Source organism: Erinaceus europaeus, chromosome 17 (assembly GCF_950295315.1).
Source record: "Erinaceus europaeus chromosome 17, mEriEur2.1, whole genome shotgun sequence".
Classification (NCBI taxonomy): Eukaryota; Metazoa; Chordata; class Mammalia; order Eulipotyphla; family Erinaceidae; genus Erinaceus; species Erinaceus europaeus.
This window is the reverse complement of record NC_080178.1, coordinates 41,056,395-41,200,573: the sequence shown is the minus strand read 5'-3', so window position 1 is coordinate 41,200,573 and position 144,179 is coordinate 41,056,395. Positions and strand designations below refer to the sequence as shown.

Sequence of the window (144,179 nt, the reverse complement as noted above, 5' to 3'; positions counted from 1 at the left end):
TATAGTATGTTATGAGGTCCCTTCCTCAGTACTTTTCCAATAACTGATCACTCTTTCCTGGATTGGCTTGTGTCTAATAAGGTAAAGAGTTCACAGTTGTGGAAATTAACAGTTTTTTCAATATTATTTCAATCCCTGAGTTGGAGCACAGAGGCTGTTAAAAGCCTCTTTTGTTCTTTTTCTTCCCTGGAGGCTATGAGAGCCTCAAGGCTTTTAAACTGTAAGTAGGCTTCTTAGCTTAATCACTCACTCCTGACAAAGAGATATAGCAGAGTGGGGTAGAGATAGCACAGTGGTTATGCAAAGAGACTTTCGTACCCCAAGGATCCAAAGCATTGGGTTCAATTCAGTTTTTCTACCATACCAGACAGCACTGCTGGGCCCTGTGAGTTTCTAAACAAGTTCCATTTGTGGTCAGTAGTTTCTGAGGTAATAATTCATCATGTTCTCATCAGGAGAACAATGTGGAAAAGATCCCACTTTAGAGCTCCACTGCTAGGCCACCGAGGTGTAGCTCTTCTCCTGAGATTCCTGGTCAGTTCTCTGTTCTCAGATGTCAGCACAGGGCCTCCCCCCTGCTGCTCTAGCCTTTGAGGGCAGTAGCAATGGAGACTCACAATTGTATTTGGTGAGTCTTAGGGGAATCTTTTCCTCCCTCAGCAGTCTTTTTGTTGGTAAAGCAGACTGGAAGGTGGTGCCTCAACTGGTAAACTGCTGGACTGTTACCAGCCACTCAGTCTTTCTTTAGGCTCCTCCCTGTCCATGAGCCACACGTGTTTGCGCTCACCAGTGGTTTAGTGGGTTCCTGAAGTTGTTCTAGTCCTGCCTTGTTGTGGTCCCAGGTGGTCTCCCTTAGTATTCCTAGTTGACCCAGGAGAGGAGAGGAGAGGAGAGGAGAGGAAAGGAGAGGAGAGAAAAGGAGAGGAGAGGAGATAAATGAAACACCAGGCTTCCTTTTCTTTAATCCCATGTTCTATTTTTTGAAGTTTTGAAGCCACATTTATCTTTTGATTTTTTTTTTAATTACCATAGCACTGCTTGTGGTGGTGCAAGGGATTGAACCTGGGGCTTTGGAGCCTCAGGCATGAGAGTCAGTTTGCATAACCATTATGCTATATACCCCTGCCCCTGTCTTTTGATTTTTTATGTAGCCAAACACTAAAACGTTTATTCTCTGGTTTTAATTTCTGCATCTTCTTTCTTTTGGATTTTCAGAGTGTGTTCATGTAAATGCTATTTTGAAAAGTACAGTTTCAGCTGTGGAAATGATTGCTTTCATGTTAAAAGGGGATAGACTCTTTTTATAAAAGCAGATTAAAGTGAATGTCAAGCGGCTTAGAGATTTGGCCCCCAGCACTGTATGTGCCAGACTGTTGCTGTTTGCTCTCTCTCTCTCTGTCTCTCTCTCTAGCTTTCTCCCATCCTTCCTCCCTCCCCCCCAGAGTCACACAATCATAAACAAATAAATCCTTTTAAAAAGTATGTAATCAATTAAGAATACTATATATGACTATCAAAAATAAGCATCAACAGAAATACAGTCTGGGAGCTATAGAGGATAACTGACACAATTTTTACTCTTTGAAGCTGGCACAGGAGTAAGGAACAATGAGAATGTTTCCCATGAAAGCACATATTTATATGAACCCTGGAACCCTCACCATTTCTTTTTGTTTTAGAAGTTAGATGAAACTATTTCACTGGGGTCTAAGGTCTCACAGATGTGCATTACCACTAAACCACCTCCCTGATTCAACATGTGTTTACGTTTAGAATGTGAGAGAGGGAGAGTGAGCACAGCAGCACACCACCATCTATAGGGTTCCTTTCCATGTTCTTACATGGTGCCAGAGATCAAACCATCAAACTTAGAGCCCCACATGTCAATAAACTAGTCTTAATGCAAATTTTAAAAAGTGGCTGCTCAGTTGTATTTGAGTCTTCTTTTTAAAATATTTTTATTTATTTATTATTGGATAGAGATGGAGAAAAACTGAAAGGGGAGATAGAGAGAGAAAGAGACAGAAAGACACCTACAGCTATACTTCACCACTTGGGAAGCTTCCTCCCTGTAGGTGGGGACCAGGGGCTTAAACCTGGGTCCTTGTGCATTGTAATTGTGCACTTAACTAGGTGTGCCACCTCCTGGCCCCTATTTGATTCTTCCATCTTCTGTGAGAGCTTGGCCATCTGCTTGTGTAACTTACTGTTTCTTTCTTGCTATAAGAAGAGACTCACTGTATATGACTACTTTGAGAAGGCGTCAGCAGGTAGAGTCAGGAACTTCTGGTTCTCACCACAGAACAAACGCTTAAAGGATGAGCAGGTCTGGCACATAAGGAACCTGTTGAAGGAGCTGAGTGCAGACAAGCAGGAGGGTCAGGCGGTTATCACGAGAGAAGAAGTCGAAAATGCGATGAAGGAAAAATGGAAGTTTGAAAGAGATCAGAATCAGAACCTGAAAGGTGATTTGGGCACTTAATTTTACAGAGGGATGGGTTCATTGATTCAGTGTGTTGGTTACTTGTTCCTAATTTGGTCAAAATGCCATGAACACATTCAGATGACACCAGCATAGTCACAAGTAGGTAGGTAGAGGGAGTGAGCAGAGAATCTTCAGGACTGTGATAGCAACTGAAAGACAGTATGAGACCACTTTTAGACCAGGGACTAAAAGTAGGAAGGAAATATTTTATATACTGAGTGAAGACATCTTTGTACTGTTTTCTGGCTGATAATGCACAGGGGATCTGGGAAAGAACAAAGGAACATATAACAAAGGTATTGGTGGGAGTCAGGCAGTAGCACAGCGGGTAAAGTGCTGGTGGTGCAAAGCCCAAGGACTGGCATAAGGATCCTGGTTCAAGCCCCCGGCTCCCCACCTGCACGGGAGTTGCTTCACAAGCGGTGAAGCAGGTCTGTAGGTGTCTGTCTTTCTCTTCCCCTCTCTGTCTTCCCCTCCTCTCTCCATTTCTCTCTGTCCTATCCAACAATAATAATAACTACAACAATAAAACAAGGGTAACAAAAGGGAATAAATAAAATTAAAAAAAATTTTTTTTTAAGTTTATTGGCATAAACAAGTTAAGAAAGACTTTGGGGTGGGGGATGGGTTCAGATCCTGAAACATGATGGGAGAGGAGGGCTTAGAGGGGGTTGAATTAGTATGTGGAAAACTGAGGAATGTTACACATGTACAAACTACTGTATTTTACTGTTGACTGTAAACCATTAATCCCCCCAGTAAAGAAAAGAAAGAAAAAAACAGTCATCAAGAGAAGGTGAGAACCAGGGGCTTGAACCCAGGTCCTCGTGCACAGTAGTGTACACACTCAACTGGGTGCACCACTGCCTGGCTCCCCACAGCTGTCATTTCACACAAGAAGGAATCCAGACAAATGACCCTCAGTTAACAGGCCCAGTTAACTTACACACTGATAACCCTGAACAACAGACAGATACAAATTAAAATTACTTGGTCCAGAAGCAAATGGCCAGAAACTGACAATTTACTAAGACATATGTGATATATCACATAAAGCAGGACCATTATTGAGTGATCACAAGATTAGTTCTTGATGTGACATGCTATATGTTCTATGACATGTATGACATGTTATATGACATGTATGAGTTCTTGATGTGACATGTTATAATAACTCTCAGAGCCCCAAATTACATGTTTTCTCCCCCCCATTTTTTATTTGTGATTAATAGCAGGTTACAAGTTTGTAAGATTACAGCATATAGCTACACCACACCTATCACCAAAGTTCTTTGTCTCTGCCCTCCCACCTCCCAAAGAAAACTGTCATTTTTCTCACAAGTCTTAGAAGCAGTTTGCTTGATTCTGTTTTTTCCCCAAGTTCATGTGTATCTGATGTTAAGAATCCACATATGAGTGAAACCATGTCTTTCATCTCTTTATTTTGCTGAGCAAGTTCCATCCATTTTGTCTCAAAGAACACAATACCATCCTTTCTTATTTCAGAGTAGTATTCTATGGACTATATGTCCTATAACCTCTTTTAATCATCTGTTGATGGATATTTAAGATCATTCCACTCTTTGCTATTATGAACAATGCAGCTATGAACATAGGGGTGCCTATGTCCTTTCCATTTAATGTTTGAGTGTCCATTTGGATAAATGCCCAAGAATGGTATTGTTACATCATAAGGTGACCCCATTTTTATTTGTCTAAAGACTCTCCACACTGTCTTCCAAAGGGGATGCACCAGCTTGCATTCCCACCAGCAGTGTGGCAGAGTTCCTTTTTTTCTACAACCCTGCCAGCACCTGTCATTTCCTGCTTTGTTGATGTAGGCCACTGTCTCAGGTGTGAGTTGAAATCTCAGTGTAGTTTTGATTTGCATTTCTCTGATGATAAGTGAAGTGGAGCATTTCTTCATGTTTCTGTGTGCTATGTGCATCTCATCTTTAGAAAACTGTCTGATTCTTAGGCCCAATTTTTTATTGGGTTATTTTTTACTTCTTTTGTGGATCTATACTAATTCTGTATAGATGTTTGATATGTAAATATCTTCTCCAGGGTGGGAGTAGACAGCACAATGGTTATGCAAAGACACTCATGCTTTAGGCTCCAAAGTCCCAGGTTCTTTTTTTTTTAAATATTTATTTCATTTTTGTTGCCCTTGTTGCTTTATTGTAGTTGTAGTTATTGTCGTTGTTATTGCTGTCGCCGTCATTGTTGGATAGGACACAGAGAAATGGAGAGAGGAGGGGAAGACAGAGAGGGGGAGAGAAAGATAGACACCTGTGGATCTGCTTCACTGCCTGTGAAGAGACTCCCCTGCAGGTGGGGAGCTGAGGGCTCGAACTGGGATTCTTACAAGTCCTTGTGCTATGCACCATGTGTGCTTAACCCACTGTGCTACCTCCTGACTCCCCAAAGTCCCAGGTTCTATCTCTTCTCCACCATAAGCCAAAGCTGAGCAGTGCTCTGATAAAAAAAAAAAAATTTTAATTATATATATATTCTCCCATTTACTAGGTTGCCTGGTTATGTGTGTGTGTGTGTGTGTGTGTGTGTGTGTGTGTGTGTGTTTGCTTTGCTTTCAATGTGCTTTTTAGTTTTTAATATGCTTTTTAGTTTCATATAGTTCCATTTATTTACTCTTGTTTTCATTTCCCACGCCCATGGGGTTTAGTCTTCAAGTAAATTTTTGATGTGAATATCCTGCAAAGTTTAACAGACATTTTCTTCTATAAATTTTAGAGTTTCTGGTCTAATGCCCAGATCTTTCATCCATTTTGATTTGACATTGGTGCTGGTCTACTTTCACTTTTCTGTATTTGGCTGTCCAATTTTCCCAGCACCAATTGAATGGCTTTGGCCCTTTTGTCACATATTAGGTGTTTTTTTTAATCACATCTGCTTTCTAATTGGCAGTTTCACTTAGATCTTGTCACATGAGGGAAAGAGTAATTAAACATTAGTTTGAATGGCCTGGGTTGACCTAGAAAATAGACATAAAGTGATATTTCTGATTGACTGCATTTTAACATTAGTCTTCAACTTTGTAAAAATCAACCATGGCAAATCAAGATGTTGAGGGCAAGAGAAATGACAGAGTATCTTGGTTTTCTTTGGACAGACATGCGCATGCAAATAACTAATGCTGAGAAGATGTTTTTTGAGAAGCTCAGTGAGAAGGAATATTGGGAAGAGTACAAGAACAGAGGGTGTGAGAAGCACGCAAAACTTATCACCTCCTTGCAAAATGACATCGAGACAGTTAAAGAGAATGCGGAGAAAATGACAGGTCAGTAGCTACAGTGCTGGCTCAAGTCAGTTTTAAAGTCACTAAAGGGCTGGGGGATAGTGCACATGTGTGAGTGTACTGTACATGTCCCCAGGCACAAGTAGCCAGGATTCAAGCCTCCTCCACCCCGTCCCCACTTGTATGAAAGCTGCATGAGTGGCAAAACAATGCTGCAGGTTTCTCTCTTCCATCTCTATATCCTCCACCCCTCTTAGTTTTTCTGTCTACTTAAGAGAAAAGTCATTGGGGGCCAGGAGCTAGCGCACTGGGTTAAATGCACATAGAACAAAGCTCAAGGACCCACTCAAGGATCCTGGTTCAAGCCCCTGGCTCCCCACCTGCAGGGGAGTCGCTTCACAAATGGTGAAGCAGGGCTACAGGTGTCTGTCTTTCTCTCCCCTCTGTCTTCCCCCTCCTCTCTCAGTTTCTCTCTCTGTCCTATCCAACAACAACAGCAGCAGCAACAACAACAATGGAAAAAAGATGGCCACCAGGAGCAGTGGGTTGGTAGTGTAGGCAGTGAGCCCCAGTGACAAAACCGAAGGCAAAAAAAAAAGTCATTAAGAAGGTAGACATTACTCTGGTGGTGGAAACAGTGTGGAATTATACCTTTGTTATTTTGTAATTTTATAAATCACTAGTAAAAAAAAATAGGAAAAAAAGGGCAGACATTTAGTGGGAACAAAAATAAAATATTTAAAAAATTTTTTAATTAAACTATTTTCTAAAGATCTGCAAAGGATGGAGAAACCTGCCTTCTTTACGTCAGTCCTTGTTTCTTGGGACTAGCTCAACTCAGAGCTAAGTCTGCTGACACTCATAGCTCCTTCTTCACATTCCTCTCCTCTGCCATTCCATTTTTCCTGTCCCAGGAAACTCAAGCCAAGAATACTAAGACTGTAGTTAAATAAAGTCAGAAGCAGACAACCAGATTTTCTAGATACTTCTGATGTATGATAGTATGATAGTTCTGATGTATGATGTATGATGTATGATGTATGTAAGGTGACCACACAAGTGCTGAAGTGTTAGAAATTCTTCCCTTGGAAATAATGCTTTGAAAAGGTACACATTCTTGGGACAGTTATCATCTTTAGCCAATTAAAATTAAGGGAAATAATTATAACATGAATCTCGCTGGAGACACTAGATGCTTCATTGAAAAAGTACCCCAACATTTCAGGGATGGAGGATATATGTCAGAAAGAAGATGTGTGGGTCATAGAAGATAAAATTTACTTACATCTTAGTTTTCCTTGAGATAAGTCTTTAAAAAAAAAAAACCTCTTAATTTTCTTTTTAAAGGACAGTATAAGCTCACGCTGGAAGATACAAGAAAGAGAATAATTAAAGAGACTTTGTTACAACTGGACCAGAAGAAGGAATGGGCCACAAAGGTATATTTCCTTATTTTTTTTCAATTGACTTAAAAGAAAAAAAAAGGCACAACCCCATTTTGTGTGCTATATTGTGTTCAGACTTGGACTTGGTTTCTGAAGTTAGGCAGTTCAAGTTTAAATCTCAGTCCCACAATTTATACACTAAATTTTCATGGGCTTCAGTTTCACAGTATATAAAATGGGGATAATAATAACTCAATTTGCTTTCAAGACCAGTGGAGGGGGGGGCATAGGGCAGTGGTGCACTGAGTAGAATACACACAATTACTGTGTGTAAGGACCCAGATTCAAGCCCCTCATTTCCACTTGCACAGGGGAGGCTTCACAACGGGGGAAGCTTCACAAGTGGTGGATCAGTGCTAGTGGTCTCTTCTCTCTGTCTCTCTTCTTTTCACTCTCCCTATCTGTCAAAACTGCCAGTACCGGACAGTATCACTCAGCGGTATCTCAGAATGAGCTAGGCAAGAAAGAACAACTGACCTTAGCTATGTTTCCAAGGTCATTGTAAAATGTAACTTAAAGTGATCAGGTCAGTTCAGGCACCTGCACTGCTAACGTGGAAAGCACCAAGGTGGCAGGGCGTTCTCCCCTTAACCAGAGAAATTCTCTTTCAGAATGCTGTGCGGTTGATTGACAGGGGTAGCTACCGTGAAATCTGGGAGAATGACTGGCTGAAAAAAGAGGTGAGTGTAAAAATGAAAAGAAAAGAGGTTGGGATTCAGGTAGTAGTGCAGTGGGTTAAGCGCAGGTGGTGCAAAGCACTAGGATCAGCTTAAGGATCCCGGTTCGAGCCCCCAGCTCCCCACCAGCAGGGGAGTTGCTTCACAGGCAGTGAAGCAGGTGTCTTTCTCTCCCCCTTTATGTCTTCTCCTCCTCTCTCCATTTCTCTTTGTCCTGTCCAATAACAATGACATCAATAACAACAATGATAACTATAATACAACAAGGGCAACAAAAGGGAATATATACAAAAAAAATATTAAAAAATTAAAAACAAATAATAAAAAAGAAAAGAAAAGAGGTAGTGTAAAATAAGTAAATAAGAGGTGAGGAAATTTTAAAAGAAATAAAAATTCCCCTCTCTCTAGATTTATATATTTTATTATTAAATAAAGACAGAGGCCGAGGCAGAGAGAGAGAAAGTCAAAGAGACCACAGCACTAAAGTTTAGTGTTGAGAGTTGGGACATGGCAGAGCAGTGCAAGTGAGTTATTTCTCCTGTCCCAAAATTCTCTTTAAAGATTTTATAATTGAGAAAGAGAGAGGGAGACCAGAGCACCATGTGACTGACATACAGCGATGCCAGGAATCGAACCTGGGACCTCACACATGCAAAGCCTGTGCTCTGTGAGTCATCTTCCCAACTGCAGTTGGATTTTTTTTCTTGAATACACACACACACAGTGCATTGTTGGATAAGTAATGACATGTTTTTTCTGTTTTTCTATGCAAAGATGCATAATGATTTTCCAACAACCATAATATATAGATTAAGCTTTATTGGGGGGATTAATAATAGTTAACAGTACTGTTGTTGACACATGGACACAATTTCTCATCTCCCCATGATAGGTGTCTGCAAAATACTCTCACCCCCAACTTAGGTCCATTTCCACCATCATGCACCAGGACCCCAACACCTTCTCTATCCCTGTCCTTCCCTAGAATCACAGGTGAAATTTTTTAAAAGCAGTAACTCCTTTCTCACTCTCAGAACTAAAAAAGACTTATATATGAGATGGAGTTATAGGGATATGACTGACAGACATAAAATAAAATTTCAGTGGAGTTTCATTCTTATCACTAGGTATTATTCAGCTAATACCACAAACACTTTTTTTTTTTTTTGCCACCAGGGTTATTGCTGGGGCTCAGTGCCTGCATGACTCCACCATTCCTGGAGGTGGTCTTTTTTTTTCCTTTTTCTTTCTTCTTTGTGGGACTATGTAAAAGCTTGGTAGAGCTTAGGGGAGCTCTCCCATCCTTGGATGGAGGGCTGGAAAGACACCCCACTTTTAGCCTCTCTCCTTATAGAGATGAGCCAAGAGGGGAAAGTCTCCCAGACTCAGTTTCACCTCATTAGTCTCTCAAGCTCACAGAAAGCCTACAGGCCTCTCACACTTATTTTCCCCTGCTAGCAGCAGGCCAAATGGTTCACTCAAAGTTCACACATCCACTTCACCTTTTGATCATATAGGAGAACATACACCCCAGCAGTGAAAGGCCCCCAAATTCTATTTCCTTGTGTCCTTTGATATCTGTGATTTACATCAATTTTTGTTTTTCTTTTCTCTACCTCACCTTACTGGTTTAACCCCTATGCTTCTCTCAAATGCCTTTGGATAATTAACCTGCCTGCATCATGGAGAATAATCGTTTTGACCTTTATGTATCTGCATCAATTCTTGTCATAGCAGCCCCCTACCATAGGGGCAAGCTGACCTTTAAGAAACCTGTAATTTCTGACATATTTGAAAAATGTTCTTTGGTTAACTCTTTATATAAACCTGTACCCATCTCCAAATAAATGAGTGTTTGTACCAGAATACTCCCCGAGTCCTCCTTTCTGTGTCACGTGGTCCCTGATTCCAGTGAGGGAGGATCAGAGACTTGCCACCTGGCTGGATCCCCTCCACAGGAGTGCCAGCACTTCTTGATAGAAAACCAGAAAGGAATAAAATGGGGGAGGGAGAGAGAAGGAGGAGAAAGAGTGAGAAGAGAGATACCTGCAGCACTATCCCACCACTTGTGAAGCTTTTCTCCTGCAGCTGGGAATGGGGTGGCAGGCAGGGCTTGAAGCTGGGTTCTCATACATGGCAATATGTGTGCTCTACCAGGTAAGTCACCACCGCGCCCCTTCGACCCCATAAACAATTTTAATAAGAGCCAGAAATTACTCAGGGTTTCAAAGTTTCCAAGATCTCTGGGGAAAAGTTTACAAAGTATATACTTGGGGGCTGGTTAAGCGCACATGGTACAAAGAAGGACAGGCATAAGGATCGTGTTTTGAGCCCCCACCTCCCCTCCTGCAGAGAGGTTGCTTCACAAGCAGTGAAGCAGGTCTTGCAGGTGTCTACCTTTCTCTCTCCCTCTCTGTCTTCCTCTTCTCTCTCCATTTCTCTCTGTTCTATCCAACGACATCAATAACAACAATAATAACCACCACAACAACAAAACAACAAGGGCAACAAAAGGGTAAAAAATGGCCTCCATGAGCAGTGGATTTGTGGTGCAGGCACCGAGCCCCAGTAATAATCCTGGAGGCAAAATATATATATATATGTAAAACTTCCTTATGTCCTGACACCAATCTGGCCTTCACAGATCTCTTTGGGGTTGACAGGGCAAGACCAAAGGCTTACCCCCATCTCATTATTTGCTTTTGTAAATGGACTTTTGGCGGGGTTAGGAAGAGGGATGGTCCACATTGTTCTATGCATGAACGCTCAGTCTTTTTAGCTAGTTGCCCTTGTCCCCATTCTTGTTTATGATGAACCCAACCTATGATGTCTGGGGAGGTGGGACTTGCTTGCCCTCCTCAGGAGTGTGTTAGCTGAGAAGGTTTTCTTTGGGCCCCAACACTCTGTTCAGGGGTCTTATTCAGTCCCCAGGAACTGGCAAATTCTGCAATGGGTCGCTCTAACTTTTTGGACAGTGTGGTGCCAGCACCAGCCTACAAGCATGACCATCTGCTAGTTGTCAGCATGTCCCTACACACTGTGGTCCACAGTCTGGGCTTCTCAAGCTGCAGTCTCAGCTTCCTGCCTGTCTGCCTGGGGGGACTAACTGATAGGAGTGTGTGTTAGGCTGAGACCTACTCTGATTCCCTTACATCAAACCTAGTGGTGACTCTGCTGGTCCTTCCCCTCGTCTGCGGGAGATGCAACTTACTGGATTCTAATGATCAATTTTCTTATTTCTGATGTATTTATTTATTTATTTACTGGGCAGGTAGAGTATTGCTCTAGCACATGTGATGCCAGGGGTCAAACTTGGGATCTCATGTTCTTTGAGAGTCTAGTGCACCAACTTCCAGGGTCTGTTTCTTTATCAGTTTTGAGTCTCTCTGGAAGTCTTGGATTTATTGTTCTCAGAGCTCTTTTGTTTCATTATAACACTTGACACCATCTGCCTGTGTCTCTTTCCTGTTCAAACTGTGTCTTTATTATGAATAATCTTGGCCCACCCCGGGGGTAGAGTGAAAAAAATGAGCCCATTTTTTTCTGTTGTTGAAGTGATAAATCATTTATGTGGATTAGATCTTGGGTGAAGGAAGCAGAGATGGCTTATTCATGCTGTGGTTCAAGATGTATCCTGTCTGTTTTGAAGATTCACTGAAATAAAAATAACACAAGAACAAAGAGGAAGGTAGCCCCACAAGAAAATGAAGGAGTTAACTAGCAGGGTCTGGTGTCAACATGTTTCTAGTAGACAGAAAAAAAAAAAAGAGTGTGATGAATATGTTGGATGAGGGACCAGATGATCTCAGTTCTAGTGCCTCCAAGATCTACTCAAAGGGTGTGCAAAATTTATGAGAAGTCCCTTTTCATCCAGGCAAGAAGCCATACAACCAATGCCTAGCTGCACCTAACAAAGAGAGCTCACTGCCTATGGAAATACAGACTTTAAGAACACACAGGTCTAGGAGAGTGATAAAGGGGTGTGATTCTCAGATTCACTTTCAGCATCAGTGTATCTTCTCAGTCCTTCACCTGTGTTTTTTTTTTCTTTTTTTTTTTTCCCCACCTGTGTTGTTGTCTGCTTGCTAAATAGTTCCACATAGGTGTCCCAAAGACATGTTAAAGGAGTCTTACCCAGAGCATGGTATGTCTCCTTATATTTCTTTTTTCACCATCTGTTCAGACACTCAAGGTGAAAATGTTACTGACCAGGGCTCATGTATTCAGGAAATAGACTTCAAAGGTCAACATGGGGGCGGGGATTGGGCAATTGGGCGGTAGCACAGCGGGTTAAGCGCACATGACACAAAATGCAAGGACAGGTATAGGGAACCCGGTTCGAGCCCTTGGCTCCCCACCTGTAAGGGGGTCGCTTCACAACTGGTGAAGCAGGTCTATAGGTGTCTACATTTCTCTCCCCCTCCCCGTCTCCCCTCCTCTCTCAATTTCTCTCTGTCCTATTCAACAATATCAATGGCAACAATAACGACAACAACAAGGGCTGTAACAACAAGGGCAACAAAAAAAATGGGAAAAAATGGCCTCCAGGAGCAGTGGATTCATGGTGCAGGCACCGAGTCCCAGCGATAACCCTGGAGGCAAAAAAAAAAAAAAGTCAACATGTTTTTTGTGGTATTGGCCATTATTTTTAAGTTGATTTTAAAAAGTCATAGTGAAGGCTATGGATCGAGCTTGTATGTTGTTGTGCATGAGGCCTCAGGTTTTAGGCCTGGGTTACCTCTTGGGAGCACTGGGGTGGGGTGAGGGGGGAGCTTCATGAGCAGTGGGGCAGTGCTGTAGTGCCTCTCCTTCACTCCATCTCTCTCTCTTTCTTTTTCTTTCTCACTCTGTATCTCATCATTTATCTAGAGAAAACAGAAGAGGGGAAAGGCCAACAGGAGCCATGGAGCTGTGCGGGCACTGATTTCTAGTGATAAGCCTAGTGCCAAAAAGCAAAGCAAAACACAACCCTCAAGGAGCATTCAATAGTTAAAGAGGAATTTAGTTCCTCTTATTAAACACAACAGTGTGATCCTGATCATAATAGTAATTGAAGATCAAACCATCAATCCACTAAGGTGTCTGGATAGTCAGTCCAAAGAAAGGTTTGCATCTGACACATAAGGAAGGTTTTGGTGCCTTCATCCCTTCTCCTAGAGCCATATTTTGTCTTGTTATATTTTCATAATTCAGTGGAAATAGGAGACAGAAAAATATGCAAGTTAAGTTTAATCATGAGCAATAAAAAACACAACTCAGCAAGAAAGGACAAATCATTTTAAGGGAAACTGAAGACTTAGTGGCTTTTTGTTTCACTAAGTAATAATTTTACCATTATTAAGTTAACTCATACAACTGATTAAAGCCACTTCTGGTTGTAGGTACTGTTGCAAGAATCAAAAAATTTCCAGAACAGATTAGTGTGTGCCAATTAATTTCTTTGAGGATGGTTTAACATGAGTAACAGGGGTTATTTAATAATGGCACTATTGACAATACTTCAGCATTTAACTATCTCTCAGTAACAACCAAAAATACAGAATTATGAGTGGGATGTGAGACACTCTGTGCATTACTTTCATGCTATCATTTTATTGAGCATGCTTACTAGAGAAATGAAGACATCTCGCATAGTCCAAATGGAGTGGACTAACCTAACAAGTGCAAAGCCAGGAAAATTAGAGGGAGGTTAGCAATCAGAACTTCAAATCAACTTGAATCTTAAAGAGTTAAATTTTTAGAGCATACATTTTATTTTATTTATTATTTTTAATCTTAATTTTTTCATTTCATTTTTTTATTATTATTTTACAGAATACAACTCAGTTCTGGCTTAATGTGCTGCCTGGGACCTTGCAGCCTTAGGCATGAGTCTTTTTTTTTTTTCCCTTTTGTTGTCCTTGTTGTTTTATTGTTGTTGTAGTTATTATTGTTATTGTTATTGATGTCATCGTTGTATAGGACAGAGAGAAATGGAGAGAGGAAGGGAAGACAGAGAGGGGGAAAGAAAGACACCTGCAGACCTGCTTCACTGCCTGTGAAGCAACTCCCCTGCAGGCAGGGAGCTGGGGGCTCTAACAGGGATCCTTAGGCTGGTCCCTGTGCTTTACACCACGTGGGCTTAACCCACTGAATTACCACCCAAGCCCCATGGCATGAAAGTCTTAAGTGTAACTGCTATGTTATCTCCTTGATCCAAGAGTATACATTTTATTCAGATTTCTGTGTCCAAATAATCTTTCACATTTTAGGAATTTTTATTTATGAGAGAGAGAGAGAGAGAGAAAGAGAGAGAGAGGTGAAGAGAGAGAACAAGAGTGTCCCTTTGGCACTTGCAATGCTAGGATTTGAGCTCAGGATCTCATGCTTGAGAGGCATACATTTTATTGATGGCACTACCTCCCAGGCCACATCTGTCCCAGTATTTAAGGTACATTTCTTGGATATTTGGGGATGAACAGGGTAAGGAAAGGACAGGTGGCCTTCTATTTTCTCCTTTTCATGTTCTTACCCTCAAAATGACCCTGGGTCCATACTCTCAGAGGAATAAAGAATAGGAAGGCTGTCAGGGGAGGGGACAGGATATGGAGTTCTCGTGGTGGGAATTGTATGGAGTTGTACCCCTCTTATCCTATTGTTTTTGTCAGTGTTTACTTTTTATAAATAAAAATTAATAAAAATTTTTAAAAGAAATCTAAAGGCATTTATATGATTGTAAAGAAGAACAAAGTGTCATTTCCTAACTTTTCAGAAGATTGGGAGGGACAGAGCAGATGAGGAGAACTTTACTGAAGGTGTTCTGTAACATTCTGATAGATGGAACTTAGCCCCCTGAGGGACCTTTATTCCTGATGAATGTGGTGTGTGTGTGTGTGTGTGTACAATAATGTCTCCTGAGATGACTAATATTTAAGTCAAACATTTCCAAAAGTTCTAATCATTCTCTTTGCTTGCAACCTCTGAGAATTTCTTCCTGGTCCCCTCACATGTGAAAGCTAAAGACTTCCTTGAGGCATCCTGATTAGCTCTCACTTGTGAGGTCCCCAAACACTGCCTCCTAGCTTGGTCATCTGCTACTATAGACTTCAATGGTTCTGCCTGCAGGCAGGTAATAAGTGCTTTTCTTCCTAACTCTGAGTTGCTGTAAATATTTGAGTCTTCTCTGTGAAGCTAGAACTGTTCGTTTTGTGTGGCTATTTGTCTGCTTGCTCTCTACATTGCATTGCATTTATTTTCATACCCTTTAGAGCCTAGCACAATCTTGCCCTTCAATAAGAGTTTAAGAATTTAGAGTCCCACCCTTTCTGTCTTAGAAAGAAAGGACAAAGCAGACCTAGTAATATACAATACAGGATTGAACAGGCTGGTAAATATGTCAAGCATGAGACTCAGGTTCAATACCCAACCTCCGCTGCATTGAAGGAAGCTTCGCCCCTGTGTTCCCTTTCTCTCTTGCACCTCTTCTGGATAAATATGCTTTTAGCACTTGAGTTTCTTTTAGGAGACTTACCAAAACTAAATCACTGAGTGCCAAAATCCATGCGCTTCTCCTGGGAACAGATTGCAGTTCACAGGAAGGAAGTGGAAGAGCTAGAGCATTCTATTCACGAGCTGGAGAAAGAAAATCTGGTGCTGATTGAGCAACTCTTCAACTGCAGACTCGAGGACCTCAAGATACCCAGGTGAAAGTCATTAGCATGTCTCAGCAGCATTCTTACCCACAGGTGTTGGTAAAAAGCAGTCATTTCTGAAAAGGCAATTTGATTCTTTACTGTTCCAACCCACTTGCTATCATTGAAAAGAAAGGGATTCATCAAATGTCTGCAGTGAGGGTTAGCCAATATTGGGACAGCGCAGACTTTGACTTGCTTTACTCACTAATTATAATAGTAGACATTTAACATGAGCACCACAGCCACCAGAAGCTTCTAGACTGGTGTGGGAAATAGGCCTGGAAATAAATGTCCAAAAGTGTGACAGATGATGTAGGAGATCCAAAATTAGCACAAAGGCAGAGAGATCCATGTTGTGACAGCTTCTGGGGTTGCAGTGTCCTGGATTTCTTGTTACCTTGTGAACCTTAAACTTGTTTTCTGGGGGACCAGGTAGTGGCACACCTAGTTGAGTGTACACACAATCATGAACAAGCCCTCACTCTTTACCTACAGTGGGGAAGCTTCAAGAGTGGTGAAATAAAGCTGCAAGCATCTCTCTCTCTCTCTTCTCTCTCTCTCTCTCTCCTCTATCTCCCTCTCCCCTCTCTGTCCTGACAAATAAATGAAAAAGATAAAAGAGGGAGACAGGCGGTAACACAGTGGTTAAGCACAAAGCACAAGGACCGGCCTAAGGATCCCAGTTCGAGCCCCCAGCACCCCACCTGCAAGGGAGTCGCTTCACAAGTGGTGAAGCAGGTCTGCAGGTGTCTCTCTTTCTCTCCCCCTCTCTGTCTTCCCTTCCTCTCTCCATTTCTCTCTGTCCTATCAATAATGATGACATCAATAACAACAACAAGGGCAACAAAAGGGAAAATAAATATAATAAAAAAATTAAAAAAAAAGAAAAAAGAAAAAAAAGTTGCTGTAGGAATCAGTGGATTCATCCTGGCGCCACCCAAACCCCAGTGGGGAAAAAAACAAAAGACAACACCATTTTCTGGAGAAGTAGCAGTAGCAGCTCACACTTGAGTCCCAGCATCACACAGAGGTACTATGGTACTGGAGGAAGCTTAGGTACTGTGATGTTTTCCCTCTCTGTCTCTCCCTCTCTCTCTCTTTTTTAAAAGGATATGGGTTCAATGCTCCGGTTTTGTTTTGTTGTTGTTGTTGATTTTTAGCTTCTAGGCCACAGTGAGCTTCTGTATTATGTCAGCAGCAGTAGAGCCTGCCTGCCTTCTTGCTGGGTAGTGAACTCCTTGAAGCAACAAATTAGGACATTGTAGAAGGAGCTGCATAAATAAAGGCGACTGAGACATGTGGAAAGCCTTTATTGTCTGTTACACTCCTTCTCCAGAAAGGACAACTTTGAGTCAACCCAGGGGCTTTCTCTGGACTCATTTTGAAGTCAAGGAAATCTAGCACATGCTGTACATACTCTGGTTTCTGTCCTCACTACCCCTTTGCTGACAGCTCGGTCCTGGGTAATGCTGGCATGGTGAGGATTAGGAGACCCAAGCTCTTCCCAGTGGACATTCAACAAAGTTTGGGTTTCTTAGATATATCAACAATGGGATATTGTAGCAATCAGAGGTGCTGCATTGCCTGGAGCTGCCCAGATGCCCCCATTATCCACTCTGATGGGATGTTATGTCTTCTCTGTTTCAGCAGATGACATAAATGCCAGGTATAAGGGACCTCCCACAACTCCAGTGTCACCAGGTTGACATCTGCACTTCTGACATTGATTGGCTGCTTCTCTTATTTATATTTTAGGCAAATCTATCTGGCCCAAGCTGCTGGGCTGCACAAGAAGCCTGAAAAAGTGCATCTGGAGCCATCCCAGACTTATCTAGGTGTGTGTGTGTGTGTGTGTGTGTGTGTGTGTGTGTGTGTGTGTGTGTGTGTTATTGCAGCGGTTACCATGAGAAAAGACCTGGGTTCAAGCTCCCAGTCCTCACTTGTAAAGGGAAAGCTTCATGAGCACTAAACCAGTGCTGCAGGTGTCCTCTCCTCTCCCTCCCTCTTCTTCTTTCTCTGACTCTTACCTTCTGTCAAAAAGAAATAAAAGGGGGCGGGGTAGATAGCATAATGGTTATGCAAAAAGACTCTCATGCTTGAGGTTCCATCAAGTCCCAGGTTCAATCCTCCGCACCACCATAAGCCAGAGCTGAGCAGTGCTCTGGTTAAAAAAAAAAATGGGGGGAAGAAATGGCCCCTTGGAATTGTGAAGCCATGAAAGTACCAGGCCCTAGTGATAACCCCACTTGCCCAGAGGGCAAAAAACTTTTTTTTTTAATTGATCCAGAATGTCTATGTGACTGACCTCTCTGTGTTCACCCTAGCAGAGCACTGTAAGCTGCAGCCTGCTGATGGCAGGAGCGTAGACTCGTCAAGCTGGTCACTGGACAGCAGTGTCCAAGACATTGTCCCCAGGGAGCTCGTCATCAGAGAGAACTCAAGACTGAAACAGGAAGCTCCAAGCCAAGGAAGCTCCTTCAAGGAGCTGGGCTTCTCAGATGTCAAGCTCCTATTGTATGAGGATGAGCAAGACTTCAAGGTAAGCCTCTGGATAACCCAACTTAACTCTTATGGGGATGCCAGGGAGTTCTGTTTGTAGCTCAGAGGCCTATCTGCCCCACCCTCCCTCCCACTTCTCCCACAGGGTGCTGTCTATGGGGGGGGGGCTCCCGATAGGAGGCCATGTAAGTTCACCCCTAGACTTGCGGAGGTTACGACAAGAACCACCTGCCCTCTCTCGGGGATTCTGAACACTATTGACTGGGGGCTTCTACAAGTAGTTCTAGCTGAGATGTGGGCATCTAGGCTGGGATTTCAGTCACGCCTTCTGGGGTAGCTCTTGCCCAGTGACACAGAGCCCCCAAATACTGGCATTCCTGGTTCACCTACTCACCGTCTATAGAAGCCCATAGCCTCATTCATATTCCAGGGGGAAAAAAGCTTTATTAGAAACAAGTAACCATAGAGAATAAGCTTGGCACAAGGCAGACATGGGGATACCCTGGTCCTACCCAAACCCACCTCCCCCGTCAGTGTCTTTTCCATCATTATTTATGATAGATTGATAGAGCAATAGCTAGGTAGATAGTGAAAGAGACCACAGCACAGAAGCTTCCTCCAGTGTGGTGAAGGCTGGGCTCAAACCTGAGTTGTGCACATGGCACAGCAGTAGACTACCCAGGTGAGCTATTTAGCAGACCCAACCCCCTTTTAAAGGTCTTCAGGTCTCCATCAGGTGTATTGTTGCCAGCCCTACAGGTGTTCCCACATCCCTATGGAAATAGCTTCTCAGGTTTGTATGGTGGTAGGGGGCTTGCAGACTCCAGTTTCCAAGCTCACAGACTTGGAGGGGGAGATCATTCTAATTCTTTCTTGCTTGGTGACATCAGCACTGGCATAGTGGTATCCGTCAAGCTGGGGTCACAGCCCTCTCCTTGTAGAATTTCCCAGAGGACACCTTTGCTGTACCTTTGCTAGGCCCAGGAACATGAGGGGCTGTACACACATCTGTATAGCCTTCTGTGAGAAGCCACAACTGTCACAAGTGCCTGTAGCTGAAGCCTGGAGTGTCAATTTTTTTTTTTTTTTTTTTTTACCAGAGCACTGATCAGCTCTGGCTGATGTGTAGGGGACTAAACCTGGGACTTTGGAGCCTCAGGCATGAGAGTCTCTTTGCATAACCATTATGCTATCTACCCCTGCCCGTCTTTTAAAATCTCTGTGGTGGGAAACACTCCAAATATTCCCCACACCTGCCCCACTCTATTGAAGCTGTCTGTGGCACTTTGCTCTGACAGCTTGAACAGATATCCTCCACCAAGTCCTTACCTTTTTTTTTTTTTTTTTTTGAGTTTATTTATTATCTTCTATCAGAGCACTGCTCAGCCCTAGTTTATGGTGGTGCTTGAGCTTGAATCTGGGACTTTGGACCCTCAGGCATGAGAGTCTGTTTGCATAACCATTATGATGCTGTCTTTCTAGTCTCCAAGTGTCTTTTTATTTGTAGGGGCTCTCAATTTTTCCTGTGTTACATTGTGCTCAGGCAATGAGCTGGCAAAGCACCAGAGAAAAACAGGGCAGATCCCTTTAGTAATTTGTGGAATCACTCTTGTTCTCTCCTCTGTTCACCCAGGACTATATGAACCTTGGGCCCCTGGCAGTGAAATTCATGAGTGTGGCGAGCCAGAAAATGCCCATTCACATCCAAGAACTGGAGAGCCCTGTCAAGTATCATGAAGATACCAACAGCCCAGAAAGCCACATCACCTATAAGATCATGAAGTCCTTCCTCTAGGACTGGAGGCTGGAGGGGGGATGGTGGGCATCAGCGGTCCACTGTATGAACATGCTGGTCCATTTTTAAACCACTTGCTGTTTCTAAAGATAATCATTACATTTCAAAGTCAAATTTCCTTGTAGCCAGCTCTTGATTTTCTGTGGCATAACTCCCCAAAATGAAAGCACACTTGCTCTGTCCAAGCCCCAGCAGTAACTCCAATGGCAAAAACAAATAAACATGAAGGTCCTAGAATGGACTCAGCAGGTGAAGAGCATGGCCTTAGGTTCAATCCCTCCTAGCACAAGAAAAGAGCACCAGAGACATCACCAAGAGAGTTAGCTCCCTGGAAGAAGTGATGCTATGTCATCTCTTTTCTTGCTTGCTCAGAGTACAGAACAAAGTGTGAGGCTTGGTGTATTGTGCCTGTGTGAAGCTGTGGGTTCATTCCATGGCATCACATGAAAAAAAAAACCTTTTAAATATACATTTAAATTTTTTTTTTCCCACAAGAAGAGCTTCAAATCCAGATGGTTTTTTAGACTAATGAACTTTTAACAGATACATTAAAAGATAAAATAGGGGTGGATAGCATAATGGTTATGCAAAGAGACTCTTCATGCCTGAGACCCCAAAGTAATAGGCTCAATCCCCACACCAGTGTAAGCCAGAGCTGAGCAATGCTCTGGAAAATAAAGTACACAGATTCTTTTAGAGATCATGGAAAAAAGAAACACATTCAGATCATTCTGCTATGCAAATTGTTTAAAAAATTTATTTCCTTTTTGTTGCCTTTGTTTTTTATTGTTGTTGTAGTTGTTGTTATTGATATCACTGTTGTTGGATAGGACAGAGAGAAATGAAGAGAGGAGGGGAAGACAGAAGGAGAGAAAGAGAAACACCTGCACACCTGCTTCACTGCTTGTGAAGTGACTCCCCTGCAGGTGGGGAGCCGGGGGCTTGAACTAGGATCCTCGAGCCTGTTCTCGAGCTTTGTGCCACGTATGCTTAACCCACTGCACTACTGCCCTGCTCTCCTACTATGTAATTCTAAGACCTTCATGGGGGGCAGGCAGTAGCGCAGCGGGTTAAGCGCACATGGCGCAAAGCACAAGGACCGGCTTAAGAATCCCGGTTTGAGCTTCTGGCTCCCCACCTGCGGGAAGTGTGTGAGAGGGTGTCACTTCACAGTCGGTGAAGCAGGTCTGCAGATGTCTATCTTTCTCTCCCTCTGTCTTCCCCTCCTCTCTCCATTTCTCTGTCCTATCCAACAATGACATCGACAACAACAATAATAACAACGATGGACAACAAGAGGGAAAAAGATAGCCTCCAGGAGCTGTGGATTTGTAGTGCAGGCACCGAGCCCCAGTAATAAGCCTGGAGACAGAAAAAAAAAATACCTGCAACATCATTACAAGTAAAGGAAATTATAGGCCAGCATCTCACGAATATTGACACAAATTCACTAAATATTAGCTTATTGCATCAAAAGACACTTTTAAAAATTTTTAATATTTATTTAATTTCCCTTTTGTTGCCCTTATTGTTGTAGTTATTATTGTTGTTGCTATTGATGTCGTTGCTGTTAGCATAGGACAGACAGAAATGGAGAGAAGAGGGGAAGACAGAGAGGAGAGAAAGACACCTGCAGACCTGCTTCACCACTTGCAAAGCGACTCCCCTGCAGGTGGGGAGTCGGGGCCTCGAACTGGGATCCCTGCACTTCACGTCACCTGCACTTAACCCGCTGCGCTACCGCCCGAATCCCCAAAAGACACTTCTATCTCATAGACATATATTTTATGAATAAAGAATGCAAGATTAGTTTAACATTCAGAAACAAGAATGGAAATGTGAATGAACTCAGTGGATTTTATCTAAGTCTGAATCTTGGTTGTGACAGAACCCCAGTGATAACCTTGGTGTCAAAAATAAAAAAAAACAGAAAAAGAAAGTCATTACCAATGTAGACTGGACTTGATTTTCATTTAAAGAAGTTAAACACAAGAATTTCTATGAGCAAGGACCTGGTTTCAAGCCCCTGCTGCCCACCTGCAGGGAGGGGTTTGGGGCGGGGAGCTTTATGAGTAGTGAAACAATCTGCAGGCATCTCTTTGCCTCTCTCTCTCTAACCAGAGCACTACTAAGCTCTGGTTTACAGTCATGGTAGGGGATTGAATCTGGGACTTTGGAGTCTCAACCATGAGAGTCTCTTTGCATAACCATTATACTATATACCCCTGTTCTCTTCTGCTCCTTTTATTTTGCCTTCCTCTATCAATTTCTGTCCTATTAATAAAGGGAAAATGGCCACTGGGAGTGGTGGATTTGTGTACAAGCCCTGAGCTTCAGTTAATAATTGTGGTGGCAATAAAAATAAATGAAAGTCAACTCATTTCTTTTTATGTGGATCTCATCGTTCCACCTCTCCAGCCTAAGGTAAATCATATATATAATTTTTGCCAAATGGTTTCTTGAGCTCAAGGACTGCTTAGACTGGAAGGAATTCAGGAGGGAAACAGGCAAGGTGGAGTCTGGGAAAGCATACTTTTTTGCTGCTGCATTCAGTAGGGTGTACCACTGCCTGACACCCACATATTCTTGATTTTTAAGGCTGATTTATTGATTGGTGAGAGGAGAGAGAATCAGTTTCACTTAAGCACTTGCGTTGCTGGGGATTGAACTCAGAATCTCCTGCTGAAAAGTCCAAGCTGACAGAGTAAGAATTGCATGTTTCCCAGCAGTGCATTCATGGAAAGGTCAAAGGTACTTGTGCCTGACCCACTGTGCACTAAGGGGACAGTGGTCCACTAACTGCCTTGTCCTGGGTGGCTGGGGATAGGGCCACCTGGTATGAGGGCACTGGCTGCAGGAAACCATGCCTGTGTCTATGGTGTGTATTCCAGCATAGGAATGTGGAACTTGGCTCTATGGTTTTGAGTGGCGACAGGCATGCAGCTGTGTGGGTGGGTATGAGGGACATCTGTTTCCTTTTATGCCCTGTGCTGAGACACTGGTACAATTCAGGGGGTGGGAAGGCCAGGGCACTTTGGTGGCAATAAAGAGCTATTTGTAAAGTCTGCTTGATCTGACTTTTTCTCTCTCCACCCCAATCACAGCACAATGGTGCTCAGTATTTTTCTTGGATGAAAACACTATAGCCAGTCTTATTTTATAGAACTCCAGACCAAGGCAAGTTTTCTAAATATTAGCAACGTGAACTCAATGAAGTATTTCCATTTTCTGTTTGGGGACATGTCGTAGGACTAGAGTGCCTTGGGTCTTCTGTTTCTTGGTCTTCTCATTCTTCACAGAAAAGTTTCAGGTTGTCAATAGAAGCAAGTACCCTGCCACAGGGGACTTGAAAGGTGCTGAGGATTCAGGCTTTGGAGTTCTGTCAGGCCTGGCTGGCTGGCCTTTTGCCTCCTTTTTAAGGGGTAATTATTGGCAGGATCATCGGCTGTAAAAGTCCTCTAGATCTTGCAGTGTGGCCCTTCTAGAAGGAATGAAAATGTGCCAAGCTGTATTCTAGAAGGGCATTGTTATAAGGAAATACTTTTTCTTTCAGCTCTGGCATCTGTGCAGGGGACCAAACCTCAGGCTTCTAAGTCCTGTGCTGACACTGAGCTGTCTCCCCTGGCCTAGAGAGGCATTTTTCTTCTTCTTTTTTTTTTTTCCCCCCTACCAATATTATTGCTCGGGCTCAATGCCTGCACAGCTCCAGTTTCGATTTTTTGTTTTTTCCCCTTTCTTGATAAAGGGTGAGAGAGTTGGAGTGAGACACACAGAGAAAAGATACTGCAGCACTACTTCTACATAGTGCATATGAAGGTTCCCTGCAACAGATGTGGTAGGCTGGGGCTGGGGCATGGGAGCTCTACAAGTGAGCCACATGCCAACCTCCCAGAGAGGCATTTTCATTCTGAAGGCCTCAGACTCCTAGGCAGAGGGAGGGATGGTGACCCCTTTCACTTCTGTAGTTTTTTTTTTTTTTTTTTTTGGACTAGACACTGAAGAGATGTTTGTTACTTGTGCAGTACGTGAAAATGACTGTGCGGACATCAGACCCTGACAATGAGGTGCACACTCTCAGCTTGTATGGTGAACTTTAATGAGCACTTGTAGCTTGGATTTACTATTTTTTTGGAGTTCAATTTCATTGATAAACATATATTATTATTATTATTCAAGAGTAACAGAAGAGAACTAGAGCATAATTATGGTAAATGTGATGCTGGGTATCAAATTCAGGACCCTTACTTAAAAAATTTTTTTTAATATTTATTTTATTTATTTATTCCCTTCTGTTGCCCTTGTTTTTATTGTTGTAGTTATTATTGTTGTTGTCGTTGTTGGATAGGACAGAGAGAAATGGAGAGAGGAGGGGAAGACAGAGAGGAGGAGAGAAAGATAGACACCTGCAGACCTGCTTCACCGCCTGTGAAGCGACTCCCTTGCAGGTGGGGAGCCGGGTTCGAACCGGGACCCTTATGCTGGTCCTTGTGCTCTGCGCCACCTGCGCTTAACCCGCTGCGCTACAGCCCGACTCCCACTTTTTAAAAATTTTATTAATGAGTGAAAGACTGAAAACCACTCTCACATGTGATACTGGGGATGGAACACAACTTCATGCCTGAAAACCCAATGCTTTATACATTGCAGTGCCATTGCCTGGGCTGCATTCTTGAAATATTCCAATTCTAAAACTACATTTTTTAGCAGGAGAGATAGCATAATGGTTATGCAAATGACTTTCCAACCTGAGGCTCTTGAGCTTCCCAGGTTCAATCCCCAACATAACTCAGAGCTGAGCAGTGTTATTGTTATAAAAAAAAAACCTTTTAGATCTCAACTGACGATTGTCATGATAGGACTGTAGTTAATTAAAAAAAAAGCACTTCTTTTACTAAAAATGCCACAGTGACCTTGTGGCTGCTAGTGTTCAAGCTCTCTCCTCCCCATCCTATAATGATGCCTCCATCTACCTGTTTTAGTTGAGCTTGTGTTCAGACCAGACTGTATTTCCTGCTTCCATCAGTGTTAGACCCTTTGTGCCCAGGCCCTGCAAAGAGGGTGTGGCAGAAGAAAGATTGAGGCTCAGTGCAGATATCACCTATAGCCGTCATCTTCTCAGGAAGGTGAGGCAAACTATCTAGTTCACAGTGTTGGGTCCCAGCCAATGCTGACAGGAGCCAGGTCTGGCCAGAAGAGGAAAGCCTACTTTTCCCAGGGGATGCTTAAGACCCAGTCATGTGCCGCGGGGCCTAGGAACATTTATGAAAAATAATGAACAAAAGTTTGTAATTATTTTAACTTGAGAAAATTAGCCCACAAAAGCCTAGAACCCAGGGAAGAAGCAAAAGGATTTAACATCAAACATAAGACCACTCTCTAATATGAGCTTTGACAGTCACTGGCTAGGAAATAATTCTTTTTAAAAAATGTTTCATACCAAGATATTTGAAATGAACCAAGTAATTCTAAAAAGGACTTGGGACATGTGTAGCTAAGTATAATCAAGTAATCCAAATGTTTGGCAACTCTGCACCCTTCTTTTCTCCAATAAAACTAATAGAGACTCCCCAAGTTTAGGAGAGTGTGGCAGCCCCTTCCTGGAAGACATTTTGTTGCAGTTTTGGGCTGGACTGACAGAACCTGGCTGAGGCCTGCCCCAGGCTCTGAGGCCAGGCAAGGCTGGTCAGGGGAAGCCATGCTATGGAGCCCTCCTAAGCCCAGAGAATAAACTCAAGCTTATGCTTCTGCCATTTTCTGTACATGCACTGTGATCAATTGTGTTCATAACTATGTGATTTTTTTCCCTGGAAAAGCCCTAAAGGTATACTGTATAAATCCAGACCCCCTCCTTCCTCTTCTCTGAAGCTAGCCAAGAACAAGTTGCTGGTTAAGCCAGTAGCCCCTTTTCTACATGGATGTTCTTGTGAATTTGTTGACAAGCAGCCTGGTTAGTAATTTTCTCTGCACCTACAACAAATTTGCTTATTTGGTAATAAGATTATGTGAGCACATATGGGTTTATAATCAGATGTCATTATGCAGTCAACAGCTGCTTTACTTACTGCACTTGTTCTATTTTGATTAAAGTGAGTATCATTGCAGTGGGTCACAAAGAAACCCAACACCCCTTTTAGTGCATGTATTTAAATAACAACAGCAGCTGCAGAAAAACAGACCATAGAACTAAGGATGAATCCTTTGTCTTATCAACCTGGGTAAGTTCTCCCTCTGGGTCCTAATTCCTAACTCTAGGAGTGGGTAATACCTAAGTAGCCCAAATCTGTTTGAACAAGATATTATGCTTATGAAGCACTTTCACCTATTGAGTCATACTTAAAAAATATGAAAGAAACAAGCTACAGACTTTATGTATAACATACATTCAAATGTCAGAAGAGACGAAACAAAATTTGTGATGTTTAAGACATTTAACTTACAAAAGTACAACTTCCCAGCTTATATGAAAATGATTTAATAGCGAAACTTAAAAAGTGGTAAGATTAACAAAGTATACTAATAAAGTATAACTAACAAAGGCTAATTGGCTAGTTTCTCTGATCATGGCAGTTATTATGTAAACATTCATCAATGTAAGGCTTTCAGTCCTCTAGCATGTACTCCATTCTATTTACTACTCAGCATGAAGCAAGGTACAATCATTGATTTCTCTGGTAGACATAGTCACATACATCAATGTCAAACCCCAAACATTTCTCTCCTAAACTTACCTGAGGCATCTGATCAAAAGACAAAGTAAGTGACTTTAATAAGGTAATAAAGTACAGTAATAAGGTACAAAGATATTTTTTGGAAATTAAGATAAAACAAATTTCTCATTTTATTAAATCACCAATATAATCACCTGGGTATCTATTAGGAAGAAGAAGAAGAAGCAGAAGCAGAAGCAGAAGAAGAAGAAGAAAAAAAGACACTGATAATAAAGAAAAACGGGCAAAGAAAATCCATCTCAGACCAGAATACCATAACAAAAGTTTTGTGGAAGCTGCATTTTATTTGAAAATTCACCCATTTTTGCTAACATACATTTTAATATTGTAAACAAAAATAGAATCTGCAGAGACAATGCAACAAGTATGCTTAAATTCATGTACAGAATTGCTTTCCTACAACAAACTGTCCTTCTTAAGGCCCTTCTCAACCCAAATGTTAAGATGTATTTACACAAAGCACCGATCAACAGTGCAGTTTAATTCTTTGTTAACTAAACTCTTGGCTAAACACTGACTTTAAAGATACTATTTCCCCTTATTTAAAAAGGTACATGATCATAAGGCGGCATGAGCCAAATAAAGGTTCAAGGATTTTGATCCCTTTCCCCCCTCCCCCCATTACACCTCCTAGAGTTTTACTGAAAAGAAGGAAAGTCTTGAAGTGAAAGCAATTCCTCACATTCATTTTGGAAAGGTCCTAATGTCAAATGGAAAATAATGACATGCCAAGCACAAAGCAGTAAAATTCCTTCCCAATGAACTAATGCTGAATTTAAAATGTAGTGCTTTTCCCAGTCAGTGAACTGTTCCCTTGCAAAATCCTAGGCACAGAATTGACTATGAGTGAGGATTAATGCATTTATAATGCTTCCCTAAATTCCACAGACTGAAAACTCTTAAGTTTTCAGACCTATGGCCCTGCATTTTTTTTTTTTTTTTTTTAGTGCTCTGTATGTCAGCTGTAAAGCATTCTGAATCAGATTCATTCTTGTGGATAAAAATCAACATACAGTGTACATCCATACTCATTTTCATAAGGAAGTCTGATACAATATTAATGTATGTAAATTGATAATCATAAATAAATACAAATACTTAAGGAATGTCTACTGCAAACTGAATATATAATTTTTTTAAAAGAAAAGTTAATTTTAGTTACTGTTTCCTTATTGGTGAGGACTGGAGTAAAGAAAAGATAACTGCATAATTAAGAATTATGATTTTGACCTCCCCCCCAAGAGTCCTGCTGTTATTACAGTAAAAGGATGCAGGTCTTCTCTCCAGGCAGCTTTTTCAAATACAAATTTCACACTTTCCAAGTAAGGGCTTTTCTTGGTAGGTTATTGATTATGGATATTAATAGGAGTCAAAAGAACTGAAGGGTTAGTCACCAAAAAGACAGCTCTTAGTCAGAAATCATGGCAATTCTTGGCTTTATAAACAGTACTGATACATTATCCTATAGACTAGTCCCAATTTCCTTCCTGGGCCTTCGCTGGATTACTGTAGCATTCTAATGGAAGAAGAGAGTTTTAAGAGACAGCAGTTTGGATTTTTCTGGAAATAAGTATTTGCTGCTTGAGCACTTGTCTTTTTGAAATAAGTCCATTCTCTTCCATCTAGTTACATAAATTGTATCTGGAAAGAAACAAAAGTGTTAAGTTCATTACATTGTAGGACATAACCTCACAAACAGAACATGCATTCTGGCTTTTACCAATTCAATTGGGTTATCATAAGCCTGGGCTATAAAAGCAAAGTCAATATGATCATGTTCCAGAGCCTGATAATTAGGTGTTTTTAAAAAATATATTTCTAATTATTAAAACCATTATGAGAAGAATGAAAACAATTTCTCCATGACAAGAAAAGTCCAGAAAATTTCTCCATGAGCAAATATTTCATGTAAAACTTCATTTAGGAAAACAACTTTTAAAATACTACTCCCAAATGATAATAATTAGAAATATTAACGGAACAGTAATATGCTTATCAAATAAATAATATACTAAATAATTTCCTTACTATAGAAATCAAAATCTGAAAGAGCTCCAAAAGAATGTTTCCAATAACACTCAGATACTTCACTCTTGCTATCATTACAAAGGTGTTACAGAAGTAGATGTGCTAGTAAGCTGTTGTCATGTCACAGGCACACAAGCACTCAATAGATATAGAGATATATTTACACTTGGGGTGAGAGCACCAAGAACAACAAATAATACTCTCTCAGCAAAAACAGGCACCAGGGACCAGAGCAGATGCCTTCTGTAAGAATGGAATTAATCATTCACTTAACTCTGAATTTAAAAGACTGTAAAATGCTATTTTGTCAAATGTTGATTTTAAAAAAAAGTTGTGCAAAATATGTATGTTCTTTAAGGAAATTATTAGCATTCTTCACAACTAGCCCTGGCCCCATTGTATTAAAACAATAGATGCTCCCAAGTAAGTCAAATCCAATGTGTAAACTTGTATTCTCTATAAAGAACACAGAAAATTGAGGTTCTCTATAAATATTTTAAGACTGACTAAACCACCCAGTTTGTAAGGAGGTTATTTGCTCTCATCTGTTATGCACAAAGGATGCTTATATGCAAATATGAAGTGGTCCTTTGATTTCACACCTTCTAATTATGCTAAAGTTACTTTCAGAAAGGTGTTTGTCTTGTGCCCTTGCTTCTCCAGTTTATTCTTCATCCAGAGAATGGGGGGTGTGGGGAGGAAGAGAAAGAACCCAGAGTTCTTCAGAGAAATAAAGAAGAGTGAACTGTGTTTAATGCTTGATAATGGTCTCAAGTATTTAAGTTCCCGTTTACCCCAACAAGCAGCAATACCTAAAATGATTTATAAGAAATCCTCCAAAGAGAGTTCTGCAAAGGGGTCCTTTCCTGATGCTCTGTGAGGACTGTGACTGGAGGGGCTGGAAGCTGCCGACAGCTGGGGGGAAGAAGACAGAGAGAGGGAAAGAAAAAAAGGTCTCAGAATGACAGAACATGAAAGCAGAAAATGTAATGAAAGGAGAAGTGGCTTGTTTAGGTCATCTTAAACCAATACAAAGGCAGCCTTTGTAGAAAATGAAAATATTAAAACGTGAGTTGCGGTCGCATGTCAAGACAGAGGAACATCCAATGGAGTGTGATTTTTCAGAATACAGATTCTTGTTTCTGAAATTACAGAGGAATGAAGTGTCTTACCCCAAAAAGGTCAATGTAAACTGACCCACGGTTAAGACTTTAAGGGAGAGGAGGGGGAGGAGTACATAAGTGTGTGTGAGTGTGTGTGAGTGTGTGAGTGTGTGAGTGTGTGTGTGTGTGTGTGTGTGTGTGTGTGTGGGAGAGAGGATGGCTTCCTGAATCTCTGACCTCGGAGTATACACAACATGCATTTTTCCTTTCCTTTCTCAGAAGAGGTAGGACATCCTGTCCTCAGGACTCACACTTGTTCACATGCTGGCATTTCCTGATTGTTTAGGTGGACATACTGCAGTTGATGCCCTGGGGGGCGTGGAAGGAGGAGATGTGACCTTATAGGACACCTAGTCTAGCTGTCAGCATAAAGTCCTTTGACACTACTACTTGCCTGAATTTATTTGCTTGATTCTCAGAATTTGCTCTTATAGTTTAATGTGCATTTATGCTAACCTAAGCTGAGTTCAACAACAGATCTTTCATATTCACTCAAAGAAAGTTCCCAAAGAACCAAGATGTCCATTTTTATATGTAAGTATCTCCTTCAGCAAGCCTACTATAAGACTAATACAATCAAACATAAGCCATTGTAGTTTGTAACAAACCTTTAACTTTTCCCTCACCCTATGCAGATGTAGAAAAATACATGAGCTGCTCTCTCAGGAATGGTCAACTAGGCATTAAGTCCAAGTTGACTAAGTGGAAACCACTATAATTCATACTTCAACACTCAGATTCCTTAAAGAACATCAAGCCTCAAAAATCTATCTTTGCTAGTCAATGTGATCTCATTTCTACTTTTGAATTCTTTTTTATAAAATATTTACTTATTCCCTTTTGTTGCCCTTGTTTTATTGTTGTAGTTATTATTATTATTGTTGTTGTTGGATAGGACAGAGAGAAATGGAGAGAGGAGGGGCAGACAGAGAGGGGGAGAGAAAGATAGACACCGGCAGACCTGCTTCACCACCTGTGAAGCGACTCCCCTGCAGGTGGGGAGCTGGGGACTCAAACTGGGATTCTTACCGGTCCTTGTGCTTTGCGCCACATGCACTTAACCCACTGCGCTACCGCCCGACTCCCAACTTTTTAATCCTTCAAGTCCCATCAAGAATGAATATTTACAGAAACAAGAAAAAAAATAGAATGAAGAATTGATGAGTTTCTGTAATATGTCTCAATTATGTGTAACTTAGCTGCCAAAATGAACTTACAGGTTTAGAAATCACTCTTACATTAGCAGTTGAGTCAAAATCCTAGGCCATACCTTGGTCTGAGAAAATAAATGTTCTGAGACAATGTGCAGGATGAATGGAGCACACAAACAGAGATAGATGGGAAGATGGGGCAGCATGTCTGTATTGGGAAATCTAAATGTCATCCACACAGAGACAGATAATGGGGCAACTTAACTGAATTTCTTCCCCCTTCATCTAACTATCAATGGCCAGTCAGAAGCAGAATGATTTTCAGTGAAGTCTTTCTACTACCCTCTTAAACTGTTGCAATGTATACTTATACCTATAAATATGTAGCTAAATTGAACCCTATAAAAACAAGACACAATAATATTCCTGGCAGTATATTTCCCATCAACACCCATCTCAAGATGAAACTGTTTTGGCTGGCTGCAAAAAGTACCAGTGACACATGGGTCCAGGCCTTCTGGTCCCACTGCTTCTGGGCACTGGCCCAAAGCAAAGGCACACTGTGCACAAGCAAGGAGGCAGCTGGTTTAGAATAAATGTAGAGGACAGGAAATAGACCGCAATGCCTTCCCAAATTGTTCAGGTAAGTATGAAGATGAAAGAACACAAAAGGGCAACTGAATCCTGGTGGGTAAGACTGAAGTCTAAGTCTCCTGAAATGACATGGTTGGACTTTCCTTTTACATACTATTTTTGTAAGCCTGTTAAACATGTAGGGAGGGCTGCTAAGCATTGGAAGCTAAGCTATTTTATTTTTAAAGAAAAGCCTCACTATCATTCTAATTGTGAAATCAAAACAATCTACAAACCAGTAAATAAACTGCAATTAACCACTCCAGAAAGACTAAAATTGCACCACCTCTCACACACATCAAAAAAACCTCCATATCAGCTTTGTATTCATTCATTTCAATAATATTCTCTATACCAAAGCTCCCATAGAGCTAAAAAGAATTTATACTTACTGATTTGTTCAAAATGTCTTTTGAACAAAGTGACTAGTTCTTATAAGTTGAATACTATCGTATATAGTCTTCCTTTTATGGAAAAAAAAGCGAAATACAGAGAAGCAGCTTATAATTAAGAAACTAATAACAAGTAACTGATGATGCCAACTTCTTTCCTTTACTTCACTCTAAACAACACAAAAAAGGTTAACAATGTAGGATAAACATGTAAGCTGGGAGAGTACAAGGCTTTCATGGCTGAGGCTCCCAGTTTGATATTTGGTGTCACATGTGCTCTGAATTCCCTTTCACGCAAAACAAAACTTTCTAATTGCTGAAATAAAAAACTTAACCCTACCAAAATTTTTTGCTTTTATCTCCAGAGCAAAGATTTTTCAGTTGTAGAATGTTTAGTATAGGAAAGAGTACAGAAATTCCAATTCTAATGAAAATAAATATAAGTACTGCAAAGGAATTTTAAAAACAATTTTATTGACATACTAAACATTGTAAGACAAAAATGGTTACTCCTAGGGAGCCAGGTAGTAACTCACCCTGCTGAGTGCACACATGACCACATGCAAGGGCCTGGGTTTGAGCCCGGTCCCCACATGTAGTGGGGTGGGGAAGGAAGCTTCATAAGTGGTGAATGAAGCAGATCTGAATCATAAGTGGTACAGCTATCCTTCTCCCCTAAGCCCCTCTCAATTTCTCTCAGTCCTATCAAAATAAAGTAGAAGAGGGGCAGGGAGAGGGAAAAATGGCTGCCAGGAGCAGGCACCAAGCCCCAGTGATAAATTTGTGTGGAGAAGGGGGGGGGGGTAGGGGAGTGGGGGGATAAAAGTCTACTCCTATAGAGAAAATTTCAGGTTATATCGATAACCTGGATATAACAATTTCAGTAAGGCTAGGGCAACTGAAAGCTAATGGTAGGAAAAAAAAAAACAAAGTATTTTAGAGTACGTTTCTGGGAGTTGGTCGGTAGCACAAGCGGGTTGAGGGCATGTGGCGCAGAGCACAGGGATTGGTGTAAGGATCCTGGTTTGAGGCCCCGGCTCCCCACCTGCAGCGGAGTGGCTTCACAATCGGTGAAGCAGGTTTGCAGGTGTCTGTCTTTCTCTCCCCCTGTCTCCCCTCCTCTCTGTCCTATCCAACAATGAAGACAACAACAACAATGGTAACTACAACAATGAAACAAGGGCAACAAAAAGGGGAATAAATACATGAAAAAAAGTTTAAAAAGAATACATTTCTGACATCATTAGCTATGCTTAACAGCTTTACAGACAGCAGTTCTGGAGGTGGCATAGTGAATAAACTGTTGTACTCTACAGCATGAGGTACTAAATTTAATCCCTGACACCACATGTGCCAGAGTGATCTTCTAGTTCTCCCCTGTCTGGGCCCTGTTTCCTTCTCATTAATAAATACATCTTAAACAATCTTTAAATTTTTTTTATTACTTGTTTATTGTTGGATAGAGACAGAAAAATTGAAAGGGACGGGGGAGACACCTGCAGTACTGCATCACCACTCAATGAAGCTTTTCTGCTGCAAGTGGGGATCAGAGGCTCGAACCCAGATCTTTGTGCACTGTAATGTGTGCACTTAAGCAGCTGTGCCACTGCCTGGCCCCATCTTAAACATTCTGAAGAGCAGAAATAACCATCATGTCTTTATGTCAGCCCTCCCTTCCAACTAAAATTAAATGCTCACCTACTCTTTTTTAAAAGTATTTATTTATTCCCTTTTGTTGCCCTTGTTTTATTGTTGTAGTTATTATTGTTGTTATTGATGTCATTGTTAGGACAGAGAGAAGTGGAGAGAGGAGGGGAAGACAGAGAAGGGGAAAGAACGATAGACACCTGAGCCTGTTTCACCACTGGTGAAGTGACTCCCCTGTAGGTGGGGAGCCAGGGGCTCGAAACAGGATCCTTATGCCGGTCCTTGCGCTTTGCACTACCTGTGCTTAGTCCGCTGCACTACTGCCCGACTCCCTCACCTACTCTTACTAGAGGCTCAGCTCCAGAAAAGGTTTCTTATTCTACCATCAACCACCTGTGGGAGCTTCCATTTGAAACTCACTGTTTAGGCTCCTCAAGACTTATCCCTGTCCCTTGCACAGTAACAAGCAGTGATTTACAGAATGAGCATCCTGAAAGTGTTAAATTAGCTGATATAAACACATTTTGTATGAAAAGGGTCTCCAAATGGGCTACTAGAAAATAGCATTATCTTTTTTTAAAATGTCTTCCTGCGATTGGTGTGCTAACAAGCCATTTAGAGATCCTTATTCAAACAGAATTCCAAAGAGATGGGGGCTTTATGTATCACTGAGGTCAGTAAAACAAATTTTGTATGATTTAAATTTTTAAAAATACGAACATATAATTATTTTTTAAATGAGATATACAGAGAATTATACTGAGAGAAAGACCAGAGAACTGCTTAGTTCTGGCTATGGTGGTACTAAGGGTTGAACCTGGGACCTCAGAGTCTTAGGCATGAAAGTCTTTTGCAAAACTATTATGCTGTCTCCCCAGTTCTTGGATAACGACATTATATTTTAAAAATAGTTACTTAGCTACTTGCACTGAAGTTGAAAGAGGAATTGAGCTAAGACTCTTGAGTTATGCCTCCTCCACAAGAGAAATGTTCATGTTTTAAGCTCTAGTCCCCATGAGTGTGGCTTTTTTTGGAAGTCTCTGTGGATGTATTCAAGCTAAGAAGACGTTATCCAAATGAACCCTGGTCCCAGTGAGGGAAATGCCATGTGGAGACAGATACGTGGCAAAGGTAGAGGTGAGTGCAGCTGAGCAAAGAATGACTGGGCTACGAGAGCAGAAAAGGCAAGGTTGCCGGTGGAGATTTTGGAAAAGCACAGCCCTGCTGAAACCTTGAGTTTGACTTTTTTTCTCCCAAATTGAAAAAGAATAAATTCATTATTGTAAACCATGTACTGTAATACTGGAGCCACAGTTCTAGGAAAAGAATTTCCCGTGCAGATGATTCTAGAAGAGCTGGCGCTGTTCCACTCCCTAATTGCTATCCCAACTCATTCCAACTAAGATATGTTAAAGGAGGAGTCTTTCTGAAAAGGGGCCTTTTTAGTAATTGCCAGACTGTTGACATACTCCAGTACTTTTGAGATACATAGTACATAGCCACTGTGCTTGTCATGAATGTGTTACAGAATTTTAGTCACCCCCAAGACTTTTTGTGTGTGGCACTGGGGCCTCACATCTGTGTGATTCTTTCAATGCTGGTCTGGCATTTTTGTTACTATTCATTATTGTTTATCTCAGAGAGGAAGGGTACATATCACAGCATCACTCCACTATCCATAGTTTCCCTCAGTGCTGTGGTACTAGGGCTTCAACCATGATGAAAGATATGTTCTACCTGAGCTATGTTTCAGTCCCTCATCCCTAAATTTTTAGATTTCTACCTTGCAGGAAGAATATCCTGGGGTCAGATGGTGGTGTACCTGGTTAAGTACACACATTACAGTGAGCAAGGACCCTGGTTCAAGCACCTGGCCCCCACCTGCAGGGGGAAAACTTCATGAGTGGCAAAGTAGTTACAGGTGTCTGTCTCTTTCTCTATCTCCCCCTCCCATCTCAATTTGTTTCTATCCAATAATAAATAAAGATTAAAAAATTAGAAAGAATCTCTCCAGAAAATAAAAATGGTGAAAAAATCTTACTGTACAATTTGTGTTATTAACAAGAGTGGTCAGTGGGTGAGACGCCTTAAATTTTGGTTCTAAACCATGTGTATTCTATACTAAAGAACCAACCTTAGTCATGGAATTAAACTCCAGTTCCTAAAGCCAACTCCCTCATGGTGTCTTCTACCAGACATGGATGGATAAGTACAACACAATGCTGACAAGGCAGAAGGCTTTCTTAGAAATCCAGCTGTGCAGATCAGCTGATAGAGGATCAGCTGCCAACATCCACAGTGTTCACACACACACACACACACCCAAAAACTAAACTGAGAAGCAAAGTGACTCACTGGGTCTTGCATACAAGAAAGTCATTTTGGGGGCATTTTTTTTTTTTGGTAAGAATTAAATTATTCCAAAATCAACAGTGCCCCCATTTAGAAGGATGAAAAGCACTCATGTCACTGCTTCCTTTCAGACAATGTCAGACTTAACTAGCGATCATAAGAAAATGTACAGTGACCATTTTGCATTTTAGCCACATCTTCCAAAGAAACACCCAATATCAATCCAAAATACAGCACAGTACTCATTTTGTTTACTTTTAAATTAAATCCCAAATGTAACATGCATGGTTTTCATATTACTTTTGGGAGAACAAACTGATAATGGTTCAGGGTGAGCTTCTCATGTGCTAAGCACATAACAAAAATAGTAAGCTCTTTCCACACCAAAAGCCTTCAAATACACCCAATCTGGCTTATAAACATTATGTTAAGAGTGTTACTTCTCATCACTGTGGCTTTCAAAAGAAAACTGTCTACAGGGTATCTGTCTTCATGTTTGCTAACATATACTGTATACTTCAATGCAGGATGAGTTTATAGTCAACCATGGACATTTCAATTTACATACCTTTATATGAAATGAAAAGCACCAGCCAAGAGAAAATAAGAGCCTAGGTATCTATACAAAGGACAATGAAAACACTGTAATTCAAAGTGACACATGTACCACCTTTTTGTTCATAGCTACACTATTTATAATAGCCAAGATATGGAAGCAACGTAAACGCCCATTAATAGATGACTGGATAAAATTATAGGATGTATATTTAGTGGAACACTACTTTACACTTAAAAACAGTGATATTACACCCTCTGGGGCAAAAGGAATAAACTGGAGGTGACCATGCTTAATGAAATAAGAGGTTAAAAAAAAAAGGCACGTGGAATACAGATAAAAAGAAATAAAGGGTAAACAAACTATCTCTCAATTTTGCAGAACTATGTTCAAGTGTTGAGGAAAGGGGTTATAGAACTTTGGTGGTAGGTGTGATATGAAACTAAACCTTTAATCTTAAGTTGTAAACTACTATCAAATCACTAATTAATAGGGGGAGCACATTCTTCCCAACTTAATAAACAGATACAGCAGTAGCATGTAACAAGCAATCACATAGTGAGTTAAGCTGTAAGGAAATACTAAAGAGAAAAATTTGCATTAACCATATGGACTTAATCTTTTTCATGTAGTCACATACCTAGGACGATACATTGGTGTACAAAAAAGGAGAGAGATCAGTATTAGGCACAAAATATAAGAACATAATACCCACCTTTAAGCAACTTATTAGCAGTTATATGAAAACATCTAAAGAAAACAGAACAATGAATAGAACACAAGAATGGGGGGGTAGGGTAAGTGTATAAGAAGGAACAGTTTCAATACAACATGTAATCTATTAAAGGTAAAATGAAGGTGATTTTCTAAATAACAGAGCTGACAGCATCTAGAAAACGTCAGTTCTCTCTCTCTCTCTCTCTCTCTCTCATTAATGCAACGCTTAGAGAAACCTAGACACAATGTAGAACACAAAACACATTGTTATGGATGCCTCACTAACCAGTAGTAAGATCACCATTACTGGGAAGGCTGAAGCACTCAAAACTACTGATCTAACACTAAGTAGGTAAAAATTAAGGGAATATCAGTATTTATGTCTCTCTAAAGAAACATTTCAATCTGCAAACATCTAAATCAACTATAGCTTTAGGCCAGGCAGGTCAAGACCTTTTGACCTTGTAATTATTTAAAATACAGAGGTTCAGATGCCACTAAAAGGGTTCAAAGCATAGTGAAGTCAAGTATATTAATATAGATACTAACCCCCCCCCAACTAACCTGGTAATAATTATTGACATTTTAACTCTTTCTAAGACTATAAGAAACCCCTTGCATTCTCTTTAAGACCCGTATTTCTCCTAGTCCTGGTACCTCCACGACATTCCTTCTCTACGATTCCTTACCACCATACCAACTTTGTCAACTTCAACCAAACTGCTACTGGTGCTGCCATCCCATATTATGCTGTTATTGAAATCCTATTGTGGACTGTAACCAGAGATACCAGCCTGAGAAGCCAACCTCGCAACTCTTCAAATCTGGTAAGACCTTTCCTAACACATGGGACTACCTACATCCAAGTTAGATGGCACGTCATTTAACTAAGTAACAGATACCATATTGGCCTAGGGTTTAGGGTACTGGAAACAGGTCTACACGTACCCATAAATAAGGGGAAATCATATAACTCAAAGTCAAAGTGCCCAATAATGGCTGAAGTGCCTAAAGAAGGCATCATAAATTCTGTAACTGATTGGATTTAGACCAAATTAGCAGGACAGCATAGTAGAAAGGCCCAAAGAAGACAGATCCCCCAAAACCTAACTTTGGTTGGGCTCAACAAATGATACTCAATACCTAAACAACTGAGAGAAAATCTAAGATAATCAAATAGAGAGTTATGGGTGGGGGTATAGCATAATGGTTATGCAAAGAGACTTTCATGCCTGAGGCTCTCAAGTGCCAGGTTTAATCCCCCACACCACAAGCTAGAGCTGAGCAGTGCTCTGGTAAAAAAAATAAATAGAGAGCTACAAAAGTTGGATAAGGGCAAGAGACTGGCCCACTTAATCATCTGGGGCCCTCGTTAGGGAATCCTTGAATTCACATATACATATGATGGGCCTTGACCTCTAAAGGGTTCCTCTCTCTACTACTACTGTTCGCTTCCATAAGGAACAGCGTCTTGTGGGCCCTCCCAGGACCTTGGCTCTACCATAAAGCAATGATGGTAGGGATAGCCCCAGCCTCTGAAGGGAGTCTGGGGGTATCCTGCCCTGCCACTCAAAAAAGACTGGTCCTGAAATGAGTGTAGCCTGCAATGTTCCTCAGAGGTGACCATGCTCAGACCAATAGGGACTTAGAGGTTACACAGGCTCTGGTGTTAAATATAAACATGTACTTATATATGGGCCTTGGAGCAGGTAGATGGAGGTAAATAGTTAATTTTAGCCATAGAATTTTTTTATGTGTATATATATATCCTCTACTATGACACCATTCTCTTAGACAATATTCTTATCCAACCTCACTCAGGCTAGCTACCAAACTCAAGCAAAACTACTATAGTTGTATGCCCCCAGGGACATGACTAAAATGGTTCTCCTAGCTTTCTTTTACCCTAAAATCCCTAATCTCATCTGTTCTGACACTACTTTTTGGTTCCTGTTCATTAACCATCTTGTCTCAACTTAGGTCATGCCACCTTCCACACACCAAGCTACAGGTGCTACCATGACTCCATCCTGACTTCTCTGGGCAGATGACCTCACCAATATGTCCTGGGCCCTCCCATCTCCAGAGCTCTGGTCCACTAGGGAAAGATAGGGAAACAGGCTAGGGGTATGGATCGACCTGTCAAGTGGAGACACAGCTATAGAAGCCAGAACTCCTACCTTCTGTTCCCCATAAACAACCTCGATCCATACCCCCAGTGGTGGAGAAGTGATAGGATGAAGAGGACTCCAGCTCCATCAGCACCCAGAGAGGGAGAAGGAAAAGGAGAGGGACATATGGAGGTAGCTACGATGTTATGAGTGGCTTAAGAGGGGAAGAAAGGATTGAATCAGAAAAGGAAGGGGCAACTATGCATAAATGTGGACAGATAGTTGTAGAGAAGATGGTTGGCCCATGTCTAAAACTTTAGGGGAACTGTGGTGGATTGCAGTGGGGAAGAATGAGAATTCAGAACTCTAGTGGTGAGAATGGTGTGAACTCAAACCCATGTTGACATGTAATTCTGTAAACATTAAAAAAGGGGGGGGGGAAGAGGAACATTTCAAGGGATAGGGAAAGACTTTTGGGAAGTTACAGAACTGGGACTTGACTCTAAGATTCTGTTTGTATAAAAATCTTACTTTACAATTCAACTATCATTTATTCTACAATGTATAGATATTCTCTACTCTCAAAGAATTCTGAATTCAAACTTTTTTTTTTCAATGCAGAGTAATGAGAACAATTAAAAGGTAACTCATTGAAAAACCATTTTTTTTCTGTTACAGCTAATACTATATGACCAAAATTAATCTAAGGCTCTGGCTAAGTAAGGATCATTAAAACCTAAAGCATGAGCAAGTCTCACATACATTAAGTAAAATCATGTAACTGTGGAAAGGTGCCTTAATTCCCTCAGTCATCCAGTATTTCGGCTTACACTGAACAATAATTAGCTGATAAGTAAGTCAAATCTGAATGCTGTAATTTGTGGCAGGACTTACAAGTAAGTTAAATGAGAAAGAGTTATACTGTGGAAAAGCTTAAGTTTTCAACTCAATTCATGTTTGAAAATTATTACATGTCAAGCATTAGTACAGGAATTAGGAACAATGGAGTAAATCACACAGAAGCCTGCCTCTATGAGGCTGCCAATCTACAGGTGTCTCTTGCTAGATCAGCTGGTTATATGTATGGATGCCAAGTGGAGGTAAATGCCATTTAGAAAGGTAATAAAGGCTAAGGAAAAGAGCTCTTAATTTTAGACTAAAGGAATGAGAAGTGACAAAGAAATTGTAAATAGTAAATTCACTTTTATGACAGACGAAGGATGATGTTTAAAAAAATAAAAAGAGCAGCAGAACACTGGACATTTACAGAGAATTGAAAAGGTTTGGGGAGCTCTAATGAACCTCAGTACTCTCTACTATTATTCTTTTTAAATTTTTTCAGTTTTAATTTAACTTATTTACTTAACTAGATATATGCAGAGAAATTGAGAGAGAAGGGGAAATAAAGAGAAAAAGACACCTATACACTGTTTCACCAGTTGTGAAGTTGCCCCCTACAGGTGGGTCTGGGGGTTTGAACCTGAGTCCTTCCACACTGTAGCATGTGCATTCATCTGGGTGTGCTACTACTCAGCACATCTGTACTATTGCTCTTACAAATAAGGAGGCTATGAGTAGTTTTTAAGACAGAAGAACCTTATACATTTGGTTGCATTTATTATATTGACATACTTACCTCAGATTTTTGAGTATGAAAATAAGGTGCTATAAATACGTATGGATTATTCTAGTATCTTTACAACTGATTCACGGAGAAAGGCAAGGACACCATTGAAAGACTTGTAAAACAAGAATAAGATAAGGGGCTTCCAATCTGGGTGAAGATTTTAGAATCAAGGAAACTGGGTCTAGTGACAGCAAAGCAACAATTAGTAGGAATTTGTGAAGGGATCAGCATTATTGATAGATTAAGATCGTAACTTTCAAATAATTTAAATCACCGTGCCAACAGACTGAAAAGCTTTTCAAATATACTTGGTTTCTCTCTATTAAAAAAATATTTTTTATTTTCTACATATTTAAGGGAGTGAGACAAGTTAGAGCGCCACTCTGACACATGCAGTACTGGAAATTGAGTTGGGACATGAATGTCCAATACTTCTATCAGTGGAGCTGTTTTGCTACTATTGGTTTTGTCTTTTCCTACTTACCAATTTTTTTTGTTTGTTTTTTAAGTTTTTATTTCAAAGAATAATATTTGGAGTTAAATATTTTTAAAAGCTTTTATTAATGGTGGGGGTTAACAGAACTAGAAGATCAACCTGACATATGTGATACTAGGGATTAAACTCAGGTCTGCATGCTTGGAATTCCAGTATTTTGCATTTTATTTAGTAATGATAGAAGCAAAGAGTTGAAAGAGAACGAGAATTGGAACCGGAGTAACACTCTGGTATATGTACAGCCAGATCGAACTCAGGACCTCATGCTTGAGAGACCAATGCTTTATCCACTGTGCCACTGCCTGGACTGCTTAAGTACTCATTTTAAATTCAATTTCTGAAATATAAACTTATTACTTATATGCTTTCATTTTCTCCTAGCATAAAGTAATAAAGAAAAAACATTTCTGACAGTCTCTTTTCCTGCATATGAAAATTGTTGCACGTTTTGATTTTAGAAGGCGACAGGGTGAAAAGATGTAGGCAGATGCTAGAGGTCAGCAATTTAAAAAGGATGTTCTCGACAAACTAAGAACTACATCCTAAATATTTACATGTGGCTTATATTTTAGAATGAAACCCAATAAACTTGTAATCGCTTTGTGGCCCTATGGGTTCACCATTAACAGAAAGACATTGTGATACAAGGTATCTCCTGGAGTAAGTTACATACATCTCATTCCATATTTAGTTGAAGAAACTTTGCAAGCCTCAGCCTCCCTTATAAAATGGGATAGTGACTCTATGCCCAACTACTTACCTTAAAGATTAAAAATAAGGCAGAAGGGGCCAGGTGGTGGTGCAACTGGTTGAGCACACATATTACAATTGCAAGACCTAGGTTCAAGCTCCTAGTCCCCACCTATAGGGGGAAAGCTTTGCGAGTGGTAAGTAGGGCTGCAGGTGTCTCTCTCCCTATCTTCCTTTCCCTCTTATTTCTGGCTGTCTCTGTCTAATAAATAAAGATAATTTTAAAAAGAAAGTTAAAAAAAAGAATAAGGCAAGATAACATATGTGGAAGTCAGATGTTTGCAAGACAGGACCCAAACTGGGTACAGAATTCTGTCACAAATTGGGAGGGGTCTTCAGCTAGGGGTTCCTGGACTAAACTTTTAGCTTTGGACTTTGGTTGCTTTCCGTAGATACATTTAAGTTCTTATCACTTTAGTCCTACAGTAAAATAATAATAATAAACAATATAAAAGAAATCATATCTAGAAAAAAATAGCAAATCATCAATATATTTCTTCAAGATCTAGTATGTTATATTGACAATTAGTACTATTGATGGTAAAAAAGTAAAGTATAAGTACTCAAATTCATTTTATAAATAAACTATTTTACAAAACACATAAGGTTATACACACAATAACAACATCAGTTATCCTAACTCTAAGTTATCTATTTTCCATGTAAATACTTAACAAAGGAACAGGAAGAAAAGGCCAATTTAACATGGATGGGGAGTTGGGGGGTGGTGGTGGGAATAAAGGTATCAGGATATGCAAAGCACATAGATTTTAACCATCATCCCCAAGAAGCCCCTTTATTAAATGAAAAAAAGGCTGGAAAAAGAAAAAAAGAAAGAAAGAAAGAAAGAAAGAGAAAAATGCTCTTTTGTGCTTCGTTAACCTAAGAACTATATGGTAGATTAAGTTCAAACGGATTGGTCCAAACTAATTCTGGTATGATAACATTCTCCTCACTGGCAAATACAGCATTACATATGCTCAAGTGGAAAATGGGTTAATGACTCCATTCCCAAATACTCAGCAAACCAATCTGCTGATATCTAAACCAAAGGAGGGTTGCTCAAGCAATTGCATTTCTAAATATTAAAGAATAAGAGTGGAAGTACAAATCAGAAGGAAAAACTATGTTCTCATTTCACAAAGGGCTGATCTTGTACACCACAGATGTCAATCATTCAAACAAATAAACCCCTCCTCCTAATCACAATGGGGAACAATAACAAAATAGCCAATTTCCCTTAATTTTAACAATGAGAATGAAATTTTGAAAAAAGAGTGAATTTTCAAGAACTGGGAAAGGACAATGTTAGAAACATTTGTGGGAAAACCCTCCAAAGAAACTAGATTAAAAAAAAATAAGAGGAAGAAAAGAAAAAAAAAAGAAACTAGATCAATAGGAGCACTTCAGAAATTATCTAATAAAAAATTTAACTTTTCAGAGATTTGTCTTTTTATTTTTTGGATTGACACTGAGGCTTTAGAGATCCAAGTCAACTTTTTCAGGTAAAAGAGTACCAGAGACAGAGCCTAGAGGGCAAGAGGGCAATGAAGCTTCATCCAGTGTGCTTGAATCTGGGTCATGCACATGACACAGCAGGCACACTACCCTGGTGTACTATCTTGGCAACCCAAGACTTAATCAAATTTGACAAGGGCAGTATCTTTGTTTAAATCATATCAATCAAAGGCATTGAGTTAAAGGGTCCAGAGCTCACAAAGAAAGCAAGCCACAACCACAATCACAGTACTTTCTTAACCTCAGAAAAACCATTCTCAGGACCTACCAAGTATCAGCTACCAAGAATTTTCCACCTTCAGGGTGTGGTGGCTTATACTCACCATGATTGGTTATGTGATATTCCCCTGAAATTCTAAAATTTTGAAAAACTGTTAAATCATTGATAAAAAAATGAGGAGAAAAAAAGAGAAAGTTTCCACTTTGAAAATCAGTAATCTATTTTCTTCTACATAGTCTACTTTTAAAAGCTCTTAATGAGACAGATGATGTTAATAACATCCACCATGAAGGAGAAATATGCTAACAGCTTGCTTTTCAAGTTACATGAGAGGCTTTGATATGATTACACTCCTTCCACATCTGGCACGTTAACTCAGTAAGTTGATACCTGTGCTCCTGATACAGGGCCAAAGGGGTTTGGTGGTCTCATAACAGGCTGGCTGTAGATTAAGGTTGGCTGTGTCATTACAGGTACACTTCCCATTTGAGGAGGCTAAACAAACAGAAAAACATTAAATCAGAAAGAATGTTGGCTCACATCTTCCTTATCAAGAAAGAAAGAAAGATAGGGCTGAAAAGTACTAGCATTTTTTTTTTTAATTTGACTCAGGGACTATTACTACAAATGTAACTAAGAAAAATAGCTATAAAATTTTCAGAGTATTTTTAAAAATATTTATTTATTTATTTTATATTTATTTTATTTATTTATTCTTTCATTGCCCTTTTTTTAAATATTTATTTTCCCTTTTTTTGCCCTTGTTTTTTTTTTCCCCCCTCCAGGGTTATTGTTGGGCTCGGTGCCTGCACCATGAATCCACCACTCCTGGAGGCCATTTCCCCCCCCTTTTTGTTGCCCTTGTTGTTGTAGCCTCCTTGCGGTTATTATTATTGCCATTGTTGATGTTGTTTGTTGTTGGATAGGACAGAGAAATGGAGAGAGGAAGGGAAGACAGAGAGGGGGAGGGAAATACAGACACCTACAGACCTGCTTCACCGCCTGTGAAGAGACTCCCCTGCAGGTGGGGAGCCGGGGGCTCGAACCGGGATCTTTATGCCAGTCCCTGCGCTTTGCGCCACATGTGCTTAACCCACTGCGCCACAGCCCAACCCCGCCCTTTTTTTTTTAATTGTTGTTGTAATTATTATTGTTGATGTTACTGAGGTTGTCTTTGTTAGATAGGACAGAAATGGAGAGAGATGGGGAAGACAGAGACGGGGAGAGAAAGATAGACACCTGCAGACCTGCTTCACTGCCTGTGAAGGAACACCCCTGCAGGTGGGGAGCCAGGGGCTCAAACCAGGATCCTTAAACTTGTCCTTGCCCTTTGCGCCACATGTGCTTAACCCGCTGTGCTTGACTCCCCAGAGTATTTTTTTCTTTGTAATGAAAATCTTCAATGTGTTCGTTTTCAAAAAGTTTAACTTTTCCTATACAATGAATTGCAAATTTTAAGCCTTACAAGAGATAAAATAATTTGTAGTAAAAAAAACTTTCAATATTTTCAAACTTAACAGCTTTCTTTACACATGGAAAAATTTAAAACTATAAAAAGGCTAGCAAATCTCAAAGTAGACACACTAAATCAAGTTATATCATTATACAAATGATCTAAGTCAAGACAGTTCATACTCTGAAGGTTTGGTTTTTATGGTTCTTTGATTTTATTTTAAATACTTTAGGGGGAACTAAGAAAATAAATTATATACAAAAGGGTCAATTCATTCTTAAGTTACTGAAAATAACATCTCCACTATCTTTTGAAACATTAAGACTTCAGGGTATAAAATGAACTAATATTCATTTTATAATGAAATGAGAAAATGGCACACATAGGCACCTATATTGTTTTGGTTAATATACTCTAAAATCTTAATATACTCAAAATATTTAATATACTTTCTAAATTTTTAAGTGGCCTCCACTTTTAACGGTAAGCCTGAGTTTCTAGGGAGACTCCTTTCTCATATAATAACTGTCAATTTAGAAGTTATGAGATTACTTCACATGTAGGAAACCTGTTATTTCTGTAGCACTTACCAAGGAGTGAGTAATGCCTTCTAAGATTTGCCACAGTTCTTCTGACTCATATAGTGGGTTAAAGCTACTACTACTTCTACTTCTTATGCAAGGGAGTCTACCTATAGAGATAGTTGAGATAATACAGAAGTCTAGAATGTATACTGTGGGCAGCTTAAAGGTTAGATAAGCACTGTTTTAATGTAGTTTAACAATCATTATCACACAAAAATGTCTGTAGCCTTTACTAGGCTAAACTTAGCCTACACAGTGCAAGAAATGTGAATTTCTCCCTTCCCTTACAGCATTAAAGCCACAGTAAAACAAGGTTTGGAAGTTAACATTAATGGTTAAGTGAGTTTGTAATGAAGTATTAAATGCCTAGCAGGGTCATAAGAAGAAAAACAAACCAAGTAATATAATTTTAGTGAAATAAATGATGCCTGTCATACAATGATTATTCTAAAAATATGAATGACATCTGTCATGGTAGAACATCCTGCAGTAGGCATTACAGGTATTCACGGCACAAAATTCTTTTCTGTTATCTCTACTAAAGGTATGTTAGCTGTACATCAACCTATTTTCAAAAGATGGCTGGTCAAATACTTACGATTCCATATCCTATCATGCCAGTTGGTGTAGTAGCAGGATAGGCCATTACAGGGGGTGCCTGATGTGGTGAAAGAAAAAGTAAACAAGCAAAGATGATTAATGTAGGTCAAGTTAAGTTCAAGAAATTACAAGTGTAGTGCCATTAAAAAGAATTGCTAAGACAGCTGTGATTAGATGTGATACTTGTGATCAATTGATGCTCAATGAAAAAAGTGTCTTGAAATCAGCAGAAAAGCAGAATTAGAAAGAAGTGCCATTTAAATTTAGATACAGCAATGATCTAAGATTTCAAAGTGCTTTTACAGCTTTAAAAATATGGAGATTTTTTAAAAGTACCAAAAGATCTGAAACTTAGCTTATCACTATTACAATATTCACCCAGAAAAATACTGTTCTCATAAAAATTAAGTAGTTTTTTGAGCAAAAATATTTTGAAGGCTACCAACTCAATTAATAGTTTAACCTTTAAAAATATTAGCTTCTATGGTCCTCAGTTACTCTTAAGAAAAAAAAATTAAAACATTACTGAGTGGAACTACTTCTGTGAAGCACACTGTTCTTGTATGTTTATTAATATTCCTTATGATATATTCTAAAAATTATCTTCTGCAAAAGCACAAATCTGAAAAAGAAGCAATGCATTTTTAAGTCCATTTATGCTTTAGTGATTAAAAGAACCACCTACCAATAAGGTATCTCAGGTCCCCTCCACTTTCAAATCATGCTCTGTAAAATCTACAGTCTCAACACATAATCATTTTAGATGTATCTGCTGTCTTAACAACATTCCCAGTTGCTAATTTAAAATGTGAACTGAAATTGAATACAGGTGAAAGACCAATAACACTGCTGAAACAAAGATTTGTGGCAATTTGAGCATATACATGGATAAGTTAAATGAAGCGTAACTAAGTGAGTAGTTGAAAAGTTTAGTATTTGGGTGAGCATCCTGGGCTTATTGGTCTCTCCCTACTTAAAAACCAACAGCTGCAAGAGCAGTAGACAAACTGCCAAGAACAGCAGAAGCCTGTTAAGATTTCATGCAATTGTTATTTTCAACATTAGCACAATTAACGTTTCTCTTCATTCAGAAGTCATCAGTTGCATGAGTGGCAGCACAGACAGACACGCAGACACCCAGCCATCTGGCAGCAATGGCATAATATTAAGCAAGAAAAGAAATCCATCTTCCATGCCACCATCATAATCAATTCTGTAACACACCCATGGAATCAGTAGATGCTAGGAAGAATTTTGGCACACTGAAAATCTGAATGTGAAGACAAGTCATAGCTGGCAGGTTATGAAATTCTGCTGCAGCAGTGGTTAATAGCATGCCAATTCAAAAAGGCTCATTGTGGGTCACTTACGTATTGTGGAAAATGCATGCCATTCTGTTTTTCCCAGGGAGAACAATTACATAATGCAATAACACTGGATTAGAACAAGTACTCACACAACAGATAATACACAGCGAGTATTTTAGTTCACATGTACATTCACTAACTACCAAAAATTGATTGTATTTCCAAAATCTTATGGAAGGATACTGATACTAAAACACTATTAAGGTAGGCAAGGAAAATTTAGTCCTTGGCATTATTCTCTCATACACTAAATACAAAATTTCCTAGTGGAGTCTTGTGATGCAAAATGTACTGAGTTATATTAATAGGGCTGCATCATCACACATCTATTATAAAAAAACTTAAAAAGTAGTAATTATAAGAATTTATAATATGCCTATTACTATATATTTAAATACAGCAGTGATGAATTAATTTTTAAAAATTTTATTATTGGGTAAAGACAGGGAAATTGAAAGGGGGAGGTAGGAAAGGAAAGAGTCTGAGAGATACCCGCAGCCTTCCTTCACCAATTGTGAAGCTTTCCTGCTGCAGGTGGGAACCAGAGGCGTGAACTAGGTGCATCACCACCTGGACCACAGATTTTAAATTTAAAAGTGCTTAAGGGGCCGGCCGGGGACGCAAAGGTCCCAGGCTCAATCAAAGCTGAATAATGTTCCAGTTAAAAAGTATTTAAAAACCTTGACAGTACTTAAGGATTAATAAAGAGGTTAGAAACATAAATGTCAAAAGCAGCCATTTATCTACAGTTAATTATATACCACCAGTACTACTTATTAGTGATTAAAAAGAACCTCTATAACACACATATGCATTTTAGCAAAACCTTTATGGATACACATCACCATATTTAAGACAGCACCATAAATATGCTCATCATCAATCTGAACACAAATTCTAGATGGCTGATGCCTATTACCTTCTAGTAGACAAACTTAAGGACTATCTACAAATTTCATATAGATTAGTACTAATTTGGTTATATGACTTAAAGCATTCTTCCTATGTTGTTGGTTATTATTTATAGCCGGGGCTGTAAAAATCCACTAATCTAACTTCCTATCATTAGAGTGCTACAGTGGGGAAAGACACGAGATTCAGTCAGGGAGGATGGCTTTCATTTTAACATACTGTCTGCACTTACAAAAAATTTGCACACCTTGCCCTTATAATGGGAATTACAGCTGGTGAAGCCTAAGAGTGCATGTGCATGTGTATATATGTATATGTATATGAATGCACAGAAACACAATGATTTGAACATCAAGTTTATTATTAGTGATCACTGTTAGGAAAAAAAAAAAAAGCACTGACTTAAAAGGTGGTAAGGGACCAGCAAGACAGCTCACTGGGTAGGGCACATGTCTTGCCATACATAGGGCCTGTTTACAAGTTCTGACACCACATGGGAAGCGCTATGGCAAGGTAGGTGCTATCTACCCCCTCCCACAGGAAACCCTTCCCCCACCCCCACCCTACCCCACTGCCCTTAATGGCTAAAAGTAGCCTAGAACAGCAAAACTATGTATGTTTGAGGACCTGGCTACACACACGGTAGCTAAATTTCCTTTTTTTTTTTTTCTCTCTTTTCTCTTCTTACTCCTCTCTTTTTCTCTTTCTTTTTTATATGGCAGAGATAAATTGAGTAGGTGGGGGAGACAGAGAAAAAGAGATGAAGAGGTATGCCTACAGCACTGTTGTGAAGTTTCCCTTTCTGCAGGTGGGGCTAGGTGATTTGAACCTGGGTCCCAGTGCACGGTAATGCACTTGGCTCCCTGAATTTCTTAAAAAAAATAAATAAGTAAGATCAGAAAATTTTTTTTTTTTTTAAATGTGATCCTAGATACCATACCATACCCAGGATATCATACTTGGGTTTCAACACATACCAGGTATGCACTCTACAGCTGAGACACTTCCTTCATCCCTAAATTTCAACATTACTTTCCATGTATGAAGACTGAAACAAAGCTCTTCAGATAATGCCACACAATTTATAAATTTATCAGCATGCTATGTTTACCACAGTCTTTTAATGCTAGCATTTGACTAACCCAGGGACAAGAGTGTCTCTGAAAGGGATTTATTAAGAAAGTATCTGTAACAAGGATAACAAAGCTCTCTCACAACAATAGGAAGGCTACCATGTGTAATCTGCTTCAATAAAATTTTTAGCACACTGCTACAAGAAAACATGTTTCAAATATTTCTAGATGATGAAATTGTTTCTGACACAAGGAGACTTTGAAGACTGATAAAACAACAGCTGACCAAGGACAGGGTGTGTAGTTATGATGTTACATGGGACAACTACCCTATTGTAATTAAAAACAATAGTAGAACAGCTTCAGCAACTATTCAATTAGCAAATATAATCAATCCTCATTATTCATGGATCTGTAGTTGCCAGTTATTCTACTCCCTCAAATCTAACTCTAACTCTCAAATCAATACTTGTGGTGCTATCAATATTCTTAGCAAATGTGTACAGAGTAATCTAATTTGTACTCAGCTGCGTTCATTCTCAGCTGAGGACAAGGCAAGGATCTGCTTGATTTTAGTTCTGATCTGAGGAGATCTCACTATGAAAAAGGCAGAGAGCAGTGCTGAGTACTGCTGAAAAGCTCTGGGACAACTGGATAAGGGCTAAATACTATCTCCAGCATGTTAGTGGGGAAGCCTCAGCAAAGTTACTTAACACTTCTGAACCTTGTTTATTTCCTTATAAAACAAAACAAATTCTTTTAGGACGAGTTTTATTATATACAGTGTAACATACAATGTATAGACACAATGTGCACAGTTAATTCTTATTTGTTGTATCCATGTTCTCTCTCTCTCCCTCTCTTTTTTTAAATCACAGCATCTCTCAGCTCTGGCTGGGATTGAACCTGTATCCCTGCTCTTAAAATTACCTGAATACTGAGCCACTGCTAGAGGAAATATTTATGAGAGTGAAGGTCTGGGAGATGGCATGGTGGATAAAGCATTGGAATCTCAAACATGACATCCATACAATATCACATGTACCAGAGTGTTGTAGTTTTTTGCGATCAGGAAACTTTTTATTTATTTATTTATTTTTTTTACCTGGGTCATGCCATGGATATCATACCCAGGGTTTCAATACATACCAGGTATGCCCTCTACAGCTGAGACACTTCCTTCATCTCTCAATTTTAATATTACTTTCCATGTAATAGCTCTCTATTCTCCTCCTCTCATTAATAAATAAGAAATCTTTAAAAATACTTTCTGTGTGTATAAACTAGCAATGGTTCAGTGCACAGATATTTTCTGAGCATAACTAAAGTAATAAGAACTGACAGTATAAATTATACAGCAATACTAGAAAAACTAAGCAAGTATAGTATCTTTACCAGTACTGAGATCAAAAGAAAACCTTAAGAGTTCATATTTTAGATAAATGGGAGTTCATCAGCATATAGCAGCAATTATGAGTTTATATTCTGTAGTTAGGGCTGCTGGCACAAGTTTCAAGTAAGAACTCTGTGGTACTGGACTATTACTTAGTAACTGTGTAGTCACTATCTTCTCAGCTGCAGACTGGGGATAGAATAGTTACTGCCAGACAAAGTTAATATAAAATTTATAAAAGATAAAACCACATCAAAGTAACATTTAAATAAACAGTAGGTACTAAAATGTACCTGGCAAGTGGCCAATAAAGTTCCTGTAAAAGCCATACAAACTACATACATTTCTGAAACTCAGTAATTATCTATTTATGCCTATCATTTAAAATATGTTACACATTTACCTAAATTATTCAAGTTGGTATATCACAAGCTTTTCCAACTCACCATTGTTGCAGCATTCCAAGCAGTTGTTGGTGCAACTTTTGGTTGCCAGTTAGATCCTCCAGTTAGCTTCTTTTCACCTGGCTGACTCCAATTTACATCACTTTAAATAAACATAAGTGAGAGTATTACAGTCTATAATTATTATTATTATTATTATTTTTTGCTACGTATTTGGAGTGAATGGAGTATTTAACAGGCAGACTACACACACACATATATATATATATATATATATATATATATATATATATATATATATGTTTTTTAATGAAACCAAATTAACCAATAAATGGTATATGGGGAAAGACTACAAGTAAAGTAGATGGGATAGTTCAACAAGTAGATATTGAACTCACACCCATGATGTGAGACTTAACAATTCAGATGCCAGAGCTTGAACTCTTTCCACATACAAACATACTAACTAAACAAATCTTTAAGAAAAAAAAAAAAAGAAAAAAAAAAGGGAAAAAAATATATGTATATATATAAAATCACTCACTTCTTACTGGTTCCATTTCCAATGCCGAGATCTAGGACAGAAAAAAGAAAACATTTGATAACTAATCTTCTTTGTGTAAAATAACTTATTTTAAAGGAAATCAAAGAAGAAAAGACTACTTACTGCCCACAAGGTTGGCTAAGGATGAATCCAAGTCATCAGATACTAGTTTGTTGGGTGGGAGTTTAGCAACAGGAAGACTCTGGTTCTGGGAGGCCACTGTGGGTTTGAGAAGTCCACCTAGTTCATCAAAGCCTTAAAGTTACAAACAGACGAAATAGGATTTGTAAGGAACTTTACAGTACTACAACTCTCTAAAGGTGGTCTCTGCCTTTACTCCTTGTTTGCCTACTGGGAAAGTCCTTCCCCAAAGATAGGCACTCAGAAGCGTTCTTAAATTTGGCCAGAAAAACAGTTCACTTGGATAGTGCACTGCTTTGTCACAGGCAAAACGCAGCCCAGCCCCTCACTACGTTGAAGGAAGCTTAGGTGTGTGATTCCCTGCCTCTATGTCTCACTCTTTCTATTTAAAGTCAACCTGGAGCAGTGAAGACCCAGAGATGACCTCCCCTGCCACCCCCCCACTCCCCAGCAACACTCCTTAAATGGGAAAAAAAGGGGGGGGATTTGCCATTTCAAAGTGAATTGACTAAGAAACACTATTTCCTTGGATGGAAATCATCTGTCCTATATCATAACAAAATTAATTTAAAGAACATGAAGAGTAAAGACAACCTAATTCCAAATTTATGAAAAATTAAAAAGGAAATGGAAAGTAGCCCCCACCCTCAACCAGGCAAAAACTCACTTATATCTGAAGCAACAAATGTTAAAAAATACTTTTGCATTTTTACTGTGTGCTTAACCAGGTGCTCCACCGGTCCGCCCCTACTTTTGCAATTTTAAAGAATGTTTAAGAAATAAATTTATAGGGAGCTGGGCAGTGGCACACCCAGCTTAATGAATGACTTAATATGACTTCAAGCTCCCACTCCCCACCTGTTGAGAAGTTTCATTAAGTGGTGAAGAAGGTCTTTAAATTGTCTCTCTCCCTCTCTGTCTCCTCCAATCCTGTCCATTTCTCTGTCTTATCTAATAAAAAGGAAGGAAAGGATGAAGGGAGGGAGGAAGAAGGAAAGGGCTGGGCAGGGCATGCTTACATTTTTCAAAGTGGGTATGTGTAACATATGTTACACATATAAAACAGTACAACAGAGAGTGAAAAAGAATTAGATTACTACTTGTGCTGCAGTGTGTTTGCTTCTCCATTCTCTCTATCTGAAAAAGTCCATCAGAGCAGTAAAGGCCTGGAAAGCAGCAATAAATATTCCACTGCATAAAAACATAGAAGAAATTAGGACATTGCTGGGAAGTGAATGTAACATTAAACCTTTTTTTAAAAATATTTATTTTATTTATTCCCTTTTGTTGCCCTTGTTGTTTTATTGTTGTAGTTATTATTGTTGTTGTCGTTGTTGGATAGGACAGAGAGAAATGGAGAGAGGAGGGGAAGACAGAGAGGAGGAGAGAAAGATAGACACCTGCAGACCTGCTTCACCGCCTGTGAAGCGACTCCCCTGCAGGTGGGGAGCCGGGGTTTGAACCGGGATCCTTATACCGGTCCTTGTGCTTTGCGCCACCTGCGCTTAACCCGCTACACTACAGCCCGACTCCCAACATTAAATCTTTTAAGGTTCTCAACAAAAGAGAGAAGTAAATTCAATCAAACTAACCTACTAGATGAGTAAATGGGATGATTAGAAATGTGAAGTTAGCAAGTAGCCTTCATCTTTCTTTCCCAGCAAAACAAAGCCCAAATGAAAATGGTCAAGTGCTTCAAAAAAACAGTAATTATAAACCCACTACTGCAGACAAAGATTAAATTTTCAGTTCATACATTTTTTTCTGCAAACTTACTTTCTGAATAACTAAATGCGTATCTTAAAATTAATGACACCTAAAAATATTTCTTTAAATGGCTTGAATTTAGTTACTAAAAGTCAAAGGTCATCTGATAAAATATAGAATTAGGAACTTTTTAAAAATTTTTAATATTTATTTTCCCTTTTGCTGCCCTTGTTTTTTTATTGTTGTTATTGATGTCATCATTGTTAGGACAGAGAGAAATGGAGAGAGGAGGGGAAGACAGAGAGGGGGAGAGAAAGATAGACACCTGCAGACCTGCTTCACCGCCTGTGAAGGGACTCCCCTTGCAGGTGGGGAGCCGGGGGCTCGAACCGTGATCCTTATGCCAGTCCATGCACTTCGCGCCATATGCGCTTAACCCACTGTGCTACAGCTCAACTCCCAGGGAACTCTTAATATTTGTAACTTTCAAACTGTGAATTAACAACTTAGTAAATGAAAATAGATCATAAAAATTCCTGCATAGCTTGTATGTAATAATTCTGTTTAAGCATTATCTCTCTTTTTTTTTTTTAACCAGAGCACTGTTCAGCTCTAGCTTATGGTGGTGTGGGGGATTGAACCTGGGACTTTGGAGCCTCAGGCATGAGAGTCTTTTTGCAGCAGCCTAACATGAGTAAAATCTTTTCTTTTTCAGGTTCGAGTCCCCACTCCCCACCTGCAGGGGATGCTTCACAAGTGGTGATACAACTCTGTAGGTGTCTATTTTTCTCTCCCCACTCCATCATGTCAAACAAAATAGAAAGGGAAAAAGCAAAAAAGGAAAGAAAAACATAGCTGTGGGGAGTGGTGGAGTAATAGCTACATACACTCTGAGTCCCAACAATAACCCTGGTGGCAACAACAATAATAATGATAAATAAATAAACGAATAAATAGGATAATAGGCAGGTGAGAGAGAAAATTGGTTATGCTCATGCATGAGGCTCCAAGGTACCAGGTTCAACCTCCCATACCACCATTAGCCAGAGCTAAACAATGCTCTAATTAAAAAAGAAAAAAAAATTTACATTTTAGATTTTTGTGTAAAGACATGATGTTCCCTTTAATATATGCAAACAGATTTAAATTAAGGTAGCCAAGGAAGTTGTGCTTTATCCTTCAACCTCAAAAATAAAGAGAATTTTAAGGTCACCTTTGATTTTTAATAACATTTACGAAAAGTCTTCTTACCCCCAGTGTCTACAATAACATTGGTAGATTTATTTCCGAACACAGACTCAAAGTCGACATTAAGGCCAGCTGAAGGATGTGGCTGTGGCTGCGAAACTGGAGAAGGAGTGAATCCTATGAAAAAATAGTGGGGAAAACCAAACCAAACCTCAATTCTTTGGTAGTTCTACATTTATAGGTCTTTAGTTACGATGACAATAGGATGGGAAAAGCAGTAAATTCTACAAAGACATCAACACATCAAGTAAAATGTTTCCTAAATTTTTGTTTTGTTACTAAATTTTCCATAATACAACCCCACTGACAAAGAAAATTAAGAAAAAGCCAACAAGTTAAGCTACTAGTTTATTTCACTGTAGAAACAAAAACTTTCTTAATGTCTACCTTAATCATGTATACTGATGATCTTTAAAAAATAATGAAAACACATAAAACTCTAGAATTTTGCATGAAGCAAAACAGATACAGAACATAAAGTATTGTGTTAGAAAATAACAAAAATTCTCTATGGCATTCTAAAAGTATATGAGTGGCAAATAGATAATTCAGGGTAAAGCACACACCTTACTATGCGTGGGAACATGTGTATGAGCCTTGGCATCACATGAGAGCTTCATGGACAGCACCAAGAAAACTCCAGAGCTGGTGGAGTGATGCCTGGGTGTCTGGTGTTTGTCAAAAAATAGAGAATAAAATTGGGCCAGGAAGGCAGCTTAGTATCATGTATGCATGAGGCTTGGGGTTCATCCTTTACCATTTTTTTTTCTGCCTTCTGGGTTATTGCTGGGGCTCAGTGCCTGCACTATGAATCCATTGCCCCTGGAGGCTATTTTGCTCTTTTGTTACTTTTGTTTATTGTTATTGTTATTGCTGTCATTGGATAGGACAGAGAGAAATTGGGAGAGGAGGGGAAGATAGAGAAGGGGAGAGGAAGACAGACACCTGCTTCACTGCCTCTGAAGTGACCCCCTTGCAGATGGAGAGCCAGGGGCTCGAACTGAGATCCTTATGCCGGCTCTTGCACTTTGGACCATGTGTGCTTAACCCGTTGTGCTATCTGTGGCCCCCATAATTTGTTTTTAAAGAGTACGTGAGACCAGTTAGTATCCCCAGTATCTTCCTCTATCTATATACTTCTTTCTTGTTTCCTTCAAGGATTGACCAACATGTTTTAAGTTTATTTGAGAAGTGATAGGCCTCCAAAATTACAACTATGTCTTCCTTATGTCTAGGTGCTTTTCATTCTAAAAGACAGAATTAGACCATTTCTATCTCCCAAGTACCCTTTAACATATATTCATTATGCATCCAATAGTGGATATGACGAGTATATATCAACTGTGCAATATAGCTAACTCTAGACCATAATACACCACATCACAAATAAAAAGCCCTACTCTATTTGTCCAATCCACAAAAGAAAAGTGACATCCATGTCTTTGAAACCAACGTATACTGAGAAACAAGTGAGATATTTTTCCCCCACTTATGTGAAGCTATATTTTTGTTAAGTCGGGTCTGGATTTCTAGGTCCTAAAAAGAATCCATTCAAAAATATTAGGGCTGTCTCGTGATTTGAGCACCAATTAACCACTGAATTTATATCTAAGTAGAAACTAAGAAAAACTGCAAAGTACTTATACTGTTGACTAAAACTATAATAAATGGCTCCTAACTTCTCTTTCATTTCTAAATTTCATATAGTCAGGATATTTTAAAAATCTCATTCTGTTGGCCTGGGAGGTGACACAGTGGATAAAATTGTAGACTCTAAAATACAAATTTGATCGTTGGCATTCCATGTGCCAAAGTGATGCTCTGCTGTACTCTCTCTCATAAACAATGAGTAAATAAATCTTTTACAAAACAAAAAACAAAAAAAAAAACTGGACACCAGAAGATTAATCATTCTATCATTAAAGGAGAAGTTAAACTTGCAAGTTCTAAACATGGCAGGTTCTCTCTTCTTCTCCCAGCTTTTTGCTAAGGCATATTTAGTCGGTCACAATTTCACACTGAATTCTTAACAGGAACCACCAGGATACAAAGTAAAAGTACTATAGTGGTATTGTTTTCAAAAAGACTGATCTAGGGGATTGGGCAGTGGAATACCTGATTGTTGAGCTCACATGCGAGCATGTGCTAGGACCCAGTCTGAGCCTCTGCTCCCCACCTGCAGGGGAGACACTTCATGAGCAGTGAAGCAGATCTGCAATTATCTTTTTTCTCTCTCCCTCTCTATTTCCCCTTCCTCCTCACTCAAATTCTCTGTTCTAACAAAATAAAATAGAAAAAAAAGAAAAAAGAAAAAAATGGCCACTGGAACAGTGAATTCATAGTGCAGGCACCAAGCTCCAGTCATAACCCTGGTGGCAAATAAATAAAAATAATAAAAATAATGATCTTAAAGAAAGTTGTAAGAATTAAGATAAGATTTTATGAGGGGTAGGAAAATGTCTTTAAAGAGAGAAGACTGACAGCAACAACTTATTTTTATTAATGACTCACACAAGCTGGTACACATCTCATCATTTAAAAAAGTAGCTTTTGATGGAATAGCATGAATAATTTCGTAGGGTCCAAAAATTTAAGAATAGATATATCTTGATCTTGTTCCACAATTACTGGACCCTTAAAATACTCTAAATCAAAGACACTGACCAAAGAAAGAACAAACACGCTATCAAAATGTAAAATAACTTAGTATAGAAATCTAACCATTTGCCAGTAGGTAGGAACACAGAATTCTACAAACATGCCAACTTTATAGCACTATAAAGTTTAACAAGCAGTTTACAGCATGTACTTATTAATTCTTCCCATAACTCCATCATCATCATCATCATCATCATCATCATCATCATTATACCAGAACATTGCTCAGCTCTGGTTTATGGTAGTGCTGGGGATTGAATCTGGGACTTCAGATCCTCAGGCATGAGAGTCTCTTTGCATAACCATTATACTATCTACCCCTGCCCATAACTTTTTATTTAATATATATTTTAATTTTACTGGACAGAGACAATTGAAAGGGAAGTTAGAGAAGGAGAGAGAGATACATGAAGCACTGTTTCACCATGCATGAAGACATCCCCTGCAGGTGGGGACCAGGTATTTGAACTTAGGTCCTTGTACATGGTAACTTGTACACTCAACCAGATGTGCCACCACTTGGCCCCCTTCCCAGAACTTTTTACGAGAAAGTAACCAATGCTTGTATCTACACATGCTACCGTAAAAATCATTCTGGAAACAGCATCTTGTCTATGTTATTAAACTTTAGCCAGTGCATGCACAGTTATCAAATTTTTCTCATCTCCTGTTATTTTGTCCCAGGTATCTAGAATTTGATTGATGGCAGAGATAAGATCATCTGTATATATGAAAGTAAATTTGTTACTTTCCATTACAAAAGACTTATTTCTGATCCCTAAAATCAAATCTGTGAGATTCCAATGTTATTACTCTAAAAAATATAAAAGGTTTAGAAAGCATGTATAGTAATACAGGTCAAGTAGCTCAAATTAAAATATTTTTTTAAATTTTGCAATTTTTTTTACATAGGAAAAAAGGAAAAAAAATGACACATTGTAGTGGCTAGTTAGCGGGAATCAAGCAGAATATTTTCAAAGTAGCAATCTTTTTAGTAGTGAATGAATATAGCCAAACACAAAAGCCCCTTCAAGGTAAGAATTCTGCTTTATCAGTTCAATACATTATCAACTCAACAGTCTTTTGGGTTACTTTTTGATAAAGACTGTTAGGATGGGCAGGCTGTAATTTTTAAAAGTTAAGAATTTTAAAGCAAAAGTAAAAAGCCAGTATACTGGAATTTTTATAGACAAAGAAAAAAAAGACTGACCAATAGATTCTCCAAGTTAAAGTTAAGTTTGTGAAATATTCTATTATCCTGTTTATTTATTCACTTCACTAAGGCCCAGTAAAAACTCTCAATCACCAATACTGGTTCACTGGCACTAAGAAACCACTGACCTGTGGGACAAATCTCAAGAAAAAAAATAGAAAGCTAACTAAAAGGAACAAGGTAAATAAATTTTGGGAAAAGGAAAGCATCCAAAATTAAAGAAAAACTAGCTGGGTTGTTAATTTCTGGCAATTCCATAAAAAACTAAGTCATAGCTTTTTTTGTAAAAGCGCTAATATTTACTGAACTGTATAAACTCTAGCAACAGTTTTATTTAAAACAGGGTATTATTTAAAACTAACCAACAAGCCTATGGAACAATAGTTATTATTTTCCTCAGTCCACTAACTTACATTGCCTGTGGAAAGACATAGATGCCTCTCATTTCACTGACTTTTGCATAGTTAGTGCTGGAAAAAGGCTTTTTCAGCAGCTATAACTGTTCCAGTAGAAAATTATCTATTCTTCAAGATTTTTAAATTCTATAAGCTTGTTACATATTAAAATGAAAAGTTGTATGAAAGTTGTATGCACTGAAGTTCTAAGTATGCACTGAAGTTGGAAAGACATTCATTCAAGAAATAATCATGTGTTTTAACTACAGAAAGCAAGCAAACTATGCAAAATGATCTTTTCTTCAAAAGTAACTATTCTTACCAAATAAAAAAAATTTAAATGAACAGAAAGAAATCTCTCCTGCACAGATAATTATCACAAATGTTAGCAATAATGGTGATACCTACCTCCAAAAAAATCAGCTACAGTAGGTTCATGGTACATAGGGGTGGTATTAGAATAAGCTAATAAGTGTCACAGAAAGAATCTGACAAGGCATACAAGGAGGGGAAAAGGACAGAGAAGAAAAAGAAAATAAAAATAAGAAAGAGGAGGAGGAACAGTTAAGAGTGGAATGTAATTAAAAACAAACAAATAACACAAGGGAGTCCAAGCACTTAGCATTCTTCAAGTTCTCACTTAAAAAAAAACCAACAAACAAAACAAAACAAAACACACCTTAAGGTTCCATTATGATTACTAGACTTAAAACCGTATTTGTGTTCACAATTAGTTTTTTTTTTTTTTTAAATAACCAATATTCTATCTCCTAGACTAAGAAATAGGAAGCCAGTTATTTTATACACAAAAGAAGTAATCTAGATAAGGCAACAGACATTATTCACAAGGCATAGCGTAGCTCTCTGACTTAATACAGTGATTCCTGAAGTTTTATGGATGATGGGGTAACTCAGTACATTGAGACTGATCACTGCCCTTCTATAAAAGGGTTAGTGAATCCTGATATAACTAATCTGATTTTTCTGGGTCATTCTTAACCCTGTAAGGCTGAGAAAATTATAGCCTGTGCCCTGTTCTTACATGGTTATGTAAGCCAAAAATGGTTTTTACATTTTTAAAGAGTTGTTTAAAACAAGAAAGAAAATATCCTGGAGACTTCTAAGATATTCTGTAAAGCCTGAATATTTACTACTGGCTATCTGCAGCAAGTTTACAGACCACTGTCCTGACATAACAGAACACTCTAATACAAATCTAGTCTATATATCAGCCCTATACAGTATATGAGTCACTGTGCCATGAAGTAATGGAAATTTGACTAATACAACAGAAGTAATTTTTTAATTTCACTTAACTGATTTAATGTTAATTAAAGTTCAGATAACGTGAGATGGCTAGTACTCACTATAGAGTATGTAGCTCTAGGACAGGGGCATGACTTGGGTGGGCCTTTTCAGGCTCTTAAAACTCAGAAACGACTGGAATTACCAGTCAGAAACTGTTGGCACTTTTATTACCAAACCTATTTCTCCACACTTTCAACTTCAATTGGAAGGGTTCTTGTCAAAAAGTCTCCTCTAAGCCAGGCTCAGCAAGGCTACAGCTGCATGCTGTTATAAACCAAATTTTATAGACAGCCACTCTCACATGTCTGCATAGTGTGTATGGCTGCTTTCATGCTACATTGTCAAAGATGAGTAGCTGTGACAGTGATCATGTGACTCATCAAGGGAAAGACATTTACCACACAATCTTTTTTTTTTTTTTTTTTTTTTTTGCTCTAGGGTTATTGCTGGGGCTTGATGCCTACACTACGAATCCACTGATCCTAGAGGCTACTTTTCCCCTTTTCTTGCCCGTTGTTGTTGTTGGACAGGACAGAGAGAGAAATATAGACACCTGCTGACCTGCTTCACCACTTGTGAAGTGACCCCCCTGCAGGTGGGGAGCCAGGAGCTTGAACCAGGATGCTTACATCAGTCCCTGTGCTTTGTGCAGTGTACACTTAACCTGATGCACTACCATCCAGCACCCACAACACAATCTTCTAAGAAAAAGTTTGTTGATTCCTATTCTAGACCAAAGCCTAGATGTTAACATTAATAGTTTTTTATTTTCCCCTTCAGTTTCCAGTAACAACAACAACAACAACAAAAAAGAAGTGTTTAACAACAAATATATTCTCAAACTGACAAAATACGCAGAGGCAGCTTTCCATTAAAAAAGCAAAAACAGAGGCCAGGCAGTGGCATACCTGGTTAAGTGCACAGACTACACTGTGCAAGGGCCCAGGTTCAAGCCTCTGGTCCCCACCTGCATAGGGAAAGCTTCACGAGTGGTAAAACAGGGCTGCAGTTATCTCCCTGGCTCTTTCCCTACTACCCCTCCCTAAATTCTCTGTCTCTATCCAATAATAAATAAAAGGTTAAAAAGAAAAAAGAAAAAGAAAAAGAAACTACTTGTTATACTATCTGCCCACTGATACAGACTATAGCAGTTTAAATAACAGTCTGGACTGGCACATTAAATGGCAAGGCTGCAGGTCTCCAGCATTTGGTGCATTTAACTTTCCTGGAACTCAGATGATCCATCTATCAAATGAAAATGTTATTTTCCTAGCAATATGGCAGAAGAAAGCTGAACCAAACATTCTCTGGCACTCTTTGCCAACTCTGATTCTAATCTTCAAATTCATCTTCTCACCCTAAAGTATAAGGCCATCAACTTGACTAATACGTTTCATTTCTGGTCTTTCCCTTGCCCCAATCCACAGGTCTAAACTTAAGAAAACATTAAGAAAGTGAAATTTATACTATGTTCTCAGTAGCTGTTCCTTGAAGAGGCAAAAAAATTAAGTAACTTTTCCACAATGGCTCCTCTCTTTTGCCATACTTCTTTTTGGATGTGGAATAGCTACAATCTTAAAATCCTTAATGCTATTACCCTTCATTCTGTCCCTCTTCAGTGGATACAGATGTGATAGTACAAATAAAATCTAAGCACTACCTGACTTTCAAGAATAAGTGTCATTTTCTACGTGTACCCCAAAGCGAAAACATCTACTTCACAAATTTTCTAAATAAGAATATGAAATTTAGTTTACATCTATCTAATACTTAATGGGGGGAGGAGTATTACAATGGCACGAAGAAATTATTGCAATCATTACACTTTGGAGTTATGCTAGTTGTATCGATTACATGCCTTGGAAATTTTTCAGATCTCTAGCTATTACTTTCTATTAGTTTCCCTTTCTCCCTCATAAAACATTCACAATAGCCAAACTACCGATGTAGGATAGATGAAATGATTCTCTGCACTTTTTTTATATTTATTTATTCCCTTTTGTTGCCCTTGTTTTATTGTTGTAGTTATTTTTGTTGTTATTGATGTCATTGTTGGATAGGACACAGAGAAATAGAGAGAGATGGGGAAGACAGAGAGGAGGAGAGAAAAATTGACACCTGCAGACCTGCTTCACCACTTGTGAAGCGACTCCCCTGCAGGTGGGGAGCCAGGGGCTCGAACCGGGATCCTTATGCCGGTCCAAGATGAAATGATTTTCTACGTGTTGTTTTAAGCACAGACTGAAGTTCAGATTGCTTTGAGCAGTTTCTCTGAAATGAAGCAAAGGAGTTATATAATATTTTAAGCGGTACAGATGGGGTTAGGATCTCTTTAGCAGGGTTCAAAAACAGTCATGTCAGCTAGTATATACTTTAGATCTATTTTTCCTGTTTAACTTTGGTGAGAAATGTTGCCTTTCTATGAGTTCTAATATTACAGTTAAAATGTTTTTTTATTTCTCTCCAGGTTAACAATGAAAAAACAAAACAAAGCCTCTTATATTCACAGTTTAAAGGGGGGAAGAGAGAGAGTAGGTAAGCTATTAAGAGTGGTAACCACCCTATTAACAAGCATAGCAGGAAAACAAAGATATACATAAAAATAGAAGTTCGTTGGAGAAGATTTTACTCCTCAACCAATTCAGGTTCAATATAATCAACCCTCTCAACTATTATAGACAAGATCCGCCATGCAATGTGAAGAAGCTGGAGGACTGCACTATAACACAGCAGAGCACAAAACACCAAAGGGGGAAAAAATACCTTTATTTCCTAAAAACTTGCATAAAATACTAGGAATACTAGTATAAACTTTAAAACTTTACCTTATTACTGCTAGTTTGCTGTAAGCTAGATATTAAAATCCAAAGTAATTGCTATAGTACTTTAAAAAGGATTAATGAGTATGTGAAAAAAAATACTTAGGCAGTATAAACATCAATTAAAGAAAAAAAAAGGTTAAATGGTACTTTACCAACAAACATTTCATGAGTAGGTGTCCTAGTAGTAAAAGTGGATACATCTGAAGAAATGGGAAGGTGAACATCACCACTACTTTTTGTGAGGAAAGGATTTAACCTTGGAATGGCATCATCAACAGCATCTACAGTAGCAGAGAAAGGATCTGTGCAGTCCAAGAGCATTACAGCAAAATGAAGAAAGGAAGTAAATTAATTAGTATTGTAATTAGTCAAAAGATGCAAGTGAATAGTATCTACATTACTTATTAATCTTCAATGCAACAATATTTCATCATTAGGATGGAAGAGCTGAATTTAACAAATTGTAAGGTGAATTTTGGGTGGGGGGAGTGATTGGTTTACCAAACAGGAGTATACTATGGACAGATCTGCTCTTTAAAGTCAGGAAGTTAAAGATAGTAAAAAAAGAATAATTAGAATATTTCTATAAATGTTACTAGCCCTGAACCATGTTCTCTGGTCTGGCTGTGAGTTTATTGGTTTTGGTGACATAGCTATATTTACTGAAGTAAGTTAAAGGAAACATGTGATGTGAGTGAGTGGTTTAAGTAAATTTTCCGAAAAGAAAAGGAAATGGGGTAAAAGTTCTGCACACTAACATGGTCAACCTGTTCTGGTAACTCTGGTATAGATCCAGGAATAGCACATTAAAAGGGGGTGAAGGTGTTAGTGTAGAGAGAGAGAGGGAGAGATTTTAGAAAAAGAAACAAAAGATTGGTCGTCTGGCATTAATAGTAGGTAGGGAGCAGCTCTGAAGGCTAAGTTAAGAATTATAAAACATGGCTTTTAAATTATCTGAAAATATCAAAAGAATTATATACCCTGTTAAAATACTGTCATGTAAGTCAAACATGTACAATCCTACACCTTATTTTCAAATCAAATACATCTATGTAGCTCATTCAAGATAATCACACTCTAATGGTCAAAAGCCATTCATCCTATCATAAGCAGAGGGAGAGGGGGAAAAAACAAACAACAGTGTAGCAAAACCATAGCAAAATCTCTATTTTTAATGGAATTATGAGAAGAGTGTCAGTACTTCCAACAAGCAGTCTTGCCTAGTTTGTGCCCCTCCCTGAAGAGTGCTGTGGTGCCTTCACAGTATTACGTAATGATAGACTATGGCCTAAAGATAAATCATCCACTAAGACAGCATGCTTTCATTATATTAATAAACTTCAAAAGCAATCTATTAAAACCTACAACTGTCTAAACTTTTGAGGTTTAACTAGCTATTTTGTAAAAACTTTTTAAACTTTCTTTTCACATAAAAACCCTGTCCTTTCCCACTGTATAAATCAAACATTCCTATGGAACACAACTCACATGCAAAAATAAATCTCTAAAAACAAACAAAACTTGATTAATATGACATTTAAACTTAAGAAGATCATGCTTTTTGGCTTGGGAAGTGGCACAGTGACTAAAATGTCAGACTCCCAAGCCTAAAGTCCTGAGCTCAAACCCTGGGTGTGACGTGACAGAATGATGCTGGGCTTTTCTCTCTCATAAGTAAATAAATAACGTTTTTTAATATTATATTTTAACCTCTTGCCCACTATTCCACTCCTCTACATATAGTTTTTGACTAAAAACATTGTTTGCTCATATTATTCATTTGAAAGCTTAATTGTTAAGAATCAGAAAAAAATTAAAACAGCACTACAATCACAGTATACTGAAATGCTAAATACCTGATATCTACATTGATACAGAAAAAATAATTTTTCTCTTTTCTAAAATTTCTTTATTGGGGGATTAATGGTTTACAGTCAATAGTAAAATACAATAGTTTGTACATGCATACACTTCCCAGTTTTCCACATAATAATAAAAGTCCCACTAGGTTCTCCTCTGTCATGTTCCAGGACCTGAAACCCTCCCCCTACCCCAGTCTTTTACTTTACTTTGGTGCAATACACCAAAAGTATAATTTTTCATAACAGCTGAGTGTAAATTAAACTTCAGAATGGACGATTCTTTTTTTTTTTTTTTAAAGATTTTATTTATCTATGAGAATGATAGGAGAGAGAAAGAACCAGACGTCACTCTGGCACATGTGATGCTGGGGATCGAACTCAGGACCTCATGCTTGACACTCCAAAGCTTTACCACTGCGCCACCTCCCGGACCACGGACGATTCTCTTTTAACTGAATTTTAAAATCCAGCTTAAATTTTACAAGTATACTAAGCTAGTAATACTGTTATTGTTAGTTCCTTTTTTTACCTCTCAATTTTTAAGGTGATAAAAAAAACATATGGAGATATTAGCATTCAAGGCCAAGTGGTTGTTTAGATTCCAGACCATTTTTTGAAAAATCAGTGGCTCACTAATAATGAAATGAGAACAGGAGAGTTGTGTTCTCTCCAGTTCAATTTTAGGTGGAATTATAGATGCCTTTCATATAAATATGTGAACCTTATTTCCCCTTAATCCCAGGTTATTACTAAACTATTTCTAACTGAGAATATGCATATTTTCTATGGTGCATATGACAAGAACAATACTAACTCTGTTCCTAAATGAAAGCAAGAGGCATAGAAAAAAATTTCTGAATAATCCTGAATAGTACCTTTACTTTGTCGCATGCTTATTGCAGCATAATGTAAATGCTGTCTATTTCATAAGTCAGAACACCAATGACTTCACTTGTGTGTGAAATATAAACAAGGCAAAGAAGAGAAGAAACAAAACAAAATAAATCCTAATACTCTAACTACAGAACTGAGGTTACTGGGGTGAGAGAACAGAAGGGAGGGAGACCAGTGGATCATGGAGAATGGGTGTTGGTACTGTGATGTTGGGTGTGCTTGAATACATGTTGGGAGCATTGTGAACTTCTGGTTTCATAATTATACAGTCCAATGTTACTTCAGTTAAAATTATCATAACTTGTAAACATACACATGAACACACACACACATTAGATGTTACATATTTTTCTTTTATTTATTTATTTTGTTGCCCTTGTTATTTTGTTGTTGTAGTTATTATTGATGCCATTGTTGTTGGATAGGACAGAGAGAAATGGAGAGAGGAGGGGAAGACAGAGAGGGGGAGAGAAAGACAGACACCTGCAGACCTGCTTCACCACCTGTGAAGTGACTCCCCTGCAGGTGGGGAGCCGGGGGCTCGAACCGGGATCCTTCCGCTGGTCCTTGTGCTTAGCGCGCCACCTGCGCTTAACCCGCTACGCTACCGCCTGACTCCCAGATGTTACATATTTTAAATGTTCTAATAACAGTGGTGCCCTGCACATTCATGCACTCACATAAAAAAATTACAATTAAAAAATTCTAAAGAATTGACTGAATCAAACTTATCAATCTGAATGTCATGGACATACAAACAACATGCAGACTAAATTAAGTAATGAAACCTTTTGATTTAAAATATTCTTCAGTAATTCTTGTTGGGAACATGTGTAAGCCTGATAGAGCTTAGGGAGAACCACCCCTGTCTTTGGATGGAAGTCTGAGAAGATAACCGCTTGGTAAGTCTCTCTCAACTGAGGTGAGCATAAGGGGGGAAACTCAGGCTTGGTTCTTTCCTTCTCGACTCTCAGGCCCACAGAAACCCCAATACTTCCCTCCATTAACTGCAGGCCACATGGCCACAGATTCACTTATTCAAAGTCACCTTCTGATCACAGAAGAACACACCTTATCACACACTTCATCACACACCTCAGACCCCAGACAAGAGAAATTCCAAACTATATGGCTTTTTGATATCCATCTTCTCTCTGTCTCACCCTACGGGTTTAACCCCTATGCTTCTCTCAAATACCTTTGGATAATTAAGTTGCTTGTGTCATGGAGTATAACTGTCTTGTATCTTATCAATTCCTGTCATACCAGCCCCCTACCTTAGGGGCATGCTGACCATTAAGAAACCTGTACTTTCTGACATATTTCAACAATAATTACCTCCATTGCTTTTCTATTTAACTCATGTCCACTTTGCTAATAAACGGACTCTAGGATTCTGGGATTCTAGGACTCAGATTCTAGGCACGCTAAGAGTCCCCTGGTGTCTTTTACTTCGTGTCACCCTTGTCGTGAGCGAGAAAGAACCAGCCCGTTCGTTACCTTTCCCCTGGAGACCACCCCACCGGAGAGAGAGAGATACCCCGAAAATCCTGTTGTGCAAGTATTAGAGCTCTCAAATTCTCACCTACATGGAAGCCAAATATCTTCATGTGAAAATAAAGACGAGATTTAGCTGAGTTCATAGTAAAGATTTGCCGTGTGTATGCGGGTAAAACAAGCTTTTACAAATATTCAATTGCTATTGTCTCTGCTTTACTCAACTTGATTTGTATTCAAATACTTGTATACAGCAGTGCTAAAATACAAGGGAAATTTTGATGGAAGTAGTACACAGAAAACAACATAAAATTATATTCCCACATAATTCAGTCACACAGAATATTTGTTTCAGACAAGCTAGGTAGTTCCAAGCAGAAACTTCAATACACCAAAAAGGTGTACAGATGGAATTTCATAGTTCAAATCCTGCTAAGCATTACTAGTTCTCATTAAATTTGCTATAAAATGTTTGTCTATATAGAAAAAAAACTTGGGGAAAAGAATTATTTTCTTAAAAAAAAAAAAAAAGCAAGACAAAACTGATAGTGCTGTTAATTCTACTCACCTTTACCTTTTCTAAAGCAATTCACAATTAGCCTCCCCCCCAAAAAAGGCTAGTTTCCAGCTTAAGAAATTACACCCAGATATCAAGAAATAGCTAAAGTAAACTAGTCTTCAATGCCAATTAAGTTTTTAAGTTCAGTTATAGCTCATAATTACATAGTTTAAAAATCTAGTGTTTAATGTTGCATTGCTGTTGTTCCCTGTATTACAGCTTGAACCAGAAATAGCCTGCCCTTCCCCCCCAAAAAGGAAAGAAACAAGCAATCATTTAATCAATATCTACAGAAGCACCTGTCAAAAACTGTTCCTGGAACTGGAGATGTAATGCAACGGTGAACAAAATAGTTAACTTCTACTTTCAGTGATATTAAATTCTAATATAGAAAACTTCATCTCAAAAAACTGAGAAAATCAGAGATGAAAAATTAATACCATAAAAACTTACTTAAGTTGGTTAGGCAGTGGTGCATCAAGTCGAGTACACTCACTACCATGATCAAGGACCAGGAAGTCCTGCTCTTTATGTGCAGGAAGGAAGCTTCACAAGTAGTGAAGCAGATCTGCAGCTATCTATTTTCCTTTCTTCCCCTCTCCTCTCAATTTCTCTGTCTCATCAAATAAAGTAAAGTAAAATGAAATAAAACACAGAGGGAGGGAGGGGGGGAGGGAGGAAGGGAGGGAGGGAGGGAGAGAGGAAGGGAGGGAGGAGAAGGGGAAAAAAGCCACCTAGAGTGTGCTAACACCAAGCCCCAGCAATAACCCTGGTGGAATTAAAACAAAGAAACAAAAAAATCTTCTTGACCAGTTCATTTACCTTTGATATTAAGAGGCATTTTTCACGTTACATGTGAATTTAAGTTTACAACATACATTTTAAATTAGTTTGGCCTTCTGTACAGTTTTCATATAGTATCCTTTCTCCGACAACTTCCTTTCTTTCCCAATTTTCAAATGTTATAAAATAATACTCACAGGCTAACCAAGAGCATCAAATTTAACCAAAAGGAATGATATGAAAACATTCCAAATGACTAAGCTTAAAAACTGAAATGGACTAGGCTCACTTTTTTTTAAAGATGCCATGGCTACCATTAGATAAAAGAACTACTGAACCACTCAAGAACTTCAATCACTTTGCTAGAGGAAAGTCCTTTGAATTCCAAAGTCTTAACAGCCTGAATTAAATAAATTAAATCAACATTTTATATCCAAGTAGCAAAGTTTGTTATGGCATTTCAAGTCAGAATATAATTCATGTCTAGTTCTTATAGCGTACCTAGAATCTCATCATGTCCTTACACTAGATGAGCCCTCTCTCCCAAATAAGCTTTTTCTATATCAAAAGTAGGACAATCATCATATATTTTCTGATTGTGGAATAGACACTGAATGATTTCATACTTAAGTATACATTTAGTCTTTCGTTATTTTCATGAAGCCTCATTTCATAACATAAGCTATAAAATCATATTCATAAACAAAAATATATCCCAAGGGGCAAAATTATTTTTCACTTGCCATTTTAATATTTCTCATGTATTAAGTATAACCAAAAACTATGCAAATAAGTGAAACCACAGGATGAGGAGTGGGAATGTCAACACAACATCCAAATAGATTCTACTTACACTTACCTCCCCATGTACTTGCTACCTGAGAAGTACTGGACAGAGGATGTACAGATGGATGAAAAGTTGGCTGTTGCAAATCAAGCAGATCATTTGGTAGCTTTGATGTGCTAGGAAGATATTTTGAAAAGATAATTTGTTATATTACTTCTACAACTGTAGCCACCTTCTTCTCCTGTCTCAACATATTAAAAAGTAAGAACAGACTACAAAAACATTAACCTCAAAGGAGGAATAATTTCAGCAAGAATGAACAGTCTATACATAACAGCATTTTTCTAAGTAGATCTGTAAAGATATTTAAGTATCGTATTTTTAGTTTACATGGAATTCAAATAATAACCATTCTGCAAGGGATCAATACTAACCTTAAAATGACCTTAAAAATGCAATAATGAAGTATAAAATGTCAGAGCAGCTTTAATGTGTATGGAAATTTGTCTTCTTACTTTTAACCTTCAAAGAACTTTAACTACTATGCAACACCAAATTACTTTTATCTAAGTAAAAGACCCATTAACCTCATTTCTATTGCTTTACTACCTATAATAGTGTACTAACAATACAAGGACCAAGGCCTCACCACATGGAAAGAAGTTTCACTGCAGTGATCTTTTTTTTTTTTAAGTATATTTATTTATTTATTTATTTATTTATTTATTTATTTTTATTTTCCCTCTTGTTGCCCCGGTTGTTTTACTGTTGTTGTAGTTATTACTGCTGTTGTTATTGATGTTGCTGCTGTTGGATAGGACAGAGAGAAATGGAGAGAGATGGGGAAGTCAGAGAGGGGGAGAGAAAAAGACACCTGCAGACCTGCTTCACTGCTTATGAAGCGACTCTCCTGCAGGTGGGGAGCCAGGGCTCGAACCAGGATCCTTACACATGTCCCTGGCTTTGTACCACATGCACTTAACACGCGGCACTACTGCCCGACCCCCAATATCTTTCACATACACTCTTTTCTCCCTGTCTCTATCTTAATATATATAATAATAATTGCTATTATTATTATACAGGGAAAAGATTAAGCACATCTATGCAATAAAAACTGAACACTACCACTTTATTATATTGGGTTTGGGACATACATTTTTTTATAAGAAATAATATATAGTTAGTGCTCCCATAAAGTTGTATTTGGTTTCGGAAAAGTTATGACACATTCTTTTTTAATATATTTATTTATTTCCTTTTTGTTGCCGTTATTGTTGTTGTAGTTATTACTATTGTTGTTATTGATGTCATTGTTGTTGGATAGGACAGAGAGAAATGGAGAGAAGAGGGGAAGGCAGAGAAGCGGAGAGAAAGACAGACACCTGCAGACCTGGCTTCACTGCCTATGAAGCGACTCCCCTGCAGGTGGGGAGCCTGGGGCTTGAACCAGGGTCCTTACACTGGTTCTGTGCTTTGTGCCACGCGTGCTTAACTTGCTGCGCTACCGCCCTACTCCCATGACACATTTTCACATAGAAAAATATACATCTTGTTAGTCTTCTTTCATTCCCTACATAAGTGAAATCCAAACTCTACTTTTTATACATAGTTACTTTAACTCTGGCATCATTTGCTACCACCTCCTTTGCATAAAAGTATGATTACCAAATCATCCATCAATCTAAACCTTCAAAACTGAAAATTTTCTCTTAGGAATCTTTAAACCAAGACATTCAAAAGTATTTTTTAACCCTCTCCACCTACCTGTTAGAAGAACTTGGGGTAGAAAATATGTCAATGGCTGGTGCAGTCATTATAACCCCTGCTGAGGCAGACACAGGAGAGGCTGCAGTTGTTAAAGAGGTATGAGGTTTCTTTGCAAGTTCTTTTAGGCGCTGCTCCTTCAGAGAATCAAAAGAAATCATAAGAAATCAGATATCTTATATAGCTTCTGAACAAGCTCTTTTTTTTTTTGTAACAAGAAAGAGATATAGAGAGAAAGGCCATAGAATTGCTCAACTCTGGCTGCTTCTTCTTCTAGCGTTTGCCCTTCTTCCGTAGCCAGTCAACAGCGTCAGGTTGAGCCTGATGTAAAGTTTCGAGACCTCCTTTGAATCTGGAGAGGTGGCAGTCGCTTAAGATGGTGCTAAAGATTTAACCGGGGACCTCAGAGACTCAGTCATTAAAGTCTTTTGCATAACCATTATGCTGTTTCCCCAGCCCCAGGGTCTAGTTTTTTTAAAAAAATAATTTATTCTTTACTAGAGACAGAGGAAACAGAGAGAGAATGGGGAGAAAACAGAGGGGTGGAGAGAGCTTGTGAATCTTACTCCCTGCAGGTGGGAACAGAGGTTTGAAACTGGGTTTTTGCACATTGTAACAATGTCCTCAACCAAGTATACCACCACCTAGTCTTGGCTCTAATTTTATTCTTGTTGTTTGTTTAGTGACAGACACCTTTTAACTATCAGTATTCAATAATCATGATAAAAAACTAGGACTACTGTGGTCCGGGAGGCGGCACAGTGAGTGGAAATAAAGGAAATGTGCACACTTACCTTTAAAGCTTTTAAACGAGCCTGTTCTTCCTCTAATGCTGCCTGCTTTTCCCTTTCATCCACTTTGGTTAAAGACAGGCCAGTGTTTGCCAGGGAAGAGACTGCGTTGGAAAGTGTTGTTGCCCTAGGAGAATTGGACAGAAGTTAGCTGAATACTTGACATTACAGCCAGGCTATGAAATGTTATGGGCAAGCCTGCCATGGGCAAGCATTACAATTATGAATATAGGTAGTAAAAACCTGTCCTTCAAGTGAAATATTCCATTTGGTCTAGAGGATTCTGAGTAATTACACGATTTTAAAAACACAGTAACTGCTTTGAATTAAGTGTTATGGCTTTGGAAGGAACTAACAATACAGCTAATTACGTCATGTGAGACTCAAGGAACATGACCAAAGCAATTAAAGCAAGAGCACCCGTACTCCAAGAAAAATCCTGATGGGTAAAATATTAGGCTTCTCACAGGAATGGGTCACTGCTAATTATTTACAATGTAGGGTTTTTCAGTACTACGCAGGCATTCTAAAACATGAGTACCAAAAATTAATATGTATAGGCAATTTTTTTTCCTATATAATACCCAAAGATGTCAAGTTCCAGAGCACTAGCTGGGATCGGTTTCATTTTAGTCAAAACTCCATCTAGCATGTCCTCAACAACTCATTATATAGTTGCCTATAGTTATTTATTTATTTATTTATTTACTTGGGGGGGGGGGAATGTCTTCTTTAAACATATAAAACAATGTACAATCTCTCACTACAGGCTCACAGCAAATCACCTACTTTCCATTTTATAGTAATGTCCTTACTGTAAAACCCTCACATTAAATTCCCAAACACTAATTCTAGGCAAAATAAACAAAATGATAAAAGAATTCAACCCTGAAGAACATTCTTTAATGATCTTAATTTTCCTTTTATCACACATCTAAAATTTTTACTATTCAAATTTTATATAAATTTGATTGTTGTAAGTGAATATAACATAAAACTCTGAAGACAAAAGGAGTAATATAGACGATAATGCAACAAAATGACCAAAAAATAAGTGTTTTTGCAGCAAATCAGTGTTATTTTTCATTCCTTTCTCAAATAACTACTGAGAATTATACAATTCTGATGTATACTTCTAAAATCCTTTCTTCCTTAAAAGAGATACAACACTGTGTACTCAATCCTAAATGAAGTGTCAGATACTGACATTTATTGAGGATTAGGAACCAAACTAAGAATTTACATGCGTTAACTCATTCAAGTCTTGACAACACCTATATGAGGGCAATTCTACATTAAAGCCATTTGAAATTCTATCTGGATTCTTCTATTCTCTCAGAAATATCACTGCTGCCCTTTGCCCACAAGTAATATACCTGCTGGCAGCTGTAGAATCTTTGATTTTCTTTCCTTCCAAAGAAGCTAAATGTTGTTCCAAGGCATCAAGAAGACTGCTGGGAGCCTGAAATTGTACAGATATTAAGATTCTCTTTTTTTTAAATTTTTTTAAATTAATTTATTATTGGATAGAGACAGAAATTGAGAGGGAGAGAGACATTTGCAGCCCTGCTTCACCACTCACGAAGCCTTCCCCCTGCAGATGGGGACCAGGGGCTTAAACCTGGGTCCTTGTGCACTGCAGTGTGTGTGCTTAACCAGGTGCACCACCACCTAGCCCCCAGATATTAAGATTTTCATGATAATCAGGCCACTGGTCAAAGCAAATCAATTATCATCTACATAAGATGCACTAAAAATAAACAGGCCTATGAGTCATGAATTGTCAATGGATGTTTAGCTATTTACAAGCATTATTTTACATAAGCATGACATAGTGAAGGATATTAATAAATATCATTAGAAATATTAAAAGTAAGACTGTACGTACAAAACATTAAAAAGAAATAGCTTAGCTGGTAGAACACAGGTTTTGCATGCCTGAGACTTCAGGACTGATCCTCTTGTACCACATAACCAATGTGGGCTCTCTGGTTTTCTCTCATTTTTAAATTTCTTTTTTTTTTTTTTTAGATTTTTAAAAATATTTCCTTTTTGTTGCCCTTGTTGTTTTTATTGTTGTTGTAGTTATTGTTGTTGATGTCACTGTTGGATAGGACAGAGAGAAATGGAGAGAGGAGGGGAAGACAGAGAAGGAGAGAGAAAGATAGACACCTGCAGACCTACTTTACCGCTTGTGAAGCAACCCCCCTGCAGGTGGGGAACCGGGGGCTCAAACCGGGATCCTTACGCTGGTCCTTGAGTTTTGCGCCACCTGCACTTCATTTTTTAATTTCTATTGCTACCAGGGTAGTAGGTGCCTGCATGACAAATCCACTATTCCCAGTGGTTATTTTCCCCTCTTCCTTCCATTTTTCCTTTTCCCTTAACTACTCCCCCTTTCTTTTCCTCTTTACAGTTCATTGACAGAAAAGAAATTGAGAGGAATGGGGGAGATAGGGAGAGAGATTATCTGTAACACAGCTTTACTACTCATGAAGCGTCTACTCTACAAGTAGGGACAAGGGGCCTGAACCTGAGTCCTTCTACCAGATGTGCCATGGCCTGGCCCCTGGCTTCTTTTTCATCTGTGAAGCTCTGCCTCATATGAAATAAATTTTTAAAGGACTTACTTGAATTTTAAATAAAAATACATTACTAAAACTTGGGCATACACCGAACTACATTTATTGCCAAGAGATGTCAACTACTATGAAAAGAGCTGACACAGGTGCTAAGGGCATATTTTATGCCAGGTCCTTTCATCCTGGTAAAAATTGAGGAAATAGCCATGAAAAACAGTATATACAAAGTTTCATTACTGGGGCCGGGTGGTAGTGAACCTGGTTGAACACACATTACAATGAGCAAGGTCCTGGATTTGAGTCCCCAGTCCCCACTTGCAGAGGGAAAGTTTTTCAAGAAATGAAGCAGGGCTGAAGATTCTCTCTCTCTTTACCTCCCCCCACCCTCTAGATTTCTAGCTATCTCCACCCAATAAATAAAGAATAAAAAAATGAAAACAAAGTTTCATTACTAAAAATGTTTTGGAGATGATCACAGTAAGGGAAAAAAGGTAATGTTAATTGAATGCTTGCTACTCTAAATGCTTGTAAAATATTAACTCATAAAAATATGAACTCATTTAATTCCTGCAACTATCTAATGACGTAATAAAATCTCTCCATTTAAAATAAGTTGAAACTTAAATATAGAAAGTAATTTTCTTAAATCACAGGACAAACTCATGACACAGTCAGAATTAAAACCTAGACACATTTATTATCTTAGTCCAATGATCATGTTGTGAGTTTTATACCAATTTAATATTTCCACCAGTAGCAAAAAGAGAAAGTTTTAAATGCAGAAAATAAGTCTTGCATAAATCAAATCTCTACCAACAGAACAGGAATACTGTTTATAAAGAGAAAAATTATTGATAAAATACTATTCTCAATTTAAAAGCTTCTTTTCTTTTTGACAGCAGTGATGGAAAAGAGTGGTATATTTTAAGAGCAAGAAAAGATCTACTAGTAAATAGTTCCAACAATTTAACAGGTGAGGAGATGATTCTATGTGGTCAGGGTTAAACAATCATCAGCAACATATCAAAATCTGTCAAGAAAAATTCCACTGATCTCCTTGGCAGATATTTTTCCTCTTTGTACTTTTGATACTTAGTATAGTAGGTAGGTAGTAAATTGATATAATTACCTGTGAAAGATCTGGTATATCACCTCTGTCAATTCCAACTTGCTGCAACATGAAGCAAAAGTGCATTTAATATATAACATTATAATAGAGATGTTTTATAAAGTTTAGAAAAATGACATTTATTGCTAGTACTCTGAGCAATATTTTAGATCAAACCTCTTTAAAATCTCTAATGATAACTTTAAATATTTCCAAGGGTCCAAATGTTATTTTATGGCTCTAGAAGTTAAGAGATGAACTAGACGTGGAAATTTAATGATTATGAAATTATCATACTCAGGTGGAATAGCCAGCATAATGGCTATGTAAAGAGAGTCTCATGCCTGAGGCTCCAAAGTTCCAGGTTCAATACCCCTCACCATCAGCCAGAGCTGAGCAGTACTCTGGTTAAAAAAAGAAAGTTCTAATACATGACATCTTCTGAGGATGTCTCTAAGCTACGTTGTCACAGTTTGAAAAAAATCTATCAATTCTGTAAAGGTCACAAGATTAAAACAGTAAGGCATGAATGAAAAAGACTGACAGGGAACAAGTTCCCAAGCATATAAGGAATAGAACATAAAATAAATCACCATAGATATGTCTTTTAAATCTAGCACACTCAATTAGGCCAAGTTTTACACAAATGTCAGTGGTAACAAACTAGGAAATAACTGTCTCTACCAAGCTATCCCAACACAATCTGCTGATATTTCTATAATAACAATCCCATCACCACCACATTTACTTATTCTAGAAACCAAACTAAAAAACTGTCCTCTCATTTTCTAATCATTCTTTCTTCCTTTTCTCAGCAATTCCAGGAGTCTATCAATAGAAAACTTGATAAAATAATTTGTATTAAGATATTAATAGTTATTTGCTCATTTCCTCAAGTAAACATCTCTGAAAATATTTCTCACTCTTTTACTCCAAGATCTCAAGCCATTAAATTGCAAGCTTCATGAAAGTGTATATCAGGCAGGGAAAGTCTTATTTTTCAGATCAAATAACAAAGATGGTCCATCTCAGAGTAAGACCAGCAGATCCCAAGGTAGTAGGGATTATAACTTAAATTAGTAACCATAACTATCAAATGCAAAGAACATTCGGAGAATGGAAAAAGCCAATAAGTAAACACTAAAGGTTTTTTTAATATAGCCATAGAATAAACACTACTTCATCTGGCTTTAGTATGCGACAGTCCCTAAAGAAATGGGGGGGAGGGCTTTTCTCTGTTAGAGATACTTTAAATTCAAAGTGAATTTGAGTACGCTCTTTTAAAAAGTTATTTCTTCAAAGTTCTCACTACCTTGATTTATCCTATACTATCTTCAACAATAAAATATCACATTGGTAACACAGCCTAGAATCAACACTGACTCAAACATAAAGGATATAATTTCACACTATACCATAAGCAATAGTCAATACAATATGCCTTACAGTAAGATGTTACATTCACTTGGGTATCACTGACTTCTTTAAAGTCTACACATTAGAACAAAAAAGCAAGTTAAGAAGTACAATCAATCACTTAAAGGTAGTTTACCTCTGCAACTTTGAGAAACTCTGAGATTCTTGTCATCCTAGTCAGAAACTTTTTATAGATGTCAAGACCTTCTTTGCACTGGTTCTTTTTCATATCAAAATATTTTTCTGCCAAAAGTAGATGTAAAATGCTTTTTATTCACACTGAAATCTAACACTCAAAAGGCACACTCTACTGAAAAAAAAATCAAATGTTAAATTAGCTTGGCTATTTAAAGTATATTGAAGAGATGCTATTGTATTAAAAATAGGAAAAAAATGACATTATTCATATTAGTTGTCTATTCCACAGTATTATTTCTCTTCCGATTCTCTAAGTATATCTGCATGCTAATTTATCATACTTAACAGCATTTAAAATAGAACTTCTATTTCCAAATATTTTTCCTAATGATATATCAACAAAGATGGTAATTCTACCACATTCAAGTATCATTTGGAAAGCTCATTTAAATTTAACATATAAATGGCGGTAAAGAGCTGAACTTACACCAATCAATAGAATATTTCTTTGCAAAGCTTTTAAGCTTCAAGCTTTTAAGTCCTTCAATTTTCACTTGCCAAGAAAAAATATGCCCAATCTCTCTGCCTCCATGAGTCAAAGCCTTCCTGCATACATTTGTGCTACCTTATAAAAAGTGAGTTAAATTCTAAAGCTAAAAGGTGAGAAGAGATTACTTACCTATTCCATCCAAATTACTGAAAACTATATTTCCAGGTCAAAATAAATGCATCTCAAATATATATATTTGAATCATCATACATTCAAAAATACCACGAAATAAAAGGTGCCCTTTAAAATGCTTTAAATAGCTGCCATTTTCTAAGTCTAGAAAAAAATTAATATAAAAATACCAAATTTACAGTGAAGGTTCTGTATGTTACTATCAGAAATTTTTTTCCCTGGATTAGAATAATTCTAACTAAATTTTTAAAAGATTTATAAACTTGTAAAAATAAGAAGTACTTTCAATTTATAAGTATTTAGTAATAAACCATCGATAATCAGGTACCAAAATCATTTTAGTTAATTGTTAAAGTGGATAAATGTATCATAATGTATCTCTAAACAGTTTTAAGAACTCAACATTACTTATCCATATGATACAAGATAGAGATAAAATGTTATTAAATAATCCCAGTATTTACCCAATAGATTAATAATTCCTTCATTGTATGCTGCAAACAGCCTAATGGCATCTTTGAACAGGAGCATGAAGGCAGCATTTATTACCCCATTTGTAAGTTCATTGCTATTAACCTGGAAGAGAAAATTGAAAAAAGAGCAAACCTTATGTTTTAGATGACAATGACTTTCTTCAAATTAGAATTCCACAAATTCAAACATCTTGATGTATTAGAGAAAATGACATTTATTTCTTGCAGTCAGTTACAGTCTAACAATATCTAAAAAATCTTTTGTTGGGGCTCAGGAAGTGATGCAATGGATACTATGTTGGACACTCAAGCATGAATTCAGCCCATGGTACCCCAAGTGCCAGAATGATGCTCTGGTCCTTTCTTGCTCCTCTCCAGTCCTCATTTAGACCCGCCCCCCCCTTTTTTTATATCAAAGCACTGCTTGGCTCTGGCTTATGATGGTGCTGGGGATTGAACCTAGTATCCTTGGTGCCTCAAGATATGAAAGACTTTTTGCATAACCATTACACAACCTGCCCAGTCCCCTCATTAATTTTTTTTTTTTTAATCTAGGAGCCAGGTGGTGGCGTACTTGGTTTCGTGCACACACCCCTGGTACCCACCCGATGGAGGGAAGCTTCACAGGTGGTGAAGCAAACCTGAAGGTGTCTCTCTTTCTCTTTCCCTTTCTATTTCTCTCTGCTCCTACACAACAAATAAATACAATAAAATATATATATTTTAAAAGTTCTTTGTTTAATCTGTCTGGGTTCAGGTTTATTTAACACCCACAAGCAAATATATCCTACCAACATTCACTTCAATTTAGTAATAAGCCAATTAAAACCAAACACTTGAAATTCCAAGATTATATCTCAAACATCTTTTAATTAAAGTTTATCATTAATATGTCCAACTGTAAAGTATAGCCTATTTGTAGGAAAAGTTTACTTTGAATGAGGAAGGGCTTAGTCAATATTTTTAAATGAAAAAGTATTTATAATTAGCTGTTGACCTTAAGCAGAATAGCCGTTTATTTTTTAAATGTATCTTTACCCAATACAGACCTCTGATTTACATAGGTTACATCCCAATAAGCTCACTATGATTTGAAAATAATTTAAGCTGGAAATGCATTTAATTTACCTAACATACTGAACATCACAGCTTAGTCTACCCTACCTTAACAATACACAGAACACTTTACCGAGAATTGAGACCAAAACCTCAAACCAAGGCTATTGTATCCAGTATAATAAAAGTATTAAATACACTAGACAGCAGTGGGCATCATGTATACAAAACGGGATGTAAAAACACCAATCACAATTTTCAAAAATGTTGGCAACACAGCACTGTAGACAATCAGTTTGTAATCAACCTCATGATGGGAGAGGAATGGGAACTGTGGTTCAGGAGTATCAAACTCATGTATCCCTGTATAAAAAAAGCACACACTTCAGTGCGGTACCTACTGAAAATGTCTTGTTTTGTGCTGTTTTAAAGTTGAACAACCGTAAATCAAACTATCATAAGTTGGAGACTACTGCAAAAAACTCACCTTCAAAATGGTCATACCCCTGGGTCCATGCTCCCAGAGGGATAGAGAATGGGAAAGCTATCAGGGGAGGGGATGGGATATGGAGACTGGGTGGTGGGAACTGTGTGGAGTTGTATCCCTTCTACTCTATGGTTTTGTTAATTCAGCCTTTCTTAAATAAAAAATAAATAAAAAAAAACCCCAAAACAAAATGGTCATACTAGTCTCTCTACCTCCGGTTACTGGAAGAATTAAGTGATTAGTGACCACAAAGAACCTAGCAAACTATCAATATTTATTACTGAATTATGCTATAACAAAAAAAGATCATTTGTCTATCAAGAATATGGAAACTATCTTTAGTCTAATCTCAAGGAATGAGCTGACAATATTTAAAAAACAATTTTACATTTTAAAAGACAACATGAATACTTATGAAAATACGCCTGTTGCTAGCTATAGAAAAACATAAGCAACAAATCAATGAATATTTGCAGAGTATCCAACAAAGTTGATTTCCACTACAAAGAGAGAATTCTAATAACATACATGACAATCTACATACACATACAGAAGCATATGATTAATGCTATAAAAAGTCTTCGGGGATGGGGGAAGCGGACTGAAAATGCTAATACCTAACATATTGCAAACAGACAATAGAATTGGTGATTTGGTTCAAGTAGTAGTCACTGAAACACAAAGTCCAGGACACAAAATCCTCAGGCAATAGTTATATACAGGCTATTTTACAAGTATAGATGAACTTCCCTTTACTTTCTAATATGCTTTCAGTCCTACAAAACAGAGAAAAGTCCAGTATAAAACTAGTTACATAAGCAAATCTCTTTTTATTATACTTTTCAGATAATTTTTTCATAACCCTCCTCTAGCAAGAGAGATTATGACACTAAAGACTCACATGATGGCTAGCAAAATTTAACAAAATGTCATTTTAAGTTAAAATTCGTATATTTTAAAAGACATTTTCTTTACACACAACAGACTACACACAGTATAAAGGTAGTATCTATCAGTAAAAACACTGAAATAAATATTTATGTTACTTGCTTTACAGTAGTAATCTGGGACCAAACCTACAGCTATCTCCAGGATACAAGTGCCATGTGCACCACCCAGCTTTGAGCCCCCAGTACAGCACATTCTCTACTATTGCTCTGGGGAAAGCTTTGTGCTTCAGTGTCTCCCCCCCTTCTACCTGAAGAAAGAAGCGATGAAGCACTGGAAGACAAAAAAGTTGATTAACAGGTATTTTGATGAACTTGGAGAAGTTTTATCAGACCAACATTCTTGCCGATTGGTAAAAAGGGAACTCATCTGATACCTACCTATAATACCTCTACACACTAGCACCTCTACCACTAACAGGTGTGGTGAGCTGCATGTTTGTACACTATTTGGCCCCCGCTGCCTTTTCTCTTTTCTTTAGTAAAAGAAACCACCACCCAAACAAAGAGACCCCCTCACAGAATAGGAGATCAGATAAAAAGCTAATAGCCAAAATATACAAAGAGCTCACCCAACTCAGCAACAACATCACAAATGACCTCATATCCAAAACTGGAGAGAATATGAACAGAATATTCACCAAAGAAGATATCCAAAGGCCAACAGACATATGAAAAAATACTCCAAGTCACTGATTTTCAGAGAAATGCAAATAACAACGAGATACCACTTTGCTCCTATGAGAATATCATACATCTAGAAATGGACCTATAATCCAGCAATTCCCCTCCTGGGGATATAACCTAAGAAATTAAACACACTCATTCAGAAAGTTTTTTTAAAAATCTGTATATACCTATGTTCATAGCAACACAATTTGTAATAGCTCAAACTTGGAAGCAACCTAGGTGTCCAACAACAGATGAGTGGCTAAGAAAGTTTTGATACATACACACAATGGAATACTACTCAGTTATTAAGAATGATGAACTCACCTACTTCACCTCATTTTGGATGTAACTTGAAGGAATCATGTTGAGTGAGATAAGCCAGAAAGATAAAAATAAATGACATGATGTCACTTAAAAATTTTTTTTTGTTATTGGATAGAGACAGAGAGAAATTTAGAGAGAAGGGGGAGACAGAGAGGAAGAGAGATAGAGAGATGCCTGCAGATCTGCTTCACCACCTGTGAAGCGACTCCCCTGCAGGTGGGGAGCTGAGGGCTTGAACTGGGATCCTAACTTGTCCTTGAACTTTGTGCCACATACACTGAATTCACTATGCTACCACCTGACTCCCAACATGATGTCACTCATGTAAAGACATTGAGAAGAACAGAAAGGGGAAACACAAAGTAGAACATGAACTGAGTTTGGTGTGCTGAACCAAAATAAAGGATGGAAGGAGGCGGGGGAAGAGGCTTTCATGTTTCAGGTCTTGGCACACGATAGTGGAAGAGGTCCTATGTTGGGGGTGAGAGTGTTTTGCAGAAAATTGTAAACCATTAATCCTCCTTCAAAAAGGCACCATCATTTTGGCCAATTATAATGATATACTTAAAATTTTCATTATAAAAGCATTTGTGTTATCAACTTACATTAAAATCAAGAAGAGCATCCATTTGATTTTGAATAATTGGTACAGTTTTTAGAAGTTTTTCTGTGTTCATTGTTCTCATAACTCCATCAGCCCTGTATTAAAAAAAAAACAATTGAATTTCTATTAAATCTACAACTGAATCCCCATCTGCTTCTCTATTTAAGCATAGAGCAGGTTGCTAAGAGACATCTTGTATTTTAAAATTATTATTAAAACTATGACCTCAAGTAGAAATCATATCAAAAAACAAAAACAGGAAATACTATATATCCAGTATAAAGGTAACCACTAACAATTAAAAGAAAAAAAAAGAGACCTAAAAAATTAAGGCTTACATTGTACTATATCATACAGGTATATTTAAAGTGTATGTGTGCTTTCCACACAAGGAAATTATCTGACCCACACATTATGTGTAAAGGACAGTTTTCAGATTTTTAAAAAAAATTACAAGTAAAAAAGTGACTCAATTAAACAGGAACTGATGAAGCAAATGAAACTCAAGTCTCAGTGAGCACTACTTTATTTAAGGCATATTATTCATGATCAAACAAAAATGGCTGGTGATGCAGAACATTAATTGTACTGTTAGAAAAAATGGATACTTTTGTCAACTATAATTTGACTGTTAAAATAAAAAATACTTAAGACTAACATTTTAATAGTATATTAGACATTTCCAAAAATATTTAAATATTTACCCAGACATTTTTAAAGATAGACATTGGCAGTATCAAATAAAGTAGACATTTATAAAAACCAAAAGCACTGAATGAAAAGGTACTGTACATAACTAACAGTAAGTATTATATATCAGGGTCTGATGTATGTTTCCTAAAATCTTCACAAAAAAATATAATTTAAAAACGATACCATTTCAGGTTCTGTGAAGTTACATGACAGCTAAGATCTGAGAACTGATGTGTGGTGAATCATTGTGCAAACTCAAGATTTAAAAAGATGGCTTTCCTATAGGCTTGCCCTAATTCATAAATTATTCATATTTTGAAAATGCTGATCTATTCAACCACAACAGCCCCAAATGGTAGGGAATTTTCAAAAAAGGAGGAGGAGGACGAGGAGGGAGAGAAGGAGGAGGAGGATGGAAGAGGGAGAAGGAGAAAGGAGAAAGAGGAGGAGGGGAATTAATCTTTGAAAAGCTGCAATACTGCTTTTCAGGACAAAACAATTTAAAAGACAAACTGGGCTGACAGGCAGGCAGGCTATGGTCAGCTTTTGGTCTGTCAAACACCCCCCCCACCCCCCCCCCCACCCCCGCCATATGACCTGCTAATTCCTGGATGTCTTTTCATTTTGAGGACTAAGCAACACTGACAGGTGCTAGCTGCTGGAGCTTGGGGTTAGGACACCACTCACTCCAAGCAACCCTTTCCATCAGTGATCACTTAAATTTGTTTAGTTCTCCCTCTCTTTATTGGTTACTTCCTCCTCTATCACTGAAGACTTGATACTGCTTGGTCTATTTTAGGTGACTTCAATGTCTAGATGGACAACCAATCCACCATTTTGACTTAAATATTCCTTAAATGCATCTCCTATTCCCATAGTCAAGTTTTGACCACTGTGCTTCCAAATGCCATTTTATCCACCAAGAAAACTGCCACCACATCCATCAATCCTGACACAATAATGTTTAATCTTCAGCTACCTTGGTTAAATATGTCTGTGGCAAAAACTGCTCGACTTCATCATAAACTATCAACCTGGTCAACACAGTAATCCCATCCTACTTTTGACTTCCTTTGTATAACTAACACCCTTAATTCACCGTCCCTTACAAAGGCATAATTCCAGCTGAACTACTCCTTGATGTCTGTACACATGCCAGAGAATACTGGGAAAGAAAGCCACACAACTGAGCATAAGTTAATTATCACCAACCTCAAATGGGGATTCAATATTGTTGGCAATCCTCTTATCCTTCTCTAGCGAATTCCTCTCTTAAGCTCTTTTAAGTCTCCTTCTAGCTCCTCCCTCCTTGCTTCCCACATCCAATATACAAACTCTCAATTCCAAACTCCCAAAACATTCCTTTCAGAAACAGAAAATGACAAGAAAAGATGGAATAGTCACCTTACCACCAAAATACCTATCCCATTACAGTGAAACGAACCAAACACTTTCTACCAAGTGTAAATGTTACTCCCACATGCCCACAAACCCCACTTGTTTTGGTTATACTCTTTTTCTCTAACACAGCACTGTTCCAACAGAGCTATGTGGATTGGTGGAATTGTTCACTATTGCATTGTTCAATAAGGCAGTCATTTATCACATGGTTTTTGACCATCTGAAATGTGACTGATGTAATTAAGGAAATAAACTTTATTTCACTTTAATCAACTTAAATTTAAAAAACCAGACATGACTAATGGATATAATATTAGATGGCCTAGTTCATTAGTTTTCTTTATATTAGATCATTCCTATAAACATGGAAGCAAAAGCTCAGGGATCACCACTCTTTAAACACACTCATACCACTAATCTCCTATTTCCATTTAGCTCCCTCTTCACTTCCTTTACAGATCCAAGCATACCTCTGAAGAGCTGCCACTTCACTTTTTCCCCCATAACAGTTAAAACTCCCACCTGAGTTCAAATCTCTCTAGATCAGAGATCTCATGTCACAATTCCAGTGAATACTTGCCCAACATTATCTGACTAGACTTAGCATCATTCAGCTCCCTCAATCCTAATTCTCTGAACATCCACTATTTCCTGCTTTCTTCCTACCTATCAATTACTCAGTCTCTTTTGCTGTTCTAAAATATATTATGGAACCAACAAAATAGCTCAATTAGAGAGGGAGCTACTTTGCCATGTGAGAGACCTAAAGTCTGAGCCCAGGACTCATTGCATTGAAGGAAGATTCATGATATTAAAGCATGGGGCAGAGTTCATTCAGGCCCAGCCAGCCCAGTTATCACCATATAAACCAATAAAGCTGTATGTAGTAAAAAATGATACCTCAACTAGAGAGGGGGACAATAAAAACAAGCAGGGTGATCAAATTCTTCAGCAAGGAGAAGTATTGTGTTGCTAGAAAAGTCATGAAGTACCAAAAACAAGAAAGAGAAGAGGGGGGAGGGAAAGGAAGGAAGGAAGGAAGGAAGGAAGGAAGGAAGGAAGGGAGGGAGGGAGGGAGGGAGGAAAGAAGGGGGCAGAGATGGAGGGGGAGGAGAGAGTAGGTGGGGGGAGTTCATGGCATATTTCTTGTTTTTAATTATCTATTTATTGGATAGAGACAGCCAGAAGTTGAGACAGTAAGGGGAAATAGAAAGGGAGAGACAGAGAGACACCTGCAGCACTGCTGTACCACTTGTAAAGCTTTCCACTCCCTGCAGGTGGGGACCAGGGGCACAAACCTGGATCCTTGCTCATTGTAATATGCATACTCAATCAGGTGTGCCACCACCTGGCCCTGATCTTGGCATATTTTTCTAAGCAAAGATCTTTCATAACTTTTCTGACTACCCAATAGAAAAGGGAAAAGAAAGAAGTAACCAAGTAATGGTGTGTGACTATCAGGTGTATTGTGCTATTGTAAGAGTTATGCGTGGGGGGCTTTTGATCAGTCTATCTGAGAGAAACAGAAGGTGTTTGTTTGTATCAGTTAAATGAACTATAAGTATCTGTGTCTACTAGCTTTAGCATTAGAGTCGACAATGAAAATGACAGCAGAAGTTTGCTTTTATTCAATATGAAATAATTTTTTTCTATCAACAGTTTTTGTGAAGGAAGCGTATTTCTAAAACAATGAGATCTACCATAAGCCACTGAAGCCTTTTATCTGTCCTCAAAGCATATTTCAAACCACTGAATTAAATAAAATTTGAAACACATGTTCTGACTTTTAGAGTAAAATAAAATTTGAAAATAAAAATAAAAATAAAGTTCATCTTTTAAGACTGGTCTGGCATTTCATTAACTCTAATTTAGTTAAAACCTCACATTAATACACTTTAAATACTCATCATCAGATGTAAAAAATAAAGTTTAACTCACCCTCTTTTTACTTTTGTGAAATCAAATGCAACTTGTCTGTAGGAAACTGCTTTTTCATTTAGATATCTACTATACCGCCTAATAAATGTAGACATGTCATATCCTATAAGAAAAAAGATTTTATAGATGATTCACATTCCAATTTGCTTAAGAAGCTCACTCATTTCAAACAATGCCCATAAAAGTTCACTATCCTGACTATTATGTATATAGATTTTTTTTTCTTTATAGGGGGATTAATGGTTTACAGTGGACAGTAAAATACAGTAGTCTGTACATGTATAACATTTCTCAGTTTTCCACATAACAATTCAACCCCCTCTAGGTCCTCCTCTTTTAAATGACTAATGAATATCACAAATTCTCATTTTTAAAGGCTGATGCATGATATGTGGCTTTGAAAAGTTTTTCTCTTTCAAATTCACTAATAATTGTTTAACTTTTAATTATATTCCTACCTTACTTAGCAGGAGTTGGAAAAACATGTTCTTAATTTAACATCCTCTAGAACCACAACCCTATCCTCAAAACTACTGAACTTAAAAAATTATGTATAACAACCTTAATTACAATTAAGAACTATTGTTAATGTTAATTAAGAACTATTGTTAATGTGTGGCAACTTTATGAAGAAAAGGAAGGAAGAGATGGAGGGAAGGTGGGAGGGAGGAAGCAAGTATTGCACAGTACAATGAAAGATGTAATGAAATTTGCATTAGGCAAATTTAACATATAAGGAAAAATAATTATATAAATGCTTTTCAATAAAAGATTATAAATTAATACCTAGATGACTCTAGGATTTTATTTCATCACAATAATATTATGTGAAACTTCAACATAAAATCTAAATATTTTTAAAAACTATAATTTAGTTACTGCTAGGCTCAAGAAAGTAAGTAATTGAATGTTCCTCACACTGAAAAGCAGGTTCATTTCATTTTAATTCATTTTCATCTAATAAATTTAGCTTTACCTAGTGATTTCTTAATTTTTCTATAAAAGTAAATTGTTTTTACCTTGCAATCCACTTTTATCCAAAAAGTTGCTTAAGTTAAACAATGTGTTTCTTGAAGCCAAATACTGAATAAAACGCTGGGAGGGAAAAAGCACAAATAATTATGTAAAATTAATGTGTTGTCACTGTCCATCTAACAATCTCTAACTTGGGGTGGGGGAACCATTCTACTCAACTTACCTGGTTTCAATTTCTCATCTTTACCCCTCCCATTATCTAGTTACTATGCCTAAAAACAAAATTCGGGTTGTTTTATTCCCATACAGGAATTGTTTAAAGCTCAATGCTCATAGTTCTGACACTAATGAACAATATGAGGAAAGAGGCACTGGCAAGTCAGACCTAGTACTTTCAGTGCTTTTGGAGGGAGGGTGGTGCTTGGGAGGGTACTACAGCTAATCTACCAGGTAGCAGCTTTTATTTTTATTTAATTTTTTCAAACTGGGGACTCAAGTTTTATGACTTTAAAAAAAAATCTCACAAGACATTATAGACATCTTCTTGTCCATCTAATTAAACACATTACCACACCACATTCACTTTAAATTTTTACAGACTCAAATATGGCAAACACTAACAAACACACATCCCTTTAACCCAGCTTCTCCCTTCCTCCAAAGGCAACTCCTATTCTGAGGAAGGCAGAGATCAACCTCACAAGCACTTTCACAATTTAACTGAGCATATTAAATATAAAGTATGCATAATTTAGTTGTGTATTTTAGAATTACAGGAATATCATGCTGCTTTAATCTTTTCCAGTTTGTTTTTCCCAAAGATTATTTACTAGTATATATGTATGTTCTATAAGGAATGGGAGCCAACATGCTTATCCTTCCCTTCAATCATGGTTTTGCATCTAGCACCCTATTTACAACTCTAGAAATCAACACTGACAGCATGCCTCTGTATTCAGTATCATATAGTTGGTTATATTAATGGCTTGTTTTATTTCTTTATTGGGGAATTAATGTTTTACATTTGACAGTAAATGCAATAGTTTGTAAATGCATAGCATTTCCCAGTTTTCCATATAACAATACAACCCCCACTAGGTCCTCTGTCATCCTTTTTGGACATGTATTCCCCCCACCTACCCACACGCCCTAGTCTTTTACTTTGGTGCAATACACCAACTCCAATTCTGGTTCTACTTGGTTTTCTCTTCTGATCTTGTTTTTCAACTTCTGCCTGAGAGTGAGATCATCCCATATTCACCCCTCTGTTTCTGATTTCAATGGCTTTTCTTTTTAAATAAACTACATTAAAAAAAGATGAAAAATACCTATGTCTGAAATTCTCTAGCATAAATAAGCAGCATATAAAATAAACACAGTGCTAATAAAAGAAATTTTTATTTTTTAATATTTATTTATTTATTTTCCATCTTGTAGTTATTATTGTTGTTGTTATTGATGTCATTATTGTTGGACAGGACAGAGAGAAATGGAGAGAGGTGGGGAAGACAGAGGGGTAGACAAAGATAAGACACCTGCAGACCTGCCTCACTGCTTGTGCAACGACTGCCACCTCTCCAGATTCAAAGGAGGTCTCGAAACTTTACATCAGGCTCAACCTGACGCTGTTGACTGGCTACAGAAGAAGGGCAAACGCTAGAAGAAGAACTGCTTGTGCAGCGATTCCCCCTGTAGGTGGAGAGCCGGGAGCTTGAACCGGGATCCTCATGCCGGTCCCTGAGCTTTGAGCCACCTGCGCTTAACCTGCTGCACTACCAAACGACTCCCCATAAAAGAAACTATTGCCACAGTTACAGTTAAGCATTTCAAAGTAACCTGAAACTAGTATAGTCAAACATCTCTATCAACTAGGTATAAAGAATTAGAAAGCAACTATCAATAATTAAAAATATCAACTGAGTAAGTTATGTCCTAAAAATGGTCATATGAGTCTGGGACTGAAAGATAGCTCATCCCATACAGTGCATGTCTCACCATGTAGGAAGTAGGTTTGAACGCCAACACCACATAGGAGAACCACAGCATCAAAGCTCAAAAAACAGTAGAGTAGTACTACTGTCTATTCTCTGAGATAAAAAATGATTTTAAAAGTTGGCTCAGAAGTAATGGGATAGTGCATGCATGAGGACCTGGAAGGAAGGAAGGAAGGAAGGAAAGAAGGAAATAAATAAATAAATAAATAGGTCATATATCTGATTTATATTTCAGGTGACCCAGAAATTCTCAACCTTGGGAGTCGGGCTGTAGCGCAGCAGGTTAAGCGCAGGTGGCGCAAAGCGCAAGGACCAGTGTAAGGATCCCGGTTCAAGATCCCGGCTCCCCACCTACAGGGGAGTCGCTTCACAGGCGGTGAAGCAGGTCTGCAGGTGTCTTTCTCTCCCCCTCTCTGTCTTCCCCTCCTCTCTCCTTTCTCTCTGTCCTATCCAACAACAATGAAATCAATGGTGACTACAACAATAAAACAGCAAGGGCAACAAAAGGAATAAATAAATAATAATAAAAAAAAGAAATTCTCAACCTTAAAAGCTACAGATAAGGGAGTCGAGTGGTAGCGCAGTGGAAGCAGGTCTGCAGGTGTCTCTCTCCCCTCTCTGTTTTCCCTTCCTCTCTCCATTTCTCTCTGTCTTATCTAACAACAACAACATCAACAATAACTACAACAATAATAAAAAACAAGGGCAACAAAAGGGAAAATAAGTAATATTTTATAAAAAAAAAAAAGCTACAGATAAAAAGTAGTCAATTGGTGCTATAGAGATGAATCATCATGTGGCCCAGGAGATGAAGCAATACATTAACTGGACTCTCAGAATGAGGTCCCATGTTCAATTCCAGCAATATATGTGCCTAAATGATGCTTCTCTTTCTCCTCTTTCTCATAAATAATCTAAAAGAGTGAAAAACCAAAAAATTAAACTTGTGCCAAAAGGAGCAGCTGAAAGTATAGAATATACAAGGAAGGAATTATGTAATCCATTAAAGATAAATACAAAGGATATGAAGATCCTTTTGGTGTATACTATATTAAAAAGCTAATATTTTACATAAATTATGCTTATAGCTATAGACACATTTTTTGGTAAGGACCAGAAGGAATGCCAAAATGTGTAAACAGTAATATCTGTTGTAGAGATCAAGTTGTGGGTAAATGAATGGCTTCAGGGGCAAGGCAGCGGCACACACATTAGCATGTGCAAAGACCCAAGTAAGAGCCCTGGCTCCTCACCTGCAGCAAGAAGATTCACAAGTAGTGTCTCTATCTATCTATGTATCTATCTCTCCCCCTCCCTCCCCTCTCAATTTCTCTGTCCTACCTAGTAAAGTAGAAAGGAGGAAAAGAAGGAAAAAATGGCAGCCAGAATCAGTGGAATCATAGTGCAGGTACCAAGTCCCAGTGATAACCCTAGTGGCAATAAAAGGGGGGAAAATTGAATGGTTTAATTCTCTCTTGATCATCATCATCTATCAATATATGAACAATGGGAATCTCATGGCTAACAAACCCAAATAATAAGCAGTAATGGATATCAGAACTCTAACACTAAAAACTAAAGTTCCTCCACATCAATATGGTTGTAGATGTAGCCCAGCAATCAGGGAGCTGAATTTTTCTAAGGTTTTTTATTCTAATGTTTTTGTTTTTATATTTATATTTTTGTTTGTTTTATATTGTTTTGTTTTTTACCACAATTACCAAAGTTGAGCTGGAAAGCCATTCCTGGTATGGGCCAAGAATTTGGCTACTAGGCTATCATGGTAAACAATATGATTTTCCCCAAACATTAAGCTACAAAAGTTATTACATTGTATTTGTCACCTCTCAAGTAATCAATAAATAAGACACACTTCTCCACTGAAAACATTCATTTTCAGCAAACTGCCAACTCTCCCCCCACTACTAGAACCTTGAATAAGACAAAGGGCTCCACAGACAAATATGAGAACAGATGGAAGCAAATGGGTATAACAAACATATCTGCATGAAGTCTGCCAAGGCCAGTGCTGCTTACACAATAAATCTTTGCTTTCTGATTCCATTACTGAAGCTTTCTCCATTCTGCTTTTTCACTGGCAGGCTACCTTTCATCAAACTGTAGTGTCTATGAAGACCTACTTCTATGTAGGTACCTTATCTGGCTGCTAAGAACTCTGCTTAAAATTCAGTGGGAGAAGCAAAATGAACAATCAGTTAGCACATCACTATACCTGTTAACCAAAAAGTCTGCTTACCTCATTCCCATATACCATCAAGTGATGAGTTGTGATGAGCGATTTGAAGACCACCACCCAACTACTGTTAGTAGTTCTTTCAAATAAGCTGTCTGCCAACTGTGGGATGTTCACATTCATCTCATTTGTGCACTGAATTAAGTCTGCAATAATTAAAGAAAACAAGATTAATTTTTTTCCTGGCTTTAATTATTTTTTAATTTGTATTCACCTATTCAACTTGATAGGACAGAGAGATCTATTGAAAGAGAATGGGAGAAAGAGGACACTGCAGCACTGTCTGACAGATGAAGCTTCTCCCCTGCAAGCAGGAACTGAAGGCTTGAACCAGGGTCCTTGCACCATCAAGCAGGTGTGGTCCCCCTTACTACTAATGCCAGATTTGCACACTAACAGGTTAGAGGTCTAACAGAGTGAAAGCAATAATACTTTGGAGAAGTCAAAGATTTCTTAGAGGGACAGCTGAGACCACTGTAATTTACCTGAGAACTAAACTGAGTGTTAATAAGGATCACACAAATGATCAATTAATACCAGAAAGCAATTCAAACTTCCTCAATACACCTTCAAGTGTTTCATTTCAAAAGCTACTTTCAAATAACTTTAGGATTTTAGTACTAGTGTTACTTATGCCTAATATTGGAGGGGGGGATAATATGAAAACATGAACAGCCACCTAAAGATCAAATTAATTTCCTCTCTAAAATGCTGTGATTACAGTTACAGGAAGATGACAAGGCAGCTATGTGATCTGTGAGTAGATATGAGTACAGTTTGTTTACATAAAATATTTCTTGTTCTTCCCATCAGTTCTACTGAGTTACCTTATTTATCAGATACTATTAACTAGCTATTATCAGTAAACACAAGTGAAGATGAACTGAAGCTTCTTATGATATAATTTTCTTTTCTTTTTTTGCCTCTGAGGTTATTGCTGGGGCTCGGTGCCAGTACTACAAATCCACTACTCCTGGTGGGGTTTTTTGTTTGTTTGTTTCTATTTTATTGGATAGGACAGAGAAATTGAGAGGAGGGAGAGGGGGGGAGAGGGAGAGGGGAGGGGAGGGGGAAGGGGAGGGAGAGGTAGACACCTGGCAAACCTGCTTCACCACTTGGGAAGCATCTCCTCTGCAGGTGAGGAGCAGGGGGGCTTGAACCTGGATCTTTGTGCAGGTCCTTGTGCTTAATACTACTATATGTGCTTTACCAGGTGTACTACCACCTGGCCCCTTATGATATGATTTTCTAAATAAACTATTTAATATCTCACTGAGAAGTTAAAGCATTGATTCTAATTTTACATATCAGACCAATAACCAAATCTTCAGCACAAAACAGAATAAAGTTTTTAACAGATCTAAGAGTTTCACATCCAATCTGTTTAAAAAATATTATCGGTAAATTCAATAAAGAATATATAAAATGTAATACAATATTTCAAATACATTAAATTTGTTGCACATGGCTCAGTTTCTGATAGCAATGTGTAGAATTTGATCTCTGCCTTCTCTGAATCTTCTAGAGCTACAACTTGCCCTATTCCCAAAGCTAAACTTTCTTTTTCTCCCAAAATAATTATCTACTGAGGTCACAGATATCAGTCTCGTTCAACTTTAAATCTTCAACCACAGTGTCAAATTTAGAACTTAATTACTTATTCATATAATTTATATTCTGCACTTTTTTCTCATCTTCATAAACTGGATGTCAAAAAAGTCATGTTTTTTCTATGCGGAAATGCATCGTGAGTTTTCCCAAAACCCAACAGCTATATATTTTTTATATCCTTCCAGACGTTTTTCCTCTTTACTTTCTTGATAAACTTTTCAATTCTTAAAGAGCTGCATCCATCCTCATCATCAACAGCATTTGACTACTCAGAATCTGCTTTTAATTTTCAGAACTGAGCCCACCACAGTACCACTGCTATCCTACAATTTTGTTAATGTCTCCTCTTTTAAATAAATAAATTAAAAAAAATAAAGTGAAAAAAAGAAAATACTAAAACCTTATGGAGCACAGGTAGAGTAGATCTAGCATAATTCTTCAAGACACCAAAGTCTGGGGATTATTGCCTTCAACTTGATGTCACCTGCTGCATTAATCTAGTCAGTCTATCCTTGGACACTTTTGAAGCCAAGCACTGATTAGTTTCTCTATCTCCCCCTCTCCTCTCAATAATAACTAAATAAAATTTAAAAACAACTATATGCACTGGGGAAATCGTCACATGACTCCTGTACTATAACATTTGCTTTGCTGGGGTGACCTAAAGCAGAACCCACAGTATCTCAAAGGTATTCAGCCTGGACTCTGTAAACAGGTAGGAATAATCAAACTATTGGAGTATTTGACTTAATGGATAGGATTAATCAAATAGAGCCTGAGCTTTCACAAAGGTAAAGACTTCAGTTTCAGGGCTGAGGAGAGAAAGCACACAGGACTTGCACATAAGGAGTCCCAGGTTCAATCACAGATAATGCTCTAGTGTCTGTCTCTCATAGGAAAAAATAAATTTAAAAAATTTATCTTTATTTATTGGATAGCCAGAAATTGAGGGGAAGGGGTATAAGGGGAGAGAGACAGAGACTCACCTGAAGCCCTGCTTCACTACTCGAAAAGCTTCCCCCTATAGATGGAAGTTAGGGGCTTGAACCCAGGTCCTTTTGTACTGTAACATGTGCACTTAACCAGGTGCACCACCACCCAGCCCCACTATACTAGCCCCTTTCTATACTACACTAGAAAATAAATCCTATTGGATTGTCGGAAAAGTTAGGATGTATTTTTCTATGCAAAAAATGAGTCCAATTTTCCAATAACCCAATATAAATACAGCCTTTTAAAAAATCTTTATTTATTGGATAGACACAGGGGCCAGGGATCCAAGTTCAAGCCCCCAGTCCCCTCCTACAGGGAAAAAGCTTTATAAGTGGTGAAGCAGTGTTGCAGGTGTCTGTCGGTCTCCGTTTCCCCCTACCCTCTTGATTTCTGGCTGTCTCTATCCAATAAATAAAGATAATTTAATAAATAGAGACCATCAGAAATCAAGAGGGAAGTGGGGTATAGAGAGGGAGACAGAGAAAGAGACACCTACAGCACTGCTTCACAAAGCTTTCCCCCTGCAGGTGGGGACTGGGGGTTCGAGCCTGGGTCCTTGTGCATTAACAAGTGCACTCAACCAGGTGTGCTACCACCATCCCACCCCTAACACTGTGTCTTTGTCTAGAAGCCACTCTTTTGAGTATGTCAAAGCCTTAGAGACTGCTCTACCTCTAAACCCATACTGCTCACCCTCCCCCCACCTCATATTAATTTGTTTAATGTCTTTCTCTCCCAATTCAAATCTAAGTCCCAAGTGGGCAGGGCTCTGCTTTGCTCTCTGCTATAACCTCAAAGGACCAGAACAGCAGCTTGCATGCAACAGTCACTCACACACTTTGAATAAATCCTTTCATTTTGGTAGTTTGTAACTAATTAAAAAAAAAAAAAAAAAAGGAGGAAAAAAAAAAGCATCCCCCCCCCACCAGTAGAGCACACAATAAGCTCTACTTTGCACGACCAAGAGGAAAGTTCTAGATCCATAGAGAAACACCAAGTACTAGGTACAGGAATCCCACAGATGGTAAAGCAGTGATGTAGTAGTGTTTCTCCTTCTCTCCCCTCTATATAGCTTAATAAAATGAATGAAAAAGTCAGCCTGGGAGCAATAAAACCACATATGTGCAAGGTACTAAGCAGAAAGAAAAAAGGAAAGTTAATTTTCCTTACCCATTAAGTGGATTCCAAAATAGAGATATTTTTTGTTTAGTCACTTGCCTCAAGAATATAAAAACTGTAATTATTAATTCCTAGACCTCAGGCTCAAATTAGGTCTAAATGACCATTCCTGAGAATTTCTGATACTAAATGGCAAGAAGAAAACAAGCATGCCCTAGAAATGAAGAGCAATTTTCCCAGAGTCAGGGGGAAAAGGAACCAATCTCTATTATAGAGTCAGAATACTCCTCTTTTACGATTTAATACACTCTATTAACAATGTCTGAAGCAGATAACTCAGATGTTAATTGTTGACATAGGTGTCTGTCCAGAAACTCAATAATAAATGAGACTTAAATGATTCATTTTTTGTTAAAGGTAACAGTGCTTTAATACATATACTTAGTAAAGAAAATTCTCTCGTACTTATAAAGTAGTTATGGAATATATACTCCATGGAATACATCTTCGCAATTAAAAGATACTGTGTCCTTCGGGACAAAGTGGATAAAAGTAGAGGTGAGGGGGCCGGGCGGTGGTGCAGTGGGTTAAGCGCATGTGGCACAAAGTGCAGGGACCGGCGTAAGGATCCCGGTTCGAGCACCCGGCTCCCCACCTGCAGAGGAGTCGCTTCACAGGCGGTGAAGCAGGTCTGCAGGTGTCTATCTTTCTCTCCCCTTCTCTGTCTTGCCCTCCTCTCTCCATTTCTCTCTGTCCTATCCAACAACGAATTGCGTCAATAAGGGCAATAATAATAACCACAACGAAGCTACAAGGGCAACAAAAGAGGGGGGAAAAATGGCCTCCAGGAGCGGTGGATTCATGGTGCAGGTACCAAGCCCATAAATAACCCTGGAGGAGGAAAAAAAAAAAGTAGAGGTGATTATACTTAGTAAAGTGAAGAAATGAAAGACAACTATCAGATAACTATTATGCGGAACCTAGAGGGTTGAAACACGTAAAATTGCAAAAACAAACAAAAATCAGAAGTAAAAAAACTGTCTCTAAGATTTTATATATAAAAAAAAAAACTATGGTGGTTACTGTTAGAAGGGTGGGGACACAGGATTTTTGATGGCTGGGTGGATGTGGGGTGATACCCTGTAACCCTACAATCCTGTATTACAAAATTTTTCAAATAATAAAATAAATAAAATGTTAACTTTGCCAATAACCAACAAGCCTGTTTAATTCAAGTTCTAAATTTCTAGCTAAGTCAAAACAAAAGCTTTTTTAAAAAATGAAATGTAAATTAGCATACTTGCATCTGGGGAGAATACTGAATTCAAAGTACAGAACATTTAGAAGTCAACATTTATTGGGTGGTTTCTAAGCTTACAGTCACATTCTCAGTGCAGGTCACCAACTTCAAAAAATTATTCCCTTCCAGAACAAGGCAGGTAACGCAACCTGTGGCACACCTCAAATTCCTACCAAATGTTTTAGGCAGTAAAGCTGTACTGCTACTCAAGTAAATTTTCCAATCAATAAAAGGGCCAGAAATTATTACTCATTTTTTTTAAAAAAGTATCATAATCACTCAGCCAAGTATTCCTTTCAAAAGGATCACTTGAAAACAAACTTTGCATCTGCTTCCAGAACTGATTTCAGTTAACAATAGACTGACTTCTACAGTCATCTTTTTAAAAAAAAAAAAAAGTTGCATCAGCAGTAAGATCTTTGATTTTTTATAGAGTATAGATAAATAGAACAAATATTCATCGAGGAACAGTAACTAGAGAATATAAAACATTGGCAACATTTTCACTTAGTAAAAACTTTCAAGTATTCAGTAGACATGCAAGTTGAAATGAGACTCAAGTCAAAAGAAGTTACACATATCATTGTTAGAGAGGGCAAATGTGTGTGTGAGGGGGGTAGATAGCATAATGGTTATGCAAAGAGACTCTCATGTCTAAGGCTCCATAGTCCCAGGTTCAATGCCCCACACGTGCTCTGGTAAAAAAAGGAAAAAGTCTGAGAAATGGAGTGAACATTTTTTTTTTATCACAGACTGGGGAGGCAGCATAACAGTTATGCAAAAAGACTTCCATGACTGAGGCAGCAAAGATCCCAGGTTCAATCTCCAGCACCACTATAAGCCAGGATTGAGCAGTAGGAAAAAGGAAAAAGGAAAGGGAGGGAGGAGAGGAAGGGAAGAAAGGAAAGGGAAAGGGAAGGGAAGAATGAATGAATGAATGATGGTTATCTCAACTCAGTTTAAGAGTTCACAAGGCATGGTCTAGACTAAATGTCTGTTACAATCTTTTAAAGTTTCTAAAATGTACCCATTAAAACCCAATCTTTAAAGTTTGCGGTGTTCCCTGTGAGAACCATGTTGTACTTTCTATTAGAATTAAAGTAAAAAATGTAGCCTCAAAGACTGATTTACACAAAAATAAATGTAACCAACAAATTAAATTAGATGTTAAAGTAAAATATGGGAGAAGAATCCTATACAAGACACAATAACTAAGAGTTAATTTGAAAAAAGGAAAGAAAGGGTGTTTCAAAGCCGAAAAATGAAATGTCATGTTAATCAGCTCTGATAGAGTATTCTGGTGGGAGTCCAGCAGTAGTGCAATGGGTTAAGCGCAGGTGGTGCAATGCACAAGGACCAGTGTAAGGATCCCGGTTTGAGTCCCAGGCTCCCCACCTGCAGGGGAGTTGCTTCACAAGCAGTGAGGCAGGTCTACAGGTGTCTTTCTCTCCCCCGTCTTCCCCTCTTCTCTCCATTTCTCTCTGTCCTATCCAACAACAATAACATCAATAAAACAATAAGGGCAACAAAAGGGAATAAATAAATATTAAAAAAAAATTTTTTTAAGTATTCTGGAAGATGGCGACTTTGGAGTCACAGCTGCCATGAGCTCCAAGAGGCAGCAGCTTGCGACCCAGAATCTGCTGGATCTGGTAGGATACTGGGCTGTCTGTAGGAGGGTGAACACTGGCTGGTCAAAGTGACACCAAAATACAGTACTATAACTCTCTCTTGGGCTGACAAAGGTAGGTCAGGGAGACAAAGGAAAATCCTTTGATTATTTGAGTTCACTCCTCCCGCCCCCCCCCCCCCCACCAGCCTGCAGTGTCAGCTCAGCCTCTCCTAGCAGGCTTCCCCCCACTGAGCTCTATTCTTTATTAAGACTCCTGGCTGACCAGGGGTGTCATTGCAGCCCTCTTCCTTTAACTTCTCTCTCTTTTTTAAGTGGCTGGAGTTGTATTTGAGTGACAAAATACCTAACCAATTAGAGCCTCATCCCTGCCTGAAAAAGACTACCTGGAGGTTTTTTTTGTTTTGTTTTTTGTTTTGGATACTTCTCACAATTGGCTGTCTTTGCTCAGGCTGCCTGCAGCCAATGGAGCAGTCCAAGCTGCAGACTGACTGTTAGGGGTTTTCTACTCTATTTTATTTTATTACTACTAACACACACACACACACACACACACACACACACACACACACACACACACACACACGTATTGCTTTTCCAATCACTTTCAGGTTTACCAAAATTAACCATTGTTGTTTTTTCCTTTGCTAGGTGACTGGGTGTCCTATCCATTGTGAGAGGAACCTGTTTCTCTCTGCCTCTTCTCTCTACTCTCCTTTTTCCCTCCTCCTAGCTAATTAAAAAAAAAAAAACTCACTGCTTTTCCTTTTTCTTTCTTCCTTTCACTCTTTTTTTTTTTTTATTCTTTTCTTCCTGCCTCCTTCTTTTGTTTACTGAGTTAGCTGATACTTGTTTGTGAATTATTTTGGGGAAGAAATCTGATTCAGAGTGGACTCTGTGTGTGTATGTCTTCTCTACTTCCCTTTCTCCCCTTTCTATACCTAGAATTTATAGTGGACAGTAGGTTTGCGTACTTGTCTATTCTTGCTTTCCCTTTTTTCCAGTCTCTTTCTTTTTCTTTTGTTTGGTTGCTGGTTTTTCTTGGATTGCAGATGTTGTTTGGCTAAATGGTATTGGTTGAACTGCATCAATCCTTGACTCAGTTACTACTATTGTAATTCCTGAGGTTGGTGACTGCACTTGTCATAAAGGTCTTTAGTATAGCATGGCTTGTACTTAAAACACAGCAACTGAAGAACACAGAACAAAAAAAAAAAACACATCAATAAAAAATGGTGAAATTAAAAGCAAATAAAACTGCTAACACAATGAATCAGGACAGGAGCCCAGAAGAAACTCCAAATCACTCAGAAGTAACCATAGATAAGAAAAGTATGCAAGTAATAATAGTAAACCTAATAATCACAGAAATAAAGACAACTATGGAGAAAAAGGCTATCAGAATTAGAGAAACAACAGAGGAAACCAAACTACCTCGGTAGTTAGAGAAATGAAAGCTGAAATAGCTGAGCTAAAAGGTCAACTGGCAGAACAAGAAAATACGAGGGAAAGGAAAGCAGATTAACATAAGCAGAAAACAGAATTAGCCAAACAGAGGGTGAGCTAGAGAAAACTAAAAAAGAGTTAAAAGAGCTCAAATAGAGATTGAGAGACACTGAAAACAACAACAGAAACATATAGGATGATCTCAATGGAAGTAACATTCATATAATTGGCCTGCCAGAGAAAAAAAGAAAGGAAGGGGAAGGAAACATCCTAGAGGAAATAATGGAAGAAAATTTCCCAGACCTAAACAACAGAAAGGACATTAAGATTCAAGAGTCCCAGAAAGTCCCAAACAGAATCAACCCAGACCTGAAAACACCAAGACACATCATAGTTACAATGAAAAAAAGTAAGGATAAATAAAGGATCCTAAAGGCTGCAAGAGAAAAACAAAAAGTAACATACAGGGGAAAACCCATAAGACTATCAGCATACTTCTCCAATCCAACTCTAAAAGCCAGAAGAGAATGACAAGATGTCTATCGAGCCCTGAATGAAAAAGTGTTTCAACCAAGGATAATATATCCTGCTAGACTTTCATCCAAACTAGATGGAGGCATGAAAACAGACAGACAACAGTTAAAGGAGTCAATCATCACCAAGCCTGCCCTGAAAGAGGTACTAAAAGACCTCTTATAAACAAGATCATCACTATAATACTTGCAATATGCTGGGAAATTGTGCAGATGCAGTCACATCTGCCATGTTGTCTGCTCAGGCTATTGCTAGTTCCCGCGAGAGTTGGGACATTCTCGGAGCACCTGTTCTGCCATGTTGTGCCCTCAGGGCATTGTCTATTACCCGCAATAGTTGCAGTGCTATGGTTACTCCTCCCCCTTCCCATTCTCACAAGTTATTATCCTACCCTGGAGTGCTATGGTTACTCCTCCCCCTTCCCATTCTCGTGAGAGCTACTCCCATGAAAGTACTTCTTCCGCACCTCTCTCTTGCCGGCCCTTCACTTCGGTGTTTAGATGCAGAAAAGGTTGCAGCATGAGGCGGCCATTTTTGCTACCTTCACGTGGCCCAAACTGCTTCTCTCTCACCCAACTCTGAGGTGCCAGTGCAAATAAAGATTTGTGTTCCCTCTTCGCTCCGGATCTCCTCTCTCTTCTCCATGGCGCAGCTCAACACTCGGTGCCCAACGTGTCCCGCACTCATGCCCCGTTGGGTGGCCCAGCCTGAGGTCCAGAAAAGAACTCCCAGACACAGGTAAGTGGCAGCCGCCTGACTCTGCGGCCCCGCGTTTCCTCCCACCATAGGATTTTTTCTGCTTTACGAGGAGGCGTCCCAGACGTTCTATTATCTTCTGATGGGACAGGCTCTCTATCTCAGAGACACTTTAATTGGAGCTACAATGTGGGTTCTCTTGGTTATGTTTGCAACTCTCAGGATATGTATACGGTGTACTGCCAAAAGGTTAAGAGATCTTGAGGCTGAGATACAAGAGTTAAAGGATATGTTCTCGGCGCTTAAACACCCTAAGCCTTCTGCAGTCTGCCCTGAGAGTTCTGTTTCCGCAGACACGTGCTCGGTGTCTCCTGCGGCCACTACAGTGGCTTCCACTTCTGTGACTCCTCCCCCTGCTGATACCTCATCATTAAGAGACCTTGAGGCTGAGATACAAAAGTTAAAAGAGATGTTCTCAGCGCTTAACCAACCTAATTCCTCTACAGTTTGCCCCAAGAGTTCTCTTCCGGCAGCTCCAAGAGCTGCTACCCTAGCAGCTCCCACTTCTGTGACTCCTTCCCCCGCGTCATTAAACCAAGTCTACACCTTTCCGGTAAATGTGGCCCCCAACAGACAAAACCCTCAGGTGTGGCATCCATACTCCTCCAAAGAACTCAGAGAACTCAGGCAGTGAAGGAGGACGAGATTCATGGCCCATGGACCAAGTCCATTTTACGATACTTTTTCCAGCACCTTAATAACCCCCAACATTGGAGAGACTTAGCTCGTGCTGTGCTCCCAGACCCCCTCTACCTGCAATGGGAGGCATGCTTTCGTGATGAATGCTCTAAACAATCCCAGAAAAATAGTCACAAACAGCTAGAATGGAATTTTGATGCATTGTTTGGAGCGGGAGAGTTTGAAACTGGAGTTCAGCAGGCAGAAGCCAAGTTTCCAACCGGTTATTTTGATGTTACGCATGTGCGCAACACAAGCATGGGAAAGGTTAAGCCCATCCACAGGAGAGGCCTCAGTCCCCATTAACTCCCTTCGCCAAAAAAACCGATGAATCCTTAGCTGATTTCATTTCCAGGATGCGGTCAACCTTTGAGAGAAAGATTTATAATCCTGAAGTCCGTTCTCTCCTCCTGCGTTCTATTGTATGGGATGGCATGATACCACAATTCCGTCAGGCATGCCTTAGTCTTAAACACCTACACCAAGATAATTGGATTTTAGCGACACAGGAACTTACATCAGGCAATTATGGGGCACCTGCTACGACACAGCCTTATGCAGTTACCCCACATAATCAAAACGGGGCTGCTTTCAGTGCGGTCGCCAAGGGCATTGGCGTAACTAATGTCCAGATAAGCTGCAACCACGCCTCCATTGAGGGCAATCACACCTCCAGTCAGGGCAACCACGCCTCCAGTTAGGGTAACCACGCCTCCAGTCAGGGCAACTCCACCTTCAGGCAGGGAGCTAAAGGCCACAAACAGCTTGTCCTAGATGTCAGAAAGGTTTTCATGGAAGAGATTGTTGGTCCAAATTTCATAAAGATGGCATGTCCCTGAATGGTACAAATTCGGGCCTGAGATTTTGTGGACCCCTCCTGTTTTAGAATGAGGTCACCCTACTATGACAGTAAGGACTGGCAATATTCCTTTTAAATGTTTGATTGACACGGGGGCAGAAAAGACGATTTTAAGACAAGCAGAGGTTCCACAAAATTGGGAATTCCTCCCAGAACCCCGTTTACACGGAGATGGAGGGTTGACCCAAGCTCATGTGGGAAGACCCTGAAAGGACTACCGGACACTTCTGCCCTTTGGTAGCTGATATTAGCACCAACCTACTGGGCAGAGATCTTCTGGAATGTCTTGATGTTAGGATATCCACAGATGCCTCTGCAGAGCGTAACACCAGCTCCTGCAAGACTAGATCTAATCAGCACCCCCAATACTAACTGCCACTGTTCGTAACCAAACACCCTGTTTAGACTGGCTTTCTAATGAACCTGTCTGGGTGGAACAGTGGCCTTTGCCTAGGGATAAGCTAGAAATTTTAAAAGAGGTCGTCCGAGAGCAGTTGTCCTTGGGACACATTTGTCATTCTCGAAGCCCATGGAATACTCCTGTCTTTGTGATTAAAAAGCACTCAGGAAAATGGTGCCTCCTCCAAGATCTCTGAGCGATAAATAAAACCATGCAGGTCTGGGGCTCCCCCCAAAGGGGATTGCGTCTTGCTTCTGCAATTTTCTCATTCCTGCTGTAAAGAAAAGCAGCCTTAATGTAGCTCCTGAGAAGATACAGCTAATTCCTCCAATATCTTTCTTAGGTTCAGCGATATCTCTAATGCAAATTCGTCCCTTAAAACCTAGTGTTACTTTTCCTTCTAACCTCACTCTTGCTTCTTTACAAGTTTTCTTGGAAATTTAAATAAGCTTAGGCAGTATCTTTATCTGCCTACTAGCTGCCTCCAAACACTGTTTGACCTGTTAAAAGGAAACAAACAGCCCTCCTCAAAACATAGGTTAACTCCCGAGGCCTCCTTGGCACTAGAATGGGTTAACCAGGCCCTCCAGGAAATGCACCTTGTTGGATTCTCCCCCTACTCTTCGGTAAACCTTCTAATCTTTAACTCCACCCCCACAGTAGTGGGGGCATTATGGCAGAACCATGGGGTTCTCGAGTGGCTTCACACACCAGTAGGCGGAGCTCCAAGACTCCTCACTGAGATAGACGCGTTAGTATTCATGGTTCTCCAAGGAAGAAATAGGTCTGTGCAGGTCTTAGGGAAAGAACTGAATTTAATTATTCTTCCCTTTTCTCTCACAGATACAGAGTGGCTCATATGCCATCATTCCCGTTTTGCCATAAGCTTTGTGGAGTTTCCAGGACAAATAGATAACCATTTTCCTTCTAATAAATTGATAGCTTCTTTACCTTTTTTGCCTCTACTAGTACCTAAACTTTTCTCTCGGGATCCCATCCCCTCTGCTCCTACAGTCTTCACTGATGGTGGAATAAAGGTAGCTGCTGCTCTTATATATTACCCAGACAAACAACCCCCTAAACCTCTCTTTACTCAGCTTCCTGAGAATTCCCCTCAGTACAAAGAACTTTATGCTGTTTTCCTTGCATTAAAGCTGCACCAGAATCCTTCAACCATTTTTCTGACAGTGTGTATACCGTTAACTTACTTCCATGTCTTGCTCCTTCTTATGTGAGAACTGATGACAACCCACTTTCCCCTCTTGATTCAAATCGCCTCTATGCTGTCAACCACTGTATATTCAACACCTTCGTTCCCACAGTCCTCTTCCTGGTTCCCTGTCCAAAGGGAATGCTGCAGCTGACCACCTTGCCTCCGCAGGAACTCTCCTAGTCTCTGTCTCTGATACTGCTGACTTTCATTCCCTAACTCATGTTAATCTTAAAGGCCTTCGAGCTCGATTTCCTGATGTTCCTTTACCACAGTTGAAACATATCCTTGCTACATGTTCTTCCTGTGCAAGTCTCATAAAAACACCTGTTATTCAAACTCTTGGGGTTAAACCCTGAGGCTTACAAGCCAATGCTATTTGAAAAATCGATGTCACCCACATACCAAACTTTGGCAAACAAAAATATGTGTTTGTCTCAATTGATACCTTTTCTAAATTTATGCGGGCAACAGCTCAGATGGGAGAAAGCTCTAAAAAAGCTTATAATCCATATGCTCTCCTGTTTTGCTGTGATGGGTTTATCTCTTCAACTGAAAACTGACAATGGACCTACGTTTACCAGCAAAGAATTTAAAGATTTTTGTTCCCTCTGGAACATTACTCATACCACAGGCATTCCCTATAATCCACAGGGACAAGGCATTGTCGAGAGGGACCTTCAAACCCTTAAAGCTCAATTAAATAAAGATAAAGGAGGAATGTACCCCCCAATATCCAGCTAGCAAAAGCCTTAACTACATTAAGTCTCTTTAATATTTACAGTAACTTGGACTTACCTCCTATTATTCTTCACTGGCAAACACCATCTACTCTTTCAGCTATTAAGGTCAAGTGGAAATACCCACTCGATAAAATTTTGAAAGGGCTGGCCCACTATTGACCATGGGGAGGGGTTTTGCATGCGTTTTCCCACAGAATTACTCTAAACCTGTCTGGGTTCCTGCCCACCATGTCCGACAATACCCGCATGATGGCACTGCTATCCCTGAAGAACAAGAAATCCAAGAGGACTAGATGCAGGATACATCCCAGGATCCATAATATGACATGGCAGAATCTGGAAAATCTGGCTCATAGAGCTCTCTCTCCTACCCCTTCTCAGGATGTCTTATATTATGACTGGCTAGTTGTTATTTGTGAGTGAGTGTGTTGAATGACCAAAAATTTTTGTATGGCCCATCTGCTCACAGTACTCTAAAAGGTAATTGACTTCATATAAAAATGCTGGACGCAGCCAAAATTTCTGGAGATGTCCAGAAACATTCCAAAATAATTTTTTCTCTCTTTTGATTTTTATATATAAGTCTTTGTATATATGTAAAGAGCTTAGTCTTAAACTGTGTGAGTAAAGATGGATATAAATTTGTTTTTAAAACGATATGTTTTTATAACAAAAGTTTTTCTCCTGTGTGTTATAACTAAATGTTATAGGTATGTTTCAAGTTTGGTAAACATTAACTTAACAGTTAAAAGTGTAACCTTGAAGCTACATTACTACCAGGCAAGGTAAAATTAATTTGCTAAAAGTAACTAACTATTTAAGGTAAAGTCTAAATATTTAACGTGACAATATATCCCCAAAACTAAAATGCAAATTCTCTATACAGGGCGCTTTCGGAGGGCCCCCAAAAGTGCCCTGTAAACTATCTTATGGAAATTAATCCACAACAGATCTGGCATCAATCTGGCACTGTAAATGTTAAAACCATTGTCACTAACATGCATTAACTCTCTAAATAACCTGAGTCTGTTTATAGTCCAAAGTAAAAATTGTTAAAAAATCTAAATATATATTTTAACTAAGATTGGTCTGAAGATCCTGCTGTAGAGACTGCTATGAGAGGTAACATCAGATGACCTTTAAACAAAATCATAAAGATATTTAAACCAATTATAATCATCGAGGTGTCAATTATAGTAAACCTCTAACTTGTTACAAGTTTTATTTTTTTCACAAGTAAGTGATTACAGCTATCAAGCCTTCATATGAAGAATCATCTGTTCATATGGTAAGGTATTAAACTATAAGAAGTTCCTCCATACACAACCTATGTGAATTAACAACATTCACATATTCTTGTACACTTAACTGGTGGATCTTGTCTTGCCACCATAGGCCTGCCTTTGTCAGCCAACAATTTAAAGATATTTCCCTTTATAACATCACCCATGCCACAGACATCCCTTACTACCCCCAAAGACAAATGGCTGTTCCCCTGGACATCACATCCACTGACTGCTTCCCTTAGACTTGAGATATGATCCCGCCTCTTCATACCAATGGGTAAATTCCCCCTTCCTTACCTGGCTACCCTCAGTTGTGGGACTTTGCTTGTTTTACATCTTCTGCTCACAGCAGGTCCTATAATTCTTAACAAGCTCATGGCCTTTTTACAACAACTGTTGATGCCATAAAGATGCAATCTATACAAGCTCACTATCATAGGCTGGACATGGCAGAATCTGGAGTTGCTGCAGAGGATTTGCCCCCCTCCATCAGAACGTCCACCATGTAGAGGGCTGCCTAGCCAATGATGGGTAAAGGGGAAACTAGCGTTATCCAGTCAACCTAAGACAGGGCACCTGGTACTACTGGGCAAAAAATGACCAGGTATTCCAATGACGGGTAAGACGGAAGGCTGATCCCCAACCTAAGACAGGCACAGTCCACTCTGCCACAAAATAAATTCTGCCAAACATCAAAACATGTATGTATATATATGCCCTCAAGGTTGCTATTGGCATGACCATAGAGTCTTTGTTAAAAGATAAGTTCTTTTTCCCCATGAATCACCCAGGACCTTCCAGATAACGGCTGATTACCATGACAAATGAAAAACAATAATAAATAAATAGGAAAGATACATCCCCCAATACTCAGTTGGCTAAGGCACCAAACCTCTTTTTCTATAAAAAAAATTCAAATCAGATGCCCTGCTAACCACGAGAAGCAGATTGTTTGTGTTTCTTTCACAGGAATCCTGGAAAAAACCATCTGGACTCCTGCACACCCTGACATCACCCACTAGACGGCACGACTACAGTGGAACCCCCCCCAAACCCTAGATGTCACCTGACACAATCTGAAGAACCTGATTCACAGACTCCAAGGACAGAACTTTTTTACTGCCTGTCTGCCTTTCCTGCTTCTGCTTTGCCTGTCACGTTTTGGTGGTTCCAGCTCACTCTCTACAGAAAAGCAGAATTCCAGCGGCTGACCTTCTTCATGCAGCGTTTCAGTCCCTGCCATTTCTCCCCTAGTCGCCTACTTTGGACTGAGACTTCTATCAGACTTGCTGGTATACCCTTTGGACACTTTAGACAATTTTACAGCAGCTTCCTTCTCTTCACGCTGCTGGTTTTTCATAGACTGACCCTGAGTAGTTCATAGATTTTACAGACTGTTGCCTTTATTCTTCTTCTAGCATTTGCCCTTCTTCCGTAGCCAGTCAACAGCGTCAGGTTGAGCCTGATGTAAAGTTTCGAGACCTCCTTTGAATCTGGAGAGGTGGCAGTCGTTGACTATGTGGGTCATAGTCTGTCTGGAGCCACAGGGGCAGTTCAGGTCATCTCTGGCTCCCCAGCGATGGAACATAGTGGCGCACTGGCCATGGTCTGTTCGATAGAGATTGAGGAGGGCCCAATCATAACGTGCTAGGTCAAAGCCGGGTTGATGCTTGCAGGGGTCTGTGATGAGGTGTTTGTTCTTTACCTCAGCTGACTGCCAACTGTTTCCAAGAGACTGGAACAGAGAAGTTCAGTGTAGGCATAGGGGACCAGATTGGGTGACGAGACGTCAAGCGTTGGACAGGGTGGGCGAAGATATCCGCGTATATTGGCAGGTCCGGTCGAGCGTAGACGTGGGAAATGAACTTAGATGATGCCGCATCCCGATGAATATCTGGTGGGGCGATGTTGCTAAGAACTGGCAGCCATGGAACCGGGGTGGAATGGATGGTTCCAGAAATTATCCTCATGGAGGAATATAATTTGGAATCGACCAAGTGGACATGGGGGCTACAGAACCATACTGGGGCACAGTATTCTGCAGTGGAATAGCATAATGCCAGAGATGATGATCGTAGTGTGGAAGCGCTCGCGCCCCATGAGGAGCTGGCCAGTCTTGCAATGATGTTATTCCTCACTCCCACCTTTGCTGCAGTTTTTATGAGATGTTCGTGAAATGACAGAGTGCGATCGAGAATAATGCCAAGATAGACTGGCTGGGCTTCATGCCGGATTCTCGTATAGCCAAGCTGCACATAAAGCTCATGCAAGGCCGAGGCATGGTGTAGATGGAAAACAGATGATACCATTTTTGCAGTGCTAGGGATTAGTCGCCATTTTTTACAGCAATCAGATATCAGAGACATATCTTTCGTGAGTGTTTCCTCGAGGATGTCAAACTTTGATGCCTGAGTTGCACAGCAGATGTCATCGGCGTAGATGAACTTCCTTGAGGAAGTTTCTGGGAGGTCATTGATGTAAATATTAAATAGCGTAGGAGCCAGAACAGAGCCCTGGGGGAGGCCACTTGAGACAAGTCTCCATCTGTTGCCTTGAGGACTATACAATGCCAAATAGCCCCTCTGCTTGGCGGGCCATGCCCTCCTACCTACAGGTCCTGCACTTTGAGGCAGGAAACGTTCCCTCATTATGAACCCTTCCCCCCCCCCGAGACAGGGAACGTTCCTTTGCGCACCAATCCTTCCCTTGACATAACACTGGCTTTTACTACTCCCCTACTTGTCCCTTCCTGTTTTGTTATATCATTCAGGTTTATGCCCAATCTGCTCACCCCTACACCACTATTCCTCGGTCACAGATGGAGTCTTTTACAGACATTGACCCATCTTAATGCAATGACTAGACAGAAAGATAGGGAAAGATGTAGAATAACTGTGAGGAGATGGTGGAGCCTGGCAGAGCTTAACCTATGAGATGAGTCCCTCCAGGTAAGTCTCTCTCTCTACAGAGGGGTTGAGCACAGAGGGGATACATAATCTCAGAAGGTTTGAAGCCATGTAAGTCTTCCCGCCCCCACAAAAACGTTCTACATCTTCCCACCTGAGCACGGCATTCCTTAAAAACATTTAAGCCCGCTCCACTCTAAATTTCCTATACTGAGGCCATTAGATAAAAGGAAAGGGGGAGATGCTGGGAAATTGTGCAGATGCAGTCACATCTGCCACGTTGTCCCCTCAGGCTATTGCTAGTTCCCGCGAGAGTTGGGACATTCTCGGAGCACCTGTTCTGCCATGTTGTGCCCTCAGGGCATTGTCTATTACCCGCAATAGTTGCAGTGCTATGGTTACTCCTCCCCCTTCCCATTCTCACGAGAGTTATTATCCTACCCTGGAGTGCTATGGTTACTCCTCCCCCTTCCCATTCTTGTGAGAGCTACTCCCATAAAAGTCCTTCTTCTGCACCTCTCTCTTGCCGGCCCTTCACTTCGGTGTTTAGATGCAGGAAAGGTTGCTGCGTAAGGCGGCCATTTTTGCTACCTCCACGTGGCCCAACCTGCTTCTCTCTCACCCAACTCTGAGATGCCAGTGCAAATAAAGATTTGTGTTCCCTCTTCTCTCCGGATCTCCTCTCTCTCTTCTCCACGGCGCGGCTCAACAGCCATATATAAGAGCAATTAAAGAATTGTTGAAAAATGGCATAAATTCACCCATTAAAAGAGTGGGAGGATGGATCAGAAGACACAACCCAACTATATGCACCTTGCAAGAATCCCATCTGACCCAACAAGACAAACACAGGCTTAAAGTGAAAGTATGGAAAATTGTAATACACACTAATGAACCACAAAAAAAGGGCAGGAACAACCATTCTCATCTCTGACACAATAGACTTTAAATTAAATTAAGTAACAAAAGATAGGCAAGGCCATTACATAATAATTAGAGGATCAATCAGCCAAGAAGACTTAACAATTATTAACCTCCATACACCCAATGAGGGACCATCTAAATACATCGAACACCTACTGAAAGAACTACAAATATACATCAATAGTAATACAATAATATTGGGAAGCTTCAACTACCCACTCTCACACTTAGATCAAAGAAGCAGAGAGTCAACAAAGAAACAAGAGAATTAAATGAAGAGATGGTCAGACTAGACCTCCTGGACATTTTCAGAGTCCTTTACCCCAAAAAACTGGTATACACATTCTTTTCAAATCCACATAGCACATCCTCAAGGATAGATCATATATTAGGTCACAAAGACAGTATCAACAAATTCAAGAACACTGAAATCATCCCAATTATCTTCTCTGATCACAGTGGAGTAAACCTTACATTCAACAACAAACAGAAAATTACTAAAAGTCACAGAATTTGGAAACTCAACAACATAATGCTTAAAAACCGCTGGGTCAGAGAGGCACTCAAGCAAGAAATTCAAATGTTCCAGGAAAAAAAAGAAAAATAAAGACACAAGTTATCGAAATATTTGGGACATAGCTAAAACAGTATTGAGAAGGAAACTCATAAATACAATCACATATTAGAGCACAGGAAAAAGCTAAAATAAATAACCTTACTGCACACCTAAAGGACTTACCAGGAAGAACAAAGGGACCCAAGAGCAAACAGAAGAACGAAAATCATTAAAATTAGAGCAGAAATAAACAACATAAAAAATAAGACAATCATACAAAAGATCAATGAATCAAATTTGGTTCTTTGAAAAATTAAACAAGATTCACAAAAACTGCTGGCCAGACTCACTGAAAAAAAAAAAAAGGAAGACACAAATAAATAGAATTGTAAACGATAGAGGAGTTATGACAACTGACACCACAGAAATCCAGAAAATCATGTGAGACTTCTACGAGAAACTACACGCTACCAAGCTAGAGAATCTGGAAGAAATGGAAGAATTCCTGGAAACATACACCCTTCTAAAAACAGAACCAAGAAGAACTACAAAATATAAATGCACCAATCACAAAGAAATCGAAACAGTTATTAAGAATCTTCTCAACAACAAAAGTCTGGACTAGATGGCTTCACAAATTCTACAAAACTTTCAGGAAACAGCTAATACCTATACTTCTAAAGCTCTTCCACAAGATCAAAGAAACAAGAACACTCCCTCCTATCTTCTATGAAGCCAGCATCACCCTGATACAAAAAGCATATAGGGACACAACAAAAAAGGAAAACTACAGACCAATATCTCTGATAAACACTGATGCGAAAATATTAAAAAAAGATGCTGGCCAATCGGATACAGCAGTATATCAAAAAGATTGTTAATCACGACCAAGTGGGATTTATCCCAGAAATGCAAAGCTGGTTCAACATACGTAAGTCAAACAATGTCACTCACCACATCAATAAATAAAAAAAAAAAATAAACCAAATACCACAAGATTATCTCAATAGATGCAGAGAGAGCCTTTAACAAAATCCAACACCTATTCATGCTCAAAACACTACCAAAAATGGGAATAGCTAGGAAATTCCTCAAGATAGTAGAGTCCATATATAGCAAACTTACAGCCAACATCATACTCAATGGACAGAAGCTGAAAGCTTTCCCCTTCAGATCGGGGACTAAACAGGGCTGTCAATTATCACCATTACTCTTCAACGCACTATTGTAAGTTCTTGCCATAGCAATCAGGCCAAGAGAAAGAAATCAAAGGAATACAGATTGGAAGGGAAGAAGTCAAGCTCTCACTATTTGTAGATGATACGATAGTATACATAGGAAAACCTAAAGAATCCAGCAGAAAACTACTGGAAGTTATTAGGCAATATAGCAAGGTGTCAGGCTACAAAATCAATATATAAAAATCAGTGTGCATTTCTTTATGCAAAAACTAAATCTGAAGAAAATATCCAGAAATCACTCCCATTCACTGTTGCAGCAAAACAATAAAATACCTAGGAATAAACCTGACCAATGAAGTAAAAGACTTGTATACTGAAAACTATGAGTTTTATTCAGGGAAACAAAAATTGATACCAAGAAATGGAAAGACATCCCATACTCATGGATGGGAAGAATTAATATAATCAAAATGAATATTCTCCCCAGAGCCATATACAAATTTAACAGAATACCTATCAAAGTTCCACCAAGCTTCTTTAAGAGAATACAACATAAACTGCAATCATTTATCTAGAACCAGAAAACACCCAGAATTGCCAAAACTATCTTGAGGAAAAGAAACAGAAATGGAGGCATCATCAGACTCCCAGATTTCTAACTATATTACAAGGCCATCATCAAAACAGCCTGGTACTGGAACAAAAATAGGCACACAGACCAGTGGAACAGAACTGAAAACGCATAACTAAACCCTCACAACCTGTGGACATCTAATCTTTGATAAGGTATTAAATGGAAGAAGGAGGCTGTCTTCAATAAATGGTGCTAGGAAAACTAGGTTCAAGCATGCAGAAGAATGAAACTGAACCACCTTATCTCACCAGAAGCAAAAATCAAGTCCAGATGGATCAAGAACATGGTTGTTAGACCACAAAGTATCAAATACTTAGAGGAAAACTTTACCACCTAAACCTCAAGGACATCTTTGATGAAACAAACCCAATTGCAAGGAAGACCAAAGCAGAAACAAAGCAATGGGACTACATCAAATTGAAAAACTTCTGCACAGCCAAAGAAACTATCACACAAACAGTGAGACTCCTCACAGAATGGGATCTCTTCATATGCCATACACCAGAAAACAGACTAATCACCAAAATATACAAAGAGCTCAGCAAACTAAGCAACAAAAAAGCAAATGACCCCATCAAAAAATGGGCAGAGTATATGAACAGAAAAATCACTAAAGAAAAAATCCCAAAGGCTAACTAACACATGAAAAATTGCTCCAGGTCATTGTTAGAGAAATGCAAATAAAGACAACATTGAGATAGCACCTCACTCCTGTAAGAATGGCATACATCAAAAAGGACAGCAGCAACAAATGCTGAAGAGGCTGTGAGGACAGAGGAAGCCTTTTGCACTGCTGGTGGGAATGTAACCTGGTCCAGCCTCTGTGGAGAATAGTCTGGAGAACTCTCACAAGGCTAGACATAGACCTTCCATATGATCCAGTAAATCCTATCCTGGGGATATACCCCAAGGACTCCGTAACACCCAACCAAAAAGATGTGTGTACACCTATGTCCATAGCAGCACAATTCGTAATAGCTAAAACCTGGAAGGAACCCATATGTCCAACAACAGATAAGTGTCTGAGAAAGCTGTGGTATATATACACAATGGAATACTACACAACTATTAAGAACAATGAATCCACCTTCTGTGACCCATCTTGGATGGAGCTAGAAGGAATTATTGTTAAGTGAGCTAATCAGAAAGATAAAGATGAAGATGGGATGATGCCACTCAGAAGTTGAGAAAGAAGAACAGAAAGGGAAACTAAAAGCAGGATTTGACTAAATCTAGACTACGGCATCAAAGTAAAAACCCTGGGGTGAGGGTGAGGGTAGATATTCAGCTTCCCGGGGTGGGGGTGGGGCTGGGATGGGACACAGACTTTTGGTGGTGGGAATGGTGTTTATGTACTCTCCTATTAATTTGTAGTCATATAAATCACTATTAAATTAATATGAGAGGGGAAAAATGATCATATGTCCAGAACTTTTTAACGCACAGAATTAGGTCTTTTTAATACAAAGCCTGAGTCTTTGATATGTTGACTCTCTCAAAAGCCTAGACCAGGGAAAACAGAAGCAACCAGTGGCAGAAGAGAATGGCAAGATATCTATCGAGTGCTCAATGACAAAGGCTTTTAACCAAGAATACTGTATCCTGCTAGACTGTCATTCAGACTAGATGGAGGCATAAAAGCCTTCTCAGACAAGCAACAGTTGAAGGAATCAACTATCACCAAGCCTGCCCTGAAAGAAGTTCTGAAAGGTCTCCTATAAACAGTCAGACCACCATAAATAGGCCATATGTCAAAAACACTCTAAAACTCTACAAGAATGGCACTAAAATATCTTCAATCTCTGATATCAATAAATGTCAGTGGCCTGAATTCACCAATTAAAAGACACAGAGTAGGAAGATGGATCAGAAAACACAACCCAACAATATGCTGTCTACAGGAAACCCACCTAACTCAACAAGACAAACACAAACTCAAAGTGAAAGGATGGAAAACTATCATATAAGCCAATGCCCCACAAAAAAGGGCAGGAACAGCTATTCTCATATCTGACACGATTGCAAATGCTGGAGAGGCTGTGGGGTCAAAGGAACCCTCCTGCACTGCTGATGGGAATGTAAACTGGTCCAACCTCTGTGGAGAACAGTCTGGAGAACTCTAGGCTAGAAATGGACTTACCCTATGATCCTGCAATTCCTTTCCTGGGGATATATCCTAAGGAACCCAACATACCCATGCAAAAAGAGCTGTGTACACATATGTTCTTGGCAGCAAAATTTGTAACAGCCAAAACCCAGAAGCAACCCAGATGTCCAACAACAGATGAGTGGCTGAGCAAGTTGTGGTATATATATACAATGGAATACTACTCAGCCATGAAAAATGGTGACTTCACCATTTTCAGCCGATCTTGGACAGACCTTGTAAAATTCATGTTAAGTAAAATAAGTCAGAAACAGAAGGATGAATATGGGATGATCTTACTCTCAAGCAGAAGTTAAAAAGCAAGATCAGAAAAGAAAACTGCTGAATGTAAAACATTAATTCCCCAATAAAGAAATTTAAGAAATAAAAAAGAAATCACACACACAAAAAATTAAAAAGCAAACCCATAGCATCAACTGCATTGTATTTCCCTAATAAATTAACCTGCAAAATTAAAAAAAAAAAGTTTTCTGAAGCTAATGGATCTAAGTGATAATGTAAGTAGCTACAACCAATGTATGGAAAAATCATTCTTTTTTTTTTAAAAATAATAGCACAGTCGGACAATGAAATACAATAAGGCAAATATATGGTGGTGGGGGGAGCCTGATACAGAAAACTGCTCACAAAAACAATGGTTAATGGAAACTAAGAATTCATTTCTTAAAACTATAGATATGTAATATTTTTTGATATGCACTGTATTTGCCCAAACACAAGGTGATGAGAAAAGAAAAAATACTCAGTAGATGTTAACAAGTAAGCAAAACCATTATCTAACGTTATTTCCGTAACTTGACAAATCTTTGTATAAGCATCTCTCAGCTCACAAAATAAAGACCAATCCTATACAGCCATTCATCCCAGGCCCTACAGAGAAATCATGATCATCCCTTTATTTCTCCTCAGCTATGTAAGGAAGAGAGGCTCTGGAAAAACACAAAAGCTACACGTGAGCTGGATTCCTAGCAGTCACTGAGCCAAAGGCAGGCCAATACAGCTGCCCTCTGAAGCAGGTGTATTTTGGATTCTCTCCTCTCAAACAGCAGCAGTTGCCCCATACATAGCATCTAGCAAGGGGGATGGTTTCAGTACCAAAAGCCTCAAATGTTCACAATCCTGATAGTCAGCCAGCAACTGAAGGCTTCACACAATCCACAGCTACAGTTGGTTGGATCAGTGAATGTGTAATCCCCAGATCTGAAGTACCAGCTGTATTTATTTATTGGAGAGGGGAGGAAGACTCCACAAGAGAGAACCCACAAAGCTCAAACCTGTGTGGTTCAAGGGTCAATTCATTTTTAACAGTAAGCTTAATTTCTTATCGTGGTAGATGTGCCTTAAGGAATCTTCAGAATCAGTAACAGAAAGTAAAGCAACTCTAAATTACCATCTGTTGGCACAACTAAATATGCTATCCAGCAGAGAAGCAATTATAGAAGTTAGAATTCCTTCCTTCTGCACCCCAAAAAGAATTTTGGTCCATACTCCAGAGGGGGAAATGTTGAAGACAACCAGAGGGCTCCGAACACTAGTTCCACTGGAACCCAGAACTTTTATGACATAGAACCTTTATTTTTGCACCATCAAGAAGAGGACGAGATTCTGGAAAACAACTAAGGAAGTTAGGTGTTGTTTCTCCCTTATCTGACAGGGTAGGAAAAAACAAAACAATAACTATGGAATGATTTCATCATAAGTGGAATATAGATAACTGAAACACATGAACTTGAGAAAAAAAAATATATATATATAGTCAACTCAACTATTATCGTGGGAAGATATTTTCTATGGTAATTATTATTAAAAAGTTAAAATAAATATGTATTTTTTCTACTCTACACATGTGAAAACTATTGTTTATCTAGCCACTGAATTTTACTCCCTTTAACTCATCCCTCTAGTCACCATGTAAAAGAAGAAGTTTTTTTTCCCTTCAAAACATGCAGGACCAAGAAAGAACTTACAAGGTAGGGTGCATATCTTACCAGGTGCTAATGCCAAATTCTAGCTCCAGTACCATATGGGACTACCAATGACACTAGGAGAAGCTCCAGTGCTGTAATGTTTCTACCTTCTCTCTGAAATCAAAATCTCCCCTGAAGCAGTGCAATCATGCATGTGTGAAATCTTAGCACAAAAGGGGGGGGGGCAGGAAGAGGACCTAACATTTTTTAAAGGGACTAAATAATATGGCATGGCTTTAGGAAGTATTTTTGGGAATATATCACACAATTGTCAAGGGTTGGGAATCTTTATAACACCATCAGGGTGAAATTTACTCTCTTTAATTTATAGCTGGATACAAGCCAAGCTTGCAAACTTTCATTTTGAAACTACAAATAATTTACTTTAGTTAATGGACTCATTATGTAATCGCCCTAAATTTTTTTTATTAATACACCAAGCATCTTCTTCAAATGCACACAACTTAACTGTTTCTTAAAATTACCTACTACTGGGAGTCGGGCGGTAGTGCAAGGACGTGCAGAAGGATCCCAGTTCGAGCCCCCAGCTCCCCACCTGCAGGGGAGTTGCTTCACAGGTGGTGAAGCAGGTCTGCAGGTGTCTTTCTCTCCCTCCATCTTCCCCATCTCTTTCCTACCTAACAATGACTACATCAATAATAACTACAACAATAAAAAAAAAAAACAAGAGTGGGAGTCGGGCTGTATCGCAGCGGGTTAAGCGCAGGTAGTGCAAAGCATAAGGATCCCGGTTCGAACCCCGGCTCCCCACCTGCAGGGGAGTCGCTTCACAGGCGGTGAAGCAGGTCTGCAGGTGTCTATCTTTCTCTCCCCCTCTCTGTCTTCCCCTCCTCTCTCCGTTTCTCTCTGTCCTATCCAACAACAACGACAACAACAATAATAACTACAACAACAAGGGCAACAAAAGGGAATAAATAAAATTTTTAAAAAAATTTTAAAAATTTTAAAACAAGAAGAGTAACAAGAAGGAAAATAATATAAAAAATTACCTACTATTATTTATACTCTTGCATCTTTATCCACATGTCTACCATAAAACCTAACAGGCACAAAATAATGTTGAAGTCATGAAGATGCTCTATGAGGAAATATATATATATATATATATACTATTGGAATACTCAGAATTGATCACCACTGACTTGTAATCTCCAGTGAAAGAGTCTCACTTTACCCTGTTGTCAAAATGGTTTAGCCTGTCATGTAAGCATTCTAATGGGTATATTGGTGTATTCTGCATTCCTACCACCAGATGGCAGACTGCACAGAGACTAGGACTGGAAAGCTGAGAAATGAGTATAAGCTTATCCAAAGGCAAACTCCTATAAAAATATATTTGAGAGAGAGAGAGAGAGAATGAGAATGTGTGTGTGTAGGGGGTGGGGGAAGATGTCAGAGTACTGCTGCAGCAACATGTGTGGCAGGCCTCACAAATGCAAGCCATGTGCTCTACTGAGTCACCTCCCATCACAAAAGCTCCTTAATTTTAAAAACGTTAAAAATTTTAAAATTTTAAAAGCGTAAAGCATCCCAGTACTCCCACAATGGTGCTCTCCATAACTATGCAGGATAGTCCCAGATTCCAAATAAGCATCTCTGCATAGGTAAAACCATGTTTTGGTAATCACACCCTCAAATAAAAATGTATTACTTCTATGTTAATCTCTAGTGCACCAAGAAATGTAAAAGTTGGGGGGGGGGTATTAAAAAATACATCACTTGGGCTGGGGAGATAGTGCAGTAGCTAAGCAAAAAAGACTTTCATGCCTGAGGCACCAAAAATCCCAGGTTCGATCCCAACACCACCTTATGGTGAGCAGTGCTCTGGTAAAAGATTAGACACAGACGCACGCACGCGAAGAAAATTGGGCTGGAGAGATAGCATAATGGTTTAACAAAAGGCTTTCGTGCCTGAGGCTCTAAAGTCCCAGGTTCAATCCTCAGCACCACTGCAAAGCCAGAGCTAAATAATACTCTGGTGTGTGTCTCTCTCTAACTTTCATTGAAAAATATTAAAATATTTTTAAATAATTACTTAAAGGCAGAGGAATACATAGTGACTATGCAAAAAAAGTCACTTCTTTAAACAGGATTACCAAAAAGAAAAAAAATCCACAAAAACAATCTAATATTGAATAAGAAAGCATAAAACTTCCTCCACATAAAGGTGGCCAACTAAAAATGCACTGTGAGTGCATACTTAGTGCTATAAAGGACAACAGGCTAGCAAGAGCAATATATGTATCAAAAATTATTTCATTCTAACAAGATCAGGAAAAGGAACCAAAGTTTGAGAGGCTTTGTCTGCAAGCCAGTACTCTAAAGGAAGAAAGAAGAGAACAAAAAAGATCTGGAAAGGCTCAAGGAACTGAGGCCAAAAGGCTCAAGGAACTGAGGTCTAAAGAAAAGTATGCTATCAGCAGGGGTAACCAACCAAGTGTCCTCATTACAGCTGTGGTTCCAGTGTCCCATTCAGAGAGCACATCTCTCCATCTCAAAAATGACCCAGTTAGGAATATAAATTAAATGTCACCCTAGTTATGAAGCAACCTACTAAAAGTCTACATGTAAGTAAAGAATTAACACATTGCCACCAGGTATTTTTAGTACACTTGCAATTTTGCTATAGCCCAGCTCTTTTCCAGCCTCCTAAAATACCAATCTACTTCCAGATTTCTCATATCAACCCATGAACATTTCCCAACATTAATCTGTGTTCAATTTTTCTTCATCCTCAGGAAACCATATAAACTCCTAGCCCCAAGGTTATGCAGATGATTCTTCTCTAAAAATCGACTGGCAACAAGGGCAACAAAAATAGGAAAAATGGCCTCCAGGAGCAGTGAATTCCTAGTGCAGGCAGCATGCCCCAGCAATAATCCTGGAGGCAAAAAATAAAAAAATAATAAATCAGTCTCAAGTCTTCTAATGAGCTGAGACACTATTTTTAAAGTTTTGCCTCTATGTCCATGCACCCGTGCACACACACACCCAGGAACCACTTCAACTGTAATTTGGCTGTTCTATTTCTGTTTTAAATAATCTAGTCTTATTCTTGCTTTTTTGTAAGACATCCAGGAATCTTCTAGTTGCTTTTATCTTTCACATGGTGCTTTGTACATGTGTTGATATGAGGGTACAATTTTTTGTAGATTTGTAAGTGAAGCAGAACTTCATTCTCTATCCAAAGGAAGAACAGGCAAAAGGTCCTCTCATAACTAAGTTAAAATTGTCTGTATCACCCAAGTCCATGTCTAAAAAGTTGGAAGAATCCAAAAGAATTTCATATTCTGCCTAGTCAGAGAGAACAATGAATTGCAGGTAGTCTACTGCCAATCTCCCAGAGCCAAAAAAAAATACAAGTTGCATGTTTTCAATCCAATTAGAAGAATGGAATCTTTATATTTCATCTTCCCACAGCTTTGTAAGCTTCCCTATGAACAGAAAGTCTATTTATTGTACAATAGTCACTGCATACTATAACGCCTTAGGAGTTAAGAATATACAGCAATAAACACAAGTTCTTACCATCAGAAAGCTTATATACTATTGGGAAGACAATCAGTTTGAAATAAATATTTATATACATAACACCCACACACACACACACACACACATATATATGGTATACCTGATAATAGAGCTCAGAGTTTATTTTTAATTATTGGATAGAGACAGAGAGAAACTGAGATGGGCAGGAGAGATAGAGAGGGAGAGGGGCAGAGAGACACCTGAAGCCCTGCTTTACCACTAGTGAAGCTTCCCCCCCTGCAGGTGGGGACCAGGGCCTCAAACCCAGATCCCTGTGCACTGTAACCAGGTGCCATGCACACATGGCCTCAGATAGAGCTCAGAGTTTCTAAGCACTTAAGGACAAGGACATATATTTGGGGGAAGTTGCTATTTGTGCATGATAATCAGAGGAAAAAAAGAGATTTTTATAATTATAGTAAGAGTAGTAATGTGTCCCAGTGCCCTGGAGGTCTGTGGAATTGGCCACCATGAGCAGTTCTAATCAAAGTGAAGATGGACAGAGGTATAGCCAACATTTTGCATCTCGCAGTCTGCTTTACCCTCATCAGGCCTAAGATATGTTAACCAGAATGTCTCTGGTTTTATGCATATACTAAGTAGAAACAGGGAGAATATCATTTATTTTTTCACCAAATTCACAACTCCAGTAATGGTTTCCTACAGGATATTAAGTGACAAGAATGCATCAAAAGGTCATGTCATCGCTCAAGACTTTTTCAAACTCCTAGAAATAGCATTAATAGAGTGGATAATAAATCACATAACTACCTATCCACAGGTCTATAAAGTTTGAAATAATAGTCTATATGGAAAGTGTGATTAATTACTGATATGCTAATAACCCTCATATCAAGTCAGTGTTTTTCCTAGTAAGTGAAAATGAGTTTTAGTTTTATACCAGAAGGAACAATCACTAGGCTAACTTCAATAATAAAAAAAAATACCCATTCTCATTCATTACATAATCACACTATGCTTATAAAGTCCATATAAAAATTAAGATCTTTAGGGCCAGGCAGTAGCATACCAGATTAAGCGCACATAGTGCTAAGCATAAGAACTGGGCACAAGAATCCCCGTTCAAGCCCCCAGCTCCCCACCTGCAAGGGGGTCACTTCACAGGCGGTGAAGCAGGCTTGCAGGTGTCTATCTTTCTCGCTTGCAGGTGTCTATCTTTCTCTCCCCTTCTATCTTCCCCTCCTCTCTCAATTTCTTTCTGCCCTATCCAAAAGCAACAGCAGCAGCAGCAACAATGGAAAAAAGATGGCCGCCAGGGGCAATGGATTTGTGGTGCAGGCACTGAATCCCAGAAATAACCCTGGAGGCAATAAATAAATAAATAAGAATTCATATGATAAATGTTTCTATGAATTAAAAAGCTGACAATTTCATCCTGACAAAAACCTTTTTGTTTGCTTTTTCTTTTTGTCTTCATCTTCAAAGTGGGATGGCAAGAGAACTTCCTCCTGAGTGGTGGGGGACAAGCTCAACCCTGAGTCGTGTGACTATAGTAAGGCAGGCACCCTTCTAGATGAGCTACCATGCCAGCCCAAGTCTTTTTTAAAAGAATACTATTTTATAGGATGAAACTTGCTTTCTAAGATACCAAGTCAAAGTGAAGATATTAGTTTTGTTACTTAAAATCCCATGGAAGTTATGCCTCAATAAAGTTAACTAAAGGAAAAGAAATCCAGACAGAATCTACAAATTCAAGCTTCAGTCATCAGAAAAGTGGTTTACTAATCTGGAGTAGGAAAACAGAAAAACTTTCAGAACTAAACATGAGTATAGGGAATTTGGTATGTTTTATTTAAATTCCAAAATAAAGTTATTATCTGGTTCACTATATTTAAAAGTTATCAACAGGGAAAACATAAGTCATTACTTGGAAAATTATCTCTTATTAAAAGCTGACATGAGCACAACTCATTTTGCATATTGTACAATTAAATTATTGACTTATTTTCCCTAAATACTTAAGATGTCAGGTGAAAGAAAAAGCATGATGTTTATACAAAATGACTTTCATGTCTGAAGCTCCAGAGTCCTCCCCTACCATAAGCGTGCATGCACACATGCATGCATACGTGTGCTGGGGGGGGGTGTTGAAAAAGAAAAAAAATGAAAAGTTAAGATACTAAGTACTTCTCAGAACAAGACATTTTTTAACAGACCTCAGATGCTAGAGAATTTAGAAACACTGAATTAGCACTATACATAATACACAATACCCAAAAAAGGATCTTGTATCTTTCTCCTGCTTCTATGTACCAACCATTGTAACACAAATTTTTACAAACAAAATTATTTTTTAATTATCTTTATTTATTGGCTAGAGATAGCCGAAATCTAGAGGGAAATGGGAGACTGAGAGGGAAAGAGAGATACCTGCAGCACTGCTTTACCATTTACAAAGCTTTCCCCTGCAGTTGGGGGCTCTAACCTTGGTCCTTGCCCCTTGTAACATGTGCACTCAACCACGTACCTCACCAGCCAGCCCCCAAGTACAATTATTTTGTTATTTCGTGCCAGTACCTATGCCTGACATGGGAGTAAGGGGCAGGCTACGGAGTCTAATCTATTAGAATTCTTCAGATTTGCTCTAATTAATCTAACAGTTTATCTCAAGAGTTTCCTCCCTTCAATCTCTACTTTGAACAACTATGGCAGGGATGCTAATTCCACAATCACTAATGTTCTTCTTCCCTAACACTTCCATGCATTAGAACTTCACTGTAACAGGATGAAGAAACATCAAGTTGAACAACAACAAAAAAATCTAGAATCAGATTCCAAACCCACTATTTATCATAATGACTTAAAACATGATAATCACTCAGCTTCAATTTCTCCACTAAAAGAATTAAAAAGTGGGCTGAGGATATAACATAACATGTTATACAAAAAGATGTTCATGCCTGAAGCACTAAAAATCTCAGGTTCAATCCCCAGTATCATCATAAGCCAGATCTAAGCAGTGCTCTGGTTTTTCTCTTTTTCAATTTTTTATTTATTTATTAGATAGATACAGCCAGAAATCCAGGGGGAAGGGGTGACAGAGAGGGAGACAGAGAGACACCTGGAACATTGCTTCACCAATCGCAAAGCCTTCTCCCTGCAGGTGGGAACTGGGGGACTCAAACCTAGGTCATTATGCATTATATTATGTGTGCTCAACCAGGTGCATCACCACCAGGCCTCCTCTGTATCTTTATCTCTCTAATTTAAATAAAATAAATAGAAGTGGGGGCCAGATGCTGGCACAGTTGGTTGAGCATGCAAGGACCCAGGTCCTTGTCTACAGGGCAGAAGCTTCACAAGTGGTAAAGCAGTACTGCAAGTGTCTCCCTCCCTCCCTATCTCCCCTTCCATCTGCTTCTCTATCCAATAAATATTTTTCATTTAGAAAATAAAATAGAATTATTGATAACCAATTTTTCACAACAGTATGCTTACGAGTACAAGTTTTAGGGGCCAGGCAGCAGCGCACATGTGCAAGGACTGAGGTTTGAGCTCCCCACCTGCAGGAGGAAGATTTCACAAGCAGTGAAGCACATCTGCTATCTTTCTCTCCCCTTTGCTCCCCTCTCAATTTTCCTGTTCTACAATTAAACAGAAAGAAAAAATTAACAGAAGGAAAAAATGGCCACCAGGGTCAGTGGATTTATAGTGCTGGCACCAAAGCCCAGCAATAACACTGGTGAAAAACAAAAAAAAAAGTATAGGATTTAAAGCAACATTTTAAATATTAGATATTTTAAGTATCACATCTTGTAAATATTTCCTCATTTCAGTAGACTATTGCTCCATCACTTTTCCAATACATTATAAAGCTACCTCAAACACAAAACCTTTGAGACATATAAAGGACAATTTCAAGTGGAAAGATTAGTTAATTGCACTTGATCTTAAAAGTAGTGAAAGTTTTTATACATAAAAATATCTTAATACTTTACAAGGTTCTTTCATGTTCAGTCTTCTGAGTATTACAAAAGCCTATGACAAAACAAGGGATGCTCTGTTATCCCAAAGAATCAAGTACTTGCCTACCAAAAGAAAAAAAGGGGGTAGGAGGTAGGGGACTGGGGGTTGTGATGTGGGCTTATCTACCCACAGTAACATGGTGATTGTGCTAAAATTAGAATCTTTACAAACTAGAAGGATGGAAACTCCCCCTTTCTCTATGCTCATTTTCCTCTTTCCAAGTGGCTGCCATCACCTTCTCTATTAATTCTAAAATCCACACATCCTTTCTTTTTAGCTCTCACAAATCTACTTCCAACGTCAGTCAATAACTGCCTCTTAGGTGGTATCACCTATTCTGCCCACTGGACTAACAACTTCATGTGGCTACAGTGAACTGAAGTTGACAGAATACAAAGCAAGCTACCATTAATCAACTCAAGTGCACAAAGAAGACCTGAGTCACTGAAGTAAGGATGCTTTCTAATTTAGTTGCCATGACAACATTAATTTTATAGTACCCACAGGGGCTCTCTAGTGTCACTCAGTTTTCTGGAGGTATTTCTGGGATATGCTAATGAAAATAATAAAGCTTGGGTCCATTTTTAATCATTAATTCAAACCAATATTTTGTAAGGACATAAATAAATGAAGGTTTATTCTAATTGAGTATAGAATCTTGCACTATCTCTAAAACACTAATTCTAAACTTAATATTAATAGAGAATGACATAGTTCTGAAGAAAAGGAGAAAATAAAATACTGCAGAGTAGCCCAGATCATTCTGTAGAAACCAAGAAACTGGACATGGTTATTTTAAGTCAAAACTTACTCTTGTGATCTAAGGACCACAAACTTCCCAAAACCCTGCCCCTTTCCCCCTTTCCAAAGATGCTAAAGAACAGATGAGCAGAGCTAGCAGGTTTAAAAAAAAAAAAAAGTGCCTCAAACTATTAAAATATTGTTCTCAATAAATTTAAATATTAAATACAACTAAATATGTCTAAACTGGGGCGGGTGGGAGGCAGGTGGTGGTGTATCTGGTTAAGCACATACATTACAGTGCACAAGGACCCAGGATCACGTGTCTTTCTGTCTCCCTCCCCTCTCAATTTCTCTATCTTTATCCAATAATAAATAAATACAATTATTTTTAAAAAAAAGATTTCTAAACTAGGGGCCAGGTGGTGAAGCAACTGATTTAGTGCACGTTACAGTGCATTAGGACCCTGCGGCTACAGACTATGACCAACATAGTCAACGACTGCCACCTCTCCAGATTCAAAGGAAGTCTCGAAACTTTACATCAGGCTCAACCTGACACTGTTGACTGGCTATGGAAGAAGGGCAAACGCTAGAAGAAGAAGAAGGACCCAGGATCAAGCCCCTGGTCCCCACCTGCAGGGGGAAGCTTCACAAATCAAATGGTGAAGCAATGCTGTCAGCCTCTCCCTCTCCCTCTCCCTCTCTTTCTCTCCCTCTCCCTCCCCCCCCACTTCCCTCTCCCTTTCAACATCTGTCTATCCAAAATAAATAAGATTTTTAAATAAAGTTTCTAAACTATATCAATGAGTTGCTTATTTCATTTGAACAAGAAAGGTTAAAAAATGGCCCAAGATAGTTCACACTTTATTTAGACAGGTCAGCTCAAAACTAGCTATATGTATATGTAATCCACATAAAAGTAAACTTTCTCTCTCTTTTCCTAATGCTATTATAAGTACATAATAGCAGTTAAGTCAAGAAAACTGGAGAAACTTTGATCTATTACAGAGTTCTAGAATTAATAAGTAGATACGCCCAGTCCTCATGTATAATAGGTATATATTCTACATACAGTTCCAGAAACATTTTGTAACAAGCAAATACAAATCTTTGAAACAGTAAGAATACTTGAATGGGAAATAATTTACAAATTCATCTTAACCAAATAATTTTAAAATGTTCCCAGTATTAATGCTATCTATAATATTAGAATTATCTTTTGCCAGAACTCCTACCTTCTGGACCGCCAAAAGAATCTTAGTTCATACTCCCAGAGGGGGAGAAATACTAAAGAAGGTGACCAAAGGGCCCCAAACCACCATTCCACTAGGACCTGGAGAAGAGGGGAAAAAAAAGGACACTCAGAAGTAGGTGTAGATGTAAATGTGACTTAGAAAGGAAGAGAAGACAGAACTATAGAAAAAAATGGGCAAAATATATAGATATATAAATATAAACAGATAGTTACAGAAATAATGGTGAAGCTATTGATCATTATTCATCTGTGACCTTGGGAAAACTACTGCAGTTTCCAATGAAGGTAACAGGGACATAGAACTTTGGTGGTGGGAATGGTTTGGATTATACCCCTGTTATCTTATGGTTTTGTAAATAAATATTAAATCACTAATGAAATACCTATCTATATGTATATGTCCATATATTTTATTGATTGGATAGAGACAGAGAGAAATTGAGAAAGGGAGAAAATAGAGTGGAAGAAAGACACCTGGCAGCACTTCCTCACCTCTTATGAAGCTTTTCCCCTGTAGGTAGGAAGCAGGGACTTGAACCTGGGTCCTTGCAGCATGTGAATTCAACCAGGTGTGCCAGTGCCAGGCCCACTGCCCGTAATACTTTTAATATAAAAAGCTTCTAGAGTGGTCTGAGAAGTGGCACAGTGGATAAAATATTGAACTCTCAAGCATGAGGTCCTGAGTTCAATCCCCAGCAGCACATGTACCAACCAGAGTGATGTCTGGTTCTTTCTCTCTTTTCTCATAAATAAATTGAAAAAAAAAAAAAACCCTTTAAAAAAACTTCTAGATCAGCAATAATCCTTGCTTTCCCTGTATTAGTAATGGTCTCAGAAAATGAAGTACAACTGTACCCCAGGAGGTGGTACAGCCGGCTGAGCTTGCATGCATGAGAGTTGGATCCCAGGCACTGCATGTGCCAGTGGTGTTGGGATTCTCTCTTTAACAAGCAAAAAACATCTTTTTTTTTTTTAACTTAAGAAAGGAGACAGTAACAAAACCATAGAATAAGAGGAGTACAGAAAATATTAAGTGCAATCTTAAAAATCAGCTCTAATCCAACTAGTTTCACCTCTAGTAATTTGGAGACAAGATCTAAAGATTACATGATAAAAATGTACAGTCCAACTCACAATCAGGTACCTCAGATAACTGCTCCAGCTGTATTTCTCCTTTATACACTGTCCCTCCCAGAATACCAAACACCTTATTTATCCCTTGAGATTAAAGACACCTTTGCTCTTCAGACACCATTGCAGCCTTCCTTTCTACCAATGTCTGTTCATGGGGTCACTCCCTACTTATCATTTAGGGCCCAGGGAAAAAAAGTACTGCATAGCACTGGTATCTAAAACTGGAAAAACAAACAAACAAACAAAAAAAAACAGCTACTAAATGGGAGTAAAAGTGACTTTACATGGAGGCTCTGGAGATTTCTCAGGGAACACCTTTATGCAGCAGGTAAATCACCATCAGTCCTTAAAATACCTGTCGCCTACTTAGAACCTATCACTAACCTTCGCATCTGAAGATTCAAGTAGATGTCAACCAGACTTCCCTGGAAAGACAACCCCACCAATGTGTCCTGGAGCTCTGATTCCCCAGAACCCCACCCCACTAGGGAAAGAAAAGGCAGGCTGGGAGTATGGATCGACTTGCCAACGTCCATGTTCAGCGGGGAAGCAATTACAGAAGCCAACCTTCCACCTTCTGCACCCCACAATGACCTTGGGTCCATACTCCCAGAGGGTTAAAGAATAGGAAAGCTATCAAGGGAGGGGATGAGGGGATGAGAAGCGGAGTTCTGGTGGTGGGAATTGTGTGGAGTTGTACCCCTCTTATCCTATGGTTTTGTTAGTGTTTCCTTTTTATAAATAATAAAAAAATTAAAAAAGAATATACCTTAAAAATAATTTAAAAATTAATTCATAGTCTGCCTGGAATTCACTCACATGTAAATAATAAAAGTAAAGCAGAAGAAAATTCAATATTTGACTACAAAAAAGTTAAACTAATTTGTTTGAAGTCAAACAGAACAATATGTATCAAGAAACCCTAACTTTACATAGTTTAACTCTGACAGCTATCTCTCAATACCCATAACTCCTCATGTTTTCAACAACAAAAATTAAAACACCTGTAATGTGGGAAGTGGCTCAGCTCTAGAATAAAGAACTTGCATGAATAAGGTACCAAGTTTGATACCCAGGCACCGCACAAACTAAAGTGATGCTCTGCTTCTCTCTCTCACACTGTCTGGGTCTCTCTCTCTCATTAAGTAGTAAATAATTCTTAAAAAAATAAAATAAAGTGGGTCGAGCGGTGGCGCAGTGGGTTAAGCGCATGTGGTGCAAAGCACAGGGACTGGTGTAAAGATCCTGGTTCGTATCATGGGAAGGTACAAGAACCACAGCACACTATTCTATGTGGGGAAAAAAAAAAAAAAAAACTGCTGACTGGCATCCAAGCAACTGTGTATGATCTCAATACATATGTAAAAGAAAAATATGTATATACACATGTGGTGGCCCATCCAGCTGAATAACTGATTCAAATATTTATTTTTTTCAGTCAAACTATGGGAACTGCCATCAAAATTTCCTTTCTCCTTCACTTACCTGTGTCCACATTAACAGAAGTAGGAAAGTATACTATATGTCAAGTTAAAGGGAAGTAACTTAAATATTCTTACTATCAGCTAGACTTCTCATATCCTATACAAAAATTAGCTTAAAAAATCACATTTACCTAACAAAAGGGCTTTTCAAAGTTAGCCCAATTACCAAATAATGTGATGATGACATTAACTATCCAGTGTCTTTTTGAACCCTAAGACAGCAGGAACCTCACATCTCCACTATAAAGTCTCTACTACCCCCAGTCCTGGAACCTTTGGATAGGACCCACTTTCCCGTATGCCTCTCCCAATCCATATCAAATAATATTGCATCTGCCGATCACAACCTAATCAACACAACGATTGCCACCTCAACATGCTTCACTTCAGACTGTGTCCAGAGACTTCACGTGTGGAATGACTACCCTTCAGCTTCATTACTCGGGTGAGACCTTTCCTTTCAGTATTCTCTAATTCCATACCAGGTGGTTCACTTTCTAACAAAGTCCCAAAACCTAGACATACACTAGTTTCGGTGAGCGAGAGCATATGTTCACACGTATCCATAAACTACTGCAAAATATATACCTGAAAGCATAATTACACTAGAGTTTGCAGTGTAACACTTCCTCTCCCCTAACACTTCCTCTCCACTATTCCAAGCTTTGAGTCCATGATTGCTCAACAATTTGTTTGGCTTTGTATGTTAACTCTCTTTTCAGTCACCAGGTTCCAGATGCCATCAGGATGCCTGCCAGGCTTCCCTGGACTGAAGACCCCACCAATGTGTCCTGGAGCTCCGCTTCCCCAGAGACCCACCCTACTAGGGAAAGAGAGAGGCAGAGTATGGGAGTATGGACCTACCAGTCAACGCCCATGTTCAGCGGGGAAGCAATTACAGAAGCCAGACCTCCCACCTTCTGCAACCCACAATGACCCTGGGTCCATGCTCCCAGAGGGATAGAGAATGGGAAAGCTATCAGGGGAGGGGGTGGGATATATGGAGATTGGGTGGTGGGAATTGTGTGGAGTTGTACCCCTCCTACCCTATGGTTTTGTTAATTTATCCTTTCTTAAATTAAAAAAAAAATCACATTTAAACTATAACCCTCTTAGGAGTAGCTTAGGTGTAACTCTCCTATGCCTCAGATTAATGAATAGTTTCTAGCATACCAAAAGTCAAACTGAAAGAGAAACTGAATTCCAACAACAGTAGCAAAAGTGGGAAGCCAAGCCACAGGGCAGAAAAATAATCAGCAAATTGTAAGGATCTAGTAATCAGATTGTGTGAGCACATAAAAGTCACTCAACATCAGTAGACACTAGGAAAATACAAACCAAGATCATGAGATGTCATTTCATACCCAGTAAGATGACTACCATTAGAAAGAAAAAATTGAGACCCAAAACAAATATTGGCAAAGAATGTGGAGAAACAAGGACATGCAGACATTGTTGCTGGGAATGGTGGGAAGACATCTAGCAGTTTCTCAAAAAGTTAAACATAATTACTGTATGACCCAATAATTCCATTCCTAGGAAAATATGTTCACACAAAATATACTAATGTCCACAGCAGTTATTTCCTTATCATCTGGCGCTTCAATTGCTCCAGGCTGACAGAGGTAGAGGGGGAAAGATACCAAAGGACTGAAGGTTCCTTAGTGAGCACAAAACTTAAAACTAGGTAGTAAATGATATTGCAGATGTACTACCATGTGAGCTACTGTGCTACTGTATTTTTTAACAGCTAAAAAATGTAAACACAAATGCCCATGATGCGATGGGCAGATGAAATGTGGTATATCTTATACAATGAAAGAGTACTTTATTTTACATAGAAGGAAGTACAATTACATACAATGACAAAGGTGAACCCTGAAATTATGTGAAATGAAAGAAACAAGAAATAATTGGCATATATTGCATAACTTCATTTATATAAAACACTCAGAACAGGAAAGTCCATAGATAGTTGTCAACAGAGAGGATGGGGAGACTGAGAGTGACTGCTAGATTAGCATAATGATCATGCAAAAAGACTTTCATGCATCAGAGGTTCCAGGTTCAGTTCTCTGCACCACTATAAACCAGAGCTGAGCAGTACTCTGGTATATGGAAAAAAAAAAAACTTGCTAACAGAGAAGTTTCTTTTAGGCGATGATGGTTGTACACAATGTTCTTACTATATTAAAAGCACTGTACACCTTAAAGGGTGAACTGTACTTTAACTTAATTACACCTCATTTTAAAAATTGCAAAAAAAAAAAAATCACTGCCTCACAATCTACCTTTTCACATTAGCTTTGGACTTTTTTTAAATAATATTTCAAATTATTCAATACTCTGTGGTAATCAAATTTTTGCAAACAACTGTATCAAGTGTATCAAATGGGCCTGCAATCCTCTTCATGGTAAATACTACCCTGCTATTTTTTTTATATATGATTAAATTACAATAAAATGTTCACATATTCAGTATATTGAAAATATGGTACATTCGTACTTCTTAAGTATTCACAAGAAAACATAAGCTTTTAAACATACACACACAGCCCTTGTTCTCTTATGTGGAGACCTACAATAAACTACATTAAAATTGTAACAACTGAGTATGCCCTGATTAGTCAGATACCTTAAATCTTAAGTAGGTGAAGTCTATAAAGATCCTGGCTTCCTCAACCTAGAAGGGAAATGTTCCTTGAGCAAAATTTGGTCCCTCACGATGCTTTCAAGGGACCAAGTAATAAGTTTAGATAAAAAAGATACCAGATCAATTAAAAAAAAAAATCACTGAATTCCATATGTTGGAGAAGACTTTCAGCAAATCTCACAAGCTCCTGAAATCAAACTAAAAATTTTCTTTTCTTTAAGATTAAGATTTTAAAATTTTATTTTATTTATTATTGGATAAAGACAGAGGAATTGAGAGGGAAGAGGTGAGAGAGAGAGAGAAAGAAAGAGAGAGATAGGAGGAAAGAAAGACACCTGCAACCCTGCTTCACAAGTGGTGAAGCTTTCACTCTGCAGGTTGCGACCATGGGCTTGAACCCAGGCCCTTGCACACTGTAACAACATGTGCACTTATCTCAAACTAAGAATTTTTCTATGTTCTCCAAACTTAGAGAGCGCCTACTAATAATGCAACCATCACTTGTACCATGCCAACCCTTCTTTGCCTTATATTTAAGAAGAAAAAAAACCACCTCATATCTAAACAAAACTAAAGGTCTTAATGCCTCACCAACACCAGCAAACACAGAACCACCTTTGTTTTTATCAGTGTGTCTTATTTGATTTTAACCAGCAAAATTCATTCATTATCACATAAATAATCATCATAAAATATTAAATGCCGGGAGCCAGGCGGTGGCGCAGCGGGTTAAGCGCACATGGCGCAAAGCACAAGGACCGGCGTTAAAAATCCTGGTTCGAGCCCCCGGCTCCCCACCTGCAGGGCAGTCACTTCACAGGCGGTGAAGCAGGTCTGTAGGTGTCTGTCTTTCTCTCCCCCTCTCTGTCTTCCCCTCCTCTCCATTTCTCTCTGTCCTATCCAACAATAACAACAATAACTACAACAATAAAACAACAAGGGCAACAAAAGGGAATAAATATAAAAAAATTTAAAAAAAAAAAAAAGAAAAAATATATTAAATGCCTAGTGGAATGCTGATCTCTAGGCTGTGACCATAACTTGTTCATGGAATAGGCTACACTGTGAGGGAAATTATATGCCATCAGAGTATTTACTGAGCCCTCACAGGGTCTCTGAGAACAGAGAACAGCTCAAAAGAGTTCCTATTCTGCAGAGATAGGCACAAGAACCCAAGATAGCACATATATATATTTAATGACACTAGCTGCAGTTTAACAAAATAAACTTTAAATGACAATGATAATGTAAAGAACCTTTGGAAGGAGGAGTCAGCTTAAATGCCAGTGCCAACCAATGCAAGTGAGTTCAAAGGTTTAAAAAGAAGGGTATTTAGCCAGAGCAATAGTATGTGCAAAGGATGATAGTTTGAGGGTCAAGAACACACTCTGGCACAACTTCCTTCACTGAATAGGAAAATAGCTTGTTTGTTTGTTTGTTTTAGTCTTTTTTTCAAACAGACTGAGAAAAAAAGAAATGAGAACAAGAGTTAAGACTTTTTAACCTCTACCCCCATAATCTCCATTTCAAACAGCTATTTCCATCCACACTACTTAGAGGCACATATAATCAAAGGATTATGTCACATCTCTTGTTCAAAATCTTTCCAACAGTTGGGTCAATCACCCACCAAGCTAAATCCAAAATGACTGTTTACAAACTTTCATAAATTGAGTTCCTTTCTGCATATCCTCTTCTCTCCTTTAATATACACTCTTCCCTTTTAGTTTCATAGCCTTTACAATCTTAAAAGTTGATAACTCTAAAAAACTTCAATTCATAGTTTCTATATCAATGCTTACTGTGTTAGAAATGAGAACTAAAATACATTATCCATAAATTACTTTATTCCAAAACCAATGCTTAGAGGTGTAGCATCTTTGCTACTCCTTACTATCTTAGTAGAAAACAGCCGGGTTGTCCTATCTGCTACTATATTCAATCTGTTGTAATACCACACACAACAGACTATAGAAGACTCCACCATCTACTGTATACAAGAATAAAAATCAAAAAGGTAAATGGCATTTTAGTATGGATTACAGTTTTGACATTCAGCATGTTGAAAGTGTCTTGGAGACTCCCAGGAACTCCAGGACCAGGTTATGGACCACTGCCATGAAGAAAAGAATAAGGCTTATTCATTCATTCCCTAAGTAGAAGAGCATTATGTAATAAGTCACACCGAGATGAAGCACAGACCTGATGCTGTACAACATGGGTTCAAGCCACAATTCATCTCATCTTGGCTGTGCAATGCCAGACAAATTATTCAGCTTTAATTTTATTTTCTCCTTAAGTGAAAAAATAAAAACCTCTCTCACAAGTTGCTAAAGAGGTTAATAAGCTACGGTGTCTAGCAATATCAGTACCCAGCACAAAATAAACAAATATATATTTGTTAAATAAGCAAATCAATCTAGGCACAAGCACAAAGAACATGCCTAGACACAAGTAATGCTAGTTCATTCTAATATAATTTGAGAAATTCACAATATTTTGATAACCTGGTAAACTGAAATCTGAATACAAAAGTTTAGGCTCATCAAAATTCCCTTTTAAAGCAGTATTGTTAATAGAGCCTAGTGGCCAAGGAAAAATTCTCCAAAAAAAGAACCAGACACACAATGAACATACAAAATTCTAAAAAGTCAAATCCAAATTTTAATTCTCTACAGAAATGTAATAAAGCAATCTAACCAGAAATATACTGAGACAGAACACAAAGTAACCAACCACACTTCAGCCACCAACAGAACAAGAAGAGCAAATACTAGGCATTTACTTTAAAAAATCAAACCCTACACTTCTAGATGTGGCTCTAAACTCATGCCAAGAGGCTTGAAAGCTTATTTTTCTCTCACTGACTTTAAGGGAGAATCCATAAAATTAAAGTACTTGAGTACTGAAGAAAAGAGAACAGAAGTAGCTCTATGCATCATGGGGAGCTTCCATATTATACATTCTAAATGATAATCAATGAAAAATAAGCACAATTATTTCAATTAAAGTAATTTTAACAATTAAAAATGTGTTTTAATAATGTATTTGAAACATTTAATAGTTCATTTATATCTCACAAATCAAATAAGGTGGGAAAAATCAAGTCACTTCATAAGTGATTTCACTTCTCACCTTTATCACTCTAAATTAAATTTAAAGACACTTTTCAAATTTACATGTGTGTATACACAAACATGCTAAGAAAAAAAAATGCCTAGGAGCTGGGGAAACAGCATAATGGTTATGCAAAAACCTTTCATATCTGAGGCTCCAAGACCCCACCTTCAATCTGAAGCTCAATGCCAGAGCTGAGCAGTGTTCTGGTATTTCTGTGTCTCTCATTAAAATAAAATAAATATATATATTTTTTTAAAAAGGCAGAAAAGAAAGGAAAGAAGAAAAAGAATGCCTAAAGTTTTATATTAAGAACTTTTAAAAATAAGTCCACCAAAGTGGACTTTTTCACTTTGCAAAGTGAAACCAAACTACATTGCAAAGCTATTTCAGTTAGCTTGCTAAAATGAAAATATCAATCATATAATTAGGTCTAATGAAAAAGAATAGGAAGCTCACATATTCACTACAAAATAACTCCCTCCGTAAAACAAAATCCATTTAGAAAGTTACATTCTCTCTAAATAAGAGCTATCTTGGAGCAGAGCATCCACCACTTAGAATCTTCCTTACACACATCATCTTATAAACATGGTTGCAATTACCTTACTGATAATACTCAGAATGTCATTAACTAAAACATTAAAAATATAAATGAATTTATAGTGAATATTCCAGGTACCTTTTGATCTTGCGTATACATTTCCAATGGTTATACAAACTCAAATATAAACACCTACTACATAGTCAAAAAGTCATAAATTACTTTTTTAAAAGGTCTTATTTATTTACACAGAGGGAGAGAATGAGAACCAAAGAACATTGTGGTACATGAGCTACCAGGGATCAAACGCAGGACCTCTTGCTGTAGGGTCCAATGCTTTAACCACTGTGCAACCTCCCAGACAGCCAAATCCTTGCTCTTAAAAAATATTTTATCAGCAATAAATTAAACAGGGTCTGAATCTAGTATAAAACACACTACATCTACCATAGAGATGTATTTGTAATGGATGCTAATGAGAACATGATGTTGATTTGGCTGTAGAGCATGTTAGGCAGACAAACGGAGGTTGGAATAAAGTGCCCTGGGAAATAAAGAGAAAAATAAGAACAGAAAAGTGAAGTCATTATAACTATTAACATATTACATTCCAGTGGAATGTCACAATGTAAAAGCCCTAAGAACTGGAGAGTCCGGTGGGTAGCATAGAGGGTTAAGCACACATGGCACAAATCTCAAGGACCCGCGGAAGGATCCAGGTGGAACCACCCGCTCCGGGGAGCCGCTTTCACTGGCAGTGAAGCAGGCCTGCAGGTGTCTTTCCCCCTCTGTCTTCCCCTCCTCTCTCCATTTCTCTCTGTCCTAACGATGACATCAACAACAATAACTACAACAATAAAAAAGGGCAGCAAAAGGGAAAATAAATAAATGATTAAAAAAAAAAAAAGCCCCAGGAACTTAAACTAGTGTATATAAAACAGAAAATTCACACTGAAAAACAAGGCAAAAGCCTGTAAAATTAGAATATATTTTAAACATATTTGAAAGTTGTGTTTCATCAGTCCTTACAGATGTTTTGGGCATTCTATATATACTCTCTTTATCTGGAGTTAGAATGTACTTTCTTGTGCATTTTGTCTGCTTCTCCTCTTTGTAATTGTGAGAAGGAATTAAATTAGAAGTCCTTCAGCTACTAAGGGACAATATTTTTCTACCTAATGACCATTAGAGATCTAAAAATAAATGCAAATAGTGTCTTCTCACAAATGTACTTCAAGTGTAACAACTCTTCATTATTAGCAACAACACTTAACTACTGACAACTACAAACAAAGTAAAAATTCTTTCTTGGGAGTCCGGCGGTAGCGCAGTGGGTTAAGCGCACGTGGCGCGAAGCACAAGGGCTGGCTTGAGGATCATGGTTCGAGCCCCAGCTCCCCACCTGCAGGGGAGTCGCTTCACAAGTGGTGAAGCAGGTCTGCAGGTGTCTCTCTCCCCCTATCTGTCTTCCCCTCCTCTCTCCATTTCTCTCTGTCAACGACGACATTAATAACTATAACAACAATAAAGAAACAAGGACAACAAAAGGGAAAATAAATATAATTTTCTTTTAAATTCTTTCTTAAACAAGTATGTTCTGCAGTATGAATTAAGTCATAATTCACAGACTATAATAATAGCTTCCTAAAATGGAATGATCGATCACATGAGGAACACAGAAACCACCTCCACATTTGAAAGACCTGGGGGTGGGGGGAAAAGAACTATGAACAGGAAGGTTTAAAAACCAAAACAGTGTTCAGTTGTTCAACTAGTCTACAGTTCAAACTAGTCTACAGTTTTCAGGACATTAGAAGGTGCAACAGAACCAAGCCTTCACTAAAAAAATTACTGAAAGAGAAAAAACTCTGAAGTTCCTGGTGTCATTGTCCAGAAATGCTTGTGATAGTTTTTTCAGTTTTCATATGTTGTCAAAGTAAGGTACTTAGGAAAGCCACTGGCTGATGAGGCTTGTTTAAATATACTTAGAATTTGTGAGAACTGTTTACAAGAGTAGTTTTAAAATAATATAAGGAAAACTGTACCACTATGTTGCAAAACACCATTGAAAAAGAAGCATAGTGGCTTCTTACTGAATACATATTTTTAATCAAACATGATCATATTCAGATACTAACGAAAAGGAAGCTTAAAAATTAAGCAGTGACAGAGGAAAAGAACTACAAATTATCCTCCAAGTCTAATTCCAGATAGCATCTGCAATAGCTATTACAAAAGTAAAGGCTAAGTAAGATTTGCAAATAGCACCCTTATAACTTGTTCTAAACTATCCCCCTTCCCTTTGGCAATGTGCTAAAAAAATAAAAATAAAAAAAGAAAGGAAGAAAGAAAGAAAAAGAAAAAAACTGCTGCATGTGAAGTAAGACAATCTCTATAAAGACTTTTAAAATTGTTCCTATTCTTGTTATAATTTATTCTTTTCAGTGAGAGGATGGGAAAGTATTGTAGCTCAGTTATAATTTATCGACACCGCCAACCACCACCACTATCACCAAAAGAATTAGCAATATCAGGGCAAGTCTTAAGACTGGGTAGAGCAAATCAAGTAGTTATTTAAAGAGCAATTAAAAAGCAGAAGAGTTTACCCTAAATATCAGGGAGTAAAAACTTTGTCAATTACGGATTCGTAATGCATTTTAAAGATCTCTGCACTTAAAAGAGTCACCACTTAAACAGGCAAGGACTGACAGTTAAAATGGTCAACATAATGAGCACATCAGGGAGAACCAAGCAATAATGAGGCAGCTTTTTTCTTTTAAACATTTCCAAAGTGGAGATATGTCACAGTGAATAATAGGTTTGTAGCAGTAAGTTGTTCAAACAGTACTTCATGAGCAAAGTACTTAAGAATTAACATTCTGGACATTAAATTAAAAAAAAAAAACGCAAATATTAACGCCAAAGTCCAAATGAGCAACCAAAACATGACTCCCTGTCAGTGTTCCCTTTCCGGACATGCTCGTTCTTGCTTCGAATAGTAAAGCAAAGTAACTTTCATGTAGGCTGAAAGTCGGTCAGGCTTATGTGTTCAATAGCCACTAAAAGGGGAACTTACTATTGTGCCTATTCCCCTATTTTTCCCTGCAAAGTTTCGGGTCAAAGCTCCACTGAGTCAAAGCTTGAGCAATCCAATGAGCACTGTACCTTGAGGTAAAGGAGTGGAAAGAAAAAAGCATTACAGGTGGCTTCCAGGTTTGAAAAAAGTTGGGAGGAGTTAGCGCCAGTAATTTGTGTGAGCAAATGGAGTGATCTTGTGCCTTAGAAGAAAAGCTAGTCCACCCCCCTTCAAAAATAAAAAAAGATAACCAGCACAAAGTAAAAGCAAGTCCAAACTCAAGCATCATCAAACATCTATTTAAATCGGACTTTAGGGTCATGCATACTATCTGTAAGACTAATCATTAATCCATTTAGAATCCCAGGAGTCTAGGTTTCACACTCAAGTTTCTAGATTCAAGCCGCTTGATACCACTATTAGCAAACCCTTTTTCTGTCTGTATCCTCAATGGCAATGCCCGACCTTCACAATTTACCAAATCAAAATCCAGAAAGCAGAACAGATCGCGCCAGAAAATTAAAGTAAAGCGGTCGGTTTCCACAAAGCCTTTCCAAACTATACCACACGGAACCCTTTACTGGCACTCCCACGAAAAGCGTCCTCTCGGATGAAAGCCGGTTACTGGGTATGCGACTTTCAATGAAACGGGAAACTTCACTGAAGCTACGGGGGCAGAGAAAGTAACCCCAGGTGGGGGGAGGGCGGGCGGCGGAGGAGCCCAGGAAGGACCGGACAGAAGCGGCGGGACGACTCGGGAGGCGGCTCTCGGGGCAGCGGGGAGGCTGGGACCCGATTCCCCACCACCGGGTATGGACGGAGAGCCGGGGAGAGCTCCCAAGGAGACAATGGGACTGGGAGGCCAGGGGCCGGCGGCACGGGATGGGAAAGAGAAGGGAGCAAAACCGCGGAGGAGCCGGCGGTTGGGAGGCGAGAAGCCTCGGTTGGGCGAGGCAGGGCGGGCGCCGGGGCGTCCTGGGTCCTGGCCGAGGGTCCGGGAAGGCCCGGAGGGGAGTGGCCTGTGGCAGGCCCAGATGAGCGGAAGCCGCACAGGCAGGTGTGATGGCAGCCGGAGCCCAGCTCGGTCCCGCGGGCCGGGAAGCCGCAGGGCGGGGACAGGTAGGCGCAGAGGGCCGGGGTCGCGGCGCGGGCACTCACAGTCCAGGTGCTTTTTCTTGGGCCCCATGATCTCGTGGGTCGTGGCCTTGCATACTGTCTTGGAGACGGCAGAGCCGGTGACACTGTGCTGGGCGGCGGTGATCCGGTCCGTCAGGCTCTGGCCGGACATCTCGGCAGCTCGTCCGCCACCCCTCCCGCTCGGCAGCCCGCGGGGACCCCCACCCCCCAGCACTCCTCAGTCCCACCGCCTCCTCCGCCCGCCGGCCTGGGGCGGGGCTCAGGGCCGCGCGCTGCCCGCCCCTCGGCCCGGAAAGCGCCTGCTAGTGTCCCCCGCGAGGTCAGACACAAAGTCGGCCACTGCCCTGCCCCCGCAGAAGCTCAGCCCACCCCTGTCCCGGTCAGCTGGAGCCGGCCCGGGCCAGAGGAACAGGCAGCTGCAGGAAAATGGCGGCGCCCGGCTCCTCCTCGGCGCTATCCGGTCGGTGCAGGTCACGTGACTCGGCGCCCCGCCCCCTTTTCCCTTCCTCGCGGACTCCCGCCCCCCCACCGCCCCGCGAGGGAAGAGCGGGGCGGCGCCCGCGCGCTACGTGGTGGAACCCGCGCGGCGGCGCAACAGGAGGCCCGCCGCGGGGGAGGGGCACGGAGGGGCATCACGTGACGTTCCCGGCCAACAGGTCGCGCGAGTAGGGTCACAGAGAGCGGGCGGGGCGGCGGTCCTGCGCAGGGCCCACCGCGCCTCCGCCCGGGGGTGTACTCCTCTGCCAGGGATGAGCACCTCCGGCCCTGGGGTCGCCTAAGGGTGCACAAAGTGTATCTAAACGCAATCCCTAAAGATTTAAGAGTACTTGGCTTCGGGGTTGGATTTTTGAGCCTGCCAGCAGGCCTTCCCCTACCCCACAGCTGCTAATGCGCTCCTTGTGCACCTCAGAAGCGCTAGGTTCTTTGTTGCTCTCCCCCCCTCCCCACCCTTTCTTTTTTTTCTGGAAAGACTTGCAAAGGTCACCTGGCTTTGTTTGGTCTCAGCACGCTGCTGCCCATCTAAATTTAGCTCCTTAACCGGCTGGGATTCATTCTCCAGAGTGTCAAATAGGACAGGAAACACATAGCTTCTCTGGAATTTGAAAAGGGAAGTAGTAGGGTGATGTCAACAGAGATTAGCTTGACCTAACAAGGCTGACTTGCTGGGGTGATTAAAGGTCCAGACCATAGAAGGAAATTAGAGAAGTAAGTGAAGAAGTCCCCCTCCAACAAACTGTCTCCCCTGGAGAGGTCTCTCTCCACTTTGACCCTTTTCTGGTGGGTAATCCAGATGTTACGTCTGTGGGCATTTCAGAGGAATTGTTACATCCTGTGACTCTCCTAGGAACTCAGGTCGATTAACAAACCTTTCAAAAGGTTGCTGGAACTCCATATGTAACTCAGGTTTAGGGTTTAGCTTAAACTCTCTTTGAATGCTAAATGACCATGATATTCCCTTGTAGTAAGTAGTGCTGGTTTCAAATGAAATGCTAACATGCCCAGAAAGTCTGTACACCATCTGCCATCTGAATCCAGAATCCTGTGCTTCAATCTGGTGTCGCTTACAGGATGCATCTTTTTTCTAACACTTTATGTATCATATTGTGGGATTTTTGTAACATTTTATTTGTTTACTTTAATGAGAGAGAAAGAGACCAGGGATTGAACCTGGGACCTTAGAGCCTCAGCCATGAAAGTTTTTTTTTGCATAACCGTTATGCCCCATTCTCATATTGTGGATTTTGAGGTTCTCTCCCATTACCTCTGTGAGCGCCTCCCCCCCCCCCACTTTGTTTCATTGTGGCTGGTAAAAATTCTGTAGCACTATACTTTTGCCGAGAACATGCGGTTCTCAAACCAGCAGGTTTCCTCTTTGTCAAGACAACCCCACAATTTCCCAAAGCTGCAATGGTTTCCTTCAGAGCATCTGCAGTCCATCTGTGGTTTGGTGTCCTGTTTTGCTGCCCTAAAGCCATCAGTACTAGAATTGTCTGATTCCCTTATACCTGCTGTCAGTTATCTGTGCAATTCTTCTGTGGGTTCCACTGAGTAAGTTGCCTACTGGAGGATGACTTTTAGCTATCAATAGCTAAACACGTCATCACTAATACGAAAGTCGAAGTTATTCATCAGCACACAAGAGGAAACTTGTACATCTTTCACATTCTAGGAAAGCATTTCATTGATACTTTCATCAGAGATTATTACAAAGCACCTTAAATTAAGTAAATGTAGGCATCTTCATTTTATTAATAAACTAGCTATACTTAGAGGTTTGTGTACAGTTGTGAACTGAAAGATACAAAGCAATTTAGAAGTGATGGGAAATTGTTTTATGGCTAGGAATTACTGGCCTCATACTTAACATGGTTCTATATCCTTTGGTCTCTTCAAGATACATCTTTATTTGAATCCTGTGATTGTCTCAAGTTCACTATAGCCAAAAGTGAGCTTTGGATAGTGCACTGTTATACCATGTGCATGAGACAGGTTCAAGCCTGGCCAACACCACAGTGAAGGATGCTTAGGTACTGTGGTCTCTTTCACTCCCTTTCTCTGCTTCTGTCTTTCTGTCTATTTAAAAAACAACAGCAAAAAACAAAACACTGAATTTCTTCATGTCCTTGAGTGTTCCATATTGTTAATTCAGTTTGAACTTCTTTGTTCTTTGTTCTTTTTCTTTATTATTATTATTATTATTTTTAGATAGAGATAGAAATGAGAGGGGAAGGAGAGGAAGAGAGGGAAGGAGACAGACACCTGCAGCCCTGCTTCACCACTCATGAAGCTTACCCCCTACAGGTGGGGACCAGGGGCTTGAACCTGGGTCCTTGTGCACTGTAATGTGTGCATTTAACTAGCTGTTCCACCACCTGCCCCCCTGTTCTTTGTTCTTTTTCTTTTATAACCTCACCAACTGCCCTGAAATTCATGTTTGAAAACTGTCGTTCAACCTTAACTTTCTCATTTTCTTCATCTACTCATACCCCTCAAACCTGTCTTCTTTTTTAAAAAGCCACTTCTTAATTTATCACTGGTTTATTATACTTTGTTTTTTTTGGGGGGGGGTTTTGCCTCCAGGGTTATCAATGGAACTCAGTGCCTGCACTATGAGTCCACTGCTCCTGGAAGTCATTTTTTCCATTGCTTTTTTGTTTTGTTTTTGTTGTTGTTATTGCTGATGTTGTTGTTGTTGTTGGATAGGGCAGAGAAATTGAGAGAGGAGGGGAAGACAGAAAGGGAGAAAGAAAGACACCTACATACCTGCTTCATCGCCTGTGAAGCGACCCCCCCCTGCAGAAGGGGAGCCAGGGGCTCGAACTGGGATCCTTATGTTGGTCCTTGTACTTCATGCTATTTGTGCTTAACCCACTGTGCCACAGCCTGGTCCCCAATACTACATAATTTTGAGTAAAGCTTCCCACCTCCATCTATGTGTACATGTTCCACCCACCCACTACCAAAGTTCTAGTGTTGTCACACTATCAAGTTGACCTCCTCTACCTTTATCTCCCACACCCCTACCCATATGTGGACCACCGAATTATTTTACAGAATATAGCAGTTACTTTTGCTGTGTTTTGCCAGTTTTGGTTACTTATATGCCACATATGACTGAAACCATCTGGTAATTATCTTTCACCTTCTGGCTTATTTCAGTTAGTATTATTACCTCACGTTCTATCTATGTAGTTGTGAAAAGCACACTTAATCTTCTTTGAAGGCAGAGTAGTATTCCATTGAATACATATCCTACAACTTCTTCATCTGGCCACCTGTTGGTGGGCATTTAGATTGACTCCATATTTTTATTATTGTGAAAAATTCTGCTATGAGTATAGGAGGACATATTCTTTTGAATGAGTAGTATTATATTTTTGAAAATATACCTAGAAGTGGCATGCATCCACTGATTGAATCATGCGATGTTTCAATTTTTAGTTTTTTTAAGGAATCTCTAGCAAACTGTGAACTGTCTCTAAGACTGTGAGAATTAGTAGTTATTTGGTAGGGGGTGGGGCACAGAACTATAGAGATGGGTGCAGTATAGAACTATATTCTATTATCTTATAATTTTTTTAAACCACTAATAAGCTAAAAAGAAAGGAATGAAAAAAGAAATCTTCATACCCTAGTTTCTGTAGTTGTACCAATTTGCATTCCTACC

The 144,179-nt window shown here is 39.0% G+C and overlaps 2 protein-coding genes across 26 annotated transcripts in view; one reads left to right on the top strand and one right to left on the bottom strand.

The window, feature by feature from the left end:
* The window catches only part of CCDC83 (coiled-coil domain containing 83), a 371,061-nt gene extending 351,158 nt beyond the window's left edge, over positions 1–19,903 (top strand). For 5 of the 6 annotated variants that reach the window (XM_060177397.1, XM_060177398.1, XM_060177396.1 and 2 more), the window contains exons 4-11: positions 2,303–2,465; positions 5,619–5,786; positions 7,092–7,183; positions 7,801–7,869; positions 15,427–15,548; positions 17,295–17,374; positions 17,864–18,078; positions 19,672–19,903. In XM_060177397.1, coding sequence (XP_060033380.1) covers positions 2,303–2,465; positions 5,619–5,786; positions 7,092–7,183; positions 7,801–7,869; positions 15,427–15,548; positions 17,295–17,374; positions 17,864–18,078; positions 19,672–19,833 — 1,071 coding nt within the window. In that variant the 3' untranslated portion in view covers positions 19,834–19,903. The remainder of the gene's footprint in view (positions 1–2,302; positions 2,466–5,618; positions 5,787–7,091; positions 7,184–7,800; positions 7,870–15,426; positions 15,549–17,294; positions 17,375–17,863; positions 18,079–19,671) is intronic. The other variant, XM_060177400.1, reaches the window with a different exon arrangement.
* A 6,922-nt stretch (positions 19,904–26,825) lies between these two features.
* On the bottom strand, positions 26,826–140,472 carry PICALM (phosphatidylinositol binding clathrin assembly protein). 20 transcript variants are annotated; one of them, XM_060177386.1, is made up of 23 exons: positions 140,033–140,167; positions 138,875–138,963; positions 92,432–92,574; positions 88,225–88,300; positions 87,206–87,308; positions 83,175–83,268; positions 79,075–79,186; positions 77,927–78,033; positions 76,396–76,437; positions 74,061–74,146; positions 72,688–72,811; positions 71,894–72,030; positions 70,199–70,302; positions 63,897–64,046; positions 55,352–55,465; positions 52,376–52,507; positions 52,253–52,283; positions 51,751–51,850; positions 47,930–47,953; positions 46,558–46,617; positions 44,313–44,417; positions 29,402–29,504; positions 27,408–28,202 (listed from the first exon to the last, which is right to left on the bottom strand). In XM_060177386.1, exons 3-22 carry the CDS (start codon positions 92,549–92,551, stop codon positions 29,412–29,414), a joined length of 1,914 nt encoding a protein of 637 aa, XP_060033369.1. In that variant the 5' UTR covers positions 92,552–92,574; positions 138,875–138,963; positions 140,033–140,167; the 3' UTR covers positions 27,408–28,202; positions 29,402–29,411. The 20 variants fall into 20 exon arrangements, with proteins under 20 accessions (XP_007529751.1, XP_007529752.1, XP_007529753.1 ...); XM_060177382.1 differs by lacking the exon at positions 138,875–138,963 and having other exon boundaries at positions 63,897–64,025; positions 140,033–140,472; XM_016191125.2 differs by lacking the exon at positions 138,875–138,963 and having other exon boundaries at positions 140,033–140,471.
* Between the last annotated feature and the right edge of the window lie 3,707 nt (positions 140,473–144,179).

Excerpts from the sequence above, each read along its gene's own strand:
- PICALM (XM_016191125.2), bottom strand. The coding sequence starts at position 140,162 with ATGTCCGGCCAGAGCCTGACGGACCGGATCACCGCCGCCCAGCACAGT. Across the intron at positions 83,269-87,205 it reads TTCACAAAAGTAAAAAGAGG|GGCTGATGGAGTTATGAGAA; the intron begins GTGAGTTAAACT and ends TTTTTAATACAG. Across the intron at positions 44,418-46,557 it reads GCATGATAGGATATGGAATC|CCTCCTCAAATGGGAAGTGT; the intron begins GTAAGTATTTGA and ends CTGTTTGTTTAG.